The 133,109-nt window shown below is 43.8% G+C and overlaps 10 protein-coding genes across 15 annotated transcripts in view; 5 read left to right on the top strand and 5 right to left on the bottom strand.

Moving 5' to 3' along the window:
- Positions 1–2,271, top strand: part of LOC113421178 (phospholipase A2 inhibitor and Ly6/PLAUR domain-containing protein-like) — a 12,593-nt gene extending 10,322 nt beyond the window's left edge. Inside the window, exon 6 of the mRNA XM_087971076.1 lies at positions 1,297–2,271. Coding sequence (XP_087827202.1) covers positions 1,297–1,517 — 221 coding nt within the window. The 3' untranslated portion in view covers positions 1,518–2,271. The remainder of the gene's footprint in view (positions 1–1,296) is intronic.
- Positions 2,272–12,940: 10,669 nt separating this feature from the next.
- LOC148129957 (phospholipase A2 inhibitor and Ly6/PLAUR domain-containing protein-like) lies at positions 12,941–19,877 on the top strand. Its single transcript, XM_087970372.1, has 5 exons — positions 12,941–13,013; positions 13,812–13,937; positions 14,461–14,613; positions 17,326–17,472; positions 19,555–19,877. The coding sequence occupies exons 1-5, from the start codon at positions 12,956–12,958 to the stop codon at positions 19,719–19,721; spliced, it is 651 nt and encodes a 216-aa protein (XP_087826498.1). The 5' UTR covers positions 12,941–12,955; the 3' UTR covers positions 19,722–19,877.
- A 3,217-nt stretch (positions 19,878–23,094) lies between these two features.
- LOC113421204 (phospholipase A2 inhibitor and Ly6/PLAUR domain-containing protein-like) lies at positions 23,095–27,392 on the top strand. Its single transcript, XM_087971077.1, has 5 exons — positions 23,095–23,167; positions 24,249–24,365; positions 26,162–26,314; positions 26,536–26,682; positions 26,975–27,392. The coding sequence occupies exons 1-5, from the start codon at positions 23,110–23,112 to the stop codon at positions 27,136–27,138; spliced, it is 639 nt and encodes a 212-aa protein (XP_087827203.1). The 5' UTR covers positions 23,095–23,109; the 3' UTR covers positions 27,139–27,392.
- A 7,120-nt stretch (positions 27,393–34,512) lies between these two features.
- On the top strand, positions 34,513–37,747 carry LOC148129958 (phospholipase A2 inhibitor PIP-like). Its single transcript, XM_087971078.1, has 5 exons — positions 34,513–34,636; positions 34,884–35,009; positions 35,727–35,879; positions 36,370–36,513; positions 37,364–37,747. The coding sequence occupies exons 1-5, from the start codon at positions 34,585–34,587 to the stop codon at positions 37,543–37,545; spliced, it is 657 nt and encodes a 218-aa protein (XP_087827204.1). The 5' UTR covers positions 34,513–34,584; the 3' UTR covers positions 37,546–37,747.
- Positions 37,748–44,959: 7,212 nt separating this feature from the next.
- Positions 44,960–54,102, bottom strand: LOC113421187 (protein RoBo-1-like). Its single transcript, XM_026681445.1, has 5 exons — positions 54,057–54,102; positions 50,085–50,204; positions 49,087–49,242; positions 46,438–46,581; positions 44,960–45,162 (listed from the first exon to the last, which is right to left on the bottom strand). The coding sequence occupies exons 1-5, from the start codon at positions 54,100–54,102 to the stop codon at positions 44,960–44,962; spliced, it is 669 nt and encodes a 222-aa protein (XP_026537230.1).
- A 3,193-nt stretch (positions 54,103–57,295) lies between these two features.
- LOC113421146 (urokinase plasminogen activator surface receptor-like) lies at positions 57,296–77,018 on the bottom strand. Its single transcript, XM_026681393.2, has 9 exons — positions 76,745–77,018; positions 68,285–68,731; positions 66,695–66,808; positions 65,668–65,703; positions 64,596–64,742; positions 63,256–63,393; positions 62,064–62,240; positions 61,155–61,286; positions 57,296–59,942 (listed from the first exon to the last, which is right to left on the bottom strand). Exons 2-9 carry the CDS (start codon positions 68,364–68,366, stop codon positions 59,758–59,760), a joined length of 1,011 nt encoding a protein of 336 aa, XP_026537178.2. The 5' UTR covers positions 68,367–68,731; positions 76,745–77,018; the 3' UTR covers positions 57,296–59,757.
- Positions 77,019–77,924: 906 nt separating this feature from the next.
- On the bottom strand, positions 77,925–95,657 carry LOC113421189 (urokinase plasminogen activator surface receptor-like). The gene is made up of 8 exons (XM_087971088.1): positions 95,186–95,657; positions 92,645–92,700; positions 90,737–90,856; positions 88,419–88,553; positions 86,700–86,840; positions 83,444–83,590; positions 81,658–81,795; positions 77,925–78,182 (listed from the first exon to the last, which is right to left on the bottom strand). The coding sequence occupies exons 2-8, from the start codon at positions 92,688–92,690 to the stop codon at positions 77,974–77,976; spliced, it is 936 nt and encodes a 311-aa protein (XP_087827214.1). The 5' UTR covers positions 92,691–92,700; positions 95,186–95,657; the 3' UTR covers positions 77,925–77,973.
- Positions 95,658–98,340: 2,683 nt separating this feature from the next.
- On the bottom strand, positions 98,341–106,199 carry LOC113421148 (interferon-inducible GTPase 5-like). Of its 2 annotated transcripts, none has more exons than XM_026681396.2 (3): positions 106,036–106,199; positions 104,632–105,273; positions 98,341–100,122 (listed from the first exon to the last, which is right to left on the bottom strand). In XM_026681396.2, the coding sequence occupies exons 2-3, from the start codon at positions 105,222–105,224 to the stop codon at positions 98,910–98,912; spliced, it is 1,806 nt and encodes a 601-aa protein (XP_026537181.1). In that variant the 5' UTR covers positions 105,225–105,273; positions 106,036–106,199; the 3' UTR covers positions 98,341–98,909. The 2 variants fall into 2 exon arrangements, with proteins under 2 accessions (XP_026537181.1, XP_087827211.1); XM_087971085.1 differs by having other exon boundaries at positions 106,032–106,123.
- A 14-nt stretch (positions 106,200–106,213) lies between these two features.
- LOC113421147 (interferon-gamma-inducible GTPase 10-like) lies at positions 106,214–111,467 on the top strand. 3 transcript variants are annotated; one of them, XM_026681395.2, is made up of 3 exons: positions 106,214–106,491; positions 107,441–108,142; positions 109,389–111,467. In XM_026681395.2, the coding sequence occupies exons 2-3, from the start codon at positions 107,448–107,450 to the stop codon at positions 110,551–110,553; spliced, it is 1,860 nt and encodes a 619-aa protein (XP_026537180.2). In that variant the 5' UTR covers positions 106,214–106,491; positions 107,441–107,447; the 3' UTR covers positions 110,554–111,467. The 3 variants fall into 3 exon arrangements, with proteins under 3 accessions (XP_026537180.2, XP_087827209.1, XP_087827210.1); XM_087971083.1 differs by lacking the exon at positions 106,214–106,491 and adding an exon at positions 106,651–106,667; XM_087971084.1 differs by lacking the exon at positions 106,214–106,491 and adding an exon at positions 106,910–107,063.
- A 3,319-nt stretch (positions 111,468–114,786) lies between these two features.
- ZNF428 (zinc finger protein 428) lies at positions 114,787–121,629 on the bottom strand. 3 transcript variants are annotated; one of them, XM_026681391.2, is made up of 4 exons: positions 121,571–121,629; positions 121,133–121,243; positions 119,373–119,471; positions 114,787–116,172 (listed from the first exon to the last, which is right to left on the bottom strand). In XM_026681391.2, exons 2-4 carry the CDS (start codon positions 121,209–121,211, stop codon positions 115,601–115,603), a joined length of 750 nt encoding a protein of 249 aa, XP_026537176.1. In that variant the 5' UTR covers positions 121,212–121,243; positions 121,571–121,629; the 3' UTR covers positions 114,787–115,600. The 3 variants fall into 3 exon arrangements, with proteins under 3 accessions (XP_026537176.1, XP_087827205.1, XP_026537175.1); XM_087971079.1 differs by lacking the exon at positions 121,571–121,629 and adding an exon at positions 121,534–121,556; XM_026681390.2 differs by lacking the exon at positions 121,571–121,629 and having other exon boundaries at positions 121,133–121,486.
- Positions 121,630–133,109: the final 11,480 nt, after the last annotated feature.

Consider the following 133,109-nt stretch of genomic DNA (forward strand, 5'->3'; position numbering starts at 1 on the left):
GATCTGGCACGCAATGTGGTTAGATCTGGCCTGCGGGGCGGCCCTGGAAACTATGAAGGACTGGCCCCCCAGTGCCTCAGCCCTAGTCCAGGCCAGCCTGGCACTGATCTGCAACTTGGTGGTGGCCATCCAGGCCAGAACGCGGTCAGCCTTAGATCTGCGGAGCCACCCTGGAGCCAGCAAGGGGCCGCTCTGCCACACCCCCTGGGCGCGTGCTGGAGACAATGGGTTCCTGATGCAGCCCTCAATGAAAACAAGTTTGACAGCCATGGTCTAAGCATATCATCAAGTGGGTGGAAAAATATCAGAAGCCAAGGCAAAATCTCTGTTGCTATTAAGGTCATAGGCAGAGCTAGGGCCTTTTGTAAATCTTAACCTTTGTTGTTCTTGTAGCTTCCAACCAAAATTCTGAGAGTTTTCTGCCATTCTGTGATGGGCAATCCACAAAAAATCCTATGCAAAACCCTCTACTCTTTCCACACATGGCACAGTTCTAGCTCTTGTGGTGCAGTGATTAGAATGCAGTACTGCAGGCTACTTCTGCTGACTGCCAGCTGCCTGCAAATTGGCAGTTCGAATATCACCAGGCTCAAAGTTGACTCAGCCTTCCATCCTTCCGAGGTGAGTAAAATGAGGACCCAGATTGTTGGGGGCAAGAGGCTGACTCTGTAAACCTCTTAGAGAAGGCTGTAAAGCACTGTGAAGCTGTATATAAGCCTAAGTGCTATTGCTTGTGACATGTACCCACTGCAAACAGATTACTTCCAGACACCACTAGGAAGGCAGAATAGCAATAGTCCTTAGATTTATATACCGCTCTATAGTACTTTAGAGCCCTCTCTAAGCAGTTTACTCAAACTGCCCCCAACAATCTGGGTCCTCCTTTTACTGACCTCGGAAAAATGGAAAGCTGAGTCAACCTTCAGCCAGTCAGGATCGAACTGCAAAATTGCTGGCAACTGGCAGTCAGCAGAATTACCCAGGAATACTGCACTCTAACCATCCCGCCACCACGGCTCACATAAAACGTGTGGATATCTCCTTGTTGTTGTTGTTGTTTTTACTATCGATTCATTGATTTAGATATGTGCCAAATCAAACATGTCAGGATCAGAGGAAATGCTGCCAAGAAAAGAAAAAAAAAGAAGAAAAAAAAAAAAGCAGATTTGCCCATCTCTAGTGAAAATGGCAGGGGATGGAAGGGAGGCACAGCTGAGCCAAATTCAGCATCACCCCCTGAGAAGAAGAAAAACCCATACTAATTGTAGTCCCCCCTGCTATCCTTTGGTTTCACAGGTTCAACTGCAGCTGAAGAGTTCGCCGCGAAGGGATGTGCTACTTCAAAAACCATCTTAAAAGTTAATACCACCCTGACCTTTGGAGAGAACTCTTATAAACTTGAAAATGTCCAAGTTGAGGAAGCCAAAAGTGGTGCCAGCTGGATTTCCAACTGCCTATCTTTTGCTATCCTTCTGCCAAGTGTCCTATGGTTCCTACTGGACAGCTCCCTGTATTAACCCCAACCTGCCAATGTCCTCTCTACTCAAATGGGGAAAGTGTCCCATTGAATTCTACCAAAGAAGGCATACAGTAAATCAAAAAATTGTTGGCTTCAGCAATTGGTGCCCAGTATGTCTCTCAATTGCTGGTTTCTGAGTCTCTCTCCCCCCTCCCTCCCTCTCTCCCTCTCCCTCCCTCTCCCTCTTCCTCTCCCACCCTCTCTCCCTCCCTCCCTCTCTCCCTCTCCCTCCCTCTCCCTCTTCTCTCTCTCCTCTTTGTTCAATAAAAAGGGATTTTAATGTATCTAACTAATGCATATCTTAAATAAGAATAGAAATGGTGGTGTTAAGAAGGACCCGCAAATAAAGGAATCACAACGATGTAGATATTGTTGAGTTCAATGGGCTTTTTTATATAGCGGTTTGAAAAGGCTCAGTTAAGATTGGAATAGATTAATTGGTTTAAATAATTAAGCTTCCAACGATTGAGGTAAGGCTACAATCATCATACTGAAGAACAAAAATATATTTTTACGTGTGTTTTTTTTCTGTTGATGTATGATACCTATCTAAGGGGCACCCTGTGTGTGTGATGATGGAATGGAATGCCTCTTGTAAGACAATGCCTGCCATCTTTCATTGTTTTTTTATTTTAAAAAAATCAGCTCAAAATAAATGTGTCTGGCATTTTTTTTAAAAAAAAAAAAACAAATTGTGTTCAACATTTTTTTTTAAAGCAATCTGTGTTCAGAAGTAAATGTTGCTAAATCAATGGGATCTCTTTTCATATAAATGGGTATATGATGCAGTCAAGAATGAAGCATATGCCTAGAATTATAGGGCTGTAAGGGACTTTCGAAAGTAGGAGTCCTTATTCCATCCCAGACACATGGATATCCGATTTTTTCTTGAAAACCTTCAGCAATTGTGCTCCCACGACCCTGGAAGGCAAGCTGCTTCATTGACTAATTCAGGGGTCTTCAAACTTGCCAGCTTTAAGACTTGTGGACTTCAACTCCCAGAATTCCTCCTCCGGTCATGTTAGCTCAGGAATTCTGGGAGTTGAAGTCCACAAGTCTTAAACTTGCCAAGTTTGAAGGACCTTGGACTAATTGCTTTCACTGTCAGGAAGTTTCTCCTTAGTTTTAGATTGGTTCTCTCCTTGATTAGTTTCGACCTATTGCTTCTTGTCTCACCCTCAGTGAATCAATTGCAGGCTATCCATTATTTCTTTCTGTTCCTTGGTCATGGTTTGCTTATAGTAAACTCAAATTTTACTGATAGCTTCTAAGTGCCGGGATGACACTAAATCAAGATGAATCTTAAGCCTTCCAAAGAGTCGGGTTTTAGGGTTGGTCCTGGAGCAGGCCATGTTTTCTCTTGGTTATTGTTTTCCTTCTTCCTTGCTTTTGCATCCTCTCTCTTAAGATTGTGAAACCCTGTTGACCAGGGATACTGGCCTGTGATAGATAGTCAACTCTTCCAATATGAGAGGATGATACAAAGAAGTCAACCACTATGAAGCAAGGTTAATGGGGTGAAACCAGAAACCCTAACCAGAATCTACCGGTATGGTTAATTATTGCAATGGCCAATAAATAAATAAATAAATTTTTAAAATAAATCACATTCTGTCTCAGTGAGTCAAGACCTAGACTGACAGTCTGAGCTGTGATATTTTGACTCTGTGTGTGTGTGTGTGTGTGGTAAACACAGCCATTGAAATGACAACCCACACCACTTCTGAGCAAGTTCGGGCCCACAATGCATTAGCAATCGTTCAGAGAACTCTTACTTGGCAATCTATGAGGAGAATCTGTCACGTTGTATTTTCTTTGATCAGTGCCATGATTAGAAAAGTAAATGGTCAAAGATAGACAGTTGCCAGTTGACTTCAGCATTGCTCAATGTAGGAGAAGCACTTCGAGTAGTCCTTATTGTATATGGAGCTTCTAAGTCATCCAGGTCATGGTTGTCCAAAAGATGCTTTGGGATGGAAGGAAAGAAGGAAGGAAGGAAGGAAGGAAAGGAAGGAAGGAAGGAAGGAAGGAAGGAAGGAAGGAAGGAAGGAAGGAAGGAAGGAAGGAAGGAAGGAAGGAAGGAAGGAAATGAATGATGGAGGATGGAACGATGGAAGATGAAATCCTTCCATCGTCCACCATTCAGTCAGAACCGAAGAAGCTTCTTGGATGAAAAGGGAAATGTGTTCAAAGAAAAACTAAGAAAGTCCAGTCGCCTTTTGAAAAAAGCACCTTTGGGACAAGTAGTGGTTCACATGACCACATCACTTAGCAATGGCAGTTCCAGCAGTCCTGGTTGCCGTTATTAAGTGAGAACCAAGCAGATTGCTAAGTAAGGACCTCACGAGACTGCAGCTTGTGATTTCCTGCCAGCTTCTCCGCTAACTTTGTGGTTCACTCTTACATCACAGTCATGAGCTGGGTGCCAAGTGCCCAGATCACAATCATATTGACAAAAAATAATGGGGCTTAAAGCCTAACCATCTGGAAAACATCACATGGAGAGGCTAAACTAACAAGGTCATTTTCATGAGAAAAGACAGGTGAGTGATGTAATCTGCAAGCACATGGCAGTACATCACAGCTGCTGGCAACATTTGGATATCTCAGTCCATTTCATTGTCAATCATGAATAATTTGTACATTTACAAGACAGCAAAGGGGTTTCCTAAGAGATAAATAGATGGATGGATGGGTGGGTGGGTGGAGGGAGGGAGGGAGGGAGGGAGGGAGGGAGGGAGAGAGAGAGAGAGAGAGAGAGAGAGAGAGAGAGAGAGAGAGAGAGAGAGAGAGAGAGATGATTACTGCATGATTTAGAGAACAATATTTAAAATATAACTTTTACAAGGTCAAACTCATCTTTATTACTGCCTAAGCCCAATCATATTAACTCTCACAAACAAAACTTAACATTAATTAAAGCCATCCGATTAAAAAAATCTTAAGATGCTGTAAACAATATTACAAATTAACAAAATTCATATATAAATATAAATACACACACACACATACACAAAACTAGTCTGAATGGCCTAAAGCTCGTTTTTTAAAAGTGGAAACAGCAACAACAACAACAACAACAACAACAACAACAAAAATCTTCAAATTGAATAAACCAAATCTAACATATTTGTAAAAATGAAACGCCAAGATAAGAAGGATTTGCTTCTCGGTGGCCTGGTGGTAGGGGAGACCAAGTCATCTACTTTCAAAAATTACTACAAATTTTGTCTGGTTTGCAGTCTTTTGCAAACACACAAAGTTAAATGAGAATTTAATTACAGCCCATCCTCTCTTATATGGTAGCCGCTTTTAGTGAGTTTAATTTAGCTAATCATGTTTTCTGGCGTCACTTTTGTGTCAATGTTTGGGAATGGCTCCCGATCCATTCACACTTTGCCAGAAGTAAATATGTACATGTGTACAGTACACCAACACCCACATGCATGATCTCAAAAAATCTAACAAACCACACTGGATAGCAAATCACCAGAAACCCCTGGAGATAATCTCAACTGAAAAGTACTTCTTGGTAAAAATTATTCTGTTCTGTTTCTATAAAAGATATATCAATGTGTCCGTGGAGTCACTAAGAATTGAAAAGGCTTTACTTTTTTCTCTCTATTAGCTCTTTATTGGGAATCATCTTGTGTGTGTGTGTGTGTGTGTGTGTGTGTGTGTGTGTGTGTGCGTGTGTGTGTGTGTGTGTGTATTATTGACTTTGTTTGTCATCCAAAGAAGCATGAAATAAAGACTCCACCTTCAAGCCAAATTTGCACACCTGGGTGTTATGTTTATTGTTCCATCTATTCTAAACAGAACTTCCAACTGAACCAGCCTTTATAATGTTGCAACATAATGGATATTTTATAGACTGGTACATTCCGGATGTGTTTAACCTTTTATTTCTGTTCACTTAGCTTTAGGTACAATTGCTGGGAATTAAAATGAACTGTCCCACCTCTATAAACTAAAGAAGGCAACCTGCAGCTTTGGGGGAAAATACTTTTTCTGAGTAAGAAAAATATAATGGAGTGATTAAGTTCATGAAGGAACCCAAGACAGATAGTTTTCCCCCAATTTATTTATATACGTATTTTCTCTTTACATACAATAATACTTTTATCTTCAGTGTTAGTCTATCCATTTCTGCACAGTCTAATATTTTTTTAATTATATCTTCTTCTGTAGGTGTTTCCTCATTTTATTGTGCAAATACAATTCTTGCTGCTGTCAAAATGTGTAATATTAAATATATTTGTCATATATATATATATATATTTGTCATATATATTTGTCATATTTTTCTGGTATTATGCCTAATAAAAATAGTTCTGACTTATAATTTATATGGTGGCTTAACATTTTTTTTTCTAACTACATATGCACTTTCATCCAAAATGTTTTTGCTTTTGGACATGTCCACCACATGTGATAATATGTGCCCGGTATTTGGTTACATTTCCAACATTTGTTGGACAGATGTTGAATGCACTAGGATGTCACTATTCTACTCATAAACATTGCAGGAAAATCTATGATTTGTTAGCTTAATACATTGTCTTTCGTCCAAGAGCTTTGAAAGATGATTCTATTCCACTATTTCTTCAATTTTGTCCTGTGGCAAGTTGGCCATGGTGAATTGTTCCATGGTGAGTTGGCTACAGTAAGTTGGCCGCAACAAGTTAGCTGTGGCGAATTGTCGTAGACCCATGTTAGAGAAGGCCCAGTTTCTTTGACTGCTTCAAGGAGAAACTGTGAAGCCTGAGGAATCTGAACCAAGATTAGCCCAGAGAAGCATGACTCCACACAGAAATAACAAATGTCTGTAGCCAAAGGGCATACATGTCCAAAGACACTCTGACTTGAAGCAGAATTACTACTTGATCAAAAAATATTATTAAAAAAAAACAACAGAAAACGTTGGAGAAAGTTTCAAGAATTATAATGTTGCGTGTATTGAAAGGAGGTAATTTAAAGATGGTAAATAATCATTCCTTATGTATCTTGTGGTTAAATTTGATTATGTGTCATCATGTTGTTGCCAACTTTTAGCAGCCTCACAATTAGATTTTTCTCCACAACAAATTGTCTCCAATCTGGTCTTTCAGGTTGTCCAAGGATGCACTCATTTTTAGCTTTAGTTGGTTTAGCTAAATCTATTTTTAGAGAAAGCCAGTTTGGTGTAGTGGTTAAGGCATCAAGTTACAAACCAAGAACCCAGGAGTTTTGATCCCACCTTAGGCCCAAAACCAATGGGGCAACCTTGGGCCAATCCCTCTCTCTAAGTCCTAGGAAGAATTTTGAATGTAGAATTTAGAATAACAGAGTTGGAAGGGAACTTGGAGGTCTTCTAGTCCAACCCCCTGCCTAGACAGGAAACCCTACACCACTTCAGACAAAGAAAACAATAACAAACCACCGCTAAAAAACCTTGCCAAGAAATGTGGCAAGGTTGCCATGATTTTTTTTAGATATATTTAATTCAATCAGACTCAATTTCTCTCTCAACACCCCTCTCATATTTTGATGATATGGTAGTGGGGCTTAATCCTTGTAACCTGCCAGGAGTCACAGTGAATGAGTTGGACATATATAAATGTTCTTAATAAATAAATATTCACTTTGCATGCTGTTTATGCAACTATTGTTTGAAATTAATTAGCAATAACAATAGCACTTAGACTTATTTACTGCTTCACGGTGATTAACAGCACTCTCAAGTGGTTTACAGAGTCAGCACATTGCCCCCAACAATCTGGGTCCTCATTTTATTGACCTCTGAACGATAGAAGGCTGAGTCCAACCTGGAGCCGGCCTGGATCGAACTGCTGGCAGTCAGCAGAGTTAGCCTGCATTCTAACCACTACACCATCATGGTTCAGAGATGTGCAGTTAGTGACCGAGAGCCTAACCTATTCACTTTGATGAACTGCACACAGAAATTCACTCATCTCTATTCCTATAGATCCCTATAGATCTAAAATTTGAACAGCTCAGATTATGTGGTGCTCTCTTAGTTGTTTCCTTGCAAATGTTTCATTACCCATCTAGGTAATATCATCAGTGCTAACTCAGTTTAAGTTGTGGTGATAACATCTTTATCACTTCAGTTTGAAGACCCCCAGAAACCACCCTGTGGTTGGAACATTTCTCCTTGGCTTAAAGATATACTTTTTTGCTATCATGAAACCTCTTTCTCCGTATAGTAGCTATAGGTAAGCCCAGCAATATAATCAAGATGAGGCAGTAGACAGTTTGGTCATGCAGAGCTGGTCAGAATAAGTGAGGGAAAGGAGGAACAACCGACATGGTGTGGAGGTGTGGCTCCAGAGGTTGTGGAGGAGGCTGGGGAAGGGCAGAGGCCTGCTGGGCAGTCAGAGGAAGAACCAGGCCCATCCCCTCTTTATCCTAGGACAGGCAGGGAGGAATGGAGAAGACAACAACTTGGCTTACGAGAGAGGAAGCGGCCATGATCCCCCTCATTGGTTGTAGCTGTGGAGAATAGTATATAAGAGAGATGGTTAAAACACAGCATTGCAAAGTGTGTGTTATTTTGGGCTGAAGTTATCTTGGTTGGTGTCCTTCCAACAGACTGTGCCTTGTTATCTCCTTGAAGTTGGTAACTACTTATCCTGGTCCGTTGTGGAAATTCCTCCATTGTAGTTTGCTTTAGTTTTTTATTTCACCTCTATCTGCTCATTAAGTTTGGACTGTATTGCTTTCTTTTGAAGACTATTTTTGAAAAAGTTTTATCTCCAACTGAGAATTATTGGACAGTGGGGCCAAGTTGGAGGCATTGAAGGGCATTTATTTATGGTTTGGATTTTGTTACATTTGTATTACACTCCGGGTCATCACAACTGATTTAACAAATGTCTTGCTTAGCAATGGATGTTTTGGGCTCCATTGTGGTCCTAAGTTTAGGACATCTGTAATCCCATTTTCTTTGCGTGCTGAATAATGCTCAGTTCATTTATCACAACTAAAAAAAAATCCCTAAAGTCAACAGTAGCTCTAGTCACATTTGTCATGTTAATGCAAATACAGCTTCTAATTTTGGAAACACACCTGAGCTCTATTGTTGAGCAGGACCTTTGAGTTTGTTTTGGATAACAAATCAAATGAATCATCATCATTACAGGGGTAGGCCAACATAAGGGCTTGTATAGAGTCATTAAAAAGAAATATAAAAAGTTTTATAAAGTGGAAAGTTATAATGAGCTATTGATGGTATCAGAGATATACAGTAGAAAATGAAAAGGTGTGTAAAAGACATAGAATAAGTAAATAGTGGGAAGACAAATAGTGGGAAGACAAGAAAGGAGTGGTAGAAATGCAGGGGAGATTTTCAAAAAATAGGTATGTGAAAGGCTATACGGCCATGTTGGCATGCCACCAGTGGCACACAGAGCCATTTGTGCAGGCACACGGGCCCCAGCCAAACTTACCTGCACTGTGCACGCTTGCACCTCCCAGCCAATTTTCAGCCTGTTTGAGGCCGTTTTCATCCTCCCGAGGTTTGAGGGAAGCCTCTGCAGCCTTGGGAGGCCGAAAAACAGGCTTTCTGGAAATACCGGAAGTGCTGAAACGGGCCTGTTTTCAGCCTCCCGAGGCTCCCGAGGTTTCCTTTGAGCCTCCAGGAGGGCAAAAACGGCCTCCCCGAGCTCCAGAGACCGCCTGGAGGCTGAAAACAGGGAACTTCTGGTATTTTCAGAAGGCCTGTTTTTCGGCCTCCTGAGGCTGCAGAGACTTCCCTTGAGCCTCGGGAGGGCGAAAATGGCCTCAAACAGGCCAAAAATCAGCTGGGAGGCACACACAGTGCAGGTAAGGGGGCAGGGCAGGGTGTTGTAGTCCTCAGCTTATGACCACGATTAGGCCCAAAGTTTCTGTGGCTAAATGAAACATTTGTTAAGTGAATAACAAGCAATCTACTTGTAATTTGGCAATACTTTAAAATATGGAGGACCAGACCTGACAGGATTGAAATGCTGTGTCTGGGGCTACTAGCTGAGGGACATGGTTTTTCTCTAAACAATCCATTTTCACTACATCCTAATGAAAATAAATTGTGGCGATGAAAAGTATTAGTGTCTGAGTATTTTTCTAAGGAGGGTTTGAAAACGCACGAGAAGATAGATTTGATAACCTGGTCATTTCCTTCTCTGGTGCCATCCATTTTTGACTAAATACAGCTATACTTTTAGCCACTTTTCTTTTGGAATATCTCCTACCATTCTCTTTTGTCACACCTTTCCCTTCAAAGGTAATGAGTCTAACAAGATACAGTATCTAGGAGTACTTCATAAATGTTGGGAAGGGCTTCTGGGTCTAATGCCCTAGGAGTTCAGGTTGGGTATACCAGATGCCAAGGAGTATGTGTATAGCTAGTCTATCGCTAGTATGGCTAGGGTATGGCTAGGGTAGAGAAAAGAAGAACTAGGGGTGACATGATAGCAGTATTCCAGTATTTGAGGGGCTGCCACAAAGAAGAGGGGGTTAACTTATTTTCCAAAGCACCTGAAGGCCGGACAAGCAACAATGGATGGAAATTAATCAAGGAGAGAAGCAACTTAGAACTAAGGAGAAACTTCTTAACAGTGAGGACAATTAACCAGTGGAACAACTTGCCTTCAGAAGTTGTGGGTGCTTCAGAAGTTCTGGAGATTTTTAAGAAGAGACTGGACAGCTACTTGTATGAAAGGGTATAGAGTTGCCTTCTTGAGCAGGGGATTGGATTAGAAGACCTCCAAGATCCTTTCCAGGTGCAGTGGTGTAACATGGGCCATTTTGGGGGCTACCAAGAGCTGCCCACACCAATACACTCTGCCCCATCTGTGTGCTGATGCTAATATTGGGCTTCCCTGCCCCAGAGATTCGTTACACAGTAAAAACAATGTTTTTATTGTGACCAAATAAGGAGAGTGACCAAAATAAGGAGCGCTCTTTGTACATTGCTAGGTATGAGAAGACATGTCCATACAGTAGCTTCTGTCAAGCCCAAGGCAAGGACGAGACAATAAAATCCAGTCAAGTCTGATACTTTATTTATTTACACCTAGTTGACAGAATCTTGCCAAACTAAAGTTGTAAATTGCTTGCCTACTAGATGCATCTTGAGAGATTCTAGGGCATGATTACCACGAATCTCCTCCTCCTTAAGCTGGGCCTTTTGTGGGAAAGCTTTGTGTTGCCAAAAGTCTCCCCAATTGCTCCTACAGGTGCACATTCCATCACTTTTTTTGTGTAGTATTTGTTAAGATGTCTTCTTGTAATTTATATGGGAAAGGGAGACTGGGTGAAGAGAATCTACCAAGGGATGGGTCAGATAAGACACAGCATATCCTGCAAATAGATAGTGGCCGAGACAAGAAAGTCAGAAGAAACCTCCTTAGTCTTTTGAGGATATTGTACTTTCAGACCTGCAAGATTCTGGTATTGTAGCTTTACAATAAAGCAGAATTAGTTCATCAAATTGTGTTCCTATCTGATGTACCTAGTAAGCCTGACACAACTTTCCCCAAATCATTCCAAGTTCAGAGGTCTTGTTTCCTCCCGTATCTGCTAATTTGCCCCATGAGTGCAGTCCTCTGCATATTCAGTATTCATCTACTTGTTGCTGTTCAGTCACTAAGTCGTGTTCAACTCTTCATGACCCCACGGACTACAGCTATGCCAGGCCCATCCATCCTTCACAGTCTCCCAGAGTCTGTCCAAACTCATTATCATTACATTGATAATAATATCTAACCAACTATATCAGGGGTGTCAAACTCAAGGCCCAGGAGCTCGATCCGGCATGTGAGGTGCTTAGATCTGGCATGCAGGGTTGTCCTGGAAACAATGAAGGACTGGCCTGCTTTGCCTCTGCCAGTGAAAACAGAGTTTGGGAAGACCACAGGCAGCCCTCCTGAGCTCTGTTTAGCTGACAGAGGACTGCAGGAGGCCATCACAGCCGAAAATGGAGCTCGGGCGCCTGTTTTCGCTGGCAGAGTGCTCGGGCCACCACAGGCACTTCAACATGAGTGCTGTTGGGCTGGCCATGCCCATGCTGGCTATCCCACCAGTGGTGGGATTCAATTTTTTTTTACTACCGGTTCTTCGGGCATAGCTTGGTGAGCATGGCAGGGGAAGGATCTCCAATCAGAGGTGGTATTTGCCAATTCTCCGAACTACTCAAAATTTCCACTACCGGTTCTCCAGAACTGATTAGAACCTGCTGAATACCACCTCTGGATCCCACCCCAGCCTCCCAAGGTCAAACACAACCCTGATGCGGCCCTCAATGAAATCGAGTTTGACACCCCTGATCTATATCCTCTGCCACTCCCTTCTCCTTTTGCCTTCAGTCTTTCCCAACCTCCGCATCTTTTCCAATGAGTCCTCTCTTCTCATTTGGTGGCCAAAGAATTCAAGCTTCAGTATCTGTCCTTTCAAGGATAGGGTTGATTTCCTTTAGGAATTTGTCAATTGTTGACCCACAGATATCCCTATTAAACAATTGCAAAAACACCATACACATTTAACACGCACAAATCTCCATCCCTGATCAAGTCCAACATCCCACAGCAACCTCCTTCTTTCTCTTCCAATAAAAGGAGCTGTGTTGGACAAGCCCTCCACTGAATAGTTGAGTAGTGGTTATGGTACTATGCTGTTTCTCAATGAATAAAAACAAAATAATATCCTTCATCGTCACCACTGACTCACTTTGGACATGTTGGCAAATACTGTAGCAAGCATCCTCTTCCTCTCCTTTCTGAAATAAAAAATAAATAAAAGAGAAAGGAGATATTTCTTCTTCAGTCCCCTATTGATGATTGGAATCACTCTTTGCTTAGCCTATAGAACCCATCGGTTCGGGTTGGTTCTGCTGAGCCGGTAGCAGTGATGAGCAGCAGAGACTGAATTGGTTATCTCCGCCACTCTGCTGTTGGGCCCACCTGCCCGCCCGGACTCCCATAGTCATCTTTATTTCCTGCTTCTGGAGCGCAGCTACTTTGCACGGCCGCAGCAGAGTGTCCTGCAGCATCTGCTGAAGTGGCCAGGAGAGTGCAGCCTTGCAGGAGCTGAGTTCAAACGCCTCTGTGCCTGCTCAAAGTGCGTGTTTGGTGCGCATGCGCACGCAAAGCGCACCCACCAAGCCATGCCCACCGAACCGGTGGTAGGCAATTTTGAAACACACCGCCAAGTTACTGGATGATCCCAACAAGCCTCAACCAACTTGTTGGTTCTCCACTGCCGTTGCCCCTTTCCCCATTTCATTGTGCAAGTTGTTATTACTCTACTTTGTGTGGGATTTGGTGATCACTCATGTCTTCCACCCACTGGAAGACTCCAAAGCATCCTACAGGGGAGCCATGCTCCAATAACTATAAAATTCAGCGCATTCATTTATTGGTTTCAGGACAGCATTGGAGTCACTCTGCAGATACAATGGCTGCTGGTCTCGTTGTCTTCTTCTGTCTCGTCTCCTCATTCTTATTGACAGGTGGTGAGTATTGCTATTCAACACTGAGATTCTGGAGAGTTGGTAGAGGGAGATTTCTGACATGGATGAAGACATATGGATGGACAGGCATCTTCAGCTCTCTGCTCGTTTTAGCTTTTTAAAAGCAGACTCTCAATAAATGGATGAGGAGGTGAATCAGCAACCAAATAGCTGTGGGGTGGGCAGGAGGCTAAGAGTTGGTCTCTGGAGTCAGCCTTCCCCCCTGGTGCCAGCAGTAAGAGGTCAGCTATATTTGGGCATATTTTGGGCATGCTGTACTTTCTTCTTGCCATACCTTCTTCTTACGCTAAGGAGTGACTGTTCCAAAGTCCCCAAGCTGACATTTGTGCCTAAAGCAAAACTAGAATGCACAGTTTCCCACCTCCTAATTCAATGTGTTCGACACTAAAAACACTAAAATGAATGTCATAGATTATAAACCATGAATTCTTCATAGTCTCAGGATACTCTATATTGATTGTTAATATGCTGGCATCCATTCAGCTTGTTTAGAAGGCTGATCTCAATCAATAATAAAAAGAAGTGTCTGGGAGAGAATCTTATCTAAAGAACTGAATGAAACATCGCTTGTCCTATTTAAAAGCTGAGCCTAATTTCTGATATCCATATTTTTCTGATCTCTAACCTTCTAAGCTTCAAATGTTTGCTAGAAATGGCTTCGGATACACACCTAGGGCAAATTGTTATTATTTTTGAAATCTACAGAGGGTTTTTAGATAACTATCACATAACCTGGTCGGCTCACTGCCTGTATAACTATTTTGCTTCTCTCCTCTGCAGTCACATCTCTAAAATGCAACAAATGTTTGGTCACTAGAGGAGATTGTAGAAATGAGGACATGACAATGGTGGAGTGTGAACAAGACGAAACCCATTGCCTTTCCATGACTATGTCTCTTACTTTGAGTGAGTGAAATATCCTTTCAATTTAGCTGACAGTCAATATTACCATCACTTAGTATCTCAAGCATCAAGAAGGGATAATTCAGTTTTCTTGAAGGTGGATTTCATCATTGACTAATGTCACCATATTCTGCCAATTTCAGTGGGTTATGTTTACTAGAAATGTTATGTTGGCAAAAATATTATTTTCTGTTGCTCTATCATACATGGATAACACTGGGAGAAGAGTGGTAAGAGAACAAAAGGGATGCAGTGTTTGTTTAACTGTACAAAATAGTTTCCAGAGGTTCCACCTGTCCAAATTAACTCTTCCTCCTTGCCTGAGATAAATGGAGGAAACCATCTCAAATCATGCATGAGGTAATTTGGTGCTCTTTCTCCTATTAAAGAAAACCTTATCATCTTCTCCACCAACCAACATAATACAAGGGATCTCAAACAGAATATTTAATTGAGCACATTGCTTTTTGAACATTTTCTTTATTTCCTTTTTTGTAAATCCCAACATTTCCTCTCTGTTTCACAGCCAGTCCTCCACTCAGTTACACGGCTAAGACTTGTGCGAAAGCTAAGGAATGCATGGAAGGTTTTTACAGTATGACCTCCACACAGGGAAAATATTCTCAAGTGAACCTTTTCTGTTGCCAGACGGACGGGTGCAACGCCCTGCCTCTTCTGTGTAAGTAGTTCAACTCGATGTTTCTTTGCATAAGGCAGAGAAAGTTAAACTTTGGGCAGTACTGTCGGCGGGGGAGTGAGAAAGCTAGGGGCAGGGGTGGGATTCTACGGTTTGGACCGGTTCAGGTGAACTGGTAGTTCCAGTGATCATTTCGGCCCTGCCTACCCACCCGCTTCTGCTCTTTCCTGTGTTTTATTTCCTTGTTTTGGAGGACAGCTGATTCATGCGGCAGGGTGGTTTTGCCGCGCTACAGATGTTTTACTCAACTCAGCTGCAATAGAAGGTATTATAGCTGAAAATGGGCTTTTTAAAATTGTGCAAAGCGCACAATCACTGAACCGGTTGTTACACCGGTTGAATCGCACCACTGGCTAGGGGAGCAAATTTCAACCCAGCTTAAGCAGAAAGCAACAGCACCACCATGTTTGCCTCAAAAGAGATGCAGGGTTTCAATGGAGCAGCAAACTTCAATGGAGAGAGTGAGGAATAACAGAGTTGGAAGGGATCTTGGAGGTCTTCTAGTCCAACCCCCTGCTGAAGCAGGAAGCCCTATACCATTTCAGACAAAGGGTTATCCAATCTCTTTATTAAAAACCGATGACTAATGGTTTCATTTATGTTTATAAATAATAATGAATAAATAAATATAAATTTATTAATGAACTAATGGAAGTTCATTAGTTGAGCAAGCCATTGTTGAGTCAACCACAGGTAGTCCTCAACTTATGACCACAACTAAACCCCAAATTTCCACTGCTAAGTTAAAAAATTGCGACCTGGATTTTGTCGCATTTTACAACTTCTCTTGCCACATTTGCTAAGTGAATCACTGCACTTGTGGAATTAGTAACACAGTTTGTTAAGTGAACCTGGTCTTCCCCATTGACTTTGCTTGTCAGAAGGTTGCAAATGGGGACCACACAACCCCTGGACTGTCATAAATGTGAGTCAATTGTCAAGCATCCTAGTGACAATCACGCGACCATGGGGATGCTGCAGTCATAAGGGGTGAAAAATGGTCATAAAAAGTCACTTTTTTCAGGGCCGTTGTAACTTCGAACGGTCACTAAAAAACTGTTGTAACTAGGGGACTACCTGTATAAGATTTTTTAAAAATAGCAACTATGTGTAAGTGGAGAACATGGCAATCCAGCAACCCAGGTTGGAATGGCTGCCCAGGGTTGCAATTGGCTATTGGAGGAGGAGGGCTTCAGTGGTATGATTCAATATTTTTTACTACTGGTTCTGTGGGCGTGGCTTGGTGGGCATGGCAGGGGAAGGATACTGTCAGATCCTCATTCCCTCCCCACTCCTGGGGGAAGGTTACTCCAAAATCCCCATTCTCTCCCCACCCCACTAACCTGCTTTCCAGCTCTGTTCTCCTGTGCAGGGCACCCTAATCCTAACCCTAACCCTGCTGAATACCCCCTCTGAGCTTCCATCCTTAAAGTTGCCAATCAGAGCTGGGATTGTCATAAGGGCAAGAGAGAACTGCAGACTGTCTTCTCAAGAGGGCTTATAAGGGGTCAAGAGAGGGGGGGAAAAGATCTATGTTGAAGGGGAACCTCAGAACGTGCATACATTTGTGATGGAATGAGGTGCCATCCCCATTCCTGGTCCAGCTTTGCCTACAGATGCGTGGATTACAAATCGTGTCCTGGCTGGGAACCCTGGAAGACAGTGTTCTGACCTAGGCTTCACAAAAATCACAAAGCAGGCTCCTCTGTTGTAATGACGAGGCAGTCGAGTTGTTTGATCATGATCAACTGAATCATGATGAACTTTATTGGAGTCTAGTCTTGCATTTATACACATTTTTAGTTATCCTCAATCATTGGTTAACTTTGGTCACTGCTTAACTTTCGTTACTGTTTAGCATAGTAAATAACACAATTAATTATCTCTAGTTAAAGTCTAACGTATGTTTACTTCCTCTCTCTAATCCTCCTTTAGATGAGTGACTTTGTTTACCTGAGTTGTATTTGCTTGGAAACATTCTTTATCTGAGGTTTGCCATCCGAGATTATAACATTCCTGCAATTACAACTCTACACTCCTCATCCCGACAAAATCCCTTTTTATTATGCTAATGTGAATTCCTATCATTCACATCCAGCAAAGTCCCGGCAAACAGTCTTTCAAGAGTGATTTACAACCACAGACCTTATCAGGCTTGCAGAGTTGCCAGGCCGATAGCTTCCAAGCACAATGCTGTACCAGAAAATACTTAGCAAGGAATCACGAACAGATCTTCACCCCAATTAAATGAACTAATTGTCTCCTGCAAATCCCACACCCCTTTCACTCGTCTTTATTCCCTATGGGAAGGGCCATTCACTATCCATCTGTGCCTTTACCCCTGAGTTGACTGTTCCTTAACTGTTCCCTTCTCCTGGCAGCTCTGTGCATGCGCACACATTGGGAACAGGCTCCAGCTGTTCTTCTGCCCCACTGATCTCCAACTCTGAAGGCAGCTGATAACTGTTGGACGGCCCTGGCCCCATCTCTGCTTCTGATGCAGAGCCCTCATCAGAGCCTTCCCCAGACTCCAGGACTGGCCCATGTTCCCCCCCAACCTCCTCACTGTCCAAGTCTGCCACCAGCTCCGCTGGCCACTGGTGGGCCACAACTGCCAGAATGTGAAAACACTTGGGATTTAATATGGAATGGTGGCCATGAAAATGTTTGCTAACCTTGGGTTGATTCTTACAGTGCCCCTGCGTGAGGAACTCAAACCCAATGGATTCGTATGCTCTGGATCATACACAAGACATGGAGATTCCCTCCAATCAGCTCATCCAATTCTTTGTCTTGGCCGAGAGACACATTGTGTGAACTTTAATTTTACCATGAATACACGTGAGTGCAATCTTTTTTTGTTTAATCAAAGAAACAATAGAGAGAGAAAACAAAACAAAATGCCAGGTAACTAAAAATAAATAATTAAAATATGAAAAATTGGAGGTTTTTTTAAAAATATTGGGAGAGGGGGAGGCAGACTGACTATAGGATGGCTCAAAAACATCAAAAGAGCATCCATTACCATGCTGCTGAAATTAAAGGACTAATTATTATTTTGCCTGCAGACTAACACATCATGATTGTGGAAATCCACTTTAATCATATGATTCTGATCAGATAATTGCAATATAGAGTGAGGATGGGGGAAGGAACCTGCAGGAATATTACTACAGTTTTCCATATATTTCTCTCCCTAATGCAGGTATCCGTAGACATTTTCCATGCCTTTTGGGTGCAACTTTGCACAAGATAATTACCCTCACACTCTGCTATAGTATATACATTACAGTAAACAAATTTCCTAGGCAAGTGCATTTTTGCCCAATATTCATCCCGAGAAAAGCATGGTGGTGTAGCTGATAAATATTTCACTGGAACTGTGTCTGTCAGGTATATAAACATTGTGAGAATTACAAAAATGCACTCTCGATCACAAAACTTTCCAGTGGAAAATTAAGTGTTCAAGAGTTCTGTAACTTCCTACAATATATACTATGCCTAGAGGTGTAATGAGCTGAGGAATAATCTTGAGACCCGGCAGAAAAAGTCGCGACAAAACAATAGTCAGATGAAAGAAATTTGACTCTGGGCCAGAACTGTAACCTGAGAAAGCGTCTCAGGCAAAAACCTTCCTAAGGGTTGAAGGTGGGAACCCCACGTTCAGATTTCCAAGATTTTATTACAGTGGTACTTCATGAATTGGTTCCAGGAGTTGTGATGAATAGTAAAAAAAAAAAAAAGGACGAATCCCAAATAAACCCTTTGTTTTGGCCAGGAATAACTTTCTGTCTATCCCTTTGCCTACGTCAATGAACTTCCTAACAACACGACTTCCTATTGACCCTCAGCGGCCATTAGCCATCCCCCTCCTTTAGCCGAGATCTTCCCAGCATGGCCAAATTCCTGTGCGTTTCCCCCAATTGTCCCACTTTTTCTATTGCAGCACATCGAATACTAAACATACAGTGGTGGGATTCAAAAAAATTTACTACTGGTTCTGTGGGCGTGGCTTGGTGGGCATGACAGGGGAAGAATATACTGCAAAAAGCCCGTCCCCTCCCCACCCCACTAACCTGCTTTCCAGCTCTGTTCTCCTGTGCAGGGCAACCAAAGAAGACCCAGCCAATCAGCTGGGACTCGGGAGGCAAAGAATAGATGGGGGAGGGGCCAGTCAGAGGCGGTATTTGCCGGTTCTCCAAACTACTCAAAATTTCTGCTACCAGTTCTCCAGAACTGGTCAGAACCTGATGAATACCACCTCTGTAAGCATACCCCAAGTATTGCAACAGCATTTTCATGTCAAAATGCTTCAAGTACCAAATTTGACAAGTTGGGAAGCAGTTGAGTACCAAGGTACCACTGTACTGTAATCTTTCAACAATAACAGTACTGTGGTATATAACATGCATGAGTTTGACTTCTTATTCTGGTCATTTTGAAGGGTTGAGAAGTGGGTAGTAATTTTATGACTTAAAATTACTTCATAAATGTTTCACTTAGCAACATACATTTTGGGCTCCATAGTGGTCGTAAGTTGAGGACGACCTATAGCAAGGGTCTTCAAATTTGGCAAGTTTAAGATTTGTGGACTTCAACTCCCAGAATTCCTGAGCTAACTTAATGACTGGAGGAGGAATTCTGGGAGTTGAAATCCACAAGCCTTAAAGCTATCAGGCTTGAAGACCCCTGACCTATAGTATAAACATGGATGACTATGTTCTTAATTTGGCCTCTTTGAAGGGTCGACGGGAGGGCAGTAGTGTTCATGACTGATATAAGGGCTTAATTGTCAACATAGCGCAAAGGATTTCCCGAAGAGAGGCTATGCTCAGGAGTTTGTCGAGAGGAAAATTATCTTTGTTTTCTAATATCCTTGCAATAAAGTCTCAGAGATTCTTATTCTTCCTTTTTCCTCCACAGTTGGAGCTATACAAGAGGGGGGATCGTTCCTAGGATGCGCAACCCCAAATGTATGTTCCTATCCCGATGGAGAGATGCGAATGGGCAATAACCTTTTAATGTTGAGCACCATGAAGCAGTGTAACACTGTCCCACTGTCCCTCAATAGAGATTTTCTGCCCGAGTAATCAGAATATAGCCTTCTTCCTTTGTCTTTCAGCATTTATAAAAGTGAGAAGGAGATTGGAGCTTCAGTAGTAAGAGTAACAGTGGTTTGGGGTTAAGCATTCTTGGTAGTAATTTAGAATATGGAGGAACAGACCTGAGAGGGTTGAAATGCTGTGTTTGGGGCTACTAGCTGAGGGGAATATGGTTTTTCTCTAAACATTCCATTTGCACTAAATTATAATGAAAATAAATTGTGGTGTTGAAAGCATTTGTGTCTGTGTATTTTTTTAAGGAGTGTTTGAACACACAGGAAAAGGTAGCTTTGATGAACTGGTATTCCCTCTTCTATGTCACCCATTCTTGACTCAGTTCAGCTATACTTTTAGTCATTTTTCTTTTGGGATGCTTCCTATCATCCTCTCTTGTCACATTATAAGAGAGTTGTAATGTAGCAACCGCAAGAGAGATCTTAGAGTCCTAGTGGACAATCACTTAAAGACGAGCCAACAGTGTGCGGCAGCTGCCAAAAAAAAGCCAGTGCAGTTCTAGGCTGCAATAACAGAGGGATAAAATCAAGGATAAAATCACGTGAAGTGGTTGTACTGCTTTATAGTACGTTGTTTATTTATTTATTTGATTTGTCAATCGCTTACAAGATAATAGGTATAAGGATAAACATAGTTATGAATACATGAAATGAACACATATAAGAAAGAAAAAAAGAAATAATAGGACAGGGACAGTAGGCACGTTGGTGCGCTTATGCACGCCCCCTACAGATGGTCCTGGCCCCATCCCTGCAATGAACGCAGGACCCTGGTCCAAGTCCTCTCCAGACTCCCTGACTGGTCCCCTTTTTTCCTCACTGTGATGACCCAGGGTGGGATACAAAAGCAACAAAGTCACAGAAATAGGTGAAGTCCCTTTAATTCCTTCCACTTGCCCTCCAAGGTCCAATTATCATTGACTGGAGAAAAAACTCCCCCAACAAACAGTTGCAAAAAGGAAAAAATTCTGTTCAAAGTCAAAACACATATAAATTATAAATAGAAAAAACAACACAAACCACACTGAAGCAATTAATGAGACAAGGCAGGATAAGGGCTTGAAGACGTCCACAGATACCGAAATACACACACTGGAAAGGACGCCAGAACTCAGATAAGAGATATTGAGAGACTAGAATTATTTCACACTTTGCTTGCAGGACTGGGCCATTCACAGTTTGTCCTTTTCAAAAGTCCTCACAGCTGCAGCCCATGAAGGGGATCAGAGCCCTTTTCTTCCCTGTAGACCATGCCATTCATGTTTCTCCCTTATCTGCTCCTCCCTGCATGTCCTAGGATGAAGAGGGGGTGGGCCTGCGTCTTCCTCTGAATGCCCAACTGGCCTGTGCCCTTCCCCAGTTTCCTCCACAACCTCCGGAGCCACACTCCCACTCCCTGTCAGCTATTCCTCCTCTCCCTCGGAGTCAGATTCTAACAGGGGCATGACACTCACTGTTCGATTTCGCTGCCATCTGCACTGGTTGCTGGTGAACCACAACATGGTTTATCTCTGTTCTGTGCTCAACTCTAAAGTGAAAGAAAGACTAACTTGCTTGCTTGTCTGCTGAAGTTGAGTTGCTTGTAACATGTCTGCTTCTGTTTGAGTTTGCTCCATGTTGGAGAAATCTACAACTGGTATTGTAAACATTTACTTAATATGTTTATTAAGATGTTAAGTAGAGCATCAGCCATCTGTGTTTATTTTTCTGGCGCTGAATTTACACTGCAAAACTCTGAACAGTTCTTCCTGGTTCGGGTGAACCAGTAGATGATTTTATCATTTTTAATGACCAGTTCGGTGAATCAGTAAATCCCACCTCTGGCTGGCCCCGCCCACCCCAACCCGTCCCTGCCAGAAGTCCCTATGCAGTCCATTTTGGATGCCAGGTAAGTGCAGGGCCTGCATGGAGGCTTAAGGAGGGTGAAAAACGGGCCTCCTGCAGGCTCCAGAAGGCCAGAAACAAGCCCGTTGAGGGCCTCCAGAGGGCCTCTAGAGATCGGGGAGGCCATTTTCACCATCCTGGAGGCTTGAGGAAAGGTGAAAACACCCCCTCCCCTGCTGTGGTACAAGAGGCCAACTAGGCCATACCCACCATGGTCACGCCCACCCAGCAATGCAAAGAATCCGTTGCTGAAATTTTTGAAGCCCACCCTGGATAAGAATCCATGGAATTCAAGTGGACTTGAACTTAGATCTCCTGTGGGTACAAAGGGACTCAAGACTGATGACCAGTGGTGGGATTCAGCTGATTCACACCAGTTCATTCAAACTGGTTGTTAACTTTGTGTGCAGTTCAGTGAACTGGTGTAATCACGATGCGGGGACCCACATTGTGGTTCACCCCACCCCTCCCAGCCCGGTCTACCTGGTACGGAGAGGAAAGATCAGGCCAATATAGCTTCAGTCCGGTCTATCCAATTAGGCCAACGTGACTTTGGCCTGGTCTACTCAATGCAAAGAGGAAACATGCCAGCAGTTTGGGGAGTGGCATCAACCTGGCCATGACTACCTAGTCGGCCACACCCACCCAGTCAGCCACTACCACCCCAGCCCCCTGAGCTCCACCACAGCCCTGATGCAGTCCTCAATGAAATTGAGTTTGACACCCCTGCTCTAACTGGTCCCTCATCACCAACATCTCAATAATCTTTACTAGAAAAGGAAGAATAGTGATTGGTCAGTTCATTACATAGCACCTCTGAATCCAGGATAGGAAAAATTATAATCACAATTATAACATAAGAAGGAAAAGTATCATTTCATGTAATCTTAAATTATAACTGTACTTTAATCTTTATTTCTTATAGATAAAATAGGAGGTCAGTAAATATAATAATACATAATTGAAACTAAGGGCCAGGTAACTAAAAGCTGTCTACAAAAATAAGAATATAATAATGGATATGTTCAGAGACTTATCACTAATATATAATAAAGTATTGACTGTTATATTATGCACAACTGTAGGATCAGGAAAAGGTCCAAACAATCCAAACAAATGAATATAGGAATTAAGGTGAAACACAGTCAAGAGGGGCAAAGGATACAAATCAGAGATGGAGAATTATAGTAGGATATAAAATCAGCTCTAGAAGCCACTAAGAAAAGCAAGAATTCACATCTCCATTTCACTGCCAAGCAAAGTTTATTTTGTGTATATTTTCAAAAAAAAAAAAAAAACCACTATCTTTTCCAATGGAATTTGGCTTCTGCCCTCCCTGAGTTTTCTATCTCAGCTAGCCAATCATTTGAGTCCCTATATTCAACCTCCTCCAGCTAATTCTTTAAAAACATTTCCCCAGTTGCAAAACTGAGCAGTAGGTGGCTTCAGAAAAGGCAGGGGAGTTGACTTCTACCAACATGAGGGCGGCTGGAATTCTTCTTGTCTTTTGTCTCTTCTGCTCCATCTTGTCAACAGGTAAAGAATTTGATTTCCTTAAAACAGATATAGAAACTTTGGGTGACTTCAGGAAAGGGATGGAGAACAGGCAGCCTGAGGAAGTTTCTGGGAAATCGTTCTACCATAGATCATTCTTGACATATGTCCATTTGTTCACTGGCCATCTGAGTTTAAAACAGCACTGAAAAAAGTCACTTACAAATGGTACTAACGCTTTCAACAATCCCCACCATTTCATATCAAAATTTGGGCATTTGGCAGCTGGCATGTGTTTACAACAGTTGCAGTGTCCTGGGACATATGATCATCATTGACTTCCCTGAACAGCTTTTAACAAACAGCATCAATGGGGGAAAGCAGATTTGCTCAACAGCCATGTGATTCACTTATTGACTGCAGATATTAACTACCACAAAAAGATTATAAAACTGGGCACAAATCACTTAACAATATGACTTAGTGATAAAAGCTCCAGTCCTAATTGTGATCCTATGTCAAGGACTACCTGTAGTAGATGCAAGATTCGTGATCATCTCTTCAGAGGATCATGAGAGCCAATTTGGTGCAGTGGCTGAAGGTTTTGGAGTAGGAATGGGTAATATGAGTCTAGGAACAAAAACTAGGCAAGTGACATTGGACCATTGGGCCAAAAACTAGGCAAGTGACTCTCTCTCAACCCTAGCAAGAAGGTATAGGCAGACCACATCTAGAATGTGCCCAAATCCTGCATCACCAATGCAGATATCAAAAATTATTCAGAATTCAGGTTCTTGCAGAAATATGGCCTCAGCCAGCGTCCACATGGCTTCTTTACAAATCTGTTCTGTGGCATAAATACCAGAAGAGGGGAAGATCCAGTTTCATATTAATATGTGAGAGATATGAGAGGGTGGATCTCTCCCTTAGTCTCAATTTGCCTTCCATTTCCACAAGTTGATCTCACTTCCCACCCTTGCCCAGGTTCCCAGTAGAAAAAAACAACAGGGGAGGCCTGCTTTGTAAACCAGATTATAACAGGAGCCTTAAACGTAAATGCTAGGATAGCAGAACATATAAAGGTGACACTGATCATTGGTATAACTTTGTCTTTCATTTGTAGTGACATCTCTAAAGTGTCAGGCATGTGTTGCCCTTGGAGATAAATGTGAAGGAGAGGCTGTGAAGGTGGTGGAGTGCAAAGAAGATGAAGAATTTTGTTCTACTGTAGTTACTCTAAGTAAGTGAAAATTGAGTTTGTTCTCAAGTATGTCCATTACTTGGTTTCATTTTTTGTATAATATGTATATATTGATTAGAACATAGACCACCAAAGTTAGAAGGAACCTTGGAAGTCACCCACAATGTCTGGAGGGAAGCCATTCCACTGATTGTTCTCATTGTCAGGAAATGTCTCCTCAGTTTCAAGTTGCTTCTCTCCTGGGTTGGCTTCCATCCATTGCTTCTCGTCCCGCCTTCAGATGATTCGAGAATAAGTTGGCACCCTCGTCTTTGTGGCAGCTCCACAAAGGGAACACTACCATCATGTCACCCCTAGTCCTTCTTTCTTACTTGAGTGGACATATTGAATTCTTCACAGGTTTTAGCCTCCAGTCCCCAATCATCTTTGTTTTGCTCTTCCCTGCATTCTTTTCAGAGTCTTAACATCTTTGACAACATATGTCACCCATTTCATTTATTTATTTTTATTTTATTTGGTTTGTCAATTGCTTACAAGATAATAGGTATAAGTAAAAACATAGTTGTGAATACATGGATACATATAAGAAAAATAAAAGAAACAATAGGACAGGGACGGTAGGCACATTGGTGCGCTTATGCACGCCCCCTACAGACCTCTTAGGAAAGGGGTGAGGTCAATAGTAGACAGTCTAAGGTTAAAGTTTTTGGGGTTTGGGGAAGAAACCACAGAGTCAGGTAGAGTATTCCAGACATTGACCACTCTGTTGCTGAAGTCGTATTTCCTGCAATCAAGTTTGGTGTGATTAACCTTGAGTTTGTATCTATTGTGTGCTCTTGTGTTGTTATGGTTGAAGCTGAAGTATTCATTTGCAGGTAGGACATTGCAATGTATGATTTTATATACTATACTTAGATTGGACCGAAGGCGGCATAGTTGTAGGTTTTCTAGGTCTAGAATTTCGAGTCTGGTGGCATAAGGTATTCTGCAACAAGTAAAGAAGTGGAGAACTCTTCTTGTGAAATATTTCTGGACTTTCTCAACTGTGTTTTTCACTGTCAAGCAACAATAAAATGCTAAAATTTTGTATCTAAGTTGTGCTAAAACATGATTAGGTTGGGGAGTTTCCTTCAATGACTTCTCTTCGGGGTTCATTGAGGGACAATAGTCCAATGTTATTTGCCGGATGTAATTTTTTTTAAACGTACGTGCATGACATGATACACGGGGACAAGAGTGGACAAGTGATGAAACACACATCCTGATGTAGCAATCTACACTTTGCCCTTTTGAATGTGCATCACACATTGCAAGCTAAACAGAAGGAGCTTACATTACTTTCTCACAATGCAAGGTTCATCGTTCTGTAAAAAGATTCTGCAGTTACCTGTGCTAAAATGTTTCTTGGGAATAAATAAATCTTCTAAGGTGCCAACATCTACATGAAAGCCAATGAGGTTTAGTAATTCAGGTTAGGGTTAGGAATCTCAGTTGGAGAAGTTTGGCTGGCCTGTTATTTTCTGCCGGTCCAAGAACGAGTATAGTGGGATATGTGCTGGGTTGGAAGCAGGAAGACTCAGCCATGGAAGTTCACTCAATAGTTTGGGTGGGTCAAACTTTCACAGCCCAACTAACCTTAGTGGTTTTATAGGCAAAAGTAACAAGGGGAGAAAGGCTATGAGCTCCTAAACAAAAAGGATATACAGTTCATAAAGTGGAATAAACACAGGTATTTAGTGATTTCTTCCAAAATACAACAGCCAAATGAACAGGTTTGATATGCATTTCTTCATTTTCTGCTGAGTTCCATATTTTTTTTTAATTCCCTTCTGCAGCCAATATTGCCCTGAACGTAATTGTCAAGGAATGCTCAACACGTGAGGGCTGTTTTGAGGGCCTCTTCAGCACCACAATAGTAGATGGTAGATTTGAAGTAGCAAGAGCTAACTGTTGTGACACTGATGTCTGCAATGCAGAACCGCTTCTGTGTAAGTATCTACAACTGAATACATTCTTTTTCAAACTCTAGCTTTTAAAAAAAAAAAAATCTTGCTTTTTGCAAAGAATCTTGGGTTCTTTGATTCCATCTGAGCTGGAATTGAACTCAAATATGTGAAAAGAAAGTCAAGTTGGAGGAGGCTGTGATAGACATTAAAAGGGTTCGTGGTTATTATGAAACTTTGCTAACTGGAATATTTGCTTCCTCCAGTGGAAAAGTATGAAGAGTTTCAACCAAATGGATTACAGTGCCCAGGCTGCTTTGCACTAGATGAGGATCATTGTAAAGCCAATCAATCTGTAGTCTGTGTTGGCAAAGAGGATCAGTGTCTTACCATAACTAGTTCCACAGAGGCTTGTGAGTAGATATTTCCTTCCTTCCTTCCTTCCTTCCCTTCCTTCCCTTCCCTTCCTCCCTTCCTTCCATTTTTTAAATAAAGGAAGATGATCTATTTGGAGAAACTTTATCAAACAGTTAATATATGGTAACCAGATTTGTATCATGTTTTTCAAAGACCTTTATGTTTCCATAAAGGCCACAAGAACATCAAGGCCAGAATATAAATAATAAAGAAACAATCTACATTGCTTTATAATATCTATTCTATAGAGTCTCATATGCACCTTTTCTGTCTTTTTCTTATCTCCAGTTGGAAATTTCACTGAAAAGTCCACTTACCAAGGATGTACGACACAGAACTCATGTTCCTTCCCTCTAGGATTTTCTGAGATGGGCGGTGGGCTGATTCGGTTCAATGTCACCACTCTGGAATGCAGAAATGCATCTTCTTCTGAACCAGATCTTCACTTATAGTTGGGAAGAGCCGAAGCTTCTTTGCAATTATTGGGAAATTTGTAAAAAAAAATTAGGAAGTTGGAGATTTAATAATGAGATAAGTAGAGATTGGAATCAAAGATGCTTTTGATTCTTACCTGAGTCAGTAGGGGAAAGCTGGAAATTTGGGGCAAAAAATATCATGCTTTGAGACCACAGCTCAATAAAATATGTGTTTTCGATCCTCAAAGTCCACAAAACCATCATAAAAATAAACTGCTAAGACAAAGGAATCTGCATTCAGTATCTTTTTCTTTAGAATTTATACAAACAAAGGTGTTCTGAATAAAATAGCTCCTTCTGATCCCTCCTGTCTTCCATACTTAAGAAATTATAATTATCATTTTATGCATTTTCACTTGGAATCTTTCTCATCGAGTTCTACAACGTCCTTTTGCCTGAAGTTTATAGATTACTAATTCATGTCTTATGACCTTTCCCAGTATCCCCTTAATCATGCATTCAAAATTTGGATGTTTGGCAACTGACATGTATTGGTGTGCATAAGCGCACCAACGTGACTACCGTCCCTGTCCTATTGTTTCTTTTTATTTTTCTTATACCCTGTTTCTCCAACAATACGGCCTCCCCCAATAGGAAGTCCCAGCATGTTTTATAGGCATGAAATGAAATTAAGCCCCTCCCCCCCAAATTAAGGCCTATATTAAAATATGCGAAATGGGGGGGAATGCGGGGGGGGGCGGCTTGCCATTAGGAAGTACTTTTGTTGCACCAAAAATCACTGTTGATGACACCCATGTCAACAGTTTCAAATACTTTGGAAACATCATGATGGGTTTTTGGACAAAGAAATTGACTCCATGGTCAGCAAGTTCAACCATGTGCTGGGTTGTTTGTGTACTAGAGTGCTCAATCAACACAACATCCATATCTCCACAAAGATGAAAGTCTACGGATCGGTGGTTATCTCTTCTCTCCTAAAGGGATAGGAGTCCTGGACTCTGGACATCCAACAAACAGAGAAATTTCACAATGCGTTCTCCGTTCTGTCTGTGACATTTGTTGGCAAGGTTATGCCTCCAATCTTGGATCAGATGAAGTTCACTAGCATTGATTCCTTGATTGTCACAGCTCAGATGTGGCGGATGGGACCTGTCATCAGAATGGCCAACCACTGCCTGCCTCACTAATTGCTCTATGAGAGGGGTGTCTGCCAGATTGTTTGCAGCATGACTGCCATTATGAGATAACCCAGGAACAAAACAGAGCACACGGAGACTTAGACTTTTAACAGTGGTTTACCTACAACAATTATATATAAATGGTATATATAATTATATATTGTTGTTTACCTATTAAGGTAATTGCAAATACCTTAACGCAGCCCATTTTGGATGCAGGTAAGTGCAGGATGCGTGTGGAGGCTCAGGGAGGGCAAAAAACAGGCTTCCCAGAAGTTCGGGAAGGCTGGAAATGGGCACATTTCCAGGTTCCCGAGAGCCTCTGGAGCCCGGGGAGGCCATTTTTGAGCCATCCATCAGAAGTATTCTTTGCGAGGATGTGCAACCGAAAACATGTGCACTTTACCCATGGGAGAGAGTGAAATAGCCAGTGGTTTGTTTCGTGTAAATGCATCAATGATTAACTGCAAAGCTGCCATGAAAGTATCCAGAGTTGGAATAATGTGAACAATGGCTAGGATAGAACAAACCTTCTTTCTGATGTGTGCCATAATTTGTAGAAACATGAGAATACTGAAGACTGGGGATCAAATATTCTTGAGTTTTTTTAATGCTAGAAATTAGGATTCAAGCATTTAACTATTATGTTAGATCATGTGCAAAGGGTGCAGTTTCCTTTGGAATGTGATTGTCATTGAAACATGATGAAAATAAATGGCTCTCCAAAGACCTCGGTGTTATACGTTTTAATGGGTATTCAATGAACTATTTAAGGAACAATATTTGAAGCACTTGATCTCCTGCCTTATGTCACTCATACTTGAGTAATCACTGATGTACTTTACATATTCATTCATTGATTCATTCATTCACTCACTCACTCACTCACCCATCCATCCATTCAAATTGCATAGTTCCTTATTTCACATTCACAATGGGAAGCTCACTTAATTAAAACATTACAAAACAAAACAAAAATCGCAAAAGCAACAGAATGCATCACACTACTAAAACCCAAATTAAAAGCCATAAAACATAATCAGCAGGAAATTATAAGTCAATACGACCACCTCACATTGCAGGGGGTTGGACGAGATTACCTACAAGGTCCTTTCCAACTCTGATTATCTGTTATTTATTCTAAAACCCTTCGCTCTAATCTCTAATTATCTTGCCACAATGACTTTCTACCTTTTTTCTTTTTTTCTGAAAAAATCAAATTTGTAGCAAATGGCCCATTGTTTTCCATTAAATGAACAACAGATAAATCAGTAAAGTAATTCTGTTTACTGTTCTAGCTACGAGGTTGTGGGATTTCATCTGATTTCAGATCCTCGCCCAAACCCTCTTCATTCAAACTAACTCTAGCATTGCTGCAATATTTGTAAATATTCCAAAACCTATATAAGAATACCGTAGTTAAGGAAAGCTTAGGGCACTGAGCTTATTATTATATATTTATAATAATTACATACAATAATTACATTTTTATTATTATATATTTATAATAATTACATACAAGCCATGCCAACCCAGTCACATGACCACCAAGCCACACCCACAAATTAGGCCACACCCACAGAATTGGTTGTTAAGAAATTTGAATCCCACCCGAGTGGTGGGTCTTATCCGGGATGACAGTGAAGATGTTTATAGGGAAGAGGTGAAAGTTCTGGTGGACCGTGCAATAAAGGTAACCTGGTTCCAAATGTTAATAAAACAAAGGAGATCATCGTAGATTTTAGAAAGAGACAGCATGGTCATACTCCATTCAGTATCAAGGATGCAGGTGTAGAGGTCAACGGTATTAAGTATCTGGGGGTGCAAATAACTAACAATCTAAACTGGTCTCTCCACACATCATCCTTAGTGAAGCATGCAAACCAGCATCTGCATTTCCTGCATCGGATGAGGAGACCACATCTTCCTCCTTCTGTCCTGGCCATGTTTTACAGAGGCAGGATTGAGGGCATCTTAACAAAATGCATCCCTGTTTGGTTTGGTAGCGGCAGCTTCTCAGATAGAAAGTCCCTACAGAGAGTGGTGAGGACAGTCAAGATGATTATAGGAAGCTCACTTCCTTTTATTCAGGATACTGCTTATAAGCACTATGTGCTTAGAGCTCAAAGCTTTATTGGAGACCCCACACACCCACTTCATGGTGTTTCTGTTGCTCCCCTCTGGGAGGAAGTTTCAAAGTATTTCTAGCAGGACTACCAGATTCTGTAACAGCTTTGTTCTCTAGGCCATCCATCTGGTAAACTCGCAAGATTCATTTTTCTAGCCATGTACATGTATACATCCAAACTAGACTGTTTTGTTTCTCTTTATCACATAATATATGTGGGTATATGCATATTTATTTATTTATTTTGTCATGTTTATATAGTGTATATTGGAGGTGGTGGCCCATTGAGAGCTGTCTGCAATTTCATTTTAATGTATGCCAATTAGCTTACATTCAAAGTGACAAAGTTATTGTGTTCTATTCTATTCTATTCTATTCTATTCTATTCTATTCTATTCTATTCTATTCTATTCTATTCTATTCTATTCTATTCTATTCTATTCTCCGCTTTCTCCAAAGCAGTTTAGCCTAAGGCTGGAAGCCAAGGGAGCAAACACAAAGCCAAAAGGGACCAGGTTCACATCCTTTCTCAATCAACAGACTACTCTTTGTCAAATCTATCCATCATCCTTTCCCTCCCACATGCAGTACATAATTCTGGAATTGTTTTTGTGAAATAATCCAGAAAGTTGCAAAGCTAATTTATGAGAATTCTCGCAAGTATTGTGCTGCAATCCAGTGCAATACTAATGGATCTTGACCACTTTCAATTCAGGGTGATTTCAAATAAGTAGTTCCTAATTCAAAGCAGAGAAACTAGTAGTTCTTTAATTCCATCATCTCTATCCTATCTGAGACTGTGGCAAGCTGACCTCATGGAGTAACGTACTCACCTACAGAGTAATAGCAATAGCACTTAAACTTATATACCACTTCATGGTGTTTTACAGTGCTCTCTAAGTGGTTTACAGAGTCAGCATAGTGCCCCCAACAGTCTGGCTTCTCCTTTTACCAACCTTGGAAGGATGGAATGCTGAGTCAACCTTGAGCCTGGTGGGATTTGACCTGCCAAATTGCAGGCAGCCAGCAGTCAGCAGAAGTAGCCTGCAGTACTGCATTCCAACCACTGCACCACTGTGGCTCTCTATGGTAAAGAAGTGGGTGGTTAACCATGTCAACATTGTCTCAGCCCATAGATAGGGATGCTAAAGAGAAGGAACCTGAGGCCATTCCTCTTTTATGACAGCTTCCTGGTGCTTCAGCTCTGGCTGATCCATTTCTCCTAAAATGTTACCACAATGATCTCGACCCAATGGTCATTTTGAACCTCCTTTCTTGCCCCCCCCCCTTTAATAGATTGGCATTACTGACACTTTGATTCCTACCATGGAAGAATGGTTGCAGAAGTCGATGGAATTGGCAGAATTGGCAAAACTGACCACTTTGATTAAAAAAAAAGAATATGTATTTTTGCTTCCACATGGAAACCGCTTCTGAACTTCGTGCTTGATGTGGAAAAAGGATGAAACTCTGACTTTGGGTTTTACAGATTAGACTGATCGACATTTACAGAAATGACTGGTTCATACTATTATGGAAAAAGAAAAGGCTGCGATTTGATGCTAATGCCTTATTCTATTGCAACGGAGAGAGTCGGAAGTCAATGCTTCTTTTTCTTCCCCCCCCCTTTATCTTTCCTCACTTCTCTTCCCCCTTTCCCTTCCCTCCTCACTGCTCTTCTATTTCCTTTTGTATTTTATAAAACTTTATAACTCAATAAAATTGTTAAACTGAAAAAGAAAAACAACCCTTCCTCACTTCAACAATCTTGATGTGCTCCAAAATATTTCTCTGCTCAATTACATTAGTCAGGTTATTACCGGACAGAATGGATGGCCTTGGAGAAATCAAGATGCAATCATGCCATTTGTTCTATTTGCATGCTGATGTCTTGCCTCATGTTGCCCACATGATAGATTCCCACAAGTCAGAAGATAAATTGTTGCCTCTCTTTTCCAAAAGTATCTTCCTGCTGTTTGCAAAGCAGTTTTACCATAAAGCTGGAGGTACAAGGGAGCTGGCGCCAAGCCTAGAGGGACCAGGTTCAATTATTTCCTCATTCAACCAGCTACTCTTTCTCACATCAATCCATCGTCCTTTCCCTCCCACATGCAGCTCATAATTCTGGACTTTCTTTTGGAATGGTCCAAAAAGTTGCAGAGCTTAATTTATGTGAATCCTTGCAAGTGTTGTGCTGCAATCCAGTGCAACACGAATGGAACGTGACCATATTGAATTCAGGGTGATTTATAATCAAGGCTTTCTAGGAATAGGTGGTTCTTTGAGTATATCCTGGATCTTGTATCTGTAAGCCTGGCAAACTGGCCCCTCTGGACAAAGTAGATGTCAGATGGAGCTCCATTCAAAATCCAAGAAAGACTCTTAGACTCCATTGTTATAGAGAAAAGAAACTTTTACTGGAAGTCAAGTGGTAGCATCAAAAGAACTAGAACTGAGAATTTACGTGCAGAAATCACATATACAAAGTGATAGCAATGTTCCCACCCACCATAGTTCAAACGAGGATAATGTCATGTGGGGCATCATCAGGTGGTGATGCAGATATCGGGCCATTGACCTTGGCCTAGTTTGATAAAGAGCTGCAGTTGCGCAGTAAGCAAGCAAGTAAGCATAAACAATAAAGTTTTCCCCAAGTTATACAATTCATTCTCTAAAGCCTCCAGCCCATTTCCCACCCCACAAAGCCCAATTGATTCACCCTCCCCCCCATTGCTATGGCAGCCGAAAAGATGGTGAAAGAAAGGAGTCTTGAAGGTTGATAGTAGACATGTTCAACCTAGGAGTGTCAGTAATGTTTCAGTCCATAGAAAGAGATGCTAGAGCAAGGGTCTTCGAACTTGGCAAGTTTAAGACTTGTGGACTTCAACTCCCAGAATTCCTGAGCTAACATGGCTGGAGGAGGAATTCTGGAAGTTGAAGGCCACAAGTCTTAAAGCTGTCAAGTTTGAAGTCCCCTGTGCTAGAGAGAAGAACCTTGAGAACATTCTTCTTTCATCACACCTTCCTAGTGAATAACAGAGTTGGAAGGGACCTTGGAAGTCTTCTAGTCCAACTCCCTGATCAGGTAGGAAACCTGATGGTTGTCCAATCTCTGTACCATTTCAGATAAAAGTTGTCCAATCTCTTCTTTAAAACCTCCACTGTCAGAACAGCCACAACTTCTGGAGGCACGTTGTTCCACTGCTTAATTGTTCTAACGGTCAGGAAATTCCTCCCTAGTTCTAGGTTACTTTTTTCATTGATTAGTTTCCATCCATTGCTTCTTATCCTGCCTTCTGATGTTTTGGAGACTAGATTGACTCCCTCTTCTTTGTGACAACCCCTTAGATATTGGAAGACTGCTATCATGTCACCTATAATCCTTCTTTTCATTAAACTAGACATATGCAACCATTCTTCATATGATTTATCCTCCAGTCCCCTAATCATCTTTGTTGGTCTCTTTCTTCTCTTGCACTCTTTCTGGAGTCTCAACATCTTTTTTACATCATGGTGACCAAAACTGGATGCAATAATCCAAGTGTGATCTTACTAGGGCATTATAAAGTGGTACTAACACTTCACGTGATCTTAATTCTATCCCTCTGTTAATGCAGCCTAGAACTGTGTTGGCTTTTTGGGCAGCTGCAGCACACTGTTGGCTTATATTTAAGTGGTTGTCCACTAGGCCTCCAAGATCCCTCTTCCAGTTCCTACTATTGAGCCAGGTGCTTCTTTGCTGCCAGATCACATGTATGGTTTCCTCCTGAAATGTTACCAAAATGATCTCAACCCAACTTCCTTTCTTGCCCCCCCACCCCTTAATAGATTGGCATTACTGACCGGCAAAACTTCTGCTAAAAGTGGGGCCAACATCATGAACTGGAAGAGCACAGATCAAGTTTTTCTTCACCATTAATATGACAAACTGTCTTACTCATCTTGATGGATTCTGTACAAGTATTCCCTTTCCCCAACTTCTTGTGTAAGTTGATGTTGCTCTACTCTGTGTGGGATTTGATTGTCACCCTCAACTCCCCTTCCATATCCTCAGCAGATTTCTTCAAACTCAACCTCCAAGGTAGGCATACACCAGGAACTATAAATGCCTCACACTGCCTTCACTAAACACAGTCAATTCACACTGTTGTCATAATGTCTGGTAGAATCTTTGTCCTGTGCCTCCTCTCTTCCATCATCTCAACAGGTAAGTAACACAAGGGAGGGAAGAAAAATCTGGAAGAATTTTGATTAAATTGTGGTTAACGTTTTATCTAAAGTAGGGGAGGAACTTTAATTGTGGGTTCTCTCCAGGGATCTCTGTATGTCGAGTGATCATCATGAGTTGATGACTACCTGATAATTATCTCATTACAGATCTTGAACATTGCTAGAACTACAGCATAACTGATTAGAAATTTTCTTCCTTCCTCTTTTTCTTCTTCTATCTGCAGAGGCATCTTTGAAATGCCAGACCTGTTTTTCCAGCAAGGAAGAATGCAAAAACGAGGACATGGAGTTGGTGGAATGTGCACCGGACGAAATATTTTGTTTTACACTTTCCTATAGCAGCACTATGTGTGAGTGAAATGCACTTGCAGTTTTAATGATGTTTGCCATGTTCATTCCTTGGTCCCCAGAGCCTCAAGGGATAACTTATAGGTGTTGGTGGAAGTCACAACAGACATTTCATCATACCTGGGCTGTTTTCTATGCCCTCAATCCAAGAATAGAATGGCATCTGTTAATCTCATCATGCCACACCTCATTCAGCTCAAAAGAATAAAAACATTCCCTTTTTCCCTGGTGAAGTCAAAGGTGTTAGAATGCTCTCCAATAGCAATAGCAACAGCACTTAGACTTATATACCCCTTCATAGTGCTTTTACAACCCTCTCTAAGTGTTTTACAGGGTCAGCATATTGCCCCCAACAATCTGGCTCCTCGTTTTACCGACATCAGAAGGATGGAAGGCTGAGCCAACTTTGAGCCTGGTGAAATTCGGTCTGCTGAACTGCTGGCAGCCGGAAGTCAGCAGAAGTAGCCTGCAGTACTACACTCTAACCACTGCGCCACTGTGGCTCTTTATGGCACCTCTTCATTATTTCCATTTCATCTCAGGATATCTGGGGGGAATAACACAAGATGTGTATCCTCAACTGAAACCCTCTCCACTAGTTAGAACTGATCAACAGAAGCATCTAAATTTAAACCTTTAAATTGGAAGGGTCGATGTTTTTATTTCTCTGTTATCTGCCACATTGGGGTTTTGTTTTGTTTTCTGATTAATTTTTGCAGTCCCTCAATTGGTCTCCTTTACTACCAAGGGATGTGCAACAGCTAACCAATGTTCTGAAGGTGATTATGGCATCGCATCGCTAACCAAGAAATACCAGCAGATGAGAATAGCATGTTGTGACACCGATGGCTGTAATACAGCACCTCTTCCTAGTAAGTAACCTGTGATTAAAATGCCCATTCTAACAACCAGCAGACTCTCCGACTGAAAGAATAGAATAGAATAAAATAATAGAATTGGAATGGACCTTGGAGGTCTTCTAGTCCAACCCCCTGCTTAGGCAGGAAACCCTACACCACTTCAGACAAATGGTTATCCAACATCTTTTTAAAAACTTCCAGTGTTGGAGCATTCACAACTTCTGGAGGCAAAGTTGTTCCACTGATTAATTGTTCTGACTGTCAGGAAATTTCTCCTTAGTTCTAAGTTGCTTCTCTCCTTGATTAGTTTCCACCCATTGCTCCTTGTCCTGCCCTCCAGGTGCTTTGGAGAATAGCTTGACTCCCTCTTCTTTGGGTCAGCCCCTCAGATATTGGAACCCTGCTATCATGTGTCCCCTAGTCCTTCTTTTCATCAAAATAGACATACTCAGTATTGTGGTTGTTAAAAGTATTTGCTAACACTGAAGCTTCCTCTCTGCAGTACCAGAGCGTAACCTCCTTAAACCCAATGGGTTCTTCTGTGAAGGCTATTATAAAGAAAATGGTTATACTGAAGAAAGTGGATTCGTCCTTTGTCTCGGTGATGAAGACCAGTGTTTCAGTGCAGAACTCGAAACAAGCGCACGTGAGCAACCTCATTCTTTATCAGTTTGGGGAGGAACATTTTAGAAACAAATAAAATTAAGCATACAGGAAATGAAAGAGAAACATAAACAGCACAAAGGAAGACCAATATTTCGGTCTTTGCCAACGTTCAGTTCTGTTTTTGTTTTGTTTTTTAAGAAGAAAACAACAAGAAAACCTTTCAATCAGTGGTGGTATTCAAATATTTTTACTACCAGTTCTGAGGGCGTGGCTTGGTGGGTGTGGCTTGGTGGGCGTGGCAGGGGAAGGATACTGCAATATCCCCCTTCCCTCCCCACCCCACTAACCTGCTTTCCAGCTCTGTTCTCCTGTGCAGGGCAACCAAAGAAGACCCAGCCGATCAGCTGGGATTCGGGAGGCAGAGAATAGATGGGGTTGGCGGGGCCAGTCAGAGGGGGTATTTGTTGGTTCTCCGAACCACTCAAAATTTCCACTACCAGTTCTCCAGAACCTGTCAGAACCAGCTGAATACCACCTCTGCTTTCAGTTCAAAACTTCAGATCAATCCTCCTTAGTCAATCAACGGGGCCCCAATCACTGCTGGATTTAAAACAAATGTTTAGTAATTTTGAGGGTGGTTGACAGAGTGGAGGGGCAGGTAGGACATGCCTCTGGAGAGAGGCTGTCCAAGATTATGGGCTACCAAACATCTCATTCACTCCTTATTTACCTCACAAGGAAGGGGAAGGTTCAATAGGCCTTGTCTAGATGACCGGACAGATACATTACATTCATTAATGTATCTCAGTCCTACACCATTAAAAGTGAAAGTGGGGGGAGAACTAAGAAAGGTTTCCTAAATGCTTCCTTCTCCCCCTTTTCTTCCCCAGTATCAATATACCATTCAAACGTGACTACCCAGGGATGTACAACCAAGAAAACCTGTGGCTACCCAGTAGGAAAATCAGAACAAGGGAAAGGATTACTTCATTTCAATGTTGAAAAACTAGAATGCCGGGAACCTCTGAAAATGGAAGGATGGAATGGCTTTTCAAAAACATTTGGGTACTGATGGAATTAAGGGCTCCATCCAAAGAGCAGTACGAATTTGAGATCAAAGATACTCAAGTTCGAGATTAAAGTTGGTGATTTGAGTTGGTGATGGGTGATGGGTTTCGACTGCTACGCTTTGATATTCTAGCTCACTCTGAGGTTCTTTCTTAACTTTCAATGGTCATTAAGCTATAATCAAAATAAACTAAGAATGCAAATAATTGAGTCTTGTGTAATTATTCACGTGGTTGGACAAGTTGCAGGAGTTATTTATTTTAATAGCTTTTTGCCTCATCTGTATTATTTTTGTAAATATATAATACTTCTTTCTCCTCCTATTTTCCTCACAACAACCACTATGTGAGGTGGGCTGAGAGAGAGGGACTGGCCCAAAGTCACCCAGTCAGCTTTCATGCCTAAGGCAGGACTAGAATTCACAATCTCCCAGTTTCTAGGATGGAAGTTCTCTCTCATAACATCCATTCTATAATCTCAAGGAACTTTCCTTTGAAAGACCTCCCAGAGATCAACCTGTGGGAGTCAAGAGGGGGATAAAAGTATTTACCTTGGGTAATCTGGTATGCTTATTGAAATAATTTATATACCTTTCATTCTCTGAATAGAATAGAATAGAATAGAATAGAATAGAATAGAATAGAATAGAATAGAATAGAATAGAATAGAATAGAATAGAATAGAATAGAATAGAATTAGAATTAGAATTGAATGGAGTGGAGTGGAGTGGAGTGGAGTGGAACGGAACAGAATAGAACAGAATAGAACAGAATAGCTTAGCTTTATTTGGCCAAGTGTGATTGGACACACAAGGAATTTGTCTTTGGTGCATATGCTCTCAGTGTACATAAAAGGAAAAATAAAAATATGTTTATCAAGAATCATAAGATACAACACTTAGTCATAGGTTACTAATAAGCAATGAAATCATACTAGGAAACAAATAAAGCAAGCTGTAAAGATATAAGCAACACAGTTATAGTCATAAAGGGAAGAGATAGGTACTAGGAAGAATGACAAGAATAATAGTAATACAGTCTTCGTAAATAGTTTGACAGTGTTGTGGGAATTAGTTGTTTAGCAGAGTGATGGCATTTGGGGAAAACTGTCCTTGTGTCTAGTTGTTCTGGTGCGCAGTGCCCGATAGCATCGTTTTGAAGGTAGGAGTTGAAACAATTTATGTCCAGGATATGAGGGGTCTGTAGATATTTTCACAGCCCTCTTTTTGACTCGTGCAGTATACAGGTCCTCAATGGAAGGCAGGTTGGTAGCAATTGTTTTTTTCTGCAGTTCTAATTATCCATTGATGTCTATGTCTATATTGTTTGGTTGCAGAGCCAAACCAGACAGCTATAGAGGTGCAGATGACACTCAATAATTCCTCTGTAGAACTGAATCAGCAGCTCTTTGGGCAGTTTGAACTTTCTGAGTTGGCACAGAACAAACATTCTTTGTTGTGCTTTTTTGATGACGTTTTTGATGTTAGGTGTCCATTTTGATGTTAGATGTCCATTTTAATTTCTCTGGATGCTTTACCAACATTACATTAAAAATCTGTTGGAAGTAGCAATTTGTGTAATGCAAGAACTCATAAAACAATTAAAGCAAGTTAAAAGAGCAAGGATAAGCTTGTGTTTCTCAGCAACTTCAACATGTGAAAACTTCAACTCTCAGAATTCCCCAGCTAGATTTTGATTCTGGAAATAGGTATGCCATGTTAAAGTTGCTCAGAAACATTATCTACACAGGAATGTAAACATTCAGAATAACAGAAGGGACCTTGGAAGTCTTCTACTCCAGGGGTCGCCAATCTTTTGGACCTCAGGGACCACCAAACTCATAATTTTAAATCTTTTTTGGGAAAATCCCCCAAAAAATCTGCAGGAAAATTTCCCCACCCCATTTTCCTACCGATCGATCATTCTTTATTTGGGATCGCAGGATACCATCTCCAGCTCCGTTCTCAAGGAGAGAGAGAGACTTTTGGCTTCATGCAAGGAAAGCAGCAGAAGCAGCAGAAGACTTTCTTTCTCTCCCCCAAACTCCACTAGAAATGAGTCTTTGTGAGACTTGTCACACCGGCGCAGCCTCTTGGAGCAGGAGGCCTTGCAGGCTCCCAAAGGTTCGTTTCTGGCAGAGTTTGGGGGAGAGAAAGAAAGACTTCTGCTGCTTTCCTTGCGTGCAGCCAAAAGCAGAAGAAAGAAGCAGAAAGAAGCAGCCTGGTGGCCAGGCATGTGGGGTGCATGGGGCAAGTTCCCCCCATCTGCCTTTTCCCCCCCACCCCTCACTACCTCACGTTGGTCACAATGCAAGCGATGCAAGCAATGTGGGTGGCACAGCCTTGTGTTCCCATGCAGCATGGATTAATTGCTTTGGGGGGGACATTTCTCTGTGAACCACCAAAATTTTCTTGCGGGCCACCAGTGGTCCCCGACCCACTGGTTGACGATCACTGTTCTAGTCCAACCCTCTGTTCAAGTGGGAGACCCTATACTATTCCACACAAGTGGCCGTCTAGTCTCTTCTTAAAAGCCTCTAGTGATGGAACACCCACAATGTCTGAAGGCAAACGTTTCCACTGGTTAATTGTTCTCACTGTTAACCATTGTTAAACAATTTCTCTTCTTTTCCAGAGCAGGAACCAGAAGGACTTTGTAATCTCTTAAGAAAGTGCCAACTGCTTTTCCAACATTCCCTTTCTTTAGAAGGGAAGGGAAATATTTGTTTTGTCTTCATGCTACAAATTGGGGGGGGGGGTTGGGGAGAGAAGCAAGTGGTGAGGCATCTCCTTAGAAGCAAGAAAGCAGATCTCTAATTGTTGTTTAGCGTTTTTTTTATCACTTGACTCTAAAGCAGGGCTGTCCAACCTTGGCCTTGAAGCCTGGCGGACTTCAACTCCCAGAATTCCCCAGCCAGCTTTGCTGGCTGGGGAATTCTGGGAGTTGAAGTCCGCCAGGCTTCAAGGGGCCAAGGTTGGACAGCCCTGCTCTAAAGCATCAAAGGAGAAAAAGGAAAAACCCTTCAGGCATTGGATCTTAAAAGAAAAAGGGAAAGATTTCTGTCCAGTTGTTCTCCAACTCTAGGGGCAAATGTTCATCTCCATCTCCTAGCCGAGGGAGCCAGCGTTGTCTGAAGATACTTCCATGATCATGTTGGCAGACATGAATCTACACTGAGGCACAAAGAACGCTGTTACCTGCCCACCAAAGTGGTACCTGTTTATCTACTTGCATTTGCATCTTTCAAACTGCTAAGTCGGCAAGGAGCTGAGGCACAAACAGGAGCTCACCCTGTCATGTAGCACTCAGGTCTCGAACTGCCAGCCTTTCAGTTGACAAGCCCAGCATCTTCATATCCCATTTTGCACTGATCCAAGAGCAATCATCAACCCCAAGTCAAGAATCAGCAGCTCGATCGGCTAAAAATGGAGAAGAAGAGGAAATGTCGCAGAGACCACTGTTGCAAATTATTTTTTATTGCTGGTTTTTTTTATTATTATTGTAAACATCTTTGAGGTGTTCTAAAAGCAGTATAAAATAATTGAACAAAATAAATATTGAAAGGAAGGCAGAAGTGAATAAAAATTGCCTGAACAGCAGTGGCAAAACCTTTTAAAGCTTATTTTTTTACAACCACAAAAAAGAGGGGTGAGGTGGGGTGAGACTTAGGGGCAATCATTACTGAGTTTCCTTTGACACCATCTTCTTCCTCTATCCCTTCTCCTTTGAAATGTCCAGTGGCTGCATTCACACAACAGGCTTAATCAGGTCAGTTACAAATTTAAATCAGCATTCTCATTTGTGTAATTGGTATTTAAATATGGCTAGGTCCTAGCCTAAACATCCCCTCTGGAATTCTGCAATAGTTTTCCACAGCTAGTCCTGCCCCAACATCACCAAGAATAGACAGGGGCTACCATCTAGTGCAGGGGTATCAAACTCAAGGCACGCGGGTCAAGTGTTTAGATCTGGCATGCGGGGTCACCCAAAAAACAATGAAGGACCAGCCTGACAGTGAAAACGGCACTCGGTTGCTGGCAGAGGGTTTCAGGAGGCCGTTGTAGCCGAAAACAGAGCTTGGGAGCCCGTTTTTGCTGGCAGAGCTCTCGGGCCACCGCAGGTGCCCTGGCACAAGTGACGTTGACCTGGCCACACTCACCATGCCCACCCTAGCCCCCTCTGATGTCAAACACAACCCTGATGTGGCCCTCTGTGAAATCAAGTTTGACACTCCTTGTCCTAGTGCAACCTTTCTCAGCCTCCGCAACTTTAGAATGTGTGGACCAACTCCCACAGCTCCCCAGCTGGCATGCTGAGGTGTGAAAAACACTTGAAGTTGCTGTTTAACAACACTTAACGGTTGTTTTAAGAGAATCTCTTAAAGACGCGAAGGTTGAGAAACTCTGAACCAATGAGACACACTAGGTATCTGGGCTCTAAGCAAAATACGATGCATCGCAGGGCAGGGAAACTAGCTTTGTTGGTTGCCCTACAGAAAAAGAAGATAATAAAAGCTGCAAGGAATAACTCTGGGTCATGGTGGGGGGGAGGAAGAGGAAGAGGAGGAGATCCGGTGGATGTTTTCACATAGGAGGTTTAACTATGTCACCTGTTGGTTAGTTTCAACAGTGGATAATTGTGACTTGGTGGCCTACCATATTGCACGATTCCATCTGATTGGCCAATATTGCAGTTGTGCAAACAAAGCAAATTGAATGACCATGTTGTGTGTAAATACAGCTTCTGTTTCTCATAGCTAGGTAAAGAGTTGACCCTGGTCCAATTCCAATTCTTTATCCATTAAAGAGGAGGGTAGAATTTCTTGAGTGGCTGGCTGAGGGCTAGAGTGCAAAACATGAGTGGGGCTAAGGTGCAGGTATCAAAATACTCAAATTGCTCCTATGTTTATATTTCATACTTAAAATACAGGAAAAGCTTGCTGACGATGTTCAAATCCAGTAAAACCACCCTTGGCTTCCCCTACTCACACTTGGCCAATCTGTCTGTTCTGAAAGAAATGAGTTTGTGGACCCTTCACGGGGCAGGAAACTTCTCCCACTGACCAAGACTGAAGAAAGAAGAACTGGGTGTGCAATTTGATTCCATGTCCAACACCTTCCTTCAGGTTTCAGGTGGGTGTCTAGCCACTGGTAACTACTACTAGAGAGAAGAGTTTTCCAGACTTTCTCAGTTCTTTGGTAAATCAAAGTTACAACAACTTGTCTGAGAGTCTGTAAAAATTCTCAGACATCCAGGTCATGGTTGTCCCAAAGGTGTTTTTTCAGGAGGCAACTGGACTTTCTTATTTTTTCTTTTGAAGATGTTTTGCTTCTCATCCAAGAAGCTTCTTCAGCTCTGACAGGATAATCCTTCCATCCTTCACTATCCTGTCAGAGCTGAAGAAGCTTCTTGGATGAGAAGCAAAACGTCTTCAAAAGAAAAAACAAGAAAGTCCAGTTGCCTCCTGAAAAAGCACCTTCGGGACAACTTGTCTGAGAGGGGAGATGAAAGCAGACCAACCACTGGTGGAATTCAATTTTTTTTACTACCGGTTCTGTGGGCGTGGCTTATTTGGTGGGTGTGGCTTGGTGGTCATGTGACTGCGTGAGTGTGGCTTGGCGGTCATGTGACTGCGTAGGCATGGCTTGGTGGTCATGTGACTGGGTGGGCATGGCTTGGTGGTCATGTGACTGGGTGGGCATGGCCAACTCAATGTCACTCACATCAAGGGGTTCCTCACCTGGCCCCTCCCCTCCCAGCCATTCCTTGTCACCCAGCCTCAACTTATCTATAGTTCTGTAAAAATGTTGTTCACCTTTTTTGACTTTATTATCTGCATACTATAGATGTACTTTCATGGACCACTGAAAGGAGGAAATGGCTCACATGCTTTACTCAAGAGTGTGATAGGCAACAGGCTTTTAAGGGGCTGCCACAAAGAAAGGGGGAATGTATTTTCCAAAGCACCAGGAGGCAAACAAGAAGCAATGGATGGAAACTGAACAAAGAGAGAAGCAACCTAAAACTAAGGAGAAACTTTCTGATAGTAGGAACAATTAACCAGTGGACCTGCTTGCCCCCAGAAGTTCTGGGTGCTCAATCACTGGAAATTTTTAAAAGACTGGACAGCCATTTCTCTGAAATGGTATAGGGTTCCCCCAAAAGTCCCTTCTAAGTGTTATTCTGATACTTTTCCCAGGACCTCTACTCAGAGTTTGGCATCCTCAGTTTTCCTGCCTGAGCAGGGGCTTAGACTAGAAGACCTCCAAATTCCCTTTCAACTCTGTTAAACACACATGTATTTATGCTCTGGACTATAGACATTGAATGCATGTAAACCCTGAAAAATATGTGGTAGCCCTGGGCAAAAGAAAGGCAGTAGAATCATTCTAGGTGTAGGGAAAGTGTAAAATATTAACACATGATAAATAATGGAACAATTAAAAATAATAGCACAGAGTTTTCTCTGTCTCTCTCTCTCCCTTCCTATTTCTTTTTCTTTCTTTCTCTTTCTTTGTCTCTTTCTGTCTCTCTCCCTTCCTTTCTTTTTCTCTCTCTCTCACACACACCACACACACACACTCTCTCCCCCTATTTCTTATTCTTTCTTTCATTCTCTTTCTTTCTTTCTTTCTTTCTTTCTTTCTTTCTTTCTTTCTTTCTTTCTTTCTTTCTTTCTTTCTTTCTTTCTTTCTTCTTTCTTTCTTCCTTCCTTCCTTCCTTCCTTCCTTCCTTCCTTCCTTCCTTCCTTTCTTCTCTCTCTCTCTCTCTCTCTCTCTCTCTCTCTCTCTCTCTCTCTCACACACACACACACACACACACACACACACACACCTGTCAGCCTTCATTCCCTCTCGCTCCAGGCACTTACTCACAAGGGGACGTGAATCCAGCATTAGAGAAGTTCTGCAGGTAAACGGACTTGCATTTGAAGCTCCTGCAAACTTCCCCATGGCTGGATTTTCTCTCCCCCCACCTCTCCCCTAGCATTCTTTCCCTCTCACTCCAGGCACTTACTCACAAGGGGAAGCGATACTTCTAGTGTCCATGAAGAATCCAGACTTGGAACAGTTTTGCAGGTTAACGGACCGCTGCTCCACCCACAGTCATGTGTTTTCAAATGGCTGCTTGAAAATGCATGGCCAGGGTGGAGGAGCAGCCCTCCTTTAAACTGGGGCAGTGAGCATCGGGTGGGCGGGGCAAGCGAGTGAGCGGAAACTGGGCAACCGGGTTGGGGGCGTGGCCACCTAGGTGATGCTACCGGTTCGGCGACCCACGCCAAATTCTTGCTACCAGTTCGCCCGAGTAGGTGCGAACTGGCTGAATAGCACCTCTGAGACCAACACAGTAGAAGAAGAAGTAGGGAGGGACTACTTAGAAGATGTCCAGACGGGCAATGCTGGGAGTTTGTAGGAAAACTCAGAAGCAAATATTAAGAATGAGCAGCCCCACTAGAAAAGACCAGACCAAGCTGTGTCGTGAAACAATTCCTGGTGCAAAACTGCACATATTGGTTGTGACTTCCACGTTGCGGCCAGCAGCAAACAATGCCACCGCTCCCATGTCGCACAGGTTCTTGGTAGCACATCCTGTGAAGGCAACCTGTTGGTCACTGAATGTTTCTATATTGGAAGAATGGGAGGGAAAAGGATTAGTCAGGCTGAATAGACGGAGCTATCTTCTAGAATTCTTCTGAGAATAACAGAGAGCTTTCGATTCTGCTGCACTTCCTTATATTTATCAACATGGTTGCATGGCTGCCCAAGGAGCTGCTGATCCAGCTCTACAGAGGAATCATTGAGTCTGTCATCTGCTCCTCTATAATTGTCTGGCTTGGTTCTGCAACCAAACAGGACAGACACAGACTTCAGAGGATAAATAGGACTGCAGAAAAAAACAATTACTACAAACCTGCCTTCCACCGAGGATCTGTCTACTGCATGAGTCAAAAAGCGGGCTGTGAAAATATTTACAGATCCCTCACATCCCGGACATAAACTGGTTCAACTCCTTCCCTCAAAACGACGCTATAGAGCACTGCACACCAGAACAACTAGACACAAGGACAGTTTTTCCCCAAAAGCCATCACTCTGCTAAACAATTAATTGTTAAACTATTACAAAGCCTGAACTACTATTACTATTGATCTTCTCATCCCTCCTTATCACCCATCCCCTCCCACTTGTGACTGTATGACTGTAACTTTGTCACTTGTATCCTTACCATTTATATTGACTGTTTCCCAATAGGATTTGATTGATTATTTGTACCCTATGACTATTATTAAGTGTTGTACCTTATGATTCTCGACTCTTGACGAATGTATCTTTTCTTTTATGTACACTAAGAGCATTTGCACCAAGACAAATTCCTTGTGTGTCCAATCACACTTGGCCAATAAAGTATTCTATTCTATTCTATTCCAAATTCATTTTGACAAAGGTTGAGTCAGGAGTTAATCCTGGACTTACAACCATTCATTTAGTGAGCGAAGTTACAATGCTTCTGGAAAAAATGACTTATGACCGGTCTTCACACTTACAACCATTGCAGCATCCCCACAGTCACATGATCAAATTTTGGCTGCTTGGCAACCAACATGCATTTATAGCTATTGCAATGCCCCAGGGTCATGTGATTGCCATTTGTGACCTTCCCAACTGGCTTCCGAAAAGTAAAGTCAACAAGAGAAACAGGAGTTGATTAATAACCATGTGATTTACTTAGCAACTGCAGTGATTCACTTAAGAATCATGGCAAAAAAGATGGGTGCAACTTATTTAACAACCACCTTGCTCAACAAGAGAAATTCTCATTCCAAACATGGTTGTAAATTGAGGACTACCTATTGACAGTAGAATTCCAATGGACAAAAAAAATGGAGCTATCTACTTACCTTTCTTTGCACGGGTGACAAAGTGGATGCAGTGTGTCATGAGACCTGTGCAGGCTATCTCCGTCTTGTTACGACAGAAATCCGTGCCATGGGCAAAGCATGAATTGCAACGAACTCCATTCCGATTCTGAGATGCTTTTTGAACTATGGACGGAGAGACCCCAAAAAAAAGAATCTCTGGCAATCTCTAAAAATTGAGACGATTTTGCTCAAGTGATTAGACTAAGCAAAAATAAGCTTGGGTCATTGGCGGTTATGTATGTTGCCTTAGCATATTGGATGAGTGCACCGAAGTCTGCCAAATTTACACTGCCATTATTTCCTTCCCAACGCCAACAGCAGCATCTCAATGAAATTAACTAGAAGAAGAAGAAAAGGACTTCCCTCTTCCCATCTCCTTTTAATGATCCCATAATCCCTTGTGGGATGGAGTCAGGGCTACTGAATGGAGCTGAGTGTTTACTGCCCGGATGCCCTTTCTGTCGCCAATGCAGATATATTCTCATTGTGCCCAGGGAGAGAAATATCTGCCTCTACCTAGGATCGAACTCACAGCCTTCTGATTGTGAGGTGAGAGCTCCACCTCTAGGCCACCATACCACTCACTACTTTCCAATACTTGCTTGTATTTAAAACAAGTTGGGCATCTTAGACAAATCGTTTGTGGATAATGCCCTATGTGAGACCATGGATAATTTGGAGCAGCTCTTGAACTGAATTTGAGAGCAGATGTCACATCTGTATGCTGTTGTATTAGTTTACTTTACTTTACTTTACTTTATTGTCATTGCACCTCATACAACGAAATCAAACACCATCTTCAGTGCACATCATGACCATGAAAATGAACACAAACAAACATCCTTCATACTCCACACATTGAATTGAAACCCCCCCAACACCACACCAACACTGCACTATCAGTGGAATTCAACAGAGCTACTGCCCTGGGATAGAAGCTGTTTTTCAGCCTATTTGTCCTTGTTTTTATTATCCTGTACCGTCTGCCCGATGGTAATAGTTCAAAAAAAGGGTTCTCAGGATGAGATGGATCTTTGAGGATGTTTTGAACTTTCTTAAGGCGGCAGGAGCTATAAAGCTCTTCCAAAGAGGGGAGAGGGCAACCAATGACCCTCTGGGCAATGACATTAACCCTCTGGACCCTTTCCTATCTGCCACTGTGCAATTGGCAAACCCTACAGAGACGCAATAAGTTAAAATGCTCTCTATGGTGCAGCGGTAGAAGGTCACCAGCAGTTTTCCATTTGGTTGTTTGTTTCCTGAGAAACCTCAGGTAGTCTAATCTCTGCTGGGCTCTTTTGACCAGGGCTGCAATGTGGGCACCCCAGGTCAGGTCCTCTTTTATGGTAACACCCAGTAACTTAAAACTGGCCACTTGCTCCACTCGGTCTCCAATGATAAGCAAGGGCTGAATGTCTGATCTGTTTCTTCTATAGTCCACTATAAGCTCCTTGGTCTTATTGGTGTTGAGGACCAAGTTATTGTCTCCACACCACGAAAGCAACCAGTTCACCTCATCTCGGTAGGCAGGCTCATTCCCCCCTGGAGATGAGTCCCACCACTGTTGTATCATCTGCAAATTTAGTAATAGTATTACTAGCGTGAGTGGGAATGTATTGCCTGTCTTCAGTGAAGAGGGACGGCTCAGAACCACCTTTTGCTAAACTGCAATGTGAGCCTTCTCTGGATGTTATTTCTCAAGAAATACGGTAGCAACTGTGAAAACTACACTCCACAGATGTGGAAAAGCTTCCCTGTGTTTCAAGAGCTCGTGTGCCACCTCCTGGTACTTCAGATTAAGAACCATTTCTCACATTTTGCAGCTTTTTTTTTCCATTCCAAAGGGCTTGCTGATATTCACGGAACAGGGAAGGAACTTTGTTGGCCATCCAGATGACTTTTGGAGTTCATCTCCCCAGAGCCACCACAAGGATAAACAATGGATAAGTAAGAATTAGCCATGCCTCAAGGGCTTGCCAGAGGAAATGGCTGCCTTTGTCGGAAATGTGCTTGGAAATAATTGTTCACAAGCTGTTTAATCCAACCCGGCCAAGTGTTCTGACCAAACCTGGTTCCAAGAGACCAAACGCAAGACAAAGGCGGCAGCTGCCACCTTTTAAGGTTTCATTCACGAATTCCGTTTCTTCACAGATAAAAGGCTGCTTCCAACTAATTAGCTCCAACAAGAAAGAGCCTTGCCAAGTTGTTTTTCAAGGCTGCCAAAAACCCACAGATAAGAAATAGTTTACAAGAGTTTTCAAATACTAACTATAATGTCCATGAGGCTGAGTTTCAGAGCGTCTTTGCCTTCTGCAAAGAACGCTTCTTCAAACCTGGCTTTTGTCCACTTGAGGGAGGGGCCATTACCTTGCAGCCTTACTCCTGAGTCACCCGTGCTGTTGTAACTGCTCTCTCCTATGAGCAATCCTGCGTGCACGCGCACTTGGCACAGGCTCCTCGGGAACCTCCTCATCACTACTGCCAGCCCCCACAATCTCTGAAGGCAGCAGTCCACTCCCTAATGATCCTGGCCCCTCATCTGAGTCCTCGCTCTCCTCCACCATCCGCACCTGCTGCTGGCTAACCACAACACCAGCATCTTTGATCAAAACAACCCCAGTTCTTTACCGGTTATTTCCTCAATATTACAGCGGTCAGCACGACAACAACTGGAATTCCACCGCATGCGGAAATCCCCTGCCACCAAGCCATAAAACTGGTTGCACAATCGATCATCGGAATTGCACTTCTTCTCATAAACTGGGTTTTCTACGTCCTGGGTTCCTAGGGATGGAAGTCAGATCAATTAGAAAAGTCAGATCAATTCCTGAAATAGGAATGTTTGAACTTCTTTTCCTCTACGGTTCAGTGGTGGGATTAAAAAAAAAATACTACTGGTTCTGTGGGCATGGCTTGGTGGGCGTGGCTTGGTGGGCGTGGCAGGGGAAGGTTACTGCAAAATCCCCATTCCCTCCCCACCCCACTAACCTGCTTTCCAGCTCCGTTCTCCTGCACAGGGCAACAAAAGAAGACCCAGCCAATCAGCTGGGACTTGGGAGGCGGAGAATAGATGGGGGAGGGGCCAGTCAGAGGTGGTATTTGCTGGTTCTCTGAACTACTTAAAATTTCCATTGCAAATAAACCTCCCAGCACATGCTCTAACACTAAATGCAAAACCAGCATCTATCCTCTGGAGTATGGCAAAGATGATAGATAGATAGATAGATAGATAGATAGATAGATAGATAGATAGATAGATAGATAGATAGATAGATAGATAGATAGATAGATAGATAGATAGATAGATAAGAGAGAGAGAGAATGAGAGAGAGAGAGAGAGAGAGGTAGGTAGATGAGAGAGAGAGAATGAGAGAGAGAGAGAGAGAGAGTAAGAGGTAGAGAGAGAGAGAGAGAGAGAGAGAGCTAGGTAAGTAGAGAGATGAGATATAGATATAGAATTATAGTTATAGAATGAGGTTATAGGTAGGTAAGTAGGTAGGTAGATGATAGCTAGACAGACATAGATAGAGAGAGAAATAGAAATAAAATAATAGAAAAAGAAAAAGAAAAAAATATCATTCTTTTCCTAATTTGTTTTAGAGGCAGATGGAAAGATAGTTACTGACCTGTGTCCTCATCCCTGGCAATGGTGATACAGCTGTTGACCAAAAACGAACATTTCTGCTGAGCTGTGCTGCAGTTATAACCTTCTGTGCTGGTGCAGTTGAAGCAGAAGATGGCATCAACTATAGAGAAATGTTGAAAGAAAGTGATTAAAATCATCGTGATGAGATTGGCGCCAGAACCATTTCAGTACCTACTAATCTCCAGCCTGAGTAGAGCTTGAAGAAACAGTGTGTTTCCAGCAGTTGGTTGTGAACCTAGATGGCTATCAAATATCAAATTTGAACTCCACATCTTCCCAATCCCCAAAGCCTTCCTGTTTTAGGTCACTAGCAAATGGGAGAAGCTAAATAATTTAACACTTGTAGAACGTATGCTAGTGACTTATATCTGAAACTAGCCGATAACCCAGCGTTGCCTGGGTATCTATTTATCCCAATCCTGTATTGGACAGGAAAATCCTATAGTCGGGACTCACACTGTTGTACTGTCTCTTACACAGCGTCGCAAGTCTTCTATTCCTTTCCTTGGGAGTTTCTTGTCTATGCTGGTATTTCATTTTTGTAGCGTTTGCTTGCACTTGGCCAATCACCTGTTGTTTCCTTGGAGGGCTGAGAGGGAGCCCCCTTGTGGAGTACTGTGAAGACGTTACAATGGCAAGTCCACTGTGCTGTACAGTAGAAGCCATTTTAAAGCACACACACACACACACACCGAGGGGTGTTAGGGGTGTCTTACCCCCACAGTATTTGTTTCCAGAGAGTAAGTCATCTGTGTACCAAGTTTGGTTGAAATTGCTCGAGGCATTCCAGAGTTATGCTGGAACACACACACACACACACACACACACACACACACACACACACACACACATGTTTTTAGATAGATAGATAGATAGATAGATAGATAGATAGATAGATAGATAGATAGATAGATAGATAGATAGATAGATAGATAGATAGATAGATAGATAGATAGATAGATAGATAGATAGATGATAGATGATAGATAAATAGATGATAGATAGATAGATTATCTTCAGAAGTATTTTACGGCATTTGGTAGTCCAACCAAGACTTTTCATAATACAGCATGTGGACTTGATTCCATTAAATCATTGTTCCCTGTTGAACTTCCCCTAATTGTTCTATTTTCTAAAAACTCATGAACTTTGCTAGGGGGGAAAATCAATGATTTTTTAAAAAAGACTGAAAAAGGACCCACCCAAATGAGCTAGGGATCAATGCTCAGGCTGAACAAACACACCAATTCCTTGCCTGTTTTGGAGCAGAATCAACTCAACTCACCTTACCTCTTGCAGAACGATTAAGCCTTAAGGCTGAGAGCTAAGGATTAGAAAAATTAAGAAGGATAAACAGGTGCAAAAAAAAAGAAAACAAGAGAAGAGAAGAGAAGTTCAGCTGGGTAAAGTTGCAAAGAATCTCATATTTCTTATTGTCTGGGTTAGACCATTTGTGATAGTACTGAATTGCACATAGCATTCAGATGACTTTAAGCAAATGCAAAACAAACACCTCTTAAAACACATTAAACTTCTCTTGTTCCTCATTAGAGGAACTTAGTTGTGCAACCTGGGGGCAAATCAGGACAGTTACAAAAAAAATTTGACCAAAGTCAAGGGGACTCTATTTTGGCCCCATTCCCTTCGTGCTCTATGCACGTGCTTATTTTGCTTAATGGCTAATCCAGGGCTGCCTGTCTACCACCTTTAGCCATTCTGTAGGCACTTCCTGATGGGATCAGATCTTACCAAAGAGAACAGAAGAAGAGAAAGAATGATTTGCTATTGCCATCAGAGAAAGCACAGAGTCTGTCTCTCTATTGATAGTTCACTTCCTTCTATCCAGGACATAGTTTATAAGTGATGCTTGAGCAGGGCCCCACAGTGTTGTCTGGGACCTTACACGTCCCCTTAACAACCAGTTTTCCTTGTTATCTTTTGGGAGGGGGCTTTGTGGTATCCGAAACAGAACATCTAGATTCAGTCACAGTTTTGTTCCATATAGCATCGACCTTGAGAACTCTCAAGTTTCCTCTTTCCACTATACATTCAAAATTGGCAGTGATTAATACAGTCAGAAGTCATCTATCTATCTATCTATCTATCTATCTATCTATCTATCTATCTATCTATCTATCTATCTATCATCTATCTATCATCTATCTATTATCTATCTATCTATCTATCTATCTATCTATCTATCTATCTATCTATCTATCTATCTATCTATCTATCTATCTATCTATCTATCTATCTATCTATCTATCTATCTATCTATTTATCTATCTCTATCTGTCTGTCTGTCTATCTATCTATCTATCTATCTATCTATCTATCTCTATCTATCTATCTATCTATCTATCTATCTATCTATCTATCTATCTCTATCTATCTATCTATCTATCTATCTATCTATCTATCTATCTATCCATATCTATCTATCTATCTATCTATCTATTTATCTATCATCTATCCGTCTATCCGTCTATCCGTCTGTCTATCTATCATCTATCTATCTATCTATCTATCTATCTATCTATCTATCTATCTATCTATCTATCTATCTATCTATCTATCTATCTATATTTATTATCTATCTATCTCTATATAGCAATAGCACTTATATACCGCTTTATAGTGCTTTACAGCCCTCTCTAAGCAGTTTTACAGAGTCAGCCTCTTGCCCCCAACAATCTGGGTCCTCATTTGACTGACCTCGGGAGGATGGAAGGCTGAGTCAACCTTGAGCCTGGTGGGATTTGAACTGCCAAATTGAAGGCAACCGGCAGTCAGCAGAAGTAGCCTGCAGTACTGCACTCTAATCACTGCGCTACCGACTATAGCTATCGACCTATCTATCATCTATCGAGAGAGGGAGGGGGAGGGGGAGGGAGAGAGAGATGACTGCTGACTGCCAGCAGTTGACTCAGTCTTCCATCCTTCTGAGGTCGGTAAAATGAAGCCCCAGATTATTGGGGTCAATATGCTGACTCTGTAAAACCACTTAGAGAGGGCTGCAGAGCACTGTGAAGTGGTATATAAGTGCTATTCCTTTTGCTATATTGCATGTATATATGTGTGTTAGGTATGGGTAGATATATGCTTTCTTTTGAGAGCAGGCAACAAAATTTCATTTTTAATGTGTGCCAGTGTGCCCAGGGTAAAATAATCACAATTTATTGTTATTTTATCTTATCTTTTTTTCAGATCATGGGTCTCTAGTCCTTGAAGCAAAGAAATCTTCCCCAAATTGGGACAGAAAGCTATTGCTTCAGCTGAGATCCTTATGACACCAGCTAAGAAGATTTGCATTACTTGGTGCCTGCAACTAGCGATGACCATTAGCTCTTGGGATAGAAGAATGGAAAACGAAGGAAGAAAGTGCCAATTTCATGATGGTTTATCTGGCTTATCTGTTTCATAGACCCGGTTCTTCCTCCTCCAGGGGACCAGGAAGAAGAGGGCATCTCCCCCCCCCCAACAATTATGATATCCTCATATAAGATTGCTAGCAAACAATGGTTCAACCCTCTTCTGCGTAGCTTGATTGAGAAGAATCACCCCCTTATCTGTTCTTTATTCCCTTCTTCTGTAAACCCGCATCCAAATACCAGGAAAGGGAGAAAGGCAAAGCTTTCTCAATTAAGATTGCCACCTGCTCAAACAAAGCCAGCCTGATTGGTTTCTCAGCATGAAGTGGGGTGGGAGAGCCTGAAGAATTTGCAGGAAGTGGGAACTCGCATCCAAAGCCAAAGATTTTAACATCGCTCATTGTTGCCAATCAAGCCACTTCAGCTTCAAAGGAAGGTTTCCAAGAGTTTGTTCTCAAACTGGAGTAATCAGAAATGGAAAGGAGAAATCAAAACTCCTGCAGCGCACCTGGAAGAGCCAGGAGCGCCCCCTCCGTGGTCGAAAATCATCCCATAAACCTCTATCAGTCCCCAGGACTTACCTGGATGCAGGAGCAGGAACAAGAGACAAAGAGCAAGAGAGTACATGGTGGTTATGTGAGAGCTCAGCTGGTTTCTGGAAGCCAAGCCAGAAGCTCTCTCTTGTTCTTCTCTAGCGAATGAGATCCCTGGCCAACAGCAAGAGAGGATTACTCAAGGAACAAAGTGTTGGATTGGGCAACTCTGGGCTTTTAGGAGGCCCCAGGCAAACCTTTCTGCGGGCTTTCAAGGTGTCCTCCTCTCTTCCATGGATGCCTTGAAGCTTTCTTTATTCGTGTTCAGTTGATAGACGCATAACCTTCAATACTGAGCAAATAAAATAGATGATCAAACAATCACACCTAGGAAAAGCATGTAAAGTAAACCAAATAGGATTAAAACAAAATTATATTCGCCCAGTGTCAGGCCATGTTAACAAGAGTTTTTTTTTTTCACCAGCATGAGGTCTTCATACATGTTGAAGGACATGGTATGCACCACAGCATGTGCAAGATGGATTGCTCTTCTCCAAATTCATACAGAGGGTCTTCCGTAGGGAAACCCCATTTTCTTAGATGAACCTTTGATCTTCCTACCTCCAGCACGCAGTCTACTTAGTGATTTCCATCAAAGTTGAGGTTGTTCTTGACCAGGACAGTCGTGGTTGAAGCCTTGAAGCTGAGTCTTCTGCAAAATCCACTCACCGTCATCCAGTGTGGCCAGAAAATACAGGAGGTCTCTTAAGTCCCATAAGCAGCCTCTCCACAAGAGACGCAATGTGTGTGCCTTGGGGATTAGTGGCAAGAGTTGCTGAAACTAAATCTCTCTTGCTGTAGCATAAGAGAGGTGGACTCAAAGGGACACAGCTGAGCTCAGACCCTGGGAGAATGATGGCAAATCTATGACATGCCTGTCAAAGGGGACACACCACAACGTTTTGGGTGACAGGCCACTGTTCACCAACACCCAACAACTATTCCCAAAAGCGTGCCTTGTTCTTGTGCAGAAGTTGCGCAGGCTGCACCAGAATGAGTTGTGTTCTCACATGGCCTCTGGACCCAGAATAGAGTAGAGTAGAGTGGAGTGGAGTGGAATGGAATGGAATGGAATCGAATGGAATAGGAATAGGAATAGGAATAGGGAATAGAATAGAATAGAATAGAATAGAATAGAATAGAATAGAATAGAATAGAATAGAATAGAATAGGAATAGAACAGAACAGAATTGTAGTTGGAAGGGACCTTGGAGGTCTTCTAGTCCAACCCCTGCTCAGGCAGGAAACCTGATGGTTGTCCAATCTCTTCTTAAAAACTTCCAGTATTGGAGCATTCACAACTTCTAGAGGCAAGTTGTTCCACTGATTAATTGTTCTAACGGTCAAGAAGTTTCTCCTTAGTTTTAAGTTGCTTCTCTCCTTAATTAGCTTCCATCCATTGTTTCTTATCCTGCCTTCAAGTGCTTTGGAGAATAGCTGGACTCCCTTTTCTTTGTGGCAGCCCCTGAGATATTGGAATGCTGCTATCATGTCTCCCCTAGTCCTTCTTTTCATCAAACTAGACATACCCAGTTCCTGCAACCATTCTTCATTTATTTTAGCCTCCAGTCCCCTAATCATCTTTGTTGCTCTTCTCTGCACTTTTTCTAGAGTCTTAACATCTTGTTTACATCATTGAAGTTGAATACTATATTTCCCCTCTATAATGCGATGTTCACATTCATGGAGAAATGTAATGGGCCTAATTTAGTATTTGAATCAAGATATACAATTGATCTGCAATCTACAACCTGCCTAATTTTAACTCCTGAGTGGCACAGCTCAAATCATAAGACAATCCTAATCATTTTCATTCATTTTAATAGCCGTCATTCAACATTCTCTGCAATACAAAATTAAGACAAAGCTGAAAAATCATGACTGGGAACCAAGCCCTACCGGTCATTTCAAAAGATCAAATTCACACAAAACATATAGGTTGAACCTTTATTTCTGTATGTAATGCAGTTCCTGTCACTGTTTAAAAAATTAAATATTAAGCCATTGAGTTTCTTTTCCCATGGCTAATTTTTGCTTAAAAAAGGATTCTCTTCTACATGAGCCCAGCCCTAAATTCACATTCCAGGTGGCCTAATCCAGAACGTCTCTTTATGACACTTCCCAAGAAAAGATCTTTCAAACTGGAACCTCATTAAAAGGCTCTTTTAAACCAGTGATAGAAAAACAGAGTTTGGCTAAACTAAACTGGGATATACATAGAAAGGACAAACATCCAAGCAAAATATCCCAAGATGTTTAGCTGCCAGTGACAAGGCTATAAATTGCACCCCTCATTCACTTAACGTTGTGCAGTTCCTCCAGGCTACACACGTGCGCCTGCACACACACACACACACACACACACACACACACACACACACGAGACACACCAAGGAGCAAAGATCAATTGCCTCTTGAACAATGCCTTCCCACGCTAACACTTTGATAGTGAGAAAGCTGGCCCTGCGGAATGGCCCAACCAAAGACATTTTTCCATCAGCAAAAGCCAGCTCCTGATTTCAGATGATTAAACTTCAGGCCTTTTTCACCTCCACCTGCTGTCCAGCGCCAAAGGGAAACACCCCATCCCATATAATCAAGTGACACAGAGAATGTGGATGGACGGGTCCATCCAGAAAGATTATCCTGGGCCACCTGGGAAAATTAAGGTCATATCTGCAAGCCGAAGACCAAAATCCAGTCAATCTGCTATGCTTCCTGGAGGGATGGTGTGTGCGTGTGTGTGTGTGTGTGTGTGTGTGTGTGTGTGTGAGAGAGAGAGAGAGAGAGAGAGAGAGAGAGAGAGAGAGAGAGAGAGAGAGAGAGAGAATGGAAGGAGGATTCCGAGTACTATTCAATCTGGCACAAATGGTATGAATAGTTAAGAGAATAGTTATAAGAAACAAGAAGAGGAGATTAACTGTAAGAGACCTTAAGAAAATGATGTGTGGATATATAAAATATATAAGTATACAGGATAGAACTAACTATAGATAGAGATAACAGTTATTGGTGAATGTATATTAAATATATTAAGACTTATAAGATAGGGGCGTGCATAAGCGCACCAACGTGCCTACCGTCCCTGTCCTATTGTTTCTCTTATTCTTTTATTTTTCTTATATGTAACCATTTCATGTATTCACAACTATGTATACATTTATACTTATTATCTTGTAAACAATTGGCAAATCAAATAAATAAAATAAATAAATAAATAAATAATAAGAGTTGTAGATGTCAAAACGCTGTTGAAAGAAAGAAAGAAAAATAATAGTTGGTTGTCTTCTCCTCACAATTCCTTTCATTTACCACAAGAGAGCAGTGATGTTCTACCAAGATTGGCTACCTGCTCCTAATCTGTCAACTATTTCCAGCATACTTCTATATAACTGCTATCCTTATCTGTAGTCAGATTGTGTGCTACCAGTCAGATCAACGTTCAGAAACTTTGGCTAAATCAATGGGGAACAGGTTAAATTTGTTCTCTGAACTCAGCTAATGGAGCGAAATAGGATTTGAATAGACCAGGCATAACTGTTATTTAGTGCCTAAATGAAATAGAAATTGGCAATAAAGGAGAATATTTGTAGCCCGGGTTGAAACGAGGGGTCCTTGGTGCACTCTGAGCTTGGGTGTCTCATAAAGATTACTGTTTTGTTCCCAGGGACAGTCCTTTTTTCCTTCCCACACCTGCATTCCACAAAAAAAGAACCTGAAATTTCTTATGGAATGAGAATTCCATTCAGTTGCAGCATCCTAGGAACTGCCCTTCTCAAAATAACGGAGAATCAAAATTAAACATGATTTCAATTCATTTGTATGTGGCTTTCATTAACATTAATCCATATGATTACTCCTTGGTCATGTGTTTATTAATTTTTCCCTTCCGTCAGGGTAAGGAGCATAGCTAACCACAACTTTTGACTGTCTCTTAAGAGCCCCATCCAAGACTTTTGAGGACCTCGTGCATTTCTTGATACTCAGATTACACTTCTTAGGATACAATATCCTTATGCTAGTTCCAAAATCTGGAGCATTGGGGGGGGGAAGTCTTGGGCAGAGGTGGGCTCATGGGTGCCTTTGTCTCCCCCAAAACGATTTCCTGCAAAAGGTTCCAGAGCTATGGAATTCTCCAAAATGCCATTTTACAGAAAGACTCACACCTCAGAACACAACAGCCCTGCAAACTGTGTTTTCTTTAATTTAATAACATGTCTTTTGAATTATCTTTTGTCTCCCCTGCATCCCTCATATTGAAGGTTCCTGAACATCCTTTTGCAGGCTAGGAATTCAAGGACATTGGCAGGTTTCTACACCGAAGGAAAAAAGGCCAAACCCATAACCATTAGTCAGCCTCTACAAGTCAAAGAACAGGTTCTGCCATGGCTATGCATTGATTGACCCATCTTTACATATTTTTGTTTATTACGTTTTATACGCTGCCCATCTCGCCATCCAAGTGACTCTGGGCAGCTTAGAGCGATCCTTGATTCTAGTTTTCTTAGCAGAATGAAAGGAGGTAGATCCGATCGGTGTTTGTGCAGTAAAATCCAAGGAGTGTGATTTGATTCCTTGCAACGAGGTTGGCTAAAATCACCATCAGCTCGGTGCGCACAACATGTTTTGGAACAGCCTTCCCCCCCGTTTGATGTCTTTTGAAGCCTGAAGGAAACTCCACTGGACAATTCTGGATGAAGACGCAGGATCATAAAGTCCATGGATCTTGAAGTCCACAGGCAGGGCAGGGAGAGCAATCTCTTGTTCCTCACTGGAGGACCACCATTGTCATTATCATTTAATGACCCCATAATCCTTTATGGGGTGGAGTCTGGGACAACTGAATGGAGCTAGCAGAGTATTTTAATGGCCAGATGCTCTTCCTGTCACCAGTGCGGAGTTTTGTTCAGCAGATATATTCTCAGCGTGGACCCAGAGAGAGAGATATCTGCCTCTACCTAGGATCGAACTTACAGCCTCCTGATAGTGAGACGAGAGCTCCACCTCTAGGTCACCACACCACTCCCCTCGCTGGAGGACCATGTCCCCCAGAAAACAGTCAATAGCACAAGGGACATTGCAGTGGCTATGTTTTGAGATGATTCTTACCCTCCTGGTGAAAATTGGCTCTCTCTAGCAACAAGGAAATCATACCAGTTAGAGATTTTTTGTTTATGCAAACCATCAATTTCCATTTTGGCATGAGAGCCAACCTAAAAGTCTTGCGTAACTAATACCCATGGTGCCGTACCCTGCAGCTGATGCTAAAAGGGCAAGGAAAACCACCCCTTTTTCACCCCATGAAGGAAAGGAAGCAAAGGGTCCTTTGGCAGGAGTTAGCCTCAAGAAACTGCAAGGCAGGGAGAGGCCGATAATATTTCAAGACTGTAACTTCTGCCCCAAATGCCACCCTCACCTTAGCTCATAAACTGAACCCTCTTTCTTGCGTAGGACGCTAAACCTGTTTCTTTCAAGCTTCCTACTTAAAGACAGTGGAGAGAATCACAGAGAGCATTGTCATGTAGGCTGGAGTAATTAAAACCACCTTGTGTGCAACACTTGTCATGTTGGATGCTGTGAGGCAAGAGGGACAGTAGGTGGCCATAGTACATCAGTCCTTGTGATGCTGGGCTCTCTGTTCTCCAGCTTCTTTTGGCTTCCTTGAAATTTGAACACTCCAGACTTTTTATCAAAGGAGCCAGAAAAGCAGGAGCAAAAGGACCAAGGCAGCCTCTCCAGTTGGGGCCCTACTTCTGTTGCAGAGAGAGCTGGAGCAGCAGTTGATAGAAGAATTTCGGTCCAGGCCCAGCAACTGTGGTTTCTCCCAACAAAGCTTCTCCAAGCTACAGCCACGCATCAATGTATGGCCTTTCTCTAGAGAAAACAAATACAGCTGTAACACCGAATGTCTGAAAGTGACTGCAAGAAGAAATTACTGATGGTGGAGCTAAAGGTGAGAAGGTGGAGAGGAGAAGGAGTGGGGAGCAAAATGCGAAGGGACTAGTGACTTTGGCTGGTGAGCCAGTTGAAGCCCTACCTGGATGTTGGGGGAGGGGAAGAGACCTTCCTATAGTAACTCACACCCTTCTTACTACCTCTCTAGATTACTGCGACACACTAATAGAGTTACCTTTAAAGACCATTGAGATGCTATAGTTGGTTCAAAGAGCAGTATTTGGTATTTACACATTATACCAATCATAGAGTAAGAAGCAATGGTGGGATTCAAAAAATTTTTTACTACCAGTTCTGTGGGCTTGGTGGGAGTGGCAGGAGAAGGATACTGCAAAATGTCCATTCCCTCCTCAGCCTGCCAACCAGCTTTCCAGCTCTGTTCTCCTGCGCAGGGCAACCAAAGAAGACCCAGCCGATCAGCTGGGACTCCGGAGGCAGAGAATAGATGAGGTTGGCAGAGAGTCAGAGGTGGTATTTGCCAATTCTCTGAACTACTCAAAATTTCTGCTACCGGTTCTCCAGAACCAGTCAGAATCTACTGAATACCACCTCTGGTAAGAAGTTAATTTACTTATAACTGTTGTTGAGGAAAATCAGAAGTCACTTCTTTATTTATTTTTCTTTCTCTTCTTTCTGCAATTTTAGCTTTGTCTTTTTTTCTTATCTCTTTCCCTTTTTCATTTTTATTCTAAATATTAATTCCTGATATCTTCTTTAAAAGTTAAGATAGACAGATACTGATACAGATACAGATGCAGTTTCAGAGATCTCAAACTGTCTACCACGGAGCTCACCCCATTCTTAAGAGGTCCTTACAGGGGGTGTGCACAAGCACACCAGCGTGCTTACCGTCCCTGTCTTACTGTCCCCATTTATCTGTATTTACTTCCTTTGTTCATGTTTATGTTCATACCTATACTTGTTATCTTGTACATGTTTGACAAACAAACAAATAAACAATAAATAAATAAATAGAGACAGAGACAGAGATAGAGACAGAGAGAGGGATAGAGATAGAGATAGAGAAAATACTATTATTTTGCATCCCATTTTTCCCTTCGGGGAAGAAAATTGTGGGCGCAGCTCCAATTTAACCCATTACCCACCTACGTATATGCTCACACAACTCACCTGTGACATTTACACACTTGATCTGCTCCCCAACACACTTGACATGAGTCCAGTTTCCATGGGCACATTCACCTTGGCCTAAATCACAGCAACTGGCACATTCCAATCCATTCTCAGGCTTCTCCTTGACTCCTGGAGAGCAATCCATCCGTCAGTCAATCAATCCATCAGTCAATCTATCATGTGTAGCCAAGGTCCCCAACCCCCCGGTCCGTGAACCAGCAGCAGTCCGTGGCATGCCAGAAACCGGGCCACACAAACAAACAAAGCCCCATCCATGGGATGCAGGCAGCACACAAAACCAAAGCTCCTCCAGTCTGTGGAAAAACTTCTCTCTACGAAACCTGGTGCCCAAAAGGATGGAGGGGTGCTGATGTAGAGGCATTTGTCAGGGTTCCGATGATTGCCCTAATTAAATCATGAGCCTCCCTCCAAGCTTCAAAATCCAAAAGATTTATTAGGAGCAACATGTCCAGCACTAACTCATAGGAAGCCTGAGACATGTAACCTATGACCCTGTTTTCCCCCACCCCCCTGGGTGTGTCATAAATCAGATTCTCCAAGGAAACGCAGGCTGGGTGTCATCAATTAACTCTCCAATGAAGGATTTTCGGGGCAGAAGATCTGGTAGCCTAGGCTACAATCTCTGCAAGATAAGCGTGGAATGTGCTTCTGGCCTTCACCTGCCCGAACTGCTCCCTCAGACCTTTCCTCCCCACTTCCTTCTTATGGCAACTCGGAAACAGGCATAGGAATGATTTACGAGTTGACAGCCTTAGCACCACTTCAGAAAGTGAATTGAGTAAATCTTTATACTCATTTGAACTGCCTGAATCTCCTGATTTCCCCGTTGCTTGACACCAACTCATGTCTCACGGTACTTTTCCTGATGGGTAACAAGAAAGCTACCTTGTTCTGAGAAATGGCTGCAGATGCTTTTAAGGCCAGGTCGCCCATCATTACAGAGAGGTGTAGAACAGCAGCTTATTTCCAGTCTCCCCGAGAGTTCTGGCATCATATATTGCCGGCGGCACAAGGTTTCCAGGGCACATGTCCGATACGTCATTTTCCAGGCACCATTGATCACTAGGAATCAAAGAACATGTGGGAACACAATGCATCAGGCTGTAGGCAGGGGGACCTTATATCTACATTGTCTAATTCAGAGATGAGGCTGTTCCTGAGTTACAACTCTCAGAAGTGATGGGCTGGCCTGGTGATTAGCAAAGTTGGAATTTATGGTTCAGTCAGATCCTGAATCCTACATGTTCCCCATTCATAATTTCTTTATATCATGTCAAGAGAGAGAGTCGAGGGGTGGGGTGGCCTAGAGGTGGAGCTCTCACCTCAGAATCGGGAGGCTGTGATTTCGATCCTAGGTAGAGGCAGATTATTTCTCTCCCTGGGCACACTGAGAGTATATCTGCTGAACAAAACTCCACATTGGTGACAGGAAGGGCATCCAGCCTGTAAACACTCAGCTTCATTCAGTTGCCCCGACTCCACCTCGTAAGGGATTACGGGGTCATTAAATGACAACTTGTCAAGAGGGAGAGTTCAGATTTTGCCAACTCTGTAGGCCAGCCTTGCCCAATTTGAGTAGCCTCCAGAAATGTGGACTTCGACTTCTGGAATCTCCAGAATTTGCCAGATAGCCTAGTCATTACTGAAAAGTTTAGGAGTTGAAGTCCACATTGATGGTACTCGGGATGTCTTAGGAGAAAGCTGCTTTGTACTCTTCTCTTGACTGTGGTGCATCTCTCTCTCTCTCTCTCTCTCTCTCTCTCTCTCTCTCTCTCTCTCTCTTTCTCTTTCTCTTTCTCTCTCTCTCTCTCTCTCTCTCTCTCTTTTATAATTTCCACTCGTTGCCTCTCCTGCTATTTCTCTAACCGTTGTTCCTTCAGCTTCTTCTGAATTGCACTGTGCTGTCTAGTTTATTCACGTCCAGCTCATGGAAAATCTTACTTGCTAATCTGTGTTCACCTTTCAGATAGATGTGTAGAAAGATCATAGATACAATATTTCCTCTATCTGCACTCAGCAGTTCTGCAATCCCTTTAAGCACCATTCCCAAACGTATTCAAGAAAGATCTCGGTTTACCAGTAAAATCCATGCACTGATTCATATCTCCCAAACATTTGACCCGAGTAGCATTTCCTTCAGCACAGTCTCCTGTGCCACGATCAAAACAGCTGTAGCACTCCATGCCATTGGCTGCTTGAATAGAGCTGGCTGGAGCTGGGGAAATAGAAGGGAAGGATATCGCTTGGCCACTGGTTCTTAAAAAATATATTTCTTTCATTATTGCACTTGTATATATAATGTGCCTACCCCACATTTCAGGACTTTTACATACATCAAAAATCAAACATGGTATCAGAAAATACAAAAAAAAACAAAACCTGTCAATATGCCTAAAAATACACATTCCAGTTCATAACATCGTACCTCTATTAAAAATTGGTGAACCACCACCACTAAGTCCCAAAGGGGCTTTTTCAGGAGGCAACTGGACTTTCTTGTTTTTCTTTGGAGTCAAGAAGGCTCCACACCCATTGGCACTCCTCAGGTGACCCTGAGGGCACAGATGAATCTCCAAATGGTCTCAGTGACCCTCTAAAATGATGCAAATGACCAGCTGTCTGCAAGGAATATAAATCCTTCCATTCCCCACCATCCAGTCAGAGTTGAAAAAGCTTCTTGGATGAGAAGTGAAACGTCTTCAAAGAAAATCAAGAAAGTCCAGTTGCCTTCTGAAAAAGCACTTTTGGGACAACCATGACCTGGAGGACTGAGAATCTCCATAGACATCACAACTACACCACAGAGAAAATCCGCCTTCAAGTCCATGTTTTCTTCACCTCTTGAAGGACCAGAACTTTAAGCATCTCCTCCCTAGGGAATCACATAAGATGAATGGAATTCATCTGCAAGAAGTTTGTTTTAAGCTATCCTAGAACTTCAGCCTGCAGAGTTTTACAAGGTAGAACCAGCCCTTTGATTTGGTTTTGGAAGCCTTTTGCTAACCAGCGAAGTATCCAAAAATCACTTTGCGCTTCAGAAAAGCTAAAACTCTTCAGCTTTAATGCATTTCTATCAGGCAGAACCAAGCTTCAGTAACTCTATGTTCTCTTCCTTGCTTCAAAGAGTTGGGAACTGGGAGGACACCTTCTCCTCCTGCCCCCATTTTTCTCCATAATAATACTGTGAGATAGATTGGGCTGAGACATCGGCCCAAAAACACTTACTGAGCTTCCATGGCTGAGAGTAGACTAATATTTAAGACAACCCAAGTCCTATAATCATAGAATAGCAAAGCTGGAAGGGGCATTGGATTGGTTCCCTAGTCCAACACCTTAAATATTACATCACATTGGTTCTTATTGGTTCTTACAGTTCTCACTTGCTCAACAGGTTGATGTTCTAAATGCTGTACTTACCACCTGTGAATCGGATGTTGCAGAGGTTAGAGTCACAGTAATACGTGTTGTGTACTTCATGATCGTCTTCTGAATAGACGTTAGCTGTGCGATTGGATACGCCTTCCCCTGAACAGCCTTTCATCACATACTCAGCGATTTCTAAATCTGAGGTTTGGAAATACATGGGCTTAAGTAGTCCAAGAAAATCAGTTGAAGCCATTCCATTGTACAGGCTTAGAGTTATGTGAATTGGGCCGATATAATTTGATTAACAAACCATAATATGAATATGACTTCAGCAATAGAGTGGTCAATGTCTGGAATACTCTACCCGACTCTGTAGTTTCTTCCCCAAACCCCAAAAACTTTAACCTTAGACTGTCTACTATTGACCTCACCCCTTTCCTAAGAGGTCTGTAGGGGGCGTGCATAAGCGCACCAACGTGCCTACCGTCCCTCTCCTATTGTTTCTCTTATTCTTCTTTTATTTTTCTTATATGTACCCATTTTATGTATTCACAACTATGTATACACTTATACTTATTATCTTGTAAACAATTGGCAAATCAAATCAAATAAATAAATAAATAAATAATCCTGAAAATCCAAGCTGAACATGAGGGTTGAAGGCAAAGATAGCAGAAGATGAGCTAAAGTCAGCCACATATAATTTCTATAGAATTGATGCCACTAACTTTGATTTTTCTGCCTCAAAATACATTCACTTTTCTCTACATTTTATTATTCTCTAGATATTTATTACTTATAAATAAAGCACAAAAATTACTATTTTCATACATATTTAACCAAATCATTGAAGTTTTATGTGGCTTCATAGAAATTCAGTCTGTGTTCTTTTGTCCTTGAATGGGGTTATTTTTGGTTCTAGCCCATCTTCCTCTCATATGAAATAAATTGAGAAAGTTGCTTGTGACCATGTGTAGAGGGGACTCCAGCCTCATGGTTAAATAGTCACAATCAATCAACGTACGGATTGGTGTTTTTAAAATTAAAAATTTCCCGATTCAGGTTCAAACTTGTTTTTCTGGATCAAAAAAAAAAAAAAATTAATGATTGCCATCCAACTTACCTGGAAGCAAAAATACTCCCGTATAGTTGTTTGAATCTGGAAAAGAATGGGGCCAAAAGGTCAGTGATGGATGTAGGAGTTTGTCATACTCAGAATTCAGATATTGTAAATATTCCCAAATTGGCCAAGTTGAGCTAAAAATTCTAGGAATCAACATATGGGAAGGATACCAGATTGGGGAAACTGCAGTTCTCCGGGTGTTGTTTGGCTCTCAGATCCAATCAATCATTGCTGCACGTGACTAAGAATATTAGGGCTCAAATGAAATGCATGTGGAAAGCTATATGGTACCCCATCCCTTGGTTATATAATACCTGACTAGCCCTCGCATGGGATGGTGAAACAGCCATATTATGCTGGAGGGACTCCCTGGCTGTAAGAGGTCCTGAATCCTCCAGCCATTTTGCTTTCTTGGAGAAGGGTCCATTAAATAAGTTGCTTTCAAAAGCCCAACCATCTCCAAAAGCAATCACTGTTGACAAGAAAAGCCACCCTCTTCTTCATCTCTCCAGGAAAAATGCACTAAAGTTTTGCCAGTTTCCAGGGATTGACCAAAAAAGGAATATACAACTTCCATCAGTTTGAGGAGACTCTGCATCAGAGAAGTATTCAGAAGAAACCAGGGTGAGGACTTCTGAAAGACAAAATGATAGACCGAAGGTGTCTCCATGCAGTCCAGCAGTGGACAGAAGACCCAGTGATTAGACTGGTTCTTTGAAACCTCTATGGTCAAGGAGAGGTCTTGAGATCACCCACAAGTGTTCCAGACACGACTCCTTGCAAGACAGCAACCTTTGGCAGTTTTAGAGCTCTGGGAGACATTATGTTTGTTTTCTAATATTTTTTTAAAATTGTTTGTTAACTGCTAACAAATTTTAGGTCCATCCCCTCTCTGTGGAAAGCATTGGGCCATTAGCCTGTACTTCTTGCAAACAGACAAAAACGGTCCATTTTGAATGGAAAGGTGGATATAATTGAAGTAAATAAGTATCATAGTAGGCACATAAAATTGGGGGAATCTCCTTACAGAAAAGTTTGATGGTAGATGAGAAGCAGGAACGATCCCTTGGTGTACACAATTGCTCTGATTGGACACATTCATGGAACATCCCCACACACTGATAGCACCGCAGGCCATTCACTATAGAGAAGGAAAACAATATGCAAATGGAAATAACTGTTGGGAAATTGTCAGCCAACCTGGAAGGAGGAGTCAAGCGAGGGCCTAGCTTGGAATCCTTGTGCCATAACAAGCAACAGAAGCCTGATTTCCCTCAAGACCTCTGAAACCTTATCTGGCTATTCCCAGGGAAAGACAAGCAGTCTGATAAGATTCTTGTAACATAGCTGGTAGATGATAAAGTTACTGAGTTTCGTTATTCACAAGTGGTTTCTTGCATCTGAAAGTAACATTTTGAAAGCCACCTGTCAAGTGTTTTGGCCACTGCCTAACACACACAAAGCTCTTCTTCAGGTAAACATGAAATGCATCTTGTATGTGTGGTTTTTTTTTTTCTTAATTTGAATTTTTACGTACCAAAAGCCATTTCAATTTAACCTGTCACCTATATCGCATGATTGAGAATTTCCCATTACCTGTTTTCTTTTTTAAATTGCATTTCATAATTGTTTGTCATGACCTTCCAACTTAATTAGGAGAAACACCTCTCAAATCAATCAACCACTCACTGTGGTTAATTTATATCACATTCATTTCAAGGGGAGATAATTAGAACTAGCTGGCTATGCTGACACAACAGACTTTAAGCTGATTACAAAATTAACTGGTGGTGGGGTCATTTTTGTTGTTGTTGTTTTAGAGTTGCACAGTTAAGAGATTGAATGACACTTACTTACTGGCTAGTAAGTAGCTGATTCATACAAACTACTTACTAAACTACTCCCCACCAAAAAACAGTTTAAACATAACTGGAGCTATGCTTGCTACCCTGGAGTTTCACCAATCCTTGAGGTTCACAGTTTTCTCACTTTTGTCCTTCTGGGTTTTATGGGGATTATTTATGTAACTGCTTCTGCTAAATATTTACATTGTGTAGACCCATAAAGAGGAAATGTGGGGCTCAAAATCAGGAGAAAGCCAATATTTTTCCCTGTGTCCATTTCCTTCTAGTCTAAATCTTGAACAGGAGTCCCCAAACTTGGAAACTTGGCCAATAAAGAATTCTATCATCCATCTATCTATCTATCTATCTATCTATCTATCTATCTATCTATCTATCTATCTATCTATCTATCTATCTATCTATCTATCTATCTATCTATCTATCTATCATCTCTATCTATCTATCATCTATCTATCTATCTATCTATCTATCTATCTATCTATCTATCTATCTATCTATCATTCTATCTATCTATCTATCTATCATTCTATCATTCTATCTATCTAACTTTAAGACTTGTGGACTTCAGCTCCCAGAATTCTCCAGCCAGCATAGCTGGAGAATTCTGGGAGTTGAAGTCCACAAGTCTTAAAGTTGCCAAGTTTGGAGACCTCTGATCTTGAAGGACATCAACAGAACCTCTTCCCTGAACAGTACATGGTTCTCTTTCATCCCACTGAGAAGCTCACCCATCCCAACCGGTTCATTCTTACCTGCACCCAACAGACAAAAGCCAAATGTGACAGTCACCAGCAGGGTCCTGAAGTATTCTTCCCACCCTGCCATCTTCCTCATATGTTGGACACTTTGTAGTAAGAGTTGGTGGAATAAACAATCAGGCAAGATTTGATTTATAAACTTGCTCAACAGGCAAGAGAAAAATGAGGCAATCTACTATCCACAGATGCCATGTTTGTCTGAAAAAAAAAAGGATGAAAAAAATGTTCTCTGTTCTTCTTGAGAAGTTTGACAGCATTCAGTGGGGTTGAGTTGGTCAACAGTAGCAATATTAACCAACTGACAGCATGTGTGCAATTTTGTTGACGGTGACGATTTAGGGCTTATTTGTGGTATGTTCTGATTTTTGCAATGCAGAGTTCAGATTCTAGAAATATGCTCAGGGCAGTTTTCCTTCCACCTCTGGAGTAACCATCAATCACCTGTAAAGAAGACAAGAATTTTCATTACGAAGGAAGGCAAATATACGTGTCCCAGGATAATGATGCAAGATCGAATTTGTATCGGTCACCGGGACTAGAATTTTCATTGATCAAGAGAATGCCACATCAAACCAGCGGCATTTCCATATCTCTGGAAAAAAAATATCTTCCAGATATTTTCATTTTGCTTTGAAAATGATGGTTTGTAACTTCCTCCAGCTGCAAAGATTTCCATTTCAGGGAGTAAAAATAGCAATAGGCAATAGCACTTAGTCTTATATACCACTTCCCAGTGCTTTACAGCCTTCTCTAAGCAGTTTACAGAGTCAGCATCTTGCCCCCAAACAATCTGGGTCCTCATTTTACCGACATCAGAGGGATGAAAGGCTTAGTCAAAGTTTGAGCCAGTCAGGATCGAACTCCTGGCAGTTGGCAGAATTAGCCTGCAATACTGCATTCTAACCACTGGATGAATACTTATTCTAAATACAATACTTAGCTCTGTAATTGTGCAGTTGTAAAAAAAATAAATTAAGATGCTTGGCTGTCATTGACATTTCATTAAAATAATATATTCTCCAAGGTGCTACCTGACATTCTTTACAACCGGGAGAAATTGGGCAATGCTATGTAGGGGAAGGAAACTTTGCTAGTAATGGAAAAGCCTCATGAGCAACGAAGCAAAACATGACCTCGGATACCAGAAAGATATTTCTAAAGTTGTGGGTCATAAAAATAAACCAGAGGCTGAACCCATTCAAGGCGTGCTTTCTGTAACTTTTGGCAAACAAATTTTTCCACTCTGCAAATTTATGCACCTGCTTCCAAAGTGTTTTCTAAAAGATGATACCGTGGTTACATTTATTATATTATTTTATTCTCCCTTCATAAATAAGGCAGCAAACATACCTAGTACTCCTTCCTCCTCCTATTTTCCCCCACAACAACAACCCTGTGAGGTAGGTTGGGCTGAGAGAGAATGACTGGCCCAAAGTCACTCACAGTTGACTTTTATGCCTATGGTGGGACTAGAATTCACTGTCTCCAGGTGATTAACCCAAAGTCCTCCAGCCATCTTCCATGACTAAGGCAGCACTAGAACTCACAAGTCTCCTGGTTCCTAGGCCAGCAGCACCTTAACCACCACACCAAACTGACTCTCTATATGTTTGTACTACCCAAAAATAGGAATTCTGAAAATGCAATGTGTACATTCTGCAAATGCAATGTGTAAATTCTGCAAATAGCCACTGAACGACTCAGCTTACAAGGTTTAATACCAGCATTTCGTGCCGAATCGTTCTGTCCTTCAAGTGGGTCAAAGACGTGGACCACAAAACGGACGGGATCAACTTATAGTATTTTCCAAAGCACCAGAAGGCAGGACCAGAAACAATGGATGGAAACTACTCAAGGAGAGAAGCAACCTGGAATGAAGCAGAAACCTCCTAACAGGGAGGACAATTAATCAGATTTGCCTTCAGAATATGTGGGTGCTTTCATCACTGGAGGCTTTCCAGAAGAGACTGGACGGCCATTTATCTCAAATGGCTGGGAGTTGGACTAGAAGACCTCTAAGGTCCCTTTCATCTCTATTCTGATTAATTAATTACATCTATTCCCTGCCGTGCGCAGGCTAGTTTTCAGCAATCCTACAGTTTGAAAGGTGTTCACTCCCGCTGTGCCTGAATCTTATTCTGCCTCTATTACCTCGGTTCCCAGTCACTATCAGTCCTCAAATTCTTCTCCAAAGTAATCAGTGATGAAGGGTAACAGATTTTGGTCTCGGGCACCACCTTAGTAATGGGTGGGTTGGTTGCATCACCCGCTGCTTTCCTCCTGGAGCTGCCAAGCAGGTTTTAGACCAAGCTGGCTGCCTAAATCTGATGCGACCGAGACTCAAAGAACTAGGAGTGTACACTGTACCAAGCCAAGCCGGAGAACGGGACCGACTGGAGAAGTGAGAAACAAGACAACAAAAGCAACTCCAGAGCTCATCACCACCACCCTCCTATGTGCCTCCTTGGCCGCAGATGGGTTGTTGCCAGAGGAACTCCTTGCTACAGTAAATAATATTTTATCCTTTCTGCCAGGATGGGTTGTTCTGATGTCCAGCTCCCTGAGTTGGGAGATCAGATGCAATAGAGGCAGAACTTCTAAATATGGAGGAGGTGCAATTTCAGCAGGGGTTAGCTCGCCCTGTCACTCTGGTGCACGGCGGAGGGGGGAAAAATCCATTTGCCCAAATTCTCTCTTCTCTGCCAGGATCAAAGGAGATGCTCCCCTTTGCATCTAGAGCAGGAGGTTTTGACTCTGTTTCTAGCTCATGGCATGCATTAATCTAACCCAGGGATGTCAAACTCAAGGCCCGTGGGACAGATCTGGCCCATGGGGCTGCCCTGGAAATAGAGAAGGACCGCCCTGAGCTCTGTGTCAGTGCAAATGGGCTCCTGAGCTCCGTTTTCGGCTACCACAGCCTCCTGCAAGCCTCTGCCAGTGAAAACAGAGCTCAGAGCTCCGTTTTCACTGGCAGAGGCTTGAAGGAGGCCGCTCTAGCCAAAAATGGAGCTCAGGAGCCCATTTTCACTGGCAGAGAGCTCAGACCACCATAGGTGCCCCTGACAGGTTGTAGATGGCACCCAGCCCCAGCAAGACAGGCCAAAATGTATCCAAACACAAAAGCAGAATGTTAGAAATGTAAACACAAAGAAAGAACATTCTTCCATATATGGTGGCAGTGTCCGGAAATTAAAAAATATTGGATGAGGGTACAAAGATGGTTATTAGAAATTACAGAGCACAAATTAGAACTCGAACTGGAAATATTCTTATTAGGAATAATTGAGGGGAAATTGAGCAAGGTCATCCGATACATCATTATACATATCATAACTGCGGCGAGAATAGCCTTCGCACAAGGATGGAAGAAGGAAAAGATACCAACTAAAGAAGACTTGACACAAAAAATAATGGATTGTATGGAACTGGATAAATTCACAATGGAATTAAGAGGGAAAGACGACTCGGTTATGCAGTTTGGGGTAGGTGGTACAAATGGGTGGAGGATAGAAATAAGAGTTGATGTTTATGCATAAAAGGAGAGGTATGTATTAATAACGACACAAACACTGTTAATGTGAATAGAGATTTGTATTTTTGTTTTTAAAAATTATTTTTTTTTAAAAAAAGGAGTGAGGTCGAGCTGGCCACACCCACCCAGTGGTAGGATTCCAATAATTTAACAAGTGGTTCTCTGCCCTAATAAGTTCTTCCAACAACCAGTTCGCCAAACTGCTCAGAAAGTTAACAACCGGTTCTCCCAAACTGGTGCGAACTGGCTGAATGCCATCACTGTGCCCACCCTGGCCACACCCCACCTCACCCCCCCAAGGTCAGACACAACCCTGATGCTGCCCTCGATGAAATCGAGTTTGACACCCCCGCTCTAACCTTTTTCTCATCTTAAAGCAGGCACTATTACCTCCTGTGCCAGTTCTTCTTTTCTTAAGGACAGTACGCTATTCCCCTGCTGGGTTAGAAACAGAGCTATGCATGCCAGTTTTTGACAGCATATATTTGTCCGCTTTGATGCCTCCCCACCCGCTGGTCTCTAGATAGAAACCTGCCAGATGCTCCAAGCAACAGCTCCAGCCTTTGACATTTGTGTCTTTCTTTATTCTTTCAAATTGTAGCGGTGGTCCTCGGCGTACATTTAGCAACTGTTCAAAGTTACAACGGCACTGGGAAAAAAGTGACTTAGAGCCGTTTCCCCACATTTGCTACCTTTGTAGCATCCCTGTGATCAAGTGATCAGAATTGGCAACTGACTCATACTTATGACCATTGTTGTGTCTCCAGAGGGTCACGTGATCCCCTTCTGTGACCTTCTGACAAGCAAAGTCAAAGGGGAAGCCAGATTCACTCCACAACCGGGTTACTAACTTATCAGCTGCGGTGATTCCATTAAACTGCCGTTGGCAAGAAAGATCGCACAATGGGGCAAAACTTACTTAACCACAGAAATTTTGGGCTCAGTTGTGGCTGTAAGTCGAGGACTACCTGTATTGGCCACTGATCTGAAACAAGAGACTGTGTGTGGCAAACCATGATAAAATCAGTTTAAGCCAATTAGCATAATACAAAAAGAAAAATTAAATATATAAGGAAACTGAGGGATACTTTGAGACGCATGTTTGGCAAATTCCTCCATTGACACCACTTGCTAGAATAGAATAGAATAGAATAGAATAGAATAGAATAGAATAGAATAGAATAGAATAGAATAGAATAGAGTAGAGTAGAGTAGAGTAGAGTAGAGTAGAGTAGAGTAGAGTAGAGTAGAGTAGAGTAGAGTAGAGTAGAGTAGAATACTTTATTGGCCAAGTGTGATTGGACACACAAGGAATTTGTGTGTACACTTTGTAAATAGTTGAACAGTGTTGAGGGAATTATTTGTTTAGCAGAGTGATGGCTTTTGGGAAAAAACTGTTCTTGTGTCTAGTTGTTCTGGTGTGCAGTGCTCTATAGCGTCGTTTTGAGGGAAGGAGTTGAAACAGTTTATGTCCAGGATGTGAGTAGAGTAGAGTAGAGTAGAGTAGAGTAGAGTAGAGTAGAGTAGAGTAGAGTAGAATAGAATAGAATAGAATAGAATAGAATAGAATAGAATAGAATAGAATAGAATAGAATAGAATAGAATAGAATAGAATATGGAATGAAAATAGAATAGGATGGGATGGAAATGAGAAGAGAAGAGAAGAGAAGAGAAGAGAAGAGAAGAGAAGAGAAGAGAAGAGAAGAGAAGAGAATTCTTTATTGGCCAAGTGGGGTTGGACACACAAGGAATTTGTCTTGGTGCAAATGCCCTCAGTGTACATAAAAGAAAAGATACATTCGTCAAGAGTCAAGAATCATCAGGTACAACACTTGATAATAGTCATAGGGTACAATAAGCAATCAAATCATACTAGGAAACTGTCCATATAAATCATAAGTATACAAGCAACAAAGTTACAGTCATACAATCACAAGTGGGAGGGGATGGGTGATAAGGAGTGATGAGAAGATTAATAGCAATAGTAGTGCAGATTTTGTAAATAGTTGGACAGTGTTGAGGGAATTATTTGTTTAGCAGAGTGATTGCTATCCCACACCTTACACTTCCCACACCTTACACATCCCATACCTTACACACACAAATATGCACCTTACACACGTTACACCTTACACACACATATGCACCCATGCTGTGCAGGCAGGGATTTACAGCAATACCATTATCATACAGCTTTATTAGAAGGGATGATCTTACATCATCCCTCCTTATAGCAATAGCACTTAGACATATATATCGCTTCACAGTGCTTTTACAGCCCTCCCTAAGCAGTTTACAGAGTCAGCCTCTTGCCGCCAACAATCTGGGTCCTCATTTTACCAACCTCGGAAACATGGAAGACTGAGTCAACCTTGAGCCTGGTGAGATTTGATCTGCCAAATTGCAGGCAGCCAGCAGTCAGCAGAAGTAGCCTGCAGTACTGCACTCTAACCACTGCGCCACCGCAACTCTTATAATACATAAGATTGTCTGAACTAATCCCAGTCAACCTGTTTGAGAATAAGTGAGACCTCTTCCTTTTTTTTCTCCAACCGTAAACGAAGGGATGGTCCAGGGATAAATGAGTTGACTTTGCTTAACGATGGTTTTGCTTTCCTGCAAAATGGAATTCAGCCTGGAGCATCTCCGATTTACCATTTGCATCATGCAATGCTTAATCGGTGGTAAGTATATCCCAGTTTAGGAAAAGTTTCTCTCCCTTTAAACAAGGAGAGAATTCTACAAGCAAGCGAATGGATCTGTTCCCTGTCATGCTCTGGATAAATCGATTTTCCTTTGAAAGGGGTTTGGTTAGTGTCTGCAGTAACACTGTTTTTAATTTTGTATTCGGCTGTTTCAGGCCTCATTGATAACAAACACCTGGGACTCGAGAAAATGGGACCAACCTGGAGCAAATTTGTACTGAGAATGAGAGCCTGGAAGAAACACGAGCTATATAGTAGGTAGTCTGAGAAGAGAGTTGCTAAGGAAATCACCAAATTCTTTAGAAGTGACTCGCTCTGCAGAAATCAGCGGTGAAGACTATCTAACATTATCGGCTACTAGCTTTCATATATCACCAGCTCTTAAAAGGCATCACTTCTGAGTCAGCTGAAAAGTTGGCAGTCCATCTTGGGAATAATTATGATTTATAGTTCATTGTGCCATCAGCCAGATGTTTAGACTGGATCTGGCATTTGTATCCCTCGTTTTGAGTCCTTCCCAAGCATCTGGGATAGGCAGATGCTCCTGTTTAATAATGTTGAAGATACCCTCACAGGATGAAGGCAAAGCTGCCTTTTGCCATTGACTGATAGTGATTTTTGTCAATGCCGATAGTGTTCCAGTGGTGCTCCAGATGTTTGGGATCGCACCCAAGGTGCCTACATCACTATTGTGCCAGGTTGGGGATAGTGCAAGAGATGGAGATAACAGCTCACCCTGCCCAGGTACAGCCTTTGATTCCTGGCAGCATGGAAATCTACTATTTTAAACAAACATACACATAAAACACAGAAGCAACAAATAACAATATTAAATCCAAGGGTGGAAGCTCTTAAATTTGCACCTGGTTACCTTTGCCCAGAGGCAAACGACTTAGTCAAGGTGAGCAATGGAATGTTTTAAAAATGCAAAGATTTGACATGAGAGTAGCCCTGGCTGAACGCCAAATTAATATGCCTGAATAATTTGTGACCCGTGAAGCACAACACAGCCCCCAAACAATTTAGTTACTGTTGTACTAAATCCATGCTCTCTCTGATACTTAAAAGTCCCTCTCTGTTTGAGGTTCCAGCCTGCGACAACTAACGTAAAACAAGGGATCCTGGAGTGACGTACATTTCTTTGTTTCTGGCAACAGTTGAAGGATGGTACCCCAGGCCAAGATTTTCTCATTGCACAGGGTGGCTCAAGACTCCCCAGAATGGTTGAGGGGGATGAGAGTTACCTTCTATGCCAGGGGTCCCCAAACTTGGCAACTTTAAGACTTGCGGACTTCAACTCCCATAGCATAACTGGTTGGAGAATACTTGGAGTTGAAGTCCACAAGTCTTAAAGTTGCCAAGTTTGGGGACCTCTGATCTATGCCATCTTCTCATCTTTCCCACCACTCATCTTTCCTACTACCTTCTTGTACTGGCATATTATGATTAATTGTTGTTAATCTCTCTCTCTCTCTCTCTCTCTCTCTCTCTCTCTCTCCCTCCCTCCTTCCCTCCCTCCCTGCCTCTCAGCAAGAAAGGAGAAATAATCTTAGCTGAGAACAGCGATGCAAGCTGAACTAACCATTGGTGAGGTGAGACTCTTGACTGTTTCATTGATTTATTCTGATGATTAAATTGAAAATTTGATATATATAAAGCTACATGCTCTCAATTCTTTGGGGTTACATCAATGTATGAATACAAAGCAAGAATAAAGAAGAGAAAAGCTGGAAGAGAGAAAGAAGAATTAATATTATAAGGAGCAAACGTTCCATGATTTAAAAACAGACTTTATGAGGCAGGTTGAAGCCAACAAAATCATCCTTTTCCAAGTGTGGTTTCTAGAAAAGAGTCCTCAGGAAGACCTCAATAAGATCAGTGATGGCAAACCAACTTCTATTTTCCCCTGAAGAGTGCAACTGAGGATAGCCCAGAGCATATGTTGAGGTCCCATCTCAATTCAAGGAAGTGAGACCTCAGGTCCTCTTGGAATCACCCACCATATATGGGGAGAGGAGAAATTCCAAGGTGGACCACTACAGAACGTGGTTTATCCTGCTCCTCAAAAGTTTTGGGGCACTTCCTTGATTAAATACAGGAAATAAAGTTGGGAGAGATTCCTAGCATTAACAGATGCCTCTGAGATTACGTCAAAATGTCTCCTTTAGATGTTTCTGCACATTGCAACAGCTCAGGTATCAATCTAAGAAACCTTACCTTGGACGCAGGTTGAGAGGCAGGGTCCCTACAAGAATCCCTTTTCTTCTAACTGGCAGTCAGTTGACCATTCTGTAGGGCCTTTCTTTCATGCCTTCTTTGAAATCCCAAACTGGGCTCCCATGGTTGGCATGGAGACGAAGAGAACTTCACCTGTGAATACAACTTGCCCGCTGAACATTTAGCAGGGTTTCCAGTTGTTACTTGCCTTCTGCAAATCAAAGGCCCCTCCCTGAGTTGACTGCACCTCCTTCATTATTGTAATTACCCTGCCTCTTTATGAACCAGGACATCTGGTTGCAGCTGTTCCCCAAGCAAGGATTCTCTTCGTTCGAAGTTGCAGCAGGAGGCGGGGGAGGTGGAGGGAAGGAAAGACTTTTTTGCCACTGGTGAGATAAACACCTTTATTGTTCTATAATCTTTCGTAGACTAATACCATTAATGTAATCACACAGACAGGAGATTATTGGCTGTGTGTGCTACACACGGTGCCTATTTGTACATAAAAATATAGCTGCATCAGTGGTGGGATTCAAAAATTTTTACTACCGGTTCTGTGGGCGTGGTGTGTCTTGGTGGGCATGGTGTGTCTTGGTGGGTGTGTCTTGGTGGGCATGGCAGGGGAAGGATACTGCAAAATCCCCATTCCCTCCCCACCCCATTGACCTGCTTTCCAGCTCCCTTCTCCTGTGCAGGGCAACAAAAGAAGACCCAGCCGATCAGCTGGGACTCAGGAGGCAGAGAATAGGTGGGGTTGGTGGGGCCAGTCAGAGGTGATATTTGCCAGTTCTCCGAACTACTCAAAATTTCCACAACCAGTTCTGAGTACATCTAGGTAGGAGCTTTCTTGACTCTTTTCCTCCCAAATGAACTATCTAAGCTTCACTGTCTCTTGGTCCTCTGGAATGCCGTCCCTCCCTCCTGGGAATCCTGACTACATTCCACCACATACAGGTTTTCTACAAGTGGTCTCAACGACCCTCCAAAGGGATGCAAATGACCAGCTGTCTGCAAGGAATATAAATCCTTCCATTCCCCCACTTTCCTGTCAGAGTTTTTTCTTTTGAAGACATTTCGCCAGTCCAGTGTGCAAAATAGGAGAAAGAAAAGCAACTTTTTTTTTTTTAGAAAAGCAACAAAGTTTACGCATTGGAACAGCAGAAGCAAAAAACACCTCATCACCAGAATGTCCCAAATTTATTTCCTTGCCACTGATGAAACAGGGGAGGTTATTGATAGACCTTCAACACCAACCATAAACTAAGAATTGTCACCAGTTGTGGGCTGGTGGGACTGTGGGCTTTGTTGCAAAGATTCCTTTTACAACATTCGGCGCGAGTATTTTCTCTCTTCAGTCTAAGATATATATCTGTGTCTCTCCTGCACATGGATTCCGTGGCGCAGCCCTTCTGGATGGTCACGGCTGTGCTTCCGTTTTCTGGAAAACAATAACAAAAGTGTATGTAGTAGGGCTCACATTTACTTTTTTTTTAACGTAATTTTCTGATGGAACCACCCAGGAGAACCTAGATCAGGGTGTCCAACCTTGGCAACTTTAAGACTTGTGGACTTCAACTCCCAGAATTCCTCAGCCAGCTTTGCTGGCTGAGGAATTCTGGGAGTTGAAGTCCACAAGTCTTAAAGTTGCCAAGGTTGGACACCCCTGACCTAGATGGTCACTAAAATCCCAGGGTGGGCTTCAAATATTTTAGCGAAGGGTTCGCTGCCCGGTTGCTGCCCATTTCCAGCTTTCCTGAACTTCCGGGAGGCCCGTTTTTCGTCCTTCCGAGCCTCTGCATACGCCCTGCACTTAACTGTATCCAAAATGGGCCACGTGGAAACTCCTGGGAGGGGCGGGACAGGGTGGGCAGGGCCGGCCAGGAGTGGGTTTGGGGGGTTCTCCAAACTGCACAGAATCTTAGCTAGCGGGCTCTCCCGAACCCCTGCGAATCCCATCACCCCACCCCTGTAAAATCCCCAACAGAACCAATTTTTACATTGCATCAAAAGAAGAATTCTGTGTTTTCAAAGAAACCAGGTGTTACGAACTAAGCAAACTCATTCAATCAATAACCCTACTAGCTTTACTTCAGTAGCAGGCTCGTAATCCTGCACTTCTGATTGGCCCGCGGATAAGCGAATCGTGATTGGCCGCCTCTGGCTGATCTGCTTGGCTGACAGCGGGCCGTCTCTGATTGGACGCTTTTAGAGCGGTTAATTCAAGTTCATTGGTTGTTGTGACAGCAGCCAGCTCTATAAAAGAGCTGCTGCTGCCCAAGTGTGTTGTCCTGTTCTGAAGTCACTATTAAAGAGTTGAGTCACTATCCGATGCCTCGTCTCCGTTATTGCACCCACTCCTCCAGATCTAACATATAGGCTTCTGCAGGAGATGGATGCCAGAGGTGGAAAGCGTTTTAGCCTTAGCATTAGATCCTCCCATGCTGTGTTGTATACCAGGTAGCAAGGCATCTTCACTATTGACTCTGCCATTGCCGGTCCCAAATGTCAGCGTTCCAATGAAACTCCCCATTTTATTCAGCACTCAGAAACAAAGTTTATCCAAGTAAGAATTTATTGAAGAAGACATACTGGCACATCTGGGAAAACCCGAATCAAAAGCCCATCCCTTCCACCCACCAGTCCATCACATGGTCCAATCACCCGTTGTCCCAACTGGAGACATTCCTCCAACCACCCATCTCCAGGTGCAGGGTGACTTGTCCTTGACTTTATGAGAAGAATGTTGTTATGTCTAAACTTCCACCTCTCTATGAAATCCCCCCTCCCAAATTCCCAGGCACTAAGACAGGGCTCTTCAAACTTGACAGCTTTAAGACTTGTGGATTTCAACTCCCAGAATTCCTCCTCCAGTCATGTTAGCTCAGGAATTCTGGGAGCTGAAGTCCGCAAGTCTTAAACTTGCCAAGTTTGAAGAGCCTTGCACTAAGATGTGGCAGCTTGGAAGCTGCTGAATAAAATATGGCTTCCAAAGCTGACACCAAGCCCGGATGAGAAAGGAGGAGGGTTGAGCGTCAGGCTAGCAACTCTGTGGAAGTTATAATCGCTGCAGAAAGAGAGGAAGAAGAATCCCAAGAAAATTTAGTCAGCCACGTGAGGTGGGAAGAGAAGCATTAAATTGCAAAGCCATACAGTCATGTGACGGGGAGACTCTCCTGAGAGGTGAAACCTTTTGGTGACACCATTTTAACAGAAATGGTTGTGCCTGTTTGGTATCTGGAGATGGATGGATGGATGGATGGATGGATGGATGGACGGACGGACGGATGGAGAAATATATGGATGTATACCAGTAGATGGATGAAATGATATGATGGATGGGTGGGTGCGTGGATGGATGGATGGATGAAGTGATATGATGGAGAGATGGTATAATATGATGGATGGATGGATGGATGGATGGATGGAGGAATAGACAGAGAAATATATGGATGTATACCAGTAGATGGATGAAATGATATGATGGGTGGGTGGGTGGGTGGATGGATGGATGGATGGAGGAATAGACGGAGAAATATATGGATGTATACCAGTAGATGGATAAAATGGTATGATGGGTGGGTGGGTGCGTGGATGGATGGATGGATGGATGAAGTGATATGATGGAGAGATGGTATAATATGATGAATAGATGAAGTGATATGATGGAGAGATGGTATAATATGATAAATGGATGGATGGATGGATGGATGGAGGAATGGACAGAGAAATATATGGATGTATACCAGTAGGTGGATGAAATGATATGATGGATGGGTGGATGGATGGATGGATGGATGGATGGATGGATGAAGTGATATGATGGAGAGATGGTATAATATGATGAATGGATGGATGGATGGATGGAGGAATGGATGGAGAAATATATGGATGTATACCAGTAGATGGATGAAATATGATGGGTGGGTGGGTGGATGGATGGATAGATGAAGTGATATGATGGAGAGATGGTATAATATGATAAATGGATGGATGGATGGATGGATGGATGGATGGATGGATGGAGGAATGGACAGAGAAATATATGGATGTATACCAGTAGATGGATGAAATGATATGATGGATGGGTGGATGGATGGATGGATGGATAGATGAAGTGATATGATGGAGAGATGGTATAATATGATGAATGGATGGATGGATGGATGGAGGAATGGACGGAGAAATATATGGATGCATACCAGTAGATGGATGAAATATGATGGGTGGGTGGGTGGATGGATGAATAGATGGATGTATAGATGGATTGGAGTGATAATGATGGAAGGTTGGAGGGATAGATGGATGGATAGGATGATATGATAGATGGATGGAGTGGATGGAGAAATGGATGGAGGAATATATGCAGTGGTGGGATTCAAATAATTTAACAACCGGTTCTCCGCCCTAATTATTTCTTCCAACAACCAGATTGCCAAACTGCTCATGAAGTTAACAACCGGTTCTCCCAAAGTGGTGCGAACTGGCTGAATCCCACCACTGAATATATGGATGTATTGATGGATGGGGTGATATGATGGTAGGATGGATGGATGGATGGATGGATGGATGGATGGATGGATGGATGGATGGATGGATGGATGGATGGATGGATGGACAGATGAATGGGGTGCATGGAAGGAGTGTCTGACTGTCTGGCTGGGGTAGATAGGGGGAACATTGCAACTATGATAAATATATGCCAGTTACCAAGCAACCAAATTGTAATCATGTGATGGAGATCCTGCATAAGTGTGAGGACTGGACATAAATCACATTTTCAGTGCTGTTGTAATGTAAAACAATCCCTAAACAAACGGTCATAAGTTGAGGACTACCTGTATCGAGATGTTTTTTTTCCCCTCCTCTCTTTCTCTGTCTTTTGTATCAGCTCAGTTTGTAAGCCTTCTCTTTACCTGCTCTGATGATATGGACACATCGGTTCATGGCTCCGGTGCACCTCAAAACCTGCCGTTTCTGGACGGCGCACTCTTCATGGCCCGAATCACGACAAGTGTAGCACTGTAGCCCATTGGGCTGTCCTGGGAGGATATCTGCAGGCAGGGGAAAAAATAATAAAGGAGCTGATCAGGGTTTCTACCAATGACAAGTGGAAACTGGAATGCTGCAACCAATTTTGGCCACCATACTACAAAAAATATGTTGAGACTTTGGAAAAAGTTCTGAGAAGAGCAACTAAGATCATCAAAGGCCTAGAGACTAAAACATGTGAAGAACGGCTGCAAGAATTGGGTATGGACAGTCTAGAAAAAATAAGGACTAGGGAGCGACAGGATAGCAGTCTGCATTTGAGGGGCTGCCCCCAAAAAAAGGGGGTCAAGCTATTCTCCAAAGCACCAAAGAAGGCAGGACAAGAAGCAATGGATGGAAACCAATCAAGGAGAGAAGCAACCTGGAATTAAGGAGAAATTTCCTAATAGTGAGGACAACTAACCAGTAGAAAAGCTTTTCTCCATAGTTGTATGTCTTTCATTACTGGAGGTTTTTAAGAAAAGAGACTGGACAGCTTGTCTGGAATTGTATACGGCCATGATGGCAAGCCTATGTCACACGTGCCAGAAGTGGCATGCAGAGCCCCCTCTGTCGTGCATAGGCGCATGCCTCCTGCTCGCCTTTGGGTCTCTTCTGTGCATGTGCAGGGCACATGCAGGGAATGGAGCACATGCACAAGGGGGTGCATGCACAGGGGATTCACATGCATGCATGGGTGGCACACGCATTGCATTTTGGGGATGCGCGTATATAAACGCACTTTGGGCATTCGGTACCAAAAAGGTGAGGCCATCACTGGTGTAGGGTGTCCTGCTTGAGCATGGGGTTGGACTAGAAGATCTCTAAGGTCCCTTCCAGCTCTATTCTATATTCTATTCTAAATGTGTCACCCTCAGGATTTGCTTCCGTTCATAAACTCCGTTCAGAGTTTAGTTTTTAACTTCTGGAGGCAAGTCATTCCACTGATTAATTGTTCTAATTGTATTTGTTTCTATGGGCCAGGTCACATCCCTGAGGTCATGTGACTGTATTTGGGGTATCGACCACATTTTGGGTCAACCCACAGTGATTGACAATGTTTTTTTTTGTCCAGAATTGGCATTTCCTTAAACTCTGTGGACTTGAACGGTTTATCTGCCTCTATTTTTATTTCTTTTCCATTAAACAAAAATTATTTCACCAATCACACAGCATATACAGATATATAAAAGAGATATTTATTTCCCTCTTCCTTTACAAGGATTATGTCTTATTATAATCCTTTTTTTTATTCAAAACAAAGGCACATTTTTCCAAAAAGACATTATTTACAGAATCATTGGTGAGATTATGCAATCGTTACTCCATCTGACTTTAGTAACAATTCTGGGCAGAGTAGATTAAATCTGTGATTCTCAACCTGGGCAATTTGAAAATGTGTGGACTTCAACTCCCAGAATTCTCCAGCCAACATGGAATTCTGGGAGTTGAAGTCCATGGTTGAGACACACTGATTATTAATTCATTATATTTCCATACCTCTTTTTCTGCCATCTAATGGTGGACTGGATAGGAGGGGTAGCTATTTATATTTACATTTATTTAATGCCTCTGTATTTCTATATCACTCCAGTTCAAAAGATTCAGGGCGTTTGAAAATGTAACAGAAGGAGATGAAAAAAAGAAGGACAATGACTTTGTTGGACTTACCTGGAAAACTTCTATTATTGCAGTTGGATTGGTCACAGACTTTTTGGTCAAAGAAAGCAAAGTCTCTTCCAATCTGGTAAAGCACCTGCAGATCTTCAAAAGAGCTATTATTTCCACATCCCTTTATGATGGGTTCTAGCTTTTCTCCTGAAGAGGAAAAATCATTCAATGACTCTTATGCGCCAGGATCACAGTTGATCATAGTCTATTCAAAGTGCTTTCGCAGTACTTGTAGAAGATAGAATAATAGGGTTGGAAGGGATCTTAATACAGGTCTTCTAGTCCAGTGGTCGCCAACCAGTGGGCCGGAGATCACTGGTGGCCCTCGAGAAAATTTTGGTGGTCCGCAGAGAAATGTCACTCCCAAAGCAATTAATCCAGGCTGCGCGGGGACACAAGACTGCGCCGCCCACATGGCCCATGGAACACGAGGGTTGCGTCGCTTGCATTGCAAACAACACGAGGTAGTGGGGGGAGGGGGGAGAAGGGCAGAAGGTTGGGAACTTGCCCCACTCGCCCCACGTACCTCGCCTGTCCACCGGGCTGCTTCTTTCCGCTTCTTCCTTCTTCTGCTTTTGGCTGCACACAAGGAAAGCAGCAGAAGTCTTTCTTTCTCTCCCCCAAACTCCACCAGAAATGAGCCTTTGGGACCCTGCAAGGCCTCCTGCTCCAAGAGGCTGCGCCAGCGTGACAAGTTTCACAAACACTCATTTCTGGCAGAGTTTGGGGGAGAGAAAGAAAGACTTCTGCTGCTTCTGCTGCTTTCCTTGCGTGAAGCCAAAAGTCTCTCTCTCCCCCTGAGAACGGACCTAGAGACGGTATCCTGCGATCCCAAATAAAGAACGATTGATCGTTAGGAAAACGGGGTGGGGAATTTTCCTGCAGACTTTTTGGGGATTTTCCCAGGGTCTCTGGTCTGCGGGATTTAAAATTATGAGTTAGATGGTCCGTGAAGTCCAAAAGGTTGGTGACCCCGGTTCTAGTTCAACCCTCTGCTCAGAAAGGAGACCCTATAATATCATTCTGGATGAAGAGTTGTCCAGTATCTTCTTCAAACCTCCAGTGACGGAGCACTTACAACTTCTGGAGATAATCCATTCCACTGATTAATTTTTCTCACTGTCAGGAAATTTCTCCTTATTTCTAGGTTGGATCTCCCTTTGACAAGTTTCCACCCATTGCTTCTTCTCCTACCCTCTAATGCTTTGAAGAATACGCCAACCCCCTCTTCCCCGTGACATACCTTCAAGTACCGCAAGACTATTATTATGTCGTCCCGTAGTCCTTCTTTTCATTAGACTGCTCATACCTAATTCCCTCAATCATTCCTCTTACGGTGTGACAGAATGGGATGGAATGTAGTCTGGATTCCCAGGAGGGAGGGGCTGCATTCCAGAGGAGCAAGAGAAAACAGTTGGTATGAGAAAAAGCGGGTGAAGACGGCACCTCCCTAATAGTTCCTAGAGTTCTATGATGCAAGAAGTCCGCTTTAATTTGGGAAGATTTCCATAACCATTCTACTAAAAATAATTCCATCTATCCTTCTATTTTTTATATTTAACTGGACAACCTGTGATTTTACTTCACACACACACACACACACACACAAAACACTCAACACACAGGTTCAGAAGTAAATTCACAGGTTGGCCAGTTAAATAAAATAAAACTTTGAGTTCTTGTACTTTTAATTAAAAGCTTCCTGCTGCATTTGTGCTACTTTTTTTTTTCAGTGTGGCTAAGGGATTGAACCAGTGGTGGGATATAAATTTTTCTGCTACCGTTTCTGTGGGCGTGGCTTGGTGGGCGTGACAGGGGAAGGATACTGCAAAATCCCCATTCCCTCCCCATCCCACTAACCTGCTTTCCAGCTCCGTTCTCCTGTGCAGGGCAACCAAAGAAGACCCAGCCGATCAGCTGGGACTCAATGGGAGGCAGAGAATAGATGGGGGCAGGGGCAGTCAGAGGTGGGACTTGCCGGTTCTCCAAACTATTCAAAATTTCTGCTACCGGTTCTCTAGCACTGGTCAGAACCATCTGAATATCACCTCTGGGTTGAGCTGCTTATGAGCTACATTTATGTAACGAATTGTGGAACCTTAAGGCAAACTCAAGGCCCGCGTACCAGATCCAGTCCATGGGATGCTTAGATCTGGCCGACAGGGCCACCCTGGAAACAGCAAAGGACCAGCTGGGGTGCCTCTGCCAGCGAAAACAGAGGTCAGGAGGGCCGCGTTTCATTTTCACTGGCAGAGGGTTGCAGAGAAGGACCAGGGGGAGACAGGATAGCAGTCTTCCAATATTTGAGGGGCTGCTACAGGGAGGAAGGGGCCAAGCTATTTTCTAAAGCACCCGAAGGCCAGACAAGGAATAATGGATGGAAACTGAACAAGGAGAGATTTAACCTGGAAACAAGGAGAAACTTTCTGACAGTGAGAACAATCAACCCATGGAAGAGAAGTTGCCCTCGGAAGTTGTGGGAGCACCATCAGTTGAGACTTTCAAGAAGAGACTGGACTGCCATTTGTCAGAAATGGTGTAGGGTCTCTCACAGAAATGGTGTAGGGCAGGGGTGTCCAACCTTGGCAACTTTAAGACTTGTGGACTTCAACTCCCAGAATTCCTCAGCCAGCTTTGCTGGCTGAGGAATTCTGGGAGTTGAAGTCCACAAGTCTTAAAGTTGCCAAGGTTGGACACCCCTGGTGTAGGGTCTCTCGCTTGGGTGGGGGGTTGGACTAGATGACCTACAAGGTCCCTTCCAACACTGATTATCTGTTATCAGGCAGCCATTGCAGCCAAAAACGGAGCTCGCAAAGGCCGCGGCAGCCCTCCCAAACTCCGTTTTCACTGGCAGAGAATTGCAGGTGGCTGCCGCAGCCAGAAACAGAGCTTGGGAGCCTGTTTTTGTTGGCAGAGCGCTTAGGCCGCTACAAGTGCCCCCGACAGGAGTGACGTCAAGTTGACCACACCCACCCTGGCCACGCCCCCACATCATTCCCCCTCCCCCCCAAGGTCAAACACAACCCTGATGTGGCCCTCAATGAAATCGAGTTTGACACCCCTGCCTTAAGGGGAGAGGTTTCTTTTAATTCTCCCATTTTCTTTCCTCAGTAAGAAAGTAGTTATTTTTCACGACGACAGAAAATTCCAAGCGACAAAACAGAAACCACGAATAAACCACCCACCGGAAGAGAGAAGGTGGTGTGTTTTGTCACACAGCCCTGCCAAGTTATCTCACATCGACACCCGCTTGTACCTGGAAGGAAACGCTGGGAAATTTGCACGCACCGATCTGCACTCCCGTAGCATTGCCGCAAAGGGGCCGTCAGGCTGCATTCAGTTGTGTCCCCAATGCAGCTTTGGCACACCAGCCCGTTTTGCAATCCATCTCGTTTGACTGTTTGAAATGACAGGCAAGGAGAGAACTCACTCAATTCCCTCGTCCGATTCCATCACTGGGAGCAATCCAGACACACACACACACACACACACCCAAAAAAATACGGACGAAGGTAATAGAACCTACCCAAAAATGAACATGTAAATATTTAAAATTTTCCTGACCCTTTTCATGATGCAGAAAAAAGTAATAGAAAGTGATAGAAACCCCACAAATTAATTTCACATGGTGTACAGGTAAATCCTCGACTTATGGCCACAATTGAGCTCAACATTTCTGTTGTTAAGCAAGGCATTTGTTACGTTAATTTTGCCCCATTTTATGACCTTTTTTGCCTCAGCCATTAAGCGAATCACTATAGTTGTTAAGTGAGTAACCAGGTTGTTAAGTGGGTCTGGCTTCCCCATTGACTTTGCTGGTCAGAAGGTCATAAAAGAGGATCACATGACCTTCCAGAGACAAAGCGACCGTCGTAAATATGAACCGGTTGCCAAGTATCTGAATTTTGATCACATGATCATGAGGATGCTGCAAAGGTCGTAAGTGTGAAAAACGGTCCTGTCGCTTCTTGCAGTTTGCTTTGCAACTTTGAACGGTCACTAAACGAATTGTTGTTAAGTCGAGGACTACCTGTAGTAAAAAAAAAAAAATCTCACGATGGTGGCCATGGTTGTGTGGTCAAATCTTGCTCGTTTTACACTTTTGTGCATACCTTCAAACGGATATCAAATAACACCTATAGCACAGTGGTGGGATTCAAAAAAAAATTATTACCGGTTCTGTGGGTGTGACTTGGTGGGCATGGCAGGGGAGGAACACTGCAAAATCCCCATTCCCCCCCACACCCTACAAACCTGCTTTCCAGCTCCGTTCTCCTGTGCAGGGCAACCAAAGGAGACCCAGCCGATCAGCTGGGACTCAATGGGAGGCAGAGAATAGATGGGGCAGGGCCAGTCAGAGGTGGGATTTGCCGGTTCTCCAAACTACTCAAAATTTCCACTACTGGTTCTCCATAACTGGTAAGAACTGACTGAATACCACCTCTGGTGTGTTACTTGGAACCCTGGCACATATCCTGTTGTAGGTCACGTGGCCCCCAAATCATTGTGCTACCAAGTCACAAACCCACCACCCGCCGAGACTTCCTCAGGATGTCAGGGTTACAGACCCAACGCAATCAAAACTCTGAGGCCTGACGTTTCCTCAAAGTAAGAATTTATGAACCCTGACTCTGAAGGACCTGAGGTTTTCCCCACCCAAATCAAAACCCAAAGTTCTTTCCCCACACACACACAGATCGCACGTCCATCACATGGTCCAATCAGGTCACAGTCCCCAATTTGGCTGGCTTTAGTCCACGCCTTCCAACCACCTGGTTCCCATGGGAAAGAATTGTTTGGCTACACATTTCCCCCCCCCCAGCTATCTCTATCTCCCCCTCACGTTCCCAAAGTGCCAACTGGCCTCACTGTGTCAGCCCTGAAGATGTTCCTAAAATGGCTTCAGGGCTGACTCAGGAAGTGTTGCATTCTGGGTTTCAGACACGCTTCTGTGGCTCTCCTTGTTTTTACGTACCAGACAAATGGATGGGTTGGCAAAGATTTGAAGAACAACACCACATTGTTCTGAACAAGGAACCCACCATGCCCATGGGGTACCTTCGGCAATTATTTGAGGATCCACAGCCTTGCTTTGCGGTATCTGCGCTCACTACGAGGAAAATAATAAAATGAACGAGGTTACTTACCGTCAGGTGGAAATATTGCCTGAAGAGTCTATTTGGTGTTGCGCAATTATCTTGCACACTTGGTTGCAATCTATGACGTGATTTACTGGGTCGTATAGGTGGGCCTCGACTTATGACCCCAGAATTGACCCCAAAGTTTCCACTGTTAAGCAAGACAGTTGTAAAGGGACGTTTGCCCCATTTTATGACCTTTCTTGCCACAGTTGTTAAGTGAATCACTGCAGCTGTTAAGTTAATCAGAGGGCTGGTAAGTGAATTTGCTTCTTAGAAGGTCGCAAAAGGGGAATCAGATGATCCCAGGACACATCAACCATCATAAATACATGCCAGTTGCCAAAGATCTAAATTTTGATGATGTGACCATGGGGAGACTTCACTGGTCATATGTGAGAGAAACAGTCCTAAGCAGGGGTGGGCTGCTACTGGTTCGCCCTGGTTTGGATGAACCGGCAGCTAATTTATCATTTTTAATTACCGGTTCAGCGAACTGGTAAATCCCACCCCCGGCTGGGCCCACCCATCCTGCCCTTCCCTTCCCCAGGATTCTCCATGCAGCCCATTTTGAATGCCAGGTAAGTACACGGCCAGCATGGAGGCTTGGGGAGGGTGAAAAACGGGCCTCCAGGAAGTTCTGGAAGGCTGGAAACAGGCCTCCGGAGCCCAGGGAGGCCATTTTCGCCCTACCAGAGGTTCAAGGAAAGCCTCCGGAGCCCAGAAAGGGCAAAAACGCCTCCTCCTGGCCTCCCTGCACCCAGCAACCGGGCAGAGAACCGGTTGATGAAATTTTTGAAGCCCACCCCTGGTCATAATCACTTTTTTCAGCACTCATTGTAACTTTGGACAGTCACTAAACGAATGTTGTAAATCAAGGACTCTTTGTAACAGTATATGGGGATGTCTTCAAGAGACAGAAGGAAGAGCCACAGACTAGATAAGGGTCAGCTCAAAAGTGCAGCCAAATATCCATAAACGTATTTTTGAGCTCTGTATAATCTTCAACGAAGAGCTGGTTTTGGTGTTGTGCTTAAGGTACCCGGTGAGAAACCAGATGATGAGTTACTTACTAAGGTGTGGCCTTAGTAAGATCACACCTGGAAGACTGCACCCAGTTTTGGCCACCTTGTTACATGTTGAGACTTTGGGGGGGGGAGTGCAGAGAAGAGCAACTAAGATGATTAAGAGCCTGAAAAACGGTTGCAAGAATTGGGTATGGCCAGTCTAGATAAAAGAAGGACTAGGGGTGACATGATAGCAGTATTCCAATATTTGAGGGGCTGCCACAAGGAAGAAGGGGTCAACTTATTTTCCAAAGCACCAGAGGGCAGGACAAGAAACCATGGATGGAAACCAATCAAGAAGAGAAGCAACCTTTGGAATTAAGGAGAAACTTCCTAACAGAACAATTACCCAGTGGAACAACTTGCCTTCAGAAGTTGTGGGTGCTTCATCACTGGAGGTTTTTAAGAAAAAAACTGGACAGCCACCTATCTGAAAAAGTATAGGGTCTCCAGCTAGAATAGTATTTGCTCAGAATTGGAAAAGTGAAAAAAATCCAACAGAGGAAAAAGGTGATTGAGAAAATATTAGAATGTGCAGAGATTAATAGGTAATTCATTGGCAATTAAAGAAAAAGAAGAAACTGAATACTATATGGTATGGGGTCTGTTTTATCAATGGTTGGAAAATAAAGTAATAAGCTAAAAGTGAGAAGATGAAGAAGTTTAAGATTGTTATAAAGATAAAATATGTAAGTGATAATGGCATATAAAGAAAAAGGGATTACTGTTATTTTGGTAAGGAAAGTATGTTAATTATAATTAAAGATATATGTACCCAGTCGCCACACTGTTTAAATGAAAGATGGATTTGTTGTAAATATTAAAAAAAAAACTTTTTTAAAAAAAGAAATGGTACATACAGTGTCCTGTTTGAGCAGGAGGTTGGACTTCCTCCAAGATCCCTTCCAGCTGTTTTGATGGATTGAGTTCTACTCTGTCATGAAGCCAGCTGGATGACCCTAAACTAGTCTTTTTCTCTCAGCCCTAGGAGGAAGATCTGAAATCTCCTCAGGCAGACCCCAGGAGTCACAAAACCGACTTTAGAGTCCCACACACACAGACACAACCCTTTGAAGAACAAGACTTACATCCATGGTACTTCTTGATCACTGTGAAACAGGCATCTTGGTTGGTTCTGCAAACTTCCACTGGAGCCTGGGAGCAGTTCCCTTCGTTAATTAAGCACTTATGGCACTCCAAGCTATTAGCTGAAGAAAAAGAATCGACATTCCACCAAACAAGGGAATTTCACTATCTTTCCAAAGGACTGGACTTGCAAGAATTCCTGGCTCAGTTCTTCATGATCTGCCCCGGGTAATACCGAGTCTTTCCAAACTCAGAATTTTAGGAATGACAGTTCCCCATACTTTCCTACCACACCAATTTGGAAGACTGCAACAGCCATCTTAAAGCAGTGATAAAATTCAGAGGACGTGTTTCAAAACTGTGCATCTAGCCTCTCAGAGTCGTTGGTTAAGAGGTGGGCGGCAAATCAATTTTATAAATAGATAAATACAAATAAATAAGCTGTCGTGCAGGCTTTCTCATGAGATCTGTTGTATCCAGAAATATCTACGAAACATTTTAGGACAGTGTTTCTCAAATCGTGTGGACTTTGACTCCCAGAATTCCCCAGCCAGCACAAAGAATTCTGGGAGTTAAAGTCCATACTTCTTAAATTTGCCAAGATTGAGAAACACTGTTTTAGGACATTATTTTCTCATCCTCTGAGGAAAAAGTGGTTTGGTTCACACAATAATTTCCTTGGGGAAGTGAGCTAAGCCAACTGATAGAAATACCTCCTAGGCTTGTGGTTTACTGAAATGACAAGAAGCATAGCTATTGCTGGAAGACCATTCATTATCTGGCCATTAATTAATTCATTTTCCCCAAGCTGATTTGTGTTTCTTTTTTAATACTCTTCAATGGTTCCCTGATTGCATTAATAGATCTAATGTCTTAGATCTGCTCTATGCTTTGTCCTCTGAATGAAATTTTCGTTTTAAAATATTTTCAATTTGTTAATTGCCTAGTTTTCCCCCCCTTGTTCTCAATTCTACCCTATTGTAACATGATTTTTTGCTTTTCAGCACAAATAAAGTTCAGCTAACCATTGAAATAATCATTTTTTCCAGTTTGTGCATTACAATAATCCATAAACCAGCAGAGTGTTTACTTGACTAATATGAATTATGTTTCCTGTGTTCTTATATTGAACTTGATACAGAAAATGCTGCTTTGTATATATGGGGCATCTCACTGAATGTTTAAGGCAGGGGTCTTCAAACTTTACAACTTTAAGACAGGTGGACTTCAACTCCCAGAATTCCTCCTCCCGTCATGTTAGGTCAAGAATTCTGGGATTTGAAGTCCACAAGTCTTAAACTTGCCAAGTTTGAAGACCCTTGATTTAAGGTCTGGTTGGTTGCAGAAACCTTCCTAATGGAATATCTATGGAGATTCTCAGTCATGGTTGTTCCAACGATGCTTTTTTTCAACTGGATTTTGCTTTTCCTTGAAGACATTTTGCTTCTCATCTAAGAAGCTTCTTCGGTTTTGTCGGAAGTCAGAACTGAAAAAGTTTCTTTAATTGTAAGTGATGACTATGAAGTGGATCCACAAAACAATTTGTAAACCAACCGACACACTTTATGTACAGATGTGGAAGATGGCTTGATGTTTTTATGTTGTGCTTGTCTATGTTTCTCTAAAAATAGTAATAAAACTTTTTCAAAAAAAATAGAACTGAAAAAGCTTCTTGGATGAGAAGCAAAACATCTTCAAGGAAAACCAAAGTCCAAGTTGCTTTTTGAAAAAATCACCTTTGGGACTTCCTGATGGAAGGAGGCACCTGGAAATTTCTTCCATACCATGACGCCCCCAGAATGCAATCTCAACATGAAGACTTCATCTTCACCTTTATTTTATAAACCATTCAGATAACTAGTTAAAAATAAACTCAAGAAGAGAGAGAGAGAGCAATAATTTGCACTTACCCATCCCAAGACAAAAAATGAAGATTGTAATAGACCCTTTATCCATCACAGTCACACTGTCAAAGAAGAGGGAAACGTAGCAAATTATAATGTGCTTCAGAGACAAGGAATTGGTCCATAATCGATTTCCAGAATGAGTATCTACTGGATGGGGCCATATTCTGCCCCAGGATCTTGACAGTAAGAGCTATATCAAGAGTTTCCAAACTTTAAGACTTGGGGACTTCAACACCCAGAGTTCCCCAGCCAGCTGGCTGTGGAATTCTGGGAGTTGAAGTCCGCAAGTCTTAAAGTTGCTAGGTTTGGAGACTCCTGATCTATAGCAAATTAATTGTCCATGAAGAGTGAGGAGGAAGACGTTAAGAGTTTCAAAACTGACCTCATTAATTTTCTGCTGGAGACAAACCACCCTTAGCCTCCTTCATCTCCATCTATCCACCATTCCTTATTAAAAAAAACCAGGATCAAGTACATCCAAACAACCTCTAAGAAAAGACATTCAAAGGCTTAAAACCAGAAAGCATTTCAGGTTGCTTGAAAGAAGAAACTACAGAAAGTGATTTGGAAATCCACCTGTTTGGATTATCTTACCGGCAGCTGATGATCTTGATGAGGCAGAAAGATCTCCTGGAATGCATCCCTACTGAAATACGGCCAAGCCAAGGAGGACGGTTGGATTGTCCCTCCTTCGAAGGGATAGGCAGAGGGGTGGGGTTTCCAGCTTCCCCAGTGTTCAGTGAATAATCCAAATTCAATGCCACAATAATTTGTTCCTATTTTTTAAAATACCCTTTCAAAAGAGCCCTCTCGATTTAGGTGAAACTCCACTCATAGTTCAATCCCGCCTCTTCCATTTTCTGCCTTCCCTTGACCAAGGAGTATACATTTTACTAGCCCGATACCTGTGCTTCACTACGAAACTATGTGGTCATGCTTAGTTTTTGGGGAGGAGAATAAATTCTGCCTCTGTCTACCAGCATCCATCGGTATTCATCTAACTAGCATCCTGTCAGTGTGTGAGAGAGTTGAGGGCTGTTTGGAAACTGAAACGGTATTTGCTGTGTGAGCAAGGAGACAGCAAGGAGCCCAGGCGTGGCTTAGCTCAACTGTTCTGTACTAAAGCAGGTTGCTGCTGTGAAAGTAAAACTGAAGCTGAAACTCCTCTCCTCTGCTTGTGCTGTGCATTTGGAACAGATATTTTTTCGGGTGGGGAAGGGGAGTAGACCTCCTTAGCATCAGAATGTGTGAATAATAATATACAGAATACTGGTGCTCTGATGGTCATTTCAAAAAATCCTTTCTCAGTAAGCACCTAGATACCGAGAGGAACATACTGCCAAATTTCAAGTTTGTAGGTTTTATTTATTTATATTATTTATATTTATATTTATATTTATATTTATATTTATATTTATATTTATATTTATAAATATATATATATATATTTGTTTTCTTTTCGCGGGTACTTACATGTATGGCATTCAGCTTTGTTCGGGTATTTTCCCACGTCATAGTAGTTGTGCTTTTAAAGTTGTAGCGACATTTCGGCAGAATCTCATCTGCCATCATCAGGCTTCTGGATTGTGTTCGTCTGTGAGTCAGGACCCCACAGTTGTTTCAGTTTTAAATTTGGGGCAGCCTATTGCTGTGCCAGAATGGGGTTTTTTTTGTATGTATGTATGTATATATATATATATATATTATAGCACTAGCACTTGGGACTTATATATAACCTCCCCTCAAGTGCTTTACAGCACTCTCTTACAATTTCAGCCTATGGCCCCCAACAACCAATCAGCGTAGCATCCTAGCCAACGAAAGCCCTTCAAAACATCCTAAGCAAACCAAAAGACCCAACAACCCCAGAAGAAGAAGAAAAAAAAATCAGGAGTCATCTACAACATACAATTTCAGGACTGCAACAACCACAACATAGGACAAGCAGGCAGAAGACCAGCAAAACGCATCCATGAACACCAACTGGCCATCAGAGGACATGGTGAAAAATCTTTAATTCCATAACATAGAGACAGAGTTAACCCTCGTTTCAATTGGAAAAATGTGGCAATCCTAAACTAGGCCAAGTCCAGAAATGCTAGGGGATTTGTAGAAACCTGGCACTCTTGACAAATCAGCCATCAATAGACACATAAATATAAATAACGTTTACATACAGTGCAAAAGAGACTATCAATGAGCCCAAAAGAGAACAAAAAGACTCCAGCATCTCTCCACCAGCAATCAGTGTAAATTAACTCCAAGGTTAAGATCAGATCAACAATCTAATAAATAATATCCCAATTAAGAAAGTGCTAGCAAGCCAACAGTAAACAGCCTCACCCAAAGAACCTCTTAAGACCAAGCCCACCAACACAGACAGGTAAGCCACCAGAATATAAACTGACAGCAAACCCCACTCCTTAACTAGCACTGATAATGTTACCTAGCTAGGGTAATGAAACATCTGCAAGAAAGCAAGCAAGCTCAGAGCGCACCAATGACTCGCCTCACCCCTACAGTCGGTATCCTCATTTTACCAACCTCAGGAGGATGGAAAGCTGAGTCAACCTTCATGTTCAGTTAGACCACAGGACACCGTATTTTCAGACACCCAGGCAGTTAAATTGCAACACCCTCAACCGTTTGGCCAACAAGCAAGCAATAAATCTTGTAAAAGCCCATCAATCTTGGCCTCTTCAACTTCTCTACTGAGGTTCAAATCTTCTCCAGAATAACTCCTAGAAGTCTTTAATTTCAATTTGACAGCACGTTCTCTCGCAACCTAACTTTTAACTAGTTGTTTGAAATTTTAACGCAAGGAGGTTGAGGTTCAGACAACGTATCTCAACTGGGTTAAAACGGTGGATGGTGAGTCATTTGTGATTCAGCTTGGCCCAAGAAGCTACGTGCTGTCTTAAGCACCAGTCTGGTGTCATTTAGTGAAGCAGAGTGACTTAGAATCTAGTGAGTAAGAAACATACAGTTCAAATAGTTGTAAATAAATAAACCAGGTATTACAAACATGGTTTTTACATTTAGGACAGCCGTATTGCCGGTATGTGTTTTTGCCCTTGACCACAAGGGGGCGCTATAGCGGGTCGCCTTATTAGGTGAAAACAAGTACACTTTCTTCTCTGGAGCATAAGGTTAAATAGGTTGTGTGAATCCAGCCAGAGGGTCTACCTGGGAGTCTTCTCCAATCCCACCAGATCCCAAGATCTTTATGGTTGGTCAGAATTCCATCTCGAAATGTGAAGTGATGGAAGTTGGGTCCATAACACCACCCAATTGAAGAATCTTATGTATTAGGATGTCATTACAAGTCTCGGGTTCCAGTCCAAGCAACTTCCACAAATTAAGATCACAATGAACTCTCTGAACTATTGCCTGCTTTGAGTCATGCTATGGTTGGAAAGTAAGCGTCTCTCTCCTGCACGAAGAACAAGTTGTTGTAATCCTGACAGCTCTGGATCAGAGCCTTGGGCCGCTAGTAATTTACCAAATCCATGGCAGTTAGCAACCCTCTGAATGTATACATCACACTATTGCGCTAAACTACCATGTGACATGTTTAGTTTGGGGGCCTTGAATGAACACAACTCCTGTGGCCTGTAAACCATGGATGGTGGCATAACCCGAGGAAATCGGAACCCTGTTGTCATGCAATGGTTCAGTGTGATGCATATCCCAGGCCAGGGGCGGGCTTCAAAAATTTTAGCAACCGGTTCTCTGCCCAGTTGCTGGGTGGGTAGTGCCATGGTGGGCAGGACCTAATCGGCATCCTGCACCACGAGGGGGAGGCATCTTCACCCTCCCCGGACTCCAGAGGCTTTCCTTGAGCCTTCGGAAGGGTGAAAACGGCCTTACCGGGGTCTGGAGGTTCTCTGGAAGCTGGAAATAAGCCCATTTCTGGCCTTCTGGAGCCTCCGGGAGGCCCGTTTTTCACCGTCCCAAGCCTCCACTTGGGCCCTGCACTTACCTGGCATGCAAAATGGGCCACATGGAGACTCCTGGGAGGGGAGGGGCAGTTAGGACCAGCCAGGGGTGGGATTTACAAGTTCGATGAATCAGCCATAAAATTAGCTACTGGTTCGCCTGAACTGGGGCGAACCGGTAGTAGCCCACCCCTGTCCCAGGCCCAGGAAATATTTTTGACTCATAAATTGTGCAAGGCCTAGGAAGGTTTCCATTTTGGCTCTAAAATCTGTGCTCTTATATAATGTAGAGATCAGGTACTCCTCCCTTCTGACATCCCTGTTCTATTTTTGTCTCAGTTTAATAATTTGACAATCTGCTTTTCTCCTCCGAGGCTTAAGGTGAGTTGGCAACACTGTGCAGTTACAAACATTGCCTGGGTGCTTCCAAGAAGCATATTCTACCTCAGGGGTGTCCAACCTTGGCAACTTTAAGCCTGGAGGACTTCAACTCCCAGAATTCCCCAGCCAGCTTTGCTGGCTGGGGAATTCTGGGAGTTGAAGTCCTCCAGGCTTAAAGTTGCCAAGGTTGGACACCCCTGTTCTACCTGATCAGAAATCAAACCAACCCCAACTCTTGGCAGCCGCTCTTCAAAATAACGCCATTCTTCTGGGACTGCGATTTGCTTTAGAAAGATGTTTTTTTTATTATTTTTCTTTGGCTTAGGAGCAGATATAAATCTGATTTAAGACGGGCAAGAGTAACTGCTCAGTTGAGCTTTAACCAACAGCCTATTTATGGGGTCCCCTAACTTAATTCCTCCAAGGTTGCATTGCCAAAATCCCGCCTTCAAGCTGCAGCAGTGTAATTTTTCATACTTCTCCTAACCCTCACCCTACAAGGAAGCAGTAAAATGAGTGCATTCAGTCCCTGATAGGTTTACCACCTAGGACAGGGCTCTCCAACTTTGGCAGCTTTAAGACCTGTGGACTTCAACTCCCAGAATTTTGGAAGTTGAAATCCACAAGTCTTAAAAGTTGCCAAGGTTGGAGACCCCTGATCTAGGAGGCATGACTAAACGGCTCCAATGATGTCCACACGGGATGGCGCTTCAAAGAATTGAGACATAATTTGATTTCTCTAAGATTTTTTTATTAATGGCGTTTGGGGAATATTTCTACAGCATGGGAAGAAACAGAGAGGGGAAAAGTCTTGTTTGATCCTTTGCACAGCATGCAATTTTATATACATTTGATGCACATACACACACCTCCACTGACACACACCAGTTGCAATTCAATGTGTCTTCTAGATCAGGGGTCCCCAACCGCCGGTCCGCGGACCGGTACCGGGCCGCGGAACAAGCCTTACCGGGCCGCTGGTTGCTGGGCGCCGCCATCTTTTTGGTAAAAGTGCTTCTGGTGAGCTTTTCCAGGTAGAAAGCTCACCGAAGCGCTGTTTCATCAAAAAGATGGCGCGCCAGCGCTTCGGTGAGCTTTTCCGGGTAGAAAGCCATTTCTACCGAAAAAGCTCACCAGCGCTGGCGCGCCATCTTTTATGACGAAAAAGTGCTTCCGTGACGTCACCGAAGCACTTTTCGTCATAAAAGATGGCGGCGCCCAGTTGACGCCGGTACCGGGCCACGGCGCCCAGCTGATGGCGGAACCGGGCCGCGGCGTCGAAAAGGTTGGGGATCCCTGTTCTAGATCACTGTTTTGCAACCTCAAGTGTGGACATCAGTTCCCAGAATTCCCCAGCCAGCCACGTGACCTATATATATATTTATTCCAATAAATAAACAGCACCTCCCTCTCGTGGCCAGCCAACGAAGTGCCACCATAAATCACCATCGGGGAAATCTTAAATTCAACCTTGTGCTCCAACCAAGCCTTCCCATTGGAGATCTATCTCTGGAAAATATGATTGGATATTACGCCCCTCCTTTCCCCTCCTCCTTCCCCATTTTTGGTTAGTCACCCTAGGGCTAGGGAAGAAATTTGCCACAAAAACCTTAAATTTCATTCAAATTCAGTATGTCCATGCCAGAAGAGAGAGGGACAATACATTTCAAATAATAAATAACCCGTAGGGCTGATTTTCAGGCAAAGTGGTGCATCTAAATCTTGTCTCCAGAACATCAAAGCCAAAGCAAAACGCTTGTTCCTAGTCCTCAAGATTTTACAGGCCGCAATGCTGAAAGTAGCTTGTTATAGTGATAGAAGCTAAGGGACGGAAGCCTCCATGACAAGATCCGGGGAGGATCAGAAATGGGAACAAGGGAAGCCCTCCCACTGCAACCAAAAGCTGGACCAGCTGAGGATGGGAACTGCGGTTGGAGGGGTAAACCATCTTAGCCACATCCGACGTCACTTTTACAGGCCTTCATAAGAACGCGTTGGGAGTCGGCAGCCAGCTCTTCCAGGCACTGTCCCAACATGGAGTAGGTGGTATGAAACGAGATACCGCCAGAGGCCAGGGCTCCGTAAATCGGGAACCGATGGAGGAAAAAGTTGGCCACCATCAGGCCTGTCCCAGTGGCCTTTCCCAGCAAACTGATCACCACATCCTTGTTGATGCTTCGGCCTAGACAGCTGTGTACTTCTTTTCTCAGGACCTCCATGGACTTCCCAGACCGTTCAGCCAGACGGGATAAAGAGGCAGCGTCGAGGCCGAAGTCTTGCCGGTAACTGGACAACTTCTTGAGCAAAATGGTTACATCACAGGTGAAGGCCAGGCCCGGCAAAGGGACAGCAGCTACCAAGCTGGAAATCAAAGCCACCTTCCAGATCTCCCGATGAAGGACCTTCTTCTTCTTCTCGATGATCACCGTGGAGACGTTGGGCAGGGACAAGAGAAAAGCCTGCTGCTTATGAGTGGGCAATTCCTGCTCCAGAGTTTCCTCAAAAGCCTGGAAGTCAAACTTCTCGAGGTAAAAATTGCTGAGAAGGAACACCTTGGCACCGCTCAGCCCAGCCTTGGAAAGCTTGCTCTGGCAATCCTTTCTGATCACCTCCAGAACTTGGGCTTCGGTGGGCGGGTTCTTCTTCCTCCGCTCGGCCTCCAAATCATTGTCGATCTTGGTGCGTATGAAGTAGAACTGCTTTCCCTGTTGGACAATGGCCTGGGCCAAACGGACGTGGTTTTCTTTAAATCGTTCGGAAGCCAGGATGATGAAGAAATCATAACGGGAAAACTCCACCGTCTCTAAGTATTTATCAGCCCGGAAGTTGGGTGTTCCTATACCGGGGAGATCCCAGAGGACCACGTTGGCGTGCCCGGGATAAGGATATGGCGTGGGCTTCATTGTAGTCTCTGTCACGCCCGTCGCGGCCGCCCCTTCCTCTTCATCAGTCATGCCCCTCAAGACGTTAACGAAGGTGGATTTCCCAGCGCCCGATTCTCCGGTGATCGCAATATCCAGCTGGGCATTCCAGATGGTTTCCAAACTGCCCTGGATTCGGGTCACCACTTCAGAGAGGCCCCCGAGTTCGTAGGCTTCCTGGATCTCGGCAATCTCTTTCTCGCTGAACTCTTCGAAGCTGAGGTGCGTGGGCTTCTGCACCCTGTGGAAAGATATGAGGGACAGTCAATGTTATGGATGGAGAACCTGGATTAAAACCCAGTGTTCCATGGAAACTGGGGAAACACAGATGCAAACAAGGAAACATTAAAATATGCATTGAAAAGTCCTGTCATGCCCTTGTTGGAGTCTGAATCTGAGGGGGAGATTGAGGAACTGACAGGGAGTGGGAGTGTTGCTTCGGTGTCTGTGGAAGAAACGGGGGAAGAGCACAGTCCGGCTGGGCACTCAGAGGAAGACCCAGGGCCACCCCTCTTCATCCTAGGGCATGGAGAAGGGAGCAACATGGCTTATGGGAGAGGAAAAGGCCCTGATCCCTTTCATTAGTTGCAACTGGAAGAACAGGATATAAGTGGGGCATTTTAAACAGCTCTTTGCTGGAAGCAAAGCGTGTTTTATCTTGGTCGAGGCTTATCTGGGTTTTGGTGTCTTCCCAACTGTGGTTGCTGCGTCATCTTGTGGAAGTTTGCAATTTATCATCCTGGCCTGCCATGTTAATAACTCCAGTGTGGTTTGTGTTTATTTTTTTATGTCTAATTATTTTTACTTTTGGTTCAGACTGCATTTACTCTCTTCATAGACTGTTTTTGGAAGAGTTTGATATCAAGTCGAGGATAATTGGACATTGAGGCCCAAGTTGGAGGCATTAAAGGGAATTTATTCTACTTTTGTGACTGTGTTATTTTTGTGTCATGCCCCGGGTCATCATAAGTTCTTTGGAAAATACAGTAGGCTCTCTAAAACAGGAACTATAGATGATTTGGTCTTGTTTAACAGACGGGTAGTCCTCGATTTACAAGTTTGTTTAGTGACCATTCAAGGTTACAACGGCCCTGAAAAAAAGTGACATGATCATTTTTCACACAACCATTGCAGCATCCCCGTGGCCAGGCGATCAGAATTCAGATGTTTGACCATTGACTCATATTTATAACCGTTGCATGATCGCCTTTTGTGACTTTCTGACAAGCAAAGACAATGGGGAAGCAAGATGCACTTAACAGCCGTCAACTGCAGTGATTCACTTAGCAACTGTGGCAAGAAAGGTCACAAAAATGAGGGTAAAACTCACGTAACAATTGTCTGTCTTAGCGGCAGGACTCTGGGGCTGAATTGTAAGTTGAGGGCTACCTCTACTCAAGAAAAAAAATCTAATTCAGAATGATTAACTGTGATATCTAAACAGAAACATCCATGTTGTCCACAATCAGTTTCCCAAATTTGCCCCATGGGCAGGATCAGTGGTGGGATTCAGCCAATTCGGACCAGTTTGGGAGAACCGGTTGTTAAAACTTTCTGAGCCATTTGGTGAACTGGTTGTTGGAAGAAATCATTAGGGCAGAGAACCGGTTGTTAAATTACTTGAATCCCACCACTGGGCAGGATTCTTAATTTATATAAGTCAATAATAGCAATAGCACTTAGACTTATATACGGCTTTATAGTGCTTTTACAGCTCTCTCTAAGCGGTTTATAGAGTCAGCCTCTTGCCCCCAGCAATCGGGCTCCTCATTTGACCCACCTCAGAAGGATGGAAGGCTGAGTCAAACCTTGAGCCTGGTGGGATTTGAACTGCCAAATTGCAGGCAGCTGGCAGTCAGCAGAAGTAGCCTGCAGTACTGCACTCTAACCTCTGTGGCTCCTAATAAGCTAATAGAACTGAATCTCTGCAGCTCAGGGTTGAACAATGGAATCTTTGTGTGTTCTCAGAGTTGGTTATTTGCTTGCAGACATTTCATTATGTTAGGTAACCTCCTCACATGACATCCCAACATTGCAGATCAATCATGTTTACACACCCACATGAAAGAGACAAGAAGAGGCTAAGAAGGAAACAAAAAGTCCAGAACACATCCTCCTTCCCCGGCAACAACACCCAGATAAGCAGGGACTAATTCCAGACAAACAATTAAGTAGAAACCAATAGTTCAATTAAGGAACTACCGAGGAGAAAAACCACGCCCATCAACCCTGGCAGAACAAGTTACAGGTAGTCCTTGACTTATGACAATAATGGAGCCTGCCCATTACCGAACTGATTATATAACCATTTTTGCAGAGGTCATTAAGGGAAGCCATTGTTTACGACCAAACCACAAGTGAACGCCAATTTGGGCAAAAACATAAATCTCAGTCATGTGACCACTGCAAATAGCCATGAATGCAGACTGGTTGCTGAGTGGCTGAAATGCAGTCACATTCACTGTCAGGACTTCAGAACCAGGTCAAAAGTCCCTATTGGGGAGAATCTATTGTAACTTGGAGTGGTCACTAAGCAACCGTCGTAAGTCAAAGACTATCTGTACCGTATACAAACAGGGAGCAAAATCCACACTTATTCACACTGTTGACATTAGTTGCGTAACGAAATATTTGCAAACAAACAAGCAAGTTCAGAGCACCAAGGACACCACACAGCAAGCTAACACAAAAACAAACAACTACCCTGACAACTACAGTAATTGCAATGTTTGTAAACCAGACTCAGCGGTCTTCTGAATGTAGGCACTGGTGTTTCCATCCTCCCTTTCTCGACCTCCAAAATATTAACCTGGGAAAGTGATCCAGGGGGATCAGCTATGGAAAATAGAAGGATGTTAAAGAGTATTAGAGCTTTTGACCAGATCTCAGAAGAGCAATTCCAGGATCTAATCTGGGTTGGTCACCGGAACCAGAGATTTTGTCTTTTGAGCTTTCGGACTTGTGCTGGAGCCCATCTTCAGGGAATTTCTCTCTAGCTAGAACTTCTCTTTTTCGGACTCGTGGGGGGAGAGGAGGAACAGCCAGCAGGGAGTGGAAGTGTGGTTCCGGAGGTTGTGGAGGAGGCTGGGGAAGGGCAGAGGCTGGCTGAGCAGTCGGAGGAGGACCCAGGCCCATCCCCTCTCCATCCTAGGGCACTCAGGGAGGAGAGGATAAGGGAGAGACATGAATGGTGTGGTCTATGGGGGAGGAAAGGGCCTTGAGCCCCTTCATGGGCTGCAGCTGTAAGAACTGGTTAAAAGGACAGACATGCGTATGGGCCAGTGGTGGAAACAAAGCATGGACATATCTCTAGTCTGTCGTTCCTCTCTGAGTTTGGCATCCTTCCCAGTGTGTGTTCCCGATATCTGTGGACGTCTTCAAGCCCTTATCTTGCCTGGTTCCCTCAATTGCTTCAGTGTGGTTTGAGTTGTTTTTACTCTTTATAATTTATAGGCATTTTTAGTTTAAACGGCATTTCCTCCTTCTTGTAACTGCTTGTGGGGGAGTTTTTTGTCTCCAGTCAAGGAGATTTGGAGCTTTGAAGCAAAGTGAAGGAATAAAAGGGGCTTCACCTGTTTTTGTGACTGTGTTTATTTTGTATCCCACCCTGGGCCATCACACCCATCTTCAGGGAACTTCTCTCTAGCTAGAACTTCTCCCTTTCGGACTCTTGGTGGAGCCCATCTTCAGGGAACTTCTCTCTAGCTAGAACTTCTCCCTTTCGGACTCTTGGTGGAGCCCATCTTCAGGGAACTTCTCTCTCTACAAAACATGCCATTTTTCTGAAAAAGAGAAGTTCCCTGAGGATGGGCTCCAGCACGAGTCTGAAAGCGAGAAGACAAAAACCTCTGGTCCCTATCACTGACCCAGATTGGATCCTGCAATATTATCCTGGGACACGTACACAGGTCATCCTCAACTTACAACAGTTCATTAAGTGACCGTTCAAAATTACAACATCACCGAAAAAAGTGACTTAGGTCCGTTTTTCAAAGTGACAACTTTTGCAGCATCCCCATGATTATGTGATCAAAATTCAGATGCTGGGCAACTTGATTCATCTTTATGACCGTTGCAGCGTCCCGAGGGGGTCATGTGATCTGCCTTTGCAACTGTCAACTCATAAAACATTCCTATGCCTGTTTTAGTAGTTGCCATAAAAAAGGGGGAGGAAGGAAATCTGGAAGGGCAGTGCAGCAATTTGAAAGCGAAAGTACATTCCAACTCTTATCTTTAAAAGATTGTAACTAAACTACCAGAGCTTTTGGCCGCGAATATATTTAATTGGAGAACATGATTGATGACACCCAGCCTGTGAATGTACTCAATTGGAGAATCTGGTTTATGAGAAACCGGGGGAACAGGGTCACAGGTGACTAAATTATGTATGCCAGAGTTGGCTTCATACAGGGCAGTGCCAGTATGCTGCCTCTAATTAATCCTTTGAAGTTTTTTGAAGTTTGGCTCGAGAATCATGATTTAATTAGGGCGATTGTTGGAATCCTAACAGCGACCTTCTGATAAGCAAAGTCAATGGGAAAGCCAGATTCCCTTAACCACCAAGTTAGTCACCTATCAACTGCAGTGATTCAACTGCGGCAAAGAAAGGTTGTGAAAAGAAGCAAAACCTCACTTAACGAACGTCTCACTTAATGTCGGGCTCAATTGTGGTCGTAAGCCGAGGATTACCTGTGTTCGCCTTCGTTCGAGAGCAACTCCACTTTTTTTGCTGGCCAGCTGTCATACCAACCTTTCATACTGGTGCAGGTCCTTCAGCAAATCTTCCCGCAGCCGGGGGCAATCAAGGGCGCCAGGCTCAAAAGCAGAGATCAGGTATACAAAGGGATCCACGAGAGGGAGGGTCCCCAGAGATTCGGTACACGCCTCCCGGAGGGCCCGGAGGACTTCCGACCGATTGTAACGTTGCCCCATCAACCGCTTGAGAGTGTGAAGGTCCAGATCAGCCTTGGTCCGGGCAAAATAGACCTTTTTGCCAGCTTGCCGGGCCTCCAACACAAGGCGGCCATGAGAATCCTCAAACTTGTTGTCGGTCACCAACACAATCAGTTCGGCCTCCCTCATCCATTGATCCGCGTGGCCCTTGCCCTCCATCGACCGCTCCCACAGCAGTAGATTATTGTAAGTTGGGTCAGGGTACAGGATGGGCTTTTCCGATTTCACTGCAGTCCCCACGGGGGCTGATCCGACATCATCTTCGGTCATCTCTCGTACGGCGTTAAGAAGAGCCGATTTCCCAACGTCGGATTTCCCCACGAAGATGATAGAAACGTCCCCGCAATCGGGGGAACCCAGAGCAGAACCTGGAGGGGTCTTCACGGACATGTTTGGTGTTGACAGAGAGAGTAAATTTTCTTCTCAGAAGGTTGCAAACCTTTAAAGAAAGAAAGACAAAGGTCGAAGAAGGAGAAATGTCTCTTTTTAGGCTAAAATCGAAACCTAAGTTTGGCTATAAATATTTTAAGCAGCACTCGGTCGCAAGTATCAATGATCACATCCAGCACAATTGGCGACAGGCCAAGCGTATAATAATAATTTTGTTTAATTTCACTGCGTGCCCATAAAAATCGGGATGGGTACATGTTCACCTCCCTTACAGGAAAGTGCTTATTGTTCTCATTTTGTTGTTCAAGCTTTTTCTGTTTTTCATTGCTCAACAAGACCAACAAATCACATGACGATGTTTCCAAATCGCGCCATGATGCAAGCAGGAGTGGGAGATCTGGAAGGTGGTTTTCCTATCAGAGGCAGCACTACAGTTTCCTGGTTTGTAGCCTGGTGTTTTAACAAGCTAGACCAGGTTGTTGTTTTTCCTGGTTTGCATGCTAGATGGGGAATTACGTCAGGAGTCTCCAACCTTGGCAACTTTAAGCCTGGAGGACTTCAATTCCCACAATTCCCCAGCAAGTCTGGCGGACTTCAATTCCCAGAATTCCCCAGCCAGCTTTGCTGTCCAGGTTCTCAGGGCTCAGCAATCTGGGGCTTGCAGAAAGACGCCTCGCAGCAGCTCCGGTTTGGGGTAGCCCGAAACGAGGGGCCAAGCCGGGCAGGGAAAGGGGGCCCGTTTGCATGATCCGGCCGTTGCAAAACAAACCAAACAAACACACCGCCCTTCCTTCCTTCCTCCCCCACCTACTTGCGGGTCGGTGGTCCAGCGCAGGGCAGGCCGGATTCCCCGGGGCAGAGGAGCGTCCGGCGACCCTTCCCCTTTCGCTCGGTCTCCCGGGGTGGGGTGGGGTGGGGTTTCTCCTCCGGCCGCTCTCGCTTCTCGGCTCGCCTCTCCGGGCTCTCCTCCTCCCCGGCGCGTCAGAAGAAGGGGCGGTTTTGCGGCGCCGCGGTGCGAGCAGAGAACCGGGGCTGATGCGGGGAGAGGGGGGGGAAAGTGAAAGTGCAGAAACGGCTTCTGGATCGCGCGCACCGTCTGCTGGAGCAAGAGAAGAAGTGGGGAGGGGGACCCTCAGCCCGCGGGGAGGAGGGGGAAGCAGGACTGCCCAGACGCGGCGTTGTTGGCCGCGGATCTTCTTCTTCTTCGCCACCACCCCCCCGCCTAAGACGGAGGCGAAGCGGCTCCTGGAGCCCTTTTGGAGGACAGGTGAGCGGCTCTTTCCCGCGCCAATCCGGGGATGTGGAGAAAGGGGAGGGGGGCTGCAGGTGTGGCGGGGGTCACCTGGAAAGGTGGAGGGGTGTGTGAAATCCAGGAAGGCAGCTTCGGTGGCCTAGAGGCGGAACTTCCTCCTCACAATCGGGAGGCTGTGAGTTCAATCCTAGGTAGAGGCTAATATTCGGAATAGACTCGAGTAGTGGGTTGGACTAGATGACCTCCAATATCCCCTCCAACTCTGTTATTGTATGACCTCTTCCCTCCCCGCAAAACGGGCAGGAAGAACTAAACTGTTTATTCCCCCCCCCCCCCCCAAAAAAATATCTTTCCTCATGGTCGCCCGAAATATGGCAAGCCCTCAAGGCGCGGTCAGTATGCGGTAGCTTTCGATTCCTCCCCGTCATGGGCTGAACCGGGAAGGGAAGGAAGGAGCGGAGGGTGGTTGGGAGCACCGGGCAAGAGACAGAGCAGGGCCTAGAACTTCTAAGCTGCGCCTCCTGGGGGAGGGGGTCCCTCTCCCCCTCCCCAGTCTCCACCCCATTGCCCAGTGGCTTTTGATGGGGGTGAGTTGCCTGGTGAGTTGTCTCCAACTTGAAAGCCAGCGGGGAACAGGCAGAAATTCTAAAAAATAGGGATTTTTCCTCTGTTTGTCAAGCATGACGCTTGTGGTCCCGGAAGGCCTGCGCAGGGCGATGTTAGTCGTGGGAAAGCAGAGATGTGGCTGGAGCATGATTGTGTCTTGGCAACTTTGATGATGGGTGGACTTCAACTCCCATAATTCCCCTGCCAGAATTATGGGAGTTGAAGTCCACAAGTCTTAAAACAGCCGAAGTTGAGAAACACCTGTGATACATGGCTGCAGGTGGTTGTGTGAAGCCTGGATTCCCACCAGGTGGTTCCTGCCTGGGCCACACTCACCTCCTCTCTTCTCTTCCTGCAGCTCAGCCATGGCCAGCTTTCCCTATTTCAACGAAGCACAGCTGAAGAGCCGCAAGGTTCAATATCTGGCCCAGAACTCCGTCGCAGCTGCCTCTCAAATCCAGGAACTGCTGGATTTCTTGAACTCCTTCAAGGTCCAGGTTGGGATCCTGGGAGAGCACCGCGCAGGGGTGACCATGCTGGTTGAGGCTCTCCTGAGCAAGCCCAGCCCAGTGACCAACCTTTTTGCTTACTTCCGGGAAGCTCAACAGCCCACACTCTCTGCAGAGGTCCACGTCCATCCCACCTTCCCTTACCTTGTCTTGCACGATCTACCTGGCTTTGAGGCCACCGAGAAACCAGCTGCCTATCTCAAGAAGCTGGGGGACCTAGAGCAATTTAGCTGCTTTGTGATGGTGGTGGGAACCAGGGGCTTCACAGACGTCCATCTGCAAGTCCTTAAGGCAATCAAGCAAAGGAAGAAAGTTTTCTTTGTGGTTCGCACCAAGATCGACCTGGATCTGCACACAGCTAGAAGGCGCCTTCGATACAGACACAATCCTGCAGAGCAGATGAACCAGATCCGGAAGGAGTTGTCCGAGACATTGACCAAGGATGGGTTGGAGGCCAAGAAGCTCTTTCTAGTGTCTGGGCTGCAGACGGAGAGATATGATTTTGCTTGGTTCGAGGATAGTTTGGAAGGAGAAGTGCTCAACTTGAAAAGGTTAAAAAAAAGGGGGTCAAGGGGGACAGGGGGTTCTGACTTTAGATCAGAACATTTTTTACTTTTCTTCCAGGGCTGGAAAAGAAGAGGTGTCCATCTCTTGCATCTCCGTACAATGCCATTCCGTCCTTTTACATTAGCCTGTCGAGCTAATGTCCTTTTTTTCCTTAGTTGTTTTCTATATGGAACTCAAATAAACGTGCTAAAACAGAAGATTATCAAGGAAAGTAGGAAAAGAAACCTCCTATAATTTAGCTGTCATGCCCCTGTTGGAGACTGACTCCGAGGGAGAAGGAGGAACAGCCAGCAGGGAGTGGAAGTGTGGCTCCGGAGGTTGTAGAGGAGGCTGGGGAAGGGCAGAGGCCGGCTGGGCAGTCAGAGGAGGACCCAGGCCCATCCCCTATCCATCCTAGGTCACGCAGGAGAGGATAAGGGAAAGACGTGGTCTACTTGGGAGGAGAGGGCCTTGATCCTCCAGCTGTGACAACCGATAAAAAAATGTATAAAAATAATGTTAACATTAAAAATTACTGTATATACTCGAGTATAAGCCTAGTTTTTCAGCCCATTTTTGTGCTGAAAAATCCCCCTCGGCTTATACTCGAGTCAGATTCCCTCTGAAAAAAAATGGTGTGGAGTCGCGGCCTCCGGTGGCAGCGACTCCCAACAGCCCAGCCGGGAAGGGAAAGGCAAAAGCGCTTTGCCTTTCCCTTCCCGAGGCGGTGGGACTGGGGCCGCGCCGGCGGTAGTGACTCCTGACTCAGGGGCCTCCGAGGAGGGAAGAGAGTGACTCCTGCCTCCCGCTGTCATCATCATCTTCTTCTTTTGAGTTAGTGAATCAATTAAACCTTTCATGATAGTGAGATCGTTTCCCAAATTAATTATTTTTATTTTTGAAATTTACCAGTAGCTGCTGCATTTCCCACCCTCGGCTTATACTCGAGTCAATAAGTTTTCCCAGTTTTTTTGTGTAAAATTAGGTGACTCGGCTTATATTCGGGTCGACTTATACTCGAGTATATACGGTAAATGAGGGTTTAAAAAAATTAAAGAATGACAAACATCAAAAGCGGAGAAAAGTCCTATGATAGCATGGACATTATTATTGGACGTGCCCAGTGTAGTCTCCAAGAAAGACAGTGTTGAGTCCTTAATGTATCCTGGCCGTCTTCTCACTGTCCTTTTTAAGTGCAACTAAGACAATGTCTTGTGTTTACAGTATATTTCTGCTCTTGGTTCTTTGTAGGCACCAAGAGGGAACTCTGAAGGACTTCTGTGCGGTGAGTCAAAAGATGGTCAAGGAGCTATTTGACATTTGCAAGTTCGACAGCTTGGCTGAAGTCCCAACAGTAATCCAGCGTATGCTGACCGATCCCGCTCAAATCCACCTGAATGTAGCTCTGATTGGGGAAACAGGCTCAGGAAACTCCTCCCTGATCAATGCGCTGAGAAGAGTAGGCCCTGAAGAGCCAGGGGCAGCCCCCACTGGAGTAGCGGAAACAACCAGGAGAGCCACAGCCTACCCGTTCCCATCCGTCCCTAACATGTTCCTGTGGGATTTACCGGGAGTGGGAACGAGGGAGGATGATGTGAAGCGCCTGGATCTCAGCCGCTACAGCATCTTTCTCTTGGTGGCCTCGGAGCGCTACAAGCACATCCACAGCTGTCTGGCCAAAATTATTGCTTCGGAAGGGAAACAGTCTTTCTTTGTGAGGAACAAGATAGACGTAGACATGGAAGCCCAAGGTGGAAACCAACCCGAGTTGAAGGAGAAACTTCAGGAACAGATCCGGAAGAGATGTGTGGAAGCTCTGAAGAATGATGGCGTTGACTGTCCAGTCTTCTTGGTCTCCTCCTTCATCGCTGAAGCCTACGACCTCCCTCTCCTTCGGGAAGAACTCCAGAAACAGGCTTCTGAGTGGAAGAGGAAGGCATTGAGGAAAGTGATCCCGACCGTCTTCTCCCAGCTGGTCAGGCTCAAGAGCAAAGTGCTGATGAAGGACGTGTGGGGGAAGACCTTGCAAGTTGGCCTCTCCTCTGTGGACGATCTCAAGGAGACTGTGGTCGAAAACCTCCTGGCCATCATCACCAGCTTCTGCATCCACCTTGGTCTGAATGAAACGTCTATCGTGAACACAGCCCAGTGTACTGGCAAAGCAGTCCACCTGCTTCAGGAACAGATCCAAAGCCGCTTTGCCCGGCCAATGCACTCCACCGAGGTGCTCAACCTCATAGTTAAGTCTCCCTCATGGAACAGCTGGGCGTGGAACTATGTGCCATACTGGGGCCAAAGAAGCAATGTGGAGGCCACCATCTCAGTGGAGAAAGTTTACAACCTGCTCAAAGAAGCTGTAGTGGAACTGTCCGAAGACGCAGAGAGGCTGCTGCTGGCAGCCTTCTCGGAGGATTAGAGGAGGAAGAGGGATAGATTGATTTTGGGATGTGGGGAGAGGAAGGGCCAACCACCTTTGTCGCTCTTTAAAAACAGCGGAGAGAAAAGTAACGGGAGCGTCCCTGCGATAGGACACACTGAGGCAAGAGCAAAGATTGCTTGGCATAGTGTCCGGTGGCGGCGGCGATGATGGTGATTTTCGGAAGGGCCCAGCAAGATTTGGCTATAGAAACTTAAGAAATGGAAAGCCAATGCTAAGCCTTTACCCCTTTTCAGTGCTCATACACACTTACATTGTAGTGTCTCTCAGCCTTTGCAACTTTTTAAGGTGTGTGGACTTCAACTCCCAGAATTCTCCAGCCAGGAGTTCTGGGAGTTGGAAGTCCACACAGCTTAAAAGTTGGCAAGGTTGAGAAATACTGGTAAGTTGTCCTTTATAAGAAGCAGTTCCTATTACAGAGAAATCAGTGTTCTTTATATGAAGCAGTTCCTATTATTACAGAGAAATCAAATGCTTGCTTACTTGCTGGGATCCTGTCTTAAAGTATTGGCCTGATATAGTGGGAAGGTAGTTTATTTTTCTGAAAGGGCAAACACATCTCCTCCTAGGACAGGCTTCATACAGCTTGGCCTGTTCAGGAAAGTTTTTGAATTCCCCAGATGTACACGTGCTTAAAAAGAGAGCTGTTTTCTGTCGAGGAGAATTCTAATTCTGTAGATTGAAATAGTTGTTTAAATTTGTTTGTTCTGGAAGTAGGTGATGTTACAGAGTTATTAAAAACACTGGTCAGGGGTAGAATGTCTGCACAATGCAAACTGCAATGAAAAGTTCTACACGTTGTACATCTAGCCATGCCACAAGTTAACTGAAAACGGTTGCCTGTTTGTAATTTGCTGCATGACAAATTAAAATAGTTGTTCTTTGTTGAAAAATCTTGTTTTGATCATCGTTCTTGTTTATAGTATGCAACTCACTGGGTTTCTAAAATCTTCACCCTCAGTCAGGCCTTGCCTAATTGTTTTTTTTTTAATTGTTTATTTTAATTTGATTTGCCAAACAGTGCGGGATCAAAAGTCCAAATTCTTCTTACAAAATATTTGTCCAGCATGCCTGCAGCAAATTGTATTCAGAGTGATGCAAAAGCACTGTGGTTTCTGTGGCTACCGGATGCTGGGGGAAGACTCTCATTTGGATGACAAAATTGTCTATTTGGTAATTGACAACTACATCCAGCACTTGGGGCAGAAATTAATATACTGTAGCAACTTATCCTATTTTCCTCCTCTCTTAGATGGGAAGTCAAGACCACTACTAGAAAAGATGAATAAATACAGGTAGACCTCAACTTACAATCGCTCACATAGCTACTGTTTGAAGTTATGACAGGGCTAGAAAAAACGACTTTCAACCAGTGCTTGCAATGTCCACATGGTCACAATCTGGGGGCCTGGCAACCAGCTCACATTTGCAACAATTGTGATACCCCAAGTCTCATGATTGCCATTTGCAACCTTCCCAGCCAGCTTCCATCAAGGAGTTATTTTTTGTTTTGTTTTTTTTTTCTTCCTTTTATATTCCACTATACAATAAAATATTGTTCTTGCCGTAGAGTTAGGGATCTTCCAACTTGCAAGTTTAAGACCTGTGGACTTCAACTCCTAGAATTCCTGAGCTAACATGGCTGGAGGAGGAATTCTGGGAGTTGAAGTCCACAAGTGAAGTCCACAAGGGGGAGTACATAAGCGCACCAACCTGCCTGTCCTATTGTTTCTTTTTATTTTTCTTATATGTATCCATGTCATGTATTCATAACTATGTTTATACTTATACCTGTTATCTTATAATCGCTTGGCAAAATAAAATAAATAAAATAAAGCTGTCCAGTTTGAAGACCCCTGCCCGTAGAGCGAGCCGATCCGAACGCCTGCACGAAATCCATACTCTTTATTTCCGCCGCGTGCCTAGAGATGCCGCCCGCTGTTTTCAACACAGACAAGTGAAAGATTTAAGGGAAATGCGGAGGCCTCCGGCGCCCAATCTCTGAGCTAGGTCTCATAAATCCTTCTAACTTGTTTCAGGCAATATCATAGACAGTTTCTGAGAGGGGGGGGGAGAGAAGAGCTGAGAAATGGCGCACGCGCATCGCAGAAAGCGTTCTCCAAAGCTGAAAAGCGGCTGGCCTTCAAAGAGTTCCACCGGATAGTTGTATCTGCGCATGCTCCTAGCAATGCGAGATTCCGAGCCACCAAGAACGTTGAACGAGGGGCGCAGGCGCCGTCTGCTCTAGCTTTCTGTTCAGTTTTCCATCAATTCTCCTGCGTTTTTAATTGCATGTCATGTCACGTGTTGGTAAAAATATATTCTCCAGCGGAAATTATGTCATTTTATCTGCTAAGACAGTTTTCCTTTACAGCCATGAATAAGAATAGTAACAGTAATTTTGCAGTTGTCTATCTTCTGAGTCTGGTCGCATATTAGGAAGATATTTTTTCTAGACACAATATCTAATGATGAAGGAATTGCAAAGTTTTTTAAAAAGAACTGAAGCAGTAGAGAGCTAGTTAATTTATAAACATGGGACTGGCATCAAATTGTTGCAGAGGTTTATTCATGGTGCATTTCAACTGAATTTTCCTCCAGGAAGGGTGAGGGATTACAGTCGTTGCTTTTTGAAACAGGCACGGCACAACTTCCTCTGAACAGCTAAGTAATGCTTCTGGATAACCTTATTTTTATGGATTGTGTCGCATTAACTGCAATGGAGTTTTCCGGAGACAAAAAATACAAAACTGCTCACATAGTTGTATGTACATATGTATGCAAAGTTATGGGAGATTTGGTAGATACAGAAACTAGATTGAGGGACTGGCTTTGGCACACCTGGACAAAATACCATGCCATGGTAACACTGTAAACCGCTCAGCACTTTCTGAGCGGTTTACAGCGTTAACATATTGCCCCCAACAAGCTGGGTCATCTCAACCTCATTGTATCACCTATTTTGTGATTATTAAGCAACTGCTATGACTTAAAAGTGACCACTGCTGTCATAAAAGCAGATCAATGGTTCTCTATGGGCTGGCAAATGCGTGACCTCATTTGTGGTCATGTGTGACCTCACCCTACAGCCATCAATTGAGGACAATTAGTGGGCCTGAGATATGGTCATATGACCTGAGGGGGGCAGGCTGATCAATAGCACTTTGGAATAGGGTCGTAAGTATCTCTGGATGGGTCTATGGTAACTTCAACTGGTTGCTACGCCACTGTTGAGGACTACCTGTAATATCCCTGGCAAACCACCACAAGGCCTGCTGCTTTGGTGATAGCAGAATGAATGCTTGCTATCCTCTTATAAGGACATAAAAGAGATCTTGGTTTGTAAAGAATGACTGTGCACCATTAAACTCAAGAGATCAGGCAGCTTCATTTGTAGAGACAGCGAAGTTGCTTCCGATTCTTCCTCTTCCTCCTGCATGGCTGAAATACCTGCAACAATTAAAACCCACTATGAGTTCTGCTAAAATTAACCATTATCTACCATAGTCTAAGTCAGAGGTGGGGAACAATGGTCCCTTTATGACTTGTGGACTTCAACTCCCAGAATTATATCCACAAGTCACAACAGGGCCATCATTCCCTAGTCTAAATCATGGAAGTTTATTTATATTAAGTAATGAATCACGAAGCTATTTTTGATCATTAAGCCTCAAAGGCAGATCAAGATGATCACATACAAGTTTCTCAATGCTGCAGACCGATCCCAAATAATGGCTATTCTATGTATATGACCCTAGATATTTGCTGTTCACAAGTACAGCTTTCTCTGCCCCCACTCCAGAAGCAGAAACTCTTCAACTAATCGTGTGGTGGATTCTTTAAATTTAAACTTCTAGGATGCTGGACCACATTTTCATAATCACACTTCAACTTATCCAGAGAGTGCTAGATAACTACTGGTATCAATGATTTCCCAAGTAGATGGATCCTTCACAACCCATCCATAAGAATGAATGCTTGCTATCCTCTCATAAGGACATAAAAGAGATCTTGGTTTGTAAAGAATGACCGTGCACCATTAAACTCAAGAGACCAGGCAGCTTCATTTGCAGAGAACATTTGCCTTTCGAACTGGAACTGGCTTCCTTATAAGAGAGGCCCCCGGCCAAGAGCTGCACCAAATCAGCACCCCCTCAGTTTCCCCCCCCCCCCACCATTTGCCAACACAGAGATGGGCACAATAAAAAGTCATACATACAGAATCGTTTTTATTAAACCGTTATTTCCAGCTCCTCCTGGGAAGGGATATGGTTAGAATTCATGAGTTTAGGCGGATCAGGGGCCATTCCCCGGAGCTGTTTCCCTAGAAGCCAAACACGCACACACGCACACACACACGTAACGGAATACAGCTTCTGTACTTCGGCATGGGCCACCCAGATGCCAACATGACGACCATGGAAATGGGAGCCTGACTTGAGAAGGGACTGTCTGGGGAAGCAGGATCTCAAGGACAAGCGATTCCAATTCGTCTCTTACTATCTCCTGGCCCCGTCTCCCCCCGCTTTGGGATGGGCCTGGAAGAAGATAATTCTGGTTCTGTTAATGAAACGGACTTCCTGCTAGTGCTACGGTTACAAAAGTCCATGAACAGGATCTCTCCTTGGGGGGAGGTTAGAATATTTTAGGGCCCGCCAGATCCAGATCACTGAAGGGCAAGGAAAAAGGGGAAACTTCACTTCCTGCAAATGAGCTGAGGTTTGTGGTTGTGGTTGTTGTTTTTGAAGTCACTGCGCTCGCCGCCAGGGAGGCAGGATACAAAAGTGATGTGCTGCCTCTCGGTCTCCTCGTTCCAAAGCTAAATTCATTTCAGAAATACGGAAATGTATCTTTTTTTTTTTTTTTTTAAAGGAACTAAAAGTAAAGGAGGGTTGTTGTTTTTTCTCCACTTGTTGAGTATCCTAGCAGGACAGATCCCTTAGCAGGGGCCACCTATCACAACAGGGAAATATTTGGAAGCGGGCTGGGGGGGGGCGGGGGGAAAGGGGGAGGGCTGAAGACCGATCTACAGCTCTCCGCGAGCATGGAGCATGTAGTGCTCGTGAAGTTCGGATACCAAGCCAAATTCGCCTGGGCACTCGGTGCAGTGGTATGGTCCGTCAGCCCCGTCTGTGTCCTGGTCCCCGTTAGCCTCCCTGGGAGCAAGAGAGGGAGCGACCTTGTTACGAGGAGGAGGGGCTGGGGGGCTTCTGCGCCAACTGTGTTCGCAGCGATGGCCCTCCAGCGTGGCGGGAGAGGTGAAGCCCACGCCGCACTCGGCACAGATGTAGTGAAAGGCTCTGCCCCGGCCGGGAGTCGGGCCCGTCCGCCCTTCCTGGCTGTCAGGGTTTCCCAGCAAGGTCAGCGGAGGGGAGGGCTTGGCTGAAGAGGAACCACTGTGCGGCCTTTTGCGCCCCACGTGGTAGCTACGGTGCACCTTCAGGGCCCGAGAGGTGCCGAAGCCACGGCCACATTCGGGGCATTCATGCCATTCGGGGCTAGGAGCCTGGGAGGAGCTGAGGCGATCCTGCCCTCCCTCTCCAACTTCATCCACCTGTTCCCCAGCAGTGGCCAGTTTGGGTTCTTTGTTCTGCAGACCTAGGAAAATGAAGAGAGAGAGAAAGAATACAGTGAAATATGCAAGTACTAGCTGGATACACCCGTGCTTCACTACGAAACTATATAAACTTAAAAGCTTGAAAATGAATGAGTAGTTACAATCAGCCTTGATAGGGCCAGGGGGTATTTCTTGGTGTAGGCACCATCCACCATGCAGGGGGAGTTCCTGTTGAGGGGTCCAAATGGGCCATGGAACATTGTCGTCTTGATCAGGGGTCTTCAACCTTGGCAACTTTAAGACTTGTGGGTTTCAACTCCCAGAATTCTAGGAGTTGAAGTCCACAAGTCTTAAAGTTGCCAAGGTTGGAGAGCCCTGGTCTTGATGTCTTGGAGGGCTAAATCTAGGTTGGGATCAGGTACCTCAGCACTTATAACTTTGTCAACAGACTGTAATCTTATCTTCTAGCCACAGGAGACTATGAACGTGGGAGAGTCCACATTTCTGCCAATTCCACGGAGTACATGTGACACCTGGTATTTCCAAAGATGCAACCTTTAGTGAGGAGCTTCCCGTGAAAAACCCTTGCTACTAGGACATGTCTTATCATGAGGTTTTTGTCCTTGCTTCAAGAGCTGTACGGATTTCTGGCCATTTCGGATTGCAGGTAAGCGTAATGAACAGATCCAGTCGTCCGAAATGGCGCATATACGTCATTGCATCTTGAATTCGCTCATGCTTGGAGCAGGGTCCTCCACTGAAAGAAGAGGGCGACACAATCATCTTGCCAAGCTGTGATAACTGGCTGTCAGGTCTTGTCATTGGCGTCCTTCAGGTGCACATACTCCTCAGTTCTCAGCTTTTTTGGGGGGTTGTTACGAATCCAATGAAGTCTTTCCCTCTCAATTTTCGCATACACGTCAACCAGAAATTGATTGAGAAGGTTGCAGAACAGCAGTAGGTAGCATTATTCGCCATCACGCTCCATTATCCTGCAGCTGTAGAAGTCAGCTGCAGACATGGTCTTCTTAAGAGGACCCTGAGTCTTGGCGTCGCACTGAGGTATATTGATGTAATAGCCATCTTCTCCACGACACAACATCAGAGGGGACTGGAGAGCGTCATAGTTGTTGTCTCTGCTGTGGAGAACGATCTCTCTCTTCTCACAATCCTGCCGACAATGAGAATGGCCACTTCTGTAGTCGTGGGGGCATTTAAACAACCTTGGTGCTCTCCAGAAGGCTTCCTATCGGCGTTAATCACCACCTGGAAGTCCTTGTGGCCCTTAGGAACAGAATCAACAGCAGCCTTAAGTTCCAGAATATTCTCGTTGTGTTCACGCAGCAACTTCTGCAGTTGGCTAATCGGTTCTGGATTAACACCTGGGTAGATTCCACAGCGGATGTCCCCCTCATTGTCATCATCACCAACAAAGTATATCTGGAGAAATGAAGGCTGCTGCTGAGGCCCCACCATAATACTCCCCATCCTGTGGTATACCTGGCCCTGCACTTTGAATATTGGCATAAAAATTTCCCTCCTTCACTTCTCTGGCTCCAAAAGATTTCATTTGAAAGCATCCATTGTACTTCCGGGCAGCAGAAAGAAAGTGCTCTGTCACTGAATGCTGGTGGGTGAGAAGGCTGTGTAAAGGTTCGTGGTAGGGCTGAAGGGGAGAGAGGTGGACTTTACCATCACTGCAGCACATCCTGGGAGTTTCATCCTGCCACTTCAGGGCACGGCACCAGGCACAGGGTAACCGAGGTCCGAGATTAACAACCTTTTCCCTGGAGTAATCAATCTGAGGTTCATATTTAAAACCAGACAAATACTTATTAGTCCAAGGCATTGCTCTGATCTGTGATTTCTTTTTATTGTATTTAGCTGTAGCTGCTTGAGTAACATTGACTTCAAGATGACGTTGACGATACTTTTTTGCAGCTTCCCTTACTTGTGTTTTCCTAATCGCGTCTGTAAATCTTTTCCTGCGTTTCTTCCCTCTTTTCCCTTTAACTGGTGTTACAGTAGAAGGAACAGATTCGTCTGAACTGAGGAGGTCAGTGTAAGAAGTGAGTTGGGCCTGGGACACTATGCAGGAGAAATCTGGTTCACAATCCGTTGGCTCAGTGGTGGTCGGTGATTGAAACTCATAAGGGAGTATGTCTCCTACCGCCTTGAGTCCGGAAGCAGTTCCATAGGTGGAAGGCATAGACACTTTTGGTGAGGTACCGACGTTTAGGACTGTAAGGAGCCCCAGGCCGCTCCTGAGTGAAGGAGTGGAATGTCTGCCAGTTTGAACTGAGGTAACGGAATGTGAGGCAACTGGCAGCTGGAACAGAGTTCTTTTCAGGTGGGGAGGGGGAGTAGAACTCCTTAGCATCAGAGCGTGTTAATTGCTGTATTAAGAAATAGTAATGATCTGATGGTCATTTCGAAAAATCCTTTCTTATCGAGCACCTAGAAGGCAAGAGGAACATACGTGCCAAATTTCAAGTTTGTAGGCTTTATGGTTCTGGAGATTTCGTGATGAGTACTTGGCTTTTATATATATAAAGAAGATAAAGCATCCTTGGCTTATCTCCACTCTACAACTCCCAGCTCTAACACAGGGAAGGGGATGTTTTTCTCATTTGTCTATGGCAGGGGTGTCAAACTAGCAGCCCACAGGCCAGATGCATCACACGCAAGCCATGCCCACCCCAGCTCCACAATATGTCACATGATGGCAACGTGACGCCCGTGTTTGACACTCGTGGTCTATGGAGATTCTCAATCATCCACATCATGGTTGTGCCAAACGTGCTTTTCCAAAAGACAACTGGACTTTCATTTTTTTTTGTCCTTTAAACCATTTCGTTTCTCATCCAAGAAGCTTCTTCAGCTTTTGGAAAAGCACCTCTGGGACTTTCCTCCTTTGGCAGCCCCATGGATAATTTGTTAAATCAAGGGGTCAAGTTTTATGTATTTTGTGGAATCATAAAGGAATGTGAGGAGAGCAACCTGCAGGAAAATACCTTGAATTAAGAAGATACAAGAACTACAGCTATTCAGTGGTGCTGGAAATAATACTCTTCATATCCCCAAAAGTAGTATTTTGATTGCCTTTTTTACAGATTACAACCCCAAGCACAATACATTTTAATAGCTGTGCCCAGCATCAAACCTGAACATCTCTTCTACTGCTGCCCCAAAGTTTCTTGTTATGTAACACTCCTACCTATGATCTGACAGATCAGCTTACCTGGATAGCCATTGGCAGATGGGGTCGCAGGGCTACTGTCTCCAGAAGATACAGAGGTTGCTTCCGATTCTTCCTCTTCCTCCTGCATGGCTGAAATACCTGCATCAATTAAAACCCACTATGAGTTCTGCTAAAATTAACCATTACCTACCATAGTCTACGTCAGAAGTGGGAACAATGGCCCCTTTATGACTTGTGGACTTCAACGCCCAGAATTATGTCCACAAGCCACAACAGGGCCATCATTCCCTGGTCTAAATCATGGAAGTTTATAATAAGTAATGAATCACGAAGCTATTTTTGATCATTAAGCCTCAAAGATCATATATAAGTTTCTCAATGCTGCAGACTGGTCCCAAATAATGACTATTCTATGTATATGACCCTATAGATATTTGCTATTCACAAGTACAGCTTTCTCTGCCCCCACTCCAGAAGCAGAAACTCTTCAACTAATTGTGTGGAGGATTATTTAAATTTAAACTTCTAGGATGCTGGACCACATTTTCATAATCATACTTCAACTTATCCAGAGAGTGCCAAATAACAACTACTGATGATTTCCCAAGTAGATGGATCCCTCACAACCCATTCATAAGAACATGGAGGTCGTAGGAGCCCTTCCAAAACACGAGTAGTCCTCAACTTACAACTTGTTTAGTGACCGTTCAAAGTTACAACGGCACTGAAAAAAGTGACTTATGACCGTTGTTCACACTTACAACCATTGCAGCATCCCTATGGTCACACAATCAAAATTCAGACGCTCAGCAACTGACTCATATTTATGAGTTGCAGTGTCCCACGGTCACCTGATCCCCTTTTGCCACTTTCTGACAAGCCAAGTCAATGGGGAAGTCTGCTTCACGTAACAACTGTTACAGATTTAAACACCTGTTGCAGTGATTCACATAACAATCATGGCTAGAAAAGTAGAACGGGACCAAAAATTCACTTAACTAATGTGTCTCGCTTAGCAACAAGAAAGTTTGGGCTCCCTTGGGGTGGTTAGGTCAAGAACTATCTGTAATGAGAGCAAAGGGCCGCTTGGAATTTCAGCATGTAATTGTTTTAAGCGCTGCTTTTGCTCCAAGTCTCCAGGGCTGTCACTTTGAACTACTCTCCTTGCACAATGCCACCCCCTGGTGCTCTGGTGCAAGACGTGCAATTAACGGGAAAGTTAACGGTGTGTTAACCCTTGTTATCACTAAGGGTTGTACCTGATGATTTATGATGAATGTATTTTTATGATGGCGATGATTATGATTTATCACGTGTGGCTTTTATGTACAATGAGAGCTTATGCACTGAAGACAAATTCCTTGTGTGTCCAATCACACTTGGCCAATAAAGAATTCAATTCAATTCAATATTCTATTCTACTCTATATTCTATTCTATTCTTATTCTGTTCCTATTCCAATTCTATTCCAATTCCAATTCTATTCTATTCCCATTCCCATCCTATTCCTATCCTATCCTATTCTATTTTATTCTATTCCATTCCTATTCTATTCCTATTCCAAAGAGCTTGCGGGGGTGGGGAAGAGAGGCGATTCCCACGTTGCAGAGATTTTGAGGAGGACCTCCTCGGCCTACCAGAAAGGCACCCCCCACACCCACCCACACCCGTGTGCTTGACACGCTCCCCAGGGGGAGCCTCTCAGCCCCTTTTTCACGGGGCGAGCTCAGGGACCCCACGGCCCCAAGTTCCGCAGGCCGGGCAAGCAAGCCCGTCCCCCGCCTGGCCTGTGCGCTCACCAGTCGAGGTCCCATCCTCCTCCTCAAAGCCAATGTCCTCAGAGCTGCCCACTTCCACCGGCTTGGGTACTTCGGACATCACCACCCCTCAAAACAAGCCTGCGGCCCAACCTGCAAGAGGAGCAGAAGCGGGACACGAGAGAGAGAGAGATGGCGGGGAGCCCCCCACCCACCCCCTCCTCTTTTTCCGGGGTCCCATCCCATAATAGTCAGGCCTGCCCCCCCACCGCCCCCGCCAGGCCAAGCTAAGCGCTAAACCGGCCCCAGCCTTCGTTTCCCAGCATGCTCTGCGGCTAGCGGACCGCGGCGGAGTCCACAATCCCATCATGCACCGCGGCTGTGGAGGGGAAAAAAAAAAAGAGGTCCCGCGAGCCAAAAGTAGAAGGGGGGAGGGAAGTTACCCCTTTCCCACAATGCCTTGCACAGTCTACCACTCACCGGTTCCTCCGGATGTGGGGAGGGGCAGCCCGGTCCCCTCCGGCCACAGGACCCCCTAGCTGCGCAAGCGCAGAGAAAAAGAGAGGGGGAATTAAAAATATATATATATATATATATAAATAATTATATTATATATAGGCCGGACCCGCCCACCAACCCTCAGGCCTTGCGCGTGCGCTGTGAGGCTCGGGTGTGTCAATCCGGCACTGCGCATGAGCGAGCCGGGGGCCGCTTTCTCTTAAACGGGCGGTCGGGAGTTTTGAGCCCCCCACTCCCCGCATGATGTGCCGTTCGAATCGTTCTGCGCATGCGCGCGGCAAGAGTCGTGTGGAGAGGAGTTTGTGAAGTATAGATAGCCCTCGATTTACAACAGCTTGCTTAGTCACCAAAGTTACAATGGCGCTGAAAAAAGCGACCTGGGGCCGGTTTTTTATGACCGTTGTAGCCTTCCCCGTGGTTACATGATTTACATTCAGACGTACGGCAACTGATTCACGGTTATAACTGTCGTAGCGTCCCAGGGTCGTGTATTCTAGTTTTGCAACCAAGTCCAGATTCGCTTAGCGACCATTGAACAACTTGCAGCGATTCGCCTTAACAAATGTGGCACAAAAGGTCGTAAGACAGGGCAAAACTCCCTCAAGCCATTTCTCGCTTAGCAACATAAATTGTGGGCTCCATTGTAGTTGTAAATCCAGGACTACCTGCAGACTAGAGTGGAAGGGTGACGAGAGAAATGCAACAAAAATCAGTTGTGATAAAATGCAGTTTTAAATACATGTGTCTAATTCGGGAATAAGTACAACGGAGTTTTGTGATTGCCACTTAAGTTTTGGTGTCTCTCTCCCTCCCACCCCCATAATTGCAGAATAAAAAATATAAGCCAGGATCAAGAATCAAATCTTCCCCCAATCTGGTGCCCCAGGATGGGCACTGGTGTTATTATTCCCATTCTGGAAACTGCAGCCCAAACTGTCTTGATCCTTCCTGTTCGGGCTACAACTTGACCTGGCTGAGGATTCTGGGGAATGTAGTCCCAGGAAGCCTGACTGGGGGGAAAACTATGCACCTTTAAACACTGACTTCCACAATATGGTGGACTTCACCTCCCACAATCCCCGGGTGCTTTTTTTTTTTTTTAGGAGGCAACTGGACTTTCTTGTTTTTTTCTTTTGAAGACGTTTCACTTCTCATACAAGAAGCTTCTTCAGCTCTGACAGGATAGTGGGGGAAATGGAAGGATTTATACTCCTTGCAGACAGCTGGTCATTTGCATCCTTTTGGAGGGTTGTGGGAGCACTTGGAGGTTTATCTGTGTCCTCACCTAAGTGATGCTCCTAGTTCCTGTAGTCTGCCATTTTTTCCTCTGCAAATCCATTCCTCCTCCCACACCATCCAAAGGGTGTTCGTCCCAAATGGTATAGCTAAAAGTCTGCAGAGATTCTCAGCCATCCAGGTCATGATTGTCCCAAAGATGCTTTTTTTTTCTTTTTCTTTCGAAGATCCCTAGACAGCTTTAAGTGGATTTGAAATTCTGGGAATTGTGGTACTATAGCACTCCCGGAGAAGCAGAAGGCTGCTGGAACAGAATTGCTGCGTGGCCTCCTTTCCATCGGCTGGTGTGATTTCCTCCCCCTCCAAGCATAAACCTCCCAAAAAATGTCTTAAAGAGCAGCAATTCTGGATAACTTCCCTCTGGAGCTTTGCAATCAGGCAGCTGCATTCGTGAGACAGTCCTGCGGCACTGAAGACCTGGGGAAAAGGCTTCCACCAGAGTCGCTAGAGGGCGCTCGGACATCGAGATCAATGCAGGAGGAGGCAGCTGCCAGCAGAGGGCACCCTCGAGAGGAAAAAGAAGCCATCAGCGCTTAGGGGGCAGTGGACAGAAACAGAGCTAAGCTACAGTTAAACCCCCTGCTGCCTCATTCTGTCACCTGGATTTTTGCAACCAGATGTAATCACTTAGCCTAGTTGTATTGGAGAGAGAGTGAATTGTCTTATGTCCTCTGATGTCCGTGGTTTGCTTGCAGAACTCCACTTATTTGCTTGCGGAGTTTTTATTACTCAACTGTTATTAAATATAATTATTAAACACATTGTTTTATTAAATAACAGGTTTTTAAGAAATAAAATTTGCTATTAGATTTTTATCCTGCCATTTTACATCTATTCTTGGCCAATTCAAGGAAGCCAACATACATCCTATTTTCCCCACTGCAGCAACTTTATGAGGCAGGATTGTTTTGATGCCGTAGGCAGGACTGGAACTCACAACCTCCTGGTGATTGGCCCAATAATACAATAGGCTTTTATCCTAAGGCGAGATTAAAACTCCTGGTGATTAGCCCAGTAATTCAGATGGCTTTCCTGCCTAAGGCAGGACTAGAACTCACAGTCTCCTGGTGATTGGCCCAAAGTCACCCAGCCAGCTTTCATGCCTAAAATGGGACTTGAAGTCATAATCTCCCAATTTCTAAGCTGGTGCCTTATTCATTAGACTCCCTCTTCACAAACATGCTCTAGTGGCTTGTTTAATAACACCTGAGGATGATAGGCTGTTCCAGGGTGCTCCATTGAGCATCCTTCAGGCAGTCTGAGAATGACTTGGAAGGGGCTACCCACTGTGCATCTACAAGCCACTGGGAAAATAATCCCACCCTACTTAGGAATCTAACCTCAAAATTAGCGTGGCAAGCTTTCACTGATTAGTCGGTTAAAAACATCAAACAATTAACCTTTGAATTAATCAAAATGACATCCCTAATTAATGAGGTAGCATTTTTAATTTTGCAAGCTTTTAAGACAAGTCCTTCAAAGGACTGCCATCAAGAAACTCAGCCTTAAAATTGCTTCCTTCGTCTGCAAGTCTGTGGCATAGAAGCAGCTTGTTAAAATGCTCATAGCTCCTTCTCTACCCAGAATGGATGTTTTATTTACAGATATGGGCAAATGTAACAACGATGTTGGTAAATAAATAGGATAATTTATTTATTTTTTATTGGAGGGATCCTTGGTTCTCTCTCACCTTGGTTGTTTTCTGGCAGACATCTGCAAGAAAACAACCAAGGACCCCTCTTTTCAACCCTGAGCTACAAATATTCTCCTTTATCGGTATTTTTTCATTTAATTAATAGATTTTTATTCTACCTTTAATACTCAATATTAGAAGTATAATACTAGAAGTACTCAAGGTAGCAGGCATACCTCCTCCTCCTATATTCCCTACTACAACAACCCTGTGAGGTGGGTTGGACTGAGTTAGTGTGATTGGCACCCAGTGGGCTTTCATGCCAAAGGTGGGACTAGAACTCACGGCCTCCTGGTGATTGGCCCGGCCAGATTTCATTAAAGAAAGTTGTACCTTTATACCCAATTTCCTGGGAGCAAATTCCACTGAGTCACGCGCCTGCCTAGAATTGCCCTGTAACTTGATTCTCCCAATCACAGAAAAGCTTCAGGAAAGGCAGGCATGAGAGCTTCTAACTGCCTCTTTAAAAAGAACCCAGCAAGAAGAAGAACATTTCAGAATAAATATGATGTCATGTCCCTCTAGCTAGAAGACAGCATGCAGCTCTGCTCATCAGTGCAATCAGGTTCGTTTCGTTTTTTTTCTCCCATGCAGAGAACCGGAATTTAATCCGCAGATACATGCCTTGTGCTAGGGTAGCCTTAACACCCACGTCTCATATTCCTACACGGAGTTCGCATGACCCTTTTGCTTAAAAAACCGGAAAGAATTCATGGGGCTGAAGAGGAAGGAAAGAACTCTCCTGTCAGAGCTGAAGGAGCTTCTTGGATGAGAAGCGAAACCTCTTCAAAAGAAAAAGAAAAAAAAGTCCAGTTGCCTCCTGAAAAAAAAAAAAGCACCTTTGGGACAATCCTGACCTGAGGATGACTGAGAATCTCTACAGACTTTTAGCTACACAATTTGGGATGAACACCTTTGGAATGTTGTGGGAGTAGGAATGGATTTACAGAGGAAAAAAAATTGAAGACTACGGGAACCAGGATAATCATTCAGGTGGCCCTGAGGACACAGATAAACCTCCAAGTGGTCTCAACAACCCTCCAAAGCAGTGATCCCCAACCTTTTTGACGCCGCGGCCCGGTACCGGCATCAGCTGGGCGCCGCGGCCCGGTACCGGCATCAGCTGGGCGCCGCCATCTTTTTTTGATGAAAAAGTGCTTCCGGTGACCTCACGGAAGCGCGTTTTCATCAAAAGATAAGCGGCGCCACTTCAGTGAGCTTTTCCGGGTAGAAATGGCTTTCTCCCGGAAAAGCTCACCGAAGCGCTGGCGCCGCCATCTTTTGATGGCGTGCTTCCGGTGAGCTTTCTACCCGGAAAAGCTCACCGGAAGCGCTGGTGCCGCCATCTTTTTGATGAAAGCGTGCTTCCGGTGAGCTTTCTACCCGGAAAAGCTCACCGGAAGCGCTGGTGCCGCCATCTTTTTTTGATGAAAACGTGCTTCCGGTGAGCTTTCTACCCGGAAAAGCTCACCGGAAGCACTTTTTCATGAAAAAAAGATGGCGGCGCCCAGCAAGCCGCGGCCTGGTAGGAGTTGTTCCGCGGACCGGTACCGGTCCGCGGACCGGTGGTTGGGGACCCCTGCTCCAAAGGGATGCAAATGACCAGCTGTCTGCAAGGAATATCAGTCCTTCCATTCCCCCACTATCTTGCCAGAGCTGAAGAAGCTTCTTGGATGAGAAGCAAAACGTCTTTAAAGCAAAAACAAGGAAGTCCAGCTGCCTCCTGAAAAAGCACATGAGGAACAGGATGGAAAGAAAGGAGATTTTTGTAGGAGCTTCTTGGGAAGAGGGAGAAATCTTGTAGAGGTAGCCCTCACCGTACAACCGTTCATTTAGTGACCGTTCAAAGTTACAACGGCACCGAACAAAGGGACTTATGACCATTTTTCACATGTACGACTGTTGCAGCCTCCCCATGGTCACATGATCAAAATTCGGCTGCTTGGCAACAGTGGCTCGTATATATGACGGTTGGAATGTCCAGGGATCTTCTGTGACCTTCTTACAAGCAAAGTGAATGGGGAGGCCAAAGTCACTTAACAACTGTGTTAATAACTTAACTGCTGCAGTGTTTCGCTTAATGACTGTGGCAAGAAAGGTCGTAAAACGGGACATAATTCACTTAACAAATGTTTCGCATGTGGTCATACGTCTCCTCTTCTTTTCTTTTCTTTTTTTTAATTTGTCCTGAAAAGCCAAAGAAAGTTAAAACCCCCAAATAGTGAGGAAAGGCACTTGAACACATCAGGACGGCATTCGTCCACATGAAGTTAAGTAATGCCAGTTTAATCCGTTCAGCCACACAGCCAGGTAGAAGGGCTACAGCTCCATGGTAAAGGAAGGTTTAGGCAGGGGTGAGCTGCTGGGGCTTGCAGTTCGGAGAACCCCCAAATCCCACTCTTGGTTGGCCCTGCCCACCCCTCCCCGCCCCTCCCCGGGGTCTCCAGGTGGCCCTTTATGGATGCAGGTAAGTGCAGGGCCCACTCAGAGACTCAGGGAGGGCGAAAAATGGGCCTCCCAGAAGTTCGGGAAGGCCAGAAATGGGCCCGTTTCCGGCTTCCAAAGAGCCTCCGGAGCCCAGGGAGGCCATTTTCACCCTCCCGGAGGCTCGAGGAAAGCCTCCGGAGCCTGGGGAGGGCAAAAATGCCTCCCCCCCCATGCCATGGTGCAGGAGGCTGACTAGGCCACGCCCACCCAGCAATCGGGCAGAGAACCCATTGCTAAAAAAATTTGAAGCCCACCCCTGGCGTTTAGGTCAGGGGTGTCCAACCTTGGCAACTTTAAGACTTGTGGACTTCAATTCCCAGAATTCCCCAGCCACAAGTCTTAAAGTTGCCCAGGTTGGACGCTTCTGATCTAGGCCGTGGATTATGTGTGTTATAACTTTTAAGCGAAATCACACCCGTTCCCATTTCACCAGTGGCAAAGAAAGATTGAAAACAACTAATCCTAGTTTTTAAACGTGGGCTGGCTCATCAAGCCATTTTCGATACTTATTTTTGCAGCTGTATCCAAAATGTATTACGCTTTCACGAAAAAAAAAAGGTTATGCATTGCATTCCTTAAGCTATGTGAAGCTATGCGAAAAGCGGCAGGGTTAAGAATATTGAAAAAAATGCATTTCTGAATCTGCTCACAATCCGTAAATTCAGTGATCGCAGATCCATTTCTCTAAAAAAAGTTTACAAGCAGGACATAAAGGAGTCACTGTTCCCAGCATCTGTTTCTCAAAAACATATCTAGGCAAGTTTGGGGTAAACATCACATTCAGCACTGGTTGTTTTTTTATCTTGCATGAATATTTTGTTAGCCTGCCAAGGCTGTGACCTCCCAAAATGATAAAGAAACATCAGAGCAGAAGAACAAGGAGTATTGAAACTCAAGTTCATTGTAACCTCGGTGAAGCGCTTTCAAGATTTGTTTGAGTATCTCTGCAGAAGAGGAAGATTCAGTATGACTAGTCTCGTGAAGAAAAGGACCAGGGGAGACACGATAGCACTGTTTCAGTATTTCAGGGGCTGCCCCAGAGAGGAGGGGGTCAAAGCTATTTCCCAAAGCACCAAAAGGCCAAACAAGGAATAATGGATGGAAACTGATCAAGGAGAGATTTAATCTGGAAATAAGGAGAAACTTTCTGACAGTGAGAGCAATCAACCAATGGGACAGCCTCTTTCCCCAACCTTCCTGAGCTTGCACACCACTGCAGCACCCCTCTGCCCCCCAGACTTGTGCACAGCCAATACAAGGCCACTCAGGGTTTCCCAGGGTCTCCCCCACCACGTGGTACCCCACACGCTTTCCCCTGGGATTGTCCACACTTCCACTGAACGACCTGCCTCGATTTCTGTCCCTAAGAGAGGCAGTTATGCATCGCTTAACAATAGCAATAGCACTTTAAGGTGCTTTACAGCCATCTCAAAGCGGTTTACAGAGTCAGCCTATGGCCCCCAACAATCTGGGTCCTCATTTGACCCACCTCGGGAGGATGGAAGGATGAGTCAACCTGGAGCCTGGTGACATTCGAACTGCCCAAATTGCAGGCAGCCGGCAGTCAGCAGAAGTAGCCTGCAGTACTGCACTGTAACCACCGAGCCACCATGGCTCATGGCAATTCCAGTCCCAACTGCAATCATACAACCACAGTTGAGTCCAACATTTCTGTCGCCAAATGAGACAATTGTTGAACGAATTTTGCCCCGTTTTATCACCTTTCCTGCCAACGGTGGTTAAGTGAATCTCTGCCGTTGTTCAGTTAACAACACGGTTGTTAAGTGAATATGGCTTCGCCTTTGATTTGCTTGTCAGAAAATTGACCGTATTATCCTCAGGACCCTGCAACCGTCATAAATACGAGCCAGTTGCCAAGCGTCTTAACTTTGTTCCCATGACCGTGAGGAGGCTACAACAGTCATAAGTGCGAAGAACAGCCATGAATTCCTTGTCAACTAAAAAATACTCCTTTGGTCCTTTTAGTTGCCAGCAGAAAGGGAGTGGGGGGAAACAGTGTGTTCCTTAAATGCCTCAGATAATCGCCTTGGCAGCCGAAGCTGTTGGCACGCAAGATTATTACTGGAGAGTATGACTGATGACTCTTGGCTATGGAAATGTCTCAATGGAGAATATACATCCTGGGGGTAGGGGGAAGACCAGGGTCAAGGGTGAAATGAATGATGTGTCTCAGAGTCGGCTTCTACCAGGAAATGCCAACATGTCAACTCCTAATAAATCAATCTTTTTGACTCTGAGCGATGCGGCTAGAGACTTATGATTTGAATGGGGGTACATGTTGGAGCCCTGGCATCCCTTTTTTCAGTGCTGTTGTAACTTCAAATGGCACTAAACGAACTGTTGTAAAGTCGAGGATCACCTGTATATGGCTATTGCTAAATGGACTCCGTTCAGCGTCCACTGGCCATGACTGGGGGGAAATTGGAGCTGTCCTCCAATCTATCTGGAAAGCACCAGTTCAGGAAAAAAAAAAGGCGTTTGAAAGATTAAAAACCCATCTTAAATCGCCCTTGAAAACCCCTGTGCCATGCCAAATCAAGGACGAATAATAGGCAGCTTTGAAAGCCAGCTCCTCTTAAGTCTCCCTTTCTGCTGATGAAACAAATCAAAAAGTCCTGCCAGGAAGAAAAGACGAGTCAGGAGTGGAACATATCTCAAACAACATCTAAGAAGCTCGGTCTTGTTCAAGGTGGGAATTTGATCCTGCGTCAAAGGAGAGGCCACGGAGCACGTGAACTATAAACATTGCTCGGGGATGACATTAGAGGCGCAACCTCAACCTGCAGATCGCTTTTCTCTTTTGAACAGCCTTCCCTTTGCCGTCTCTGCTACTACTACCCCAGGTTCTTTTCATGCCACTCCATGCCAGGGTCTTCCTCGCTGGGGAGCCAGAGAACGCATCTTCCCCTCCCTCGCTTGCCAGCCAAACCGTGATCTCCGTTATGCTGGGTTAATTGCTGGCAGTGCTAAGCCGGGAGATTGCATTTGGCTCTTTCCAGCTTCAAACCACTTGAGTTTTTCAACATGGCTTAGCTGCCAACAGTACCCACTCCAAGTTTAACCCCGTGTGAAATCTAAATCCCCAAAAAGCCTTCTTGGAAGGAGCACCAATTTCTCTATCCCTTTTCTCTCTCGTCTACCCCATTCCCATCCCTTCGGCAAAAAAAAAACCCGGATAAAATTAGCAGATAGAGCTTCCCTTATTAAATGTTGGCCTAGCAGCAATACAATATTTGGGATACAATCATATGATTAATCATAGTTCAACTCATCCGTCTTTGCCCTGGGCATCACACATGGGATTATGAACGGTTCCCTTCTCTCCTGCCCCATAAATCCCTTTATGGGTTATTGTTCTTTTTATGTTATCTCTAATTGAGGTTTCTGAGGTGTGTGTGTGTGTGTGTGTGTGTGTGTTTACGGTGGCAAATTGCTCTGAGCTGCCAGGAAAGACGGCATGAATCTGGCTTTTATTTTTACAACAGCTTAATAAAGCCCAGTAGCCTAAGAGAGGATGTGCCAGGCTTTAAAAAAAAAAGAAAAACCTACAGGTAGTCCTTGACTTATAATCATTATGACCAATCCTCACACTTACGACCATTGCAGTGTCCTATGGCCCCTAGGCGCTTGGCAACTGGCATGTACATAAGTGACCTGTCGGCTGCCGGCCCCTCCAGCAGCCAAATCAGATGAGGAGAAGGCATGGGAGTCAGGGCTAACATCAAGGCAACCTGAGAGCTCTGAGGAAGAAGAGGGAATGGAACCGGCAGAGGGAGACAGAGGCGGAGCCTGGGCTGTCCATCAGCCCTCAGATGGAGAGTCAACAGCCCCCAGGTCTGGAGGTGACTGGTGAGGAAGAGGAGGAGCAGCTGTGTCCAGTGCCTGATGTGTGGATGCGCAGAAGGCAGAGGAGAGGAGAGCAGTGGAAATCTATGGGCCGGTCCTTGGGACGGAAGATCCACCCCCGCTAGCAAAGCCCCACCCGAGCTCTGGGGACAAAAGGCAGGGGGAGCAGAGATGAATAGATGTGGCAGACAACTATTCATGTCCCGGCCGGCCAGACTTGTTAGCCTGCATTGAGAGAGATGGGTGGGGAGGGGGAGGCAGAGAATCCAAAAACTCAAAGCAAAACAACTGAAATAGACTAATAGGATTACAGAGAGCAAAAACTGCCAATCAATGGCATTCTAATTTTAAGAGCATAAGCCGCTCTTAAAATCATGTTGAAGGGGATTTCGAAATATTATATTCTCATTTCCCTCAAATGCTTCTTTTTTTTAAAATCCCTCTGAGGCTTTAATCTTTTTCTCCCTCCAATTGATATGGTGCGGAATAGGTGACGCGATAAGAGTATTCCAGTATTCGAGGGGCCGCCACAAAGAGGAGGGGGTCAAATTATTCCCCAAAGCACCAGGAGGCAGGACAACAAGCAATGGGCGGAAACCAATCAAGGAGAGAAGCAACTTTTGGAATTAAGGAGAAGCTTTCCAACACTGCGGACAATTAACCAGTGGAACAGCTTGCCACCAGAAGTTGTGGGTGCTCCATTACTGGAGGTTTTTAAGAAGAGACTGGACAGTCACTTCTCTCAAATTGGATAAGGTCTCCTTGCTTGAGCAGGGAGTTGGACTAGAAGAATGGACAGGTTCCATTACGGTCAAAAATCAAGGACTACTGTAGAATGACCAGATTGGTTAGATTCATAAACTCTCCTGGCCATAAAAGCTGGAATGTTCAACCATGTGGAGCCCCAGAGTAACAATAGATGCAGCCCCTCCTGGAATCTCAAGAGGGTCTTCTATGGCCCTCGTGAGATGAAAAGAATGGGGAAGCCATATTATGAAACTCTGAAGCCAGACGTTGGGAGAGAATCTTCTTGGTCTTCCATAAAGCTGTAAACACGGCATAATTCTGAGCAGCTTTAAGTACAGATGATGGACCTCTAACTGGCTGACCTTGTAGATCAAAGGTCTGGTTTTGTTAATTTTACTGATTTATTTCTGTTGTACTTCCAGCCTCCTAAAGGCTTTTTGAAGCAGGGCAATACATCAATGTTTTCATCAATCAGTCAGTCAGTCAAGTTCAGTGGAACGTGTCCATCAGTCTTAACAGGGAATAACTCAAATCAAGGGGATTTGAATTAGTCATGGTTTTAATCAGCTCCGACTTGATTTCTGGCATTAGACTTTGCATCCAAGGTTCTGTATCATCCACACTTTGTCTCAATCTGGTCCATTTTAGACATGGTGTTTGCAACTTTCCTATCCGTTGGTCATGCTGGTTTATAAGGGGAGGAATATATAGGTGGTACACAACTTTTAATAATTAACTCTAGTGACTGTTTGAAGTTACAACAACCAGGGGTGGGATTCAAAAATCCTCGGGCCTCTGGCAGGGCGAAAATGGCCTCCCCTGGGCTCCGGAAGCCCTCCGGAAGCCAGAAACAGGCCCGTTTCCAGTCTTCCGGACCTTCCGGAAGGACTGTTTTTCACTTTCCCAGAGCCTCCATGCGGACCCTGCGCTTACCTGCATCCAAAATGGGCCAGGTGGAAACTCCTGGGAGGGGCGGGCTGGGAGGGCCCCTCAACTATCGGTTCAGTGAACCAGATGTAAATTTAACATCCGGTTCACTCAAACCGGCCCAAACCGGCTGAATCCCACCCCGACAACCACACTGAAAAAAGTGACTTAGGACCATTTTTCACACTGATAACCCCTGCAGCATCCCCGTGGTCATGTGATCCAAATTCAGAAGCTTGGCAACTGACTCGTATTTATGACGGTTGCAATGTTCTGGGGTCACGTAATCCCCTTTTGTGACCTTCTTCCGATGAGCAAAGTCAAGAAGGAAGCCAGAGTCACCGAACAATCGCGTTATTAACTTTTGCAACTTAACAAAAATGTCAAGGAAAGGCGGTAAAATGGACAAACCATTTTACCTAACAACCTTAACAACCATCTTGCTTAACAATAGAAATGTTAGGCTACTTTGTGGCCACAAGT

Source organism: Notechis scutatus, chromosome 8 (genome assembly GCF_049901735.1).
Source record: "Notechis scutatus isolate UNSWTSFEM ecotype Mainland chromosome 8, rNotScu1.2, whole genome shotgun sequence".
NCBI lineage: Eukaryota > Metazoa > Chordata > Lepidosauria > Squamata > Elapidae > Notechis > Notechis scutatus.

What these genes read in the sequence shown, in the direction of transcription:
- LOC148129957 (XM_087970372.1), top strand. Translation starts at nt 12,956, where the DNA reads ATGGCTGCTGGTCTCGTTGTCTTCTTCTGTCTCGTCTCCTCATTCTTA. An exon ending in CTCATTCTTATTGACAGGTG is followed by an intron (nt 13,014 to 13,811) that starts GTGAGTATTGCT and finishes TCTCCTCTGCAG; the next exon opens with TCACATCTCTAAAATGCAAC. An exon ending in TAATTTTACCATGAATACAC is followed by an intron (nt 17,473 to 19,554) that starts GTGAGTGCAATC and finishes TTTCCTCCACAG; the next exon opens with TTGGAGCTATACAAGAGGGG.
- LOC113421204 (XM_087971077.1), top strand. Translation starts at nt 23,110, where the DNA reads ATGAGGGCGGCTGGAATTCTTCTTGTCTTTTGTCTCTTCTGCTCCATC. An exon ending in TTCTACTGTAGTTACTCTAA is followed by an intron (nt 24,366 to 26,161) that starts GTAAGTGAAAAT and finishes TCCCTTCTGCAG; the next exon opens with CCAATATTGCCCTGAACGTA. An exon ending in CAATGCAGAACCGCTTCTGT is followed by an intron (nt 26,315 to 26,535) that starts GTAAGTATCTAC and finishes TGCTTCCTCCAG; the next exon opens with TGGAAAAGTATGAAGAGTTT.
- LOC148129958 (XM_087971078.1), top strand. Translation starts at nt 34,585, where the DNA reads ATGTCTGGTAGAATCTTTGTCCTGTGCCTCCTCTCTTCCATCATCTCA. An exon ending in CTCTTCCATCATCTCAACAG is followed by an intron (nt 34,637 to 34,883) that starts GTAAGTAACACA and finishes TTCTATCTGCAG; the next exon opens with AGGCATCTTTGAAATGCCAG. An exon ending in TTCCTATAGCAGCACTATGT is followed by an intron (nt 35,010 to 35,726) that starts GTGAGTGAAATG and finishes TAATTTTTGCAG; the next exon opens with TCCCTCAATTGGTCTCCTTT.
- LOC113421187 (XM_026681445.1), bottom strand. Translation starts at nt 54,102, where the DNA reads ATGTACTCTCTTGCTCTTTGTCTCTTGTTCCTGCTCCTGCATCCAG. An exon ending in TGCCAGGGATGAGGACACAG is followed by an intron (nt 49,243 to 50,084) that starts GTCAGTAACTAT and finishes TTCCATCCCTAG; the next exon opens with GAACCCAGGACGTAGAAAAC. An exon ending in TAATATTGAGGAAATAACCG is followed by an intron (nt 46,582 to 49,086) that starts GTAAAGAACTGG and finishes CTCCGTCCATAG; the next exon opens with TTCAAAAAGCATCTCAGAAT.
- LOC113421146 (XM_026681393.2), bottom strand. Translation starts at nt 68,366, where the DNA reads ATGAGGAAGATGGCAGGGTGGGAAGAATACTTCAGGACCCTGCTGGTG. An exon ending in CAACATCCGATTCACAGGTG is followed by an intron (nt 63,394 to 64,595) that starts GTAAGTACAGCA and finishes CTATTTCCCCAG; the next exon opens with CTCCAGCCAGCTCTATTCAA. An exon ending in CAGCCATTTCTCAGAACAAG is followed by an intron (nt 61,287 to 62,063) that starts GTAGCTTTCTTG and finishes ATTGCTCTCCAG; the next exon opens with GAGTCAAGGAGAAGCCTGAG.
- LOC113421189 (XM_087971088.1), bottom strand. Translation starts at nt 92,690, where the DNA reads ATGGATAAAGGGTCTATTACAATCTTCATTTTTTGTCTTGGGATGG. An exon ending in GATCAAGAAGTACCATGGAT is followed by an intron (nt 88,554 to 90,736) that starts GTAAGTCTTGTT and finishes TTTTCCTCGTAG; the next exon opens with TGAGCGCAGATACCGCAAAG. An exon ending in TTCCCAGCGTTTCCTTCCAG is followed by an intron (nt 83,591 to 86,699) that starts GTACAAGCGGGT and finishes TTTCCTCTTCAG; the next exon opens with GAGAAAAGCTAGAACCCATC.
- LOC113421148 (XM_026681396.2), bottom strand. Translation starts at nt 105,224, where the DNA reads ATGTCCGTGAAGACCCCTCCAGGTTCTGCTCTGGGTTCCCCCGATTGC. An exon ending in GACCTGCACCAGTATGAAAG is followed by an intron (nt 100,123 to 104,631) that starts GTTGGTATGACA and finishes ATCTTTCCACAG; the next exon opens with GGTGCAGAAGCCCACGCACC.
- LOC113421147 (XM_026681395.2), top strand. Translation starts at nt 107,448, where the DNA reads ATGGCCAGCTTTCCCTATTTCAACGAAGCACAGCTGAAGAGCCGCAAG. An exon ending in GAAGTGCTCAACTTGAAAAG is followed by an intron (nt 108,143 to 109,388) that starts GTTAAAAAAAAG and finishes GGTTCTTTGTAG; the next exon opens with GCACCAAGAGGGAACTCTGA.
- ZNF428 (XM_026681391.2), bottom strand. Translation starts at nt 121,211, where the DNA reads ATGTCCGAAGTACCCAAGCCGGTGGAAGTGGGCAGCTCTGAGGACATT. An exon ending in GGAGGATGGGACCTCGACTG is followed by an intron (nt 119,472 to 121,132) that starts GTGAGCGCACAG and finishes TAATTGATGCAG; the next exon opens with GTATTTCAGCCATGCAGGAG. An exon ending in ATCTGCCAATGGCTATCCAG is followed by an intron (nt 116,173 to 119,372) that starts GTAAGCTGATCT and finishes TCATTTTCCTAG; the next exon opens with GTCTGCAGAACAAAGAACCC.